Source organism: Enoplosus armatus, chromosome 4 (genome assembly GCF_043641665.1).
Source record: "Enoplosus armatus isolate fEnoArm2 chromosome 4, fEnoArm2.hap1, whole genome shotgun sequence".
Classification (NCBI taxonomy): Eukaryota; Metazoa; Chordata; class Actinopteri; order Centrarchiformes; family Enoplosidae; genus Enoplosus; species Enoplosus armatus.
This window is the reverse complement of record NC_092183.1, coordinates 9,467,732-9,599,475: the sequence shown is the minus strand read 5'-3', so window position 1 is coordinate 9,599,475 and position 131,744 is coordinate 9,467,732. Positions and strand designations below refer to the sequence as shown.

The 131,744-nt window shown below is 39.7% G+C and overlaps 10 protein-coding genes across 15 annotated transcripts; 4 read left to right on the top strand and 6 right to left on the bottom strand.

Annotated features, from left to right (window-relative positions):
* The first annotated feature begins 10,189 nt into the window (after positions 1-10,189).
* Positions 10,190-12,562, top strand: ptger4a (prostaglandin E receptor 4 (subtype EP4) a). The gene is made up of 2 exons (XM_070903975.1): positions 10,190-10,972; positions 11,393-12,562. The coding sequence occupies exons 1-2, from the start codon at positions 10,190-10,192 to the stop codon at positions 11,915-11,917; spliced, it is 1,308 nt and encodes a 435-aa protein (XP_070760076.1). The 3' UTR covers positions 11,918-12,562.
* Positions 12,563-26,596: 14,034 nt separating this feature from the next.
* loxhd1b (lipoxygenase homology PLAT domains 1b) lies at positions 26,597-49,968 on the top strand. Its single transcript, XM_070904664.1, has 43 exons — positions 26,597-27,281; positions 28,508-28,622; positions 28,847-28,858; positions 29,124-29,204; positions 29,397-29,581; positions 29,833-29,931; positions 30,038-30,186; positions 31,453-31,576; positions 32,032-32,141; positions 32,616-32,756; positions 32,844-32,979; positions 33,706-33,866; positions 33,962-34,048; positions 34,423-34,558; positions 34,662-34,816; positions 35,319-35,479; positions 35,561-35,637; positions 35,731-35,927; positions 36,441-36,633; positions 37,009-37,169; positions 37,300-37,621; positions 39,191-39,342; positions 40,177-40,310; positions 40,476-40,621; positions 40,806-40,910; positions 41,018-41,146; positions 41,249-41,413; positions 42,203-42,384; positions 42,464-42,580; positions 42,778-42,940; positions 43,804-43,958; positions 44,037-44,246; positions 44,367-44,493; positions 45,077-45,285; positions 45,526-45,711; positions 45,808-45,935; positions 46,741-46,858; positions 47,390-47,567; positions 47,821-48,006; positions 48,520-48,690; positions 48,831-48,963; positions 49,249-49,404; positions 49,488-49,968. The coding sequence occupies exons 1-43, from the start codon at positions 26,597-26,599 to the stop codon at positions 49,966-49,968; spliced, it is 7,218 nt and encodes a 2,405-aa protein (XP_070760765.1).
* A 5,194-nt stretch (positions 49,969-55,162) lies between these two features.
* On the bottom strand, positions 55,163-65,695 carry ark2cb (arkadia (RNF111) C-terminal like ring finger ubiquitin ligase 2Cb). 5 transcript variants are annotated; one of them, XM_070904668.1, is made up of 9 exons: positions 65,624-65,689; positions 65,091-65,102; positions 61,636-61,931; positions 61,318-61,446; positions 59,671-59,800; positions 59,381-59,485; positions 58,877-58,972; positions 58,230-58,333; positions 55,163-55,280 (listed from the first exon to the last, which is right to left on the bottom strand). In XM_070904668.1, exons 1-9 carry the CDS (start codon positions 65,687-65,689, stop codon positions 55,163-55,165), a joined length of 1,056 nt encoding a protein of 351 aa, XP_070760769.1. The 5 variants fall into 5 exon arrangements, with proteins under 5 accessions (XP_070760769.1, XP_070760770.1, XP_070760771.1 ...); XM_070904669.1 differs by lacking the exon at positions 65,091-65,102 and having other exon boundaries at positions 61,663-61,775; positions 61,857-61,988; XM_070904670.1 differs by lacking the exon at positions 65,091-65,102 and having other exon boundaries at positions 61,636-61,957; positions 65,629-65,695.
* Positions 65,696-67,530: 1,835 nt separating this feature from the next.
* Positions 67,531-72,319, top strand: LOC139284008 (ATP synthase subunit alpha, mitochondrial-like). Of its 2 annotated transcripts, none has more exons than XM_070904150.1 (11): positions 67,531-67,654; positions 68,114-68,189; positions 68,886-69,055; positions 69,350-69,523; positions 69,886-70,052; positions 70,179-70,479; positions 70,639-70,863; positions 70,965-71,072; positions 71,172-71,316; positions 71,434-71,584; positions 71,704-72,319. In XM_070904150.1, the coding sequence occupies exons 1-11, from the start codon at positions 67,595-67,597 to the stop codon at positions 71,780-71,782; spliced, it is 1,656 nt and encodes a 551-aa protein (XP_070760251.1). In that variant the 5' UTR covers positions 67,531-67,594; the 3' UTR covers positions 71,783-72,319. The 2 variants fall into 2 exon arrangements, with proteins under 2 accessions (XP_070760251.1, XP_070760252.1); XM_070904151.1 differs by having other exon boundaries at positions 67,566-67,654; positions 68,114-68,172; positions 68,866-69,055.
* Positions 72,320-75,648: 3,329 nt separating this feature from the next.
* Positions 75,649-81,327, bottom strand: LOC139283664 (phospholipid phosphatase 1-like). Its single transcript, XM_070903681.1, has 7 exons — positions 81,302-81,327; positions 80,981-81,138; positions 78,224-78,375; positions 77,866-78,146; positions 77,406-77,463; positions 76,938-77,114; positions 75,649-76,459 (listed from the first exon to the last, which is right to left on the bottom strand). Exons 1-7 carry the CDS (start codon positions 81,325-81,327, stop codon positions 76,334-76,336), a joined length of 978 nt encoding a protein of 325 aa, XP_070759782.1. The 3' UTR covers positions 75,649-76,333.
* Positions 81,328-83,561: 2,234 nt separating this feature from the next.
* LOC139283663 (chondroitin sulfate N-acetylgalactosaminyltransferase 1-like) lies at positions 83,562-89,340 on the bottom strand. The gene is made up of 9 exons (XM_070903680.1): positions 88,978-89,340; positions 88,776-88,876; positions 88,504-88,682; positions 87,825-88,041; positions 87,418-87,519; positions 86,363-86,544; positions 85,117-85,211; positions 84,343-84,424; positions 83,562-83,974 (listed from the first exon to the last, which is right to left on the bottom strand). The coding sequence occupies exons 1-9, from the start codon at positions 89,338-89,340 to the stop codon at positions 83,676-83,678; spliced, it is 1,620 nt and encodes a 539-aa protein (XP_070759781.1). The 3' UTR covers positions 83,562-83,675.
* Positions 89,341-94,596: 5,256 nt separating this feature from the next.
* Positions 94,597-108,279, bottom strand: rnf122 (ring finger protein 122). Its single transcript, XM_070904707.1, has 6 exons — positions 108,255-108,279; positions 102,844-103,000; positions 95,854-95,899; positions 95,725-95,766; positions 95,514-95,596; positions 94,597-94,711 (listed from the first exon to the last, which is right to left on the bottom strand). Exons 1-6 carry the CDS (start codon positions 108,277-108,279, stop codon positions 94,597-94,599), a joined length of 468 nt encoding a protein of 155 aa, XP_070760808.1.
* Positions 108,280-109,992: 1,713 nt separating this feature from the next.
* LOC139284344 (gamma-glutamyl hydrolase) lies at positions 109,993-114,711 on the bottom strand. Its single transcript, XM_070904578.1, has 9 exons — positions 114,490-114,711; positions 114,224-114,338; positions 113,807-113,857; positions 113,604-113,688; positions 112,959-113,097; positions 112,529-112,635; positions 111,828-111,921; positions 111,612-111,749; positions 109,993-110,328 (listed from the first exon to the last, which is right to left on the bottom strand). Exons 1-9 carry the CDS (start codon positions 114,605-114,607, stop codon positions 110,210-110,212), a joined length of 966 nt encoding a protein of 321 aa, XP_070760679.1. The 5' UTR covers positions 114,608-114,711; the 3' UTR covers positions 109,993-110,209.
* A 1,923-nt stretch (positions 114,712-116,634) lies between these two features.
* nmrk1 (nicotinamide riboside kinase 1) lies at positions 116,635-121,269 on the bottom strand. Its single transcript, XM_070904447.1, has 8 exons — positions 121,235-121,269; positions 119,810-119,900; positions 119,666-119,714; positions 118,619-118,787; positions 117,886-117,957; positions 117,611-117,717; positions 117,323-117,406; positions 116,635-116,708 (listed from the first exon to the last, which is right to left on the bottom strand). The coding sequence occupies exons 1-8, from the start codon at positions 121,261-121,263 to the stop codon at positions 116,698-116,700; spliced, it is 612 nt and encodes a 203-aa protein (XP_070760548.1). The 5' UTR covers positions 121,264-121,269; the 3' UTR covers positions 116,635-116,697.
* An 840-nt stretch (positions 121,270-122,109) lies between these two features.
* Positions 122,110-130,514, top strand: ostf1 (osteoclast stimulating factor 1). Its single transcript, XM_070904117.1, has 10 exons — positions 122,110-122,248; positions 126,110-126,156; positions 127,152-127,202; positions 127,879-127,942; positions 128,077-128,130; positions 128,373-128,480; positions 128,794-128,843; positions 129,562-129,640; positions 129,798-129,896; positions 130,406-130,514. Exons 1-10 carry the CDS (start codon positions 122,215-122,217, stop codon positions 130,462-130,464), a joined length of 645 nt encoding a protein of 214 aa, XP_070760218.1. The 5' UTR covers positions 122,110-122,214; the 3' UTR covers positions 130,465-130,514.
* Positions 130,515-131,744: the final 1,230 nt, after the last annotated feature.

The window sequence follows — 131,744 nt, the reverse complement described above, 5'->3', positions numbered from 1 at the left end:
GTCAACATAAATATCAACATGAGAATGCAGCATCAGCTAATATCACGTTAACTGGCAAATAAAGTAAAGTCTGGGATGTTTAGACTCTGCAGAAAGATAAGATAATAGATCTTTGGAGAAGAAAATGCTGTTGTGGTACTGCACATAATGCATTCATTCCACATTATGTTGCAGCTATTCAGTATTCAGTGCACGATCTTGGGAAACAGCCTGGTATGCAGTCCAGGATGAATGAGCAGCACAAAATGCTTAGAACAAGAACCATTGTGATCCTGAGGCTCCTTACTGACTGCTTTTCTGAGAGCAGCTCTTCACTCATAGTCACTGTGTTCCTATATAAGCATTAGAAATGTAATTTAGCTGTTAGAAAATATCATTACTCATATTTAGTCCCTTCTGATTATCATAATATGGAGGTGTTATTTGCATATACCTCCTGAAACTGAACCGGTAAGTGTTTACCAGGTGGAGATATATGCAAAATTAAAACATAGCAGATTTGCTCAGTTTCCATGATTCTGAGCACATCCAGCACTTAATAGTTCATTTTTGATCTTGGAAACAGCTGTTGACAAACTAAGGTTGACAAATTAAGGTCAATTTACTTACTTTATCCTAAATATCCCACAAAATTATGATTTTATTGACCATTTTCACTGCAAACTATTTCACGTGTCATAGCAGGAAAAGCCCATGTGGAACAGTCAAGTGTGCCAGTGAGCCAGCATGCACAATGTCAGGACCCTGCAACTAGCTCACGTTAATGGTATGCAGTTGTTTTTAATGTCATCAGTGTGCAACATGTGCTTTTCCTGCTATGACATCCCAAAATGTCTGCTGGTTTATGGCAGCATATGGACAATATGGATGCATTGTTTGTTCTGTAATTTGCAACAGTTAAGTGTAATTATCATAAAGAAGAATGCCACTATCTTCTCAGTCTCATTTTATACCAGTTTCACTCCACAAGCTCAAGACCCATTTTTGTGTGACGCTTATCTCCTACTGATAAACCTTAACTGTGTAAAAGCTGTAGACAATGAATAAACTCTAATTTGCAATAAAGGCAAGTAATTCATCCTTCTTTGTCAGCTTCTCGTCCTCAAGCTCAATTTAAAATCACTGGATTAAAAGTAACGAGAGTGTTTACAATGTCCTGCTGATTTCAGAGGAGGTTTTTGGCCGTCATTACCAGGTGTCAGACAGGTGTGCTAACACTGCTGTTGAAGTCAGTCAGGTGAGATGTGATGAGGGGAAAAAGTCAGGAAGTTTGACATCCACATCACTGGTTATCTGATGCCCAGAGCCTTTTAAGTGTTTTAAAAGACCTGTGTGTGTGTGTGTGTGTGTGTGTGTTTTTGGGGGAGGGGAGGTTTGACAGAGAACTGTGTCACGGGTTATTTGAGATATGTAAATATTACAGAATGTGCAAGTGAAAAGCGGGATGCATTAGACATTATCAGTGTTGAGCCTGGAGACAGAACAGCTGCTACTGTACAAACCATTTATCTCTACCAGGAAACCTTATTTGTAGAATAAAGACACTTCAGCCGGTAAGAGAATTTATAATAAAGCCAGCACATCCTCATCTAATCTTGTTTCGTTTAGTACGTACTATCCACACCGAACAGTATCTTCTACTAAATGCCCAATTTGCACATTTTTAACCACTTGTAGCAGACATTTTTATCCTTCCGTGACTGCAATTTATTTTTGTATCATAAATACAGACTCTTGTGTTTTTTCCTCCTAATTTTGAATGGTAAGTGTGATTTATATCTGAGATGGGAGACCGCTGTGTCTGTGCTGTTCTGTCTGGAAGATTACAGGATAAGATGCTGCTGGCTGTGTTGCTCTTGGCCAGAGTCTTCAGAGAAACGTGTTTATTAATCTTTCATTATTCATCAAGGTCAGCTACTTCATATTTAACATTTTAAAGAGATAAGTGAAAACAAATAATGTTTAATTGATCTGTCTGTTTGTTTTGAGGGAATGTGTGGCTTTTATGTGTCCTGACATTGGTGTATTGCTCACATATTAAACAGAAATAAATCAGGCTGATGAGCAGTGGTAATTAGATTGGATTTATTTGCTGTCTGATTCATTTGCCTGTTATTTTGTCACCATCAGCTGATTTATCTAACCTTTTCAAGCTATTAAAATGTTTGCATCAATGTTTCAATCAAAAACATTTGTTACAAAATACTGTTATTAAACTTAAACCTCAAATAAATTAGAAGTCAGTTATAGTTATAGGATCAACGTGTGGCTAGAATTTTTTGTTTGTGAGTACATATTTGACTTTCTGTAGCCTGACATCACCAGACCAATTCACAAATGCAAATTATCTGCATCCGCCTCGAGCAAATAAAACATGAGCTCGCAGATTCATCTGGTTCCCAGGCTAGATTTTCTGTCTTTGATATATATATATATATATATATATATATATATTTGTGTTAACAAATACCTCTGTAAGTAGCCTCATATTGTCTGCAAAACTCAAATGGTGACTGTCCAGACTTTTATTTAAGCTGACCTGTACTACCAATTATCAATAAAACTGTAATTGTTTTTTTCTCATGTGTAGCTGCCTTTATATTTGTGATCTATAGTATCAGCTGCATTAATTGCTAATGCATCAGTTGCAAATGTGGTGGCAATAGCGAAAACTAACAAATCCTGAGAATGATGTAAAGAACTATCCACATCACAGAATGTGCACTATATAACATATGCCTCTTGTACAAATATGACCCTATTATTTATTAGGATGTTTGATCTGATACTGATTTCCAGTATCTCTCTCAACCTCAAAGCTTTTTTGAAAGCATATTGACCCAACACTGAGGTGATGTGGACAAAACACTTCTGAGTGTTTGGCAGACGTATCACAGCTGTCCCACTGGCCACTGAGCACGAAGCAGAATGTAAGAAAAATAACACCCACCCACCCAAAACAAATAATCCTCATTTTCCCTCACATTGAAAGAGAGGAGCTTGAGGGGTTTGCTGACGAGAAATTACCAGCAGGAGTTTCAGTGGTAAAATGTGGATCAACGAAGTAAAAGATAAGACAAGATAACAATGTATCACATGCAATTGTTTAGATGTGTCATGAGAGAGAAATGATTTTGTGAGACATTAGTGTCATAATTTGCGATTAAGCAGCCAAGAAGATTTATAATTAATGTTTAATCTGTTCTGCACATTTTCTTCTCCTGTGATCATCATATGAATCATGATCCAAGAAAATACTTACTAATTGTTTTAGTGTCACATTAACAAATTAAAAAATGAACATTTCAACACTATACAAATCAGTAAGTAAAATCAGGCAAAAGCGCACAGTTTACAGCTGACGTCCGTACAGTCGGTACAGTGTTTACCAGTCTTCATGTTAAGCTAAGCGGCTGCTGGCTCCAGCTAGCCTACATATTTACAGTGGAGACATGAAAGTGGTATCAATCTTCTCATCTCACTGTCAGCAAGAAAGTGGATGAGCATATTTCCTAAAATGTTGAACTATTCCTTTAAGTCCTTGCATGAACACAGTAGTCATACACATAGAGTCGACAAGAGTAGAAAAGTAAAAATGTACAGTTAGTCCAACAGTAGGCTACTTGGGTAGTTAAGTATATACATATATACACACACAAAAATATGTATGGTATGTGCAATATCATTGTAATACGGAAGTTACAGTGCAAAAAGAAAACTTGAGGTAGTAGTGGGAATGAAGGTAGTGCGAAGGTAATAGTATGATAATGTGCAAAACCAACATAACAGAATAGTTCCATGTATATTTTAATGCAGTGCACTGAATAAAACAGTGTGCAATCTAGTACATGTATAACACATAGAGGTGAGGTTCATGAGAGAGGCATTTATTGACTGGGGTGTGCAGAGGATGTGGTGGAGGAGTTTCATAGTCTGAGGAAATAAGCTGCTCTGTAGTCTGTTACTGAGACTGTGAGCCACAAAATACAAAGCCATAACTTTTGCATCCCTTCTCACTGACATATACATCAGTAAACTGAGTAGAACTGTAGGTTCCCATTCAGAAACTTGCATTTCAATGAGCTGACACAGCACGAGTGTGCAAACAGCATCCAGTGAGTCCAAAACCAATTCACAAACTCATTGGAATTTAAATGAGCTGATTATATGAGATGCAGTGGGTTTAAATGAGTTGGGTTAGTTGCTCATTTGTTTTGGTTTGGCCCTTTGGCAGTAGGTTTACACCATTTTCGTTAATCTATGCATCATCAGCAATATGCATGCCTTTTTTTTTTCCATTGTGCTCTAATGGGCAGCTAGGGTCGCCTGGTCATGTAAACATTAGCAGTAAATGTCCCTAGTGTAGTTTAGAGTTTCTCTCCCTGTTAATGATTACCACAATAATGAATACAACCAACGGTACACTTGTTCAGCAACTTGCAGTGATAAAGCAACAAAGCAACTTCCCATAATGTTGCTGTTTGACTGTTGCTATAACATGAGTCATACACTCTTTAGGGATAAACCATCCTGCTGGAAGGTCAGGAAAATTATTGTGTAAAGTTTAATGTTAAGAGCAAATTACAGTGTTCTACATTTTGACTTGAACAAGCTTGAGCCAGCTTTTGTATTGTGGCAGCCTTTGCAGTCCTGCAGCCTCAAGGGTAAACTGTCCGCTCCGGGTTTGATGTGTACCGACTGAGGACTGTCAACAACTGTATGAACAGAGATGTTGACATTAGATGGATGTTTTGTGCTCAGATCATTCAAGGTCATATTTACAGTGGTTGTTTACAATGAATCTGTATTTTCAAGGAGTTAGAGAGTACATATGTTAACCTTTGATAGCTTCATCAATAGTACAAACAAATGATACCTGCGTTGAATAATCTAAAAAAAAGCAGGTTGTTGGCTTCACACGTCAAACTCGGTGCCAGTTCAAACAGTTTACATCTGACTCGCTGCACTGCGGCTTTTGTTATGCTGTGTGAGATCACATACGGATGTTATCTACAAATTTACCAGACCCCAGAATAAACACACATCCAAACTCTATCTAAACTTTACATTTAAAAACAAGCTGCAGGCAGAGTGTTCTCAAGAGCAACAACCCGTCCACCTGGGCTCATTCTCAAAGATGTCGGGAGTCCCAGACTAAAGTCAATACGACAATGACTCCACTGATGATAGTTAGTCTGATACAAAGGAACTGTAAACTGCTCTATTTGAATGTACCAGTTTAATACTTAAAATAGCAATATAGACAAAACATGTGTCTGGATTGGATGCTAATCAGCAACCTGAAATGACCAGACCAATGTTTTTTTACTTATTCTAACCAATTCACTGCTATCACATATACTTTACTGCTGAACATTTTCTGAAGCATGCCAAGATTGTTTTGTTTGGGTATGTATATAAGTTTATAAATGTGTTTTCTGCACCCTTCCATGTAACTACTTGTTTTCATTTGTTTCAATAAGAAAAACTTGAGATTGAAAGAAACAACTCAGCTCATCTTGACTGGTTCGACATTTTGGGAAATGATTATTCCCTTTATGCCCAGTGTTAGGTCGATTTTGATACCAATCTGTGTAAATGTGTAGCTGGAGCCAGCAGGTTAGCTTAGCATAAAGACCGGACCAGTAACATCCTGAAGTCTACACCAGTTGCCAGCTCCAGGCCAAGATTTTGGTTTTTGTGCAGATTAAACAAACAAGATGTAACATGTTTATTAATGAGCTTTAGAGGTGCTGGTAGGTGGATTTTGTTACCTTTGGACAGAGCCAAGCTAGATGTTTTCCCCGTTTTTCCACTCTTTGGGCTAAGCTAAGCTAACCAGCTGCTGGCTCCAGCTATATATTTACCATATAGACATGACCTCAATCTTCTCATCTAACTCTCTGCAAGAAAGCGAATAAGTGTATTTCCCAAAATGTTGAACTATTCCTTTAAGCCAACATGTATGAGAAAGAGAAAAGATTTGAACATCAATAATTCCTCTAAAACTGGGGAAAGTCTGACAGTTGAGACAGATCATGTGAGATGATCAAAAGCTCCAGAACAGATACTTAATGGACCTCATGGTCAGACTGTTCTGTCGGCTAGCTTGAAGGTTGGTTGAGACAGCTAATCAATAAGTGGTTATCATATCTGCTTTTATTATTGTCAAAGTTTAAATCATCTGCATTTGTGCAAGTCAGTTACTTAAATTGTGCTTGCGACACAGTGCGTTTTGTCAGTTATGAAACGTGTGGGTGTGTAAGCAGTGCGTCCCTGCACACGACCGGCAGAATTACACCTGGAATGAAAACAGCTTTCTTTGACCCATCCCACAAGCTCCCGAATGTGTCTGTACCTGTCCACAGAGATCATGTTTTACTTCCAGGTAGCCGTTGTTCTTCTAAACAAAAAGGCCTTTGGCAAATCGTAATCTCAGGCGATAAATCATAGGCTCAACCCTTGCATTAAACGAAAACACAGACGCATTGTTCCGGAGCTACGCCTAAATACTGTGGCTGATACAGAGCACCACACACCTGTAATTGCATTTCTAGTTCTTCTCCCTTTGTATAATTTTAAGTCTTGTTCTAAGAAACAAAGTCACATGCCTAAAAGCTATCACAGGATAATAACGATGGAGTGTTTTCCACCAACTGGCACTACCTTGAGGATATAGAAGTCTATAGAGGCAACAAAACCTTTCTAAGACACAATGTAGTAATTGTTTGGCACAGGAATTAAAGCCCTGGAAGAAATGCTGTGTTTGGGAAGTTGTTTTTTCTTTGCTTTCTTTAAACTACAAAGTGTACAAGACAAATGTACAAACAGAAAGACCCACTCGGCCGTGTGATTGTCTATCTACAGAACATAAGCTGGTGTTTTCTTTTTCTTTTTTTTTTTTTTTACAGGAAAATTGATTCTTTCAGCTGTGCTGGTGGTCATTACTGTGTTTGCAGTACGACCACGCTGCAGGTTATCTGACTGCGACAAACAAATCCAGGAAAAGCACATTCATGAGATGCCTAATCTTCCAAATCTACTTACAGAACATTCTGCGAGGCTTGAAACCAGACATCCACGTTCAGAAACACACAACAGGAGGCTGAGATCATGTTTTATACATACGGGCAGGGTGGCATACACACACAAACACATTACATAACAGCTGACATGTTAAGGCTAATTATGTTTAGTCTACGTATGACTGGCATGCTTAAGAAAATATAGTTTTTTTCAAGGCTACAGTACGCACATAATCGCAGAGGGCTTCCCCCTTTTCCGTTTAAATAAATGCCAGAAATTGGCAACAAAGAAAACAACGTGTGTTTTCCAAGAGCACAGGGTCAGTCTAGTGGGATGACGTCAGGCAGCGGGACTCAAGGTCTCAGTTCCTCAGAGTTCAACATGTTCTATGAAAGCAGTCGCAGTCTAACTCAGGGGAGGAGACAGCCTGAAGTAGTGGACTGAGCGTCTGTACGTTTTTTACTCATGCAGATCTGTACTTGTTCAATATTCTGTACTCATTCAAGTTATTCACATTTTGAAAATCCCACTGCTTAGTCAACAAGCCCATGCTGCTTTTTCACAAATGATGCAACCGACAGTTAGCTCAGGGTTGAGTACATCACACAAAGACGACAGACAAGCTCCGGCCCATAGACTGCATAAAAGAAGCGGACGCAGCCACCGTGACGACACCCATTGGTTTGTGGACTACCGCTTTGAATCCTCGAGTTTGGCATTTTGGTCGTCGCCATCTTGGTTTTTTGGAGCCAGAAGTGACCATATTTGGACAAGAGGGTGGAGCTAAAGATCTGAGAACCTGAGGACACTATGAACGCCCACCTATACCAGCAACCTGACTGCACCTGGCTCCTGGCTAACAAAGTTAGCTTGTAAATGTATTTACCAAAAACAATTACCAGCCGACTCCTTAGAGTGTACAATCAAACTCCTCTGTCCTGATTGGCAGGTCGCTGTGATGGCGACGATGTTGTTGTATGAGTTTTTATTTGAAAAATGGTACAATGAGCACATTTCAGTAGGAAAAGATTATTGATTATTGAAAATGATGTTTGTTGTCTAATAACTACAGCGACACTGAGCTCATCTAATATTTCTCTAGACATCGAGATCAGAGATGTTCTGTAGAGAGTTTTACTGATTTTCCAACAACAGTTGTGTTTTGCACTTCTTCACTGTTTACATTCTTCTACAATACAAGTAAACAAACTAGCAAGGCTACCAAAAATAGCCAATACCGACACCTTCGGCTGTCAAGCGTCTCTCGGGTATTTCCGTTAAAGTCATACAAAGTCATGCTAAATCAAAGATGGCGTAGGATTTCTTCCTCGTTCACTAGCTGAGGTTCTGCACAGCAGCATTGTGCTGCTACTAGTGGTTGGAGGCTCTATTGCAGCCTTAAAGTTTCAAATGCAGCTTAAGTTACACAGGAGACAAACCAAAGCGCAATGCTCTTCAGCTCAGTGAGGGATGCAGAGTAAGTGCTACTTTTATACCATTTTTTTCTATTTAATTGCCCATTTAATTGTTTTATTTTATTCTAATTCATACATTTTCTGTTTGTGTAGCACGGAGAGGGCTACAGCTGCATTTCATTGTGCAGTCCTACAATGACAAATAAAGCTGAACCACACGTCAAAGCTGGATTTTGAGATGTTACAAGGGTTTGCTCTTGTTACAGAAGTACCATCACGAATTATACACATACAATCACTAGTACCACTAGTACGGATAGGTAATTTGCATAGTTCATTGTCATAGACATGTTTCTTTACAAACCTATTAATTAATTAAGGCCTCCTTTCTGGTCCACATGTGGTTTCTTAAATTAACCTCACAGCTCACATTCTTTCTTTTCATTCTGGAGGTCTAAATGTCTGGACGGAGAAATATCTGATCCCAGGAGTTTTTATAAAGAGTCCGAGCCCGTGCCACATAGAGTGAACAGTCACATGTTTTGTTTTGCAGTTTAAGTCACAAGACCTGCCATCATGTCGAGGACACTGGTGTCATCTATCAGCAGGACATCGTGTTTATTCGCGCTACGATAAATGCTGGGCACAAGTTATATTAAACTGTTGGTGTTTTGATTGAAACAAAATGTGTTAGAGGACTGAATGTTAATATAAAATGTTCTTATAACATGTTCTATGGTGTTTTCTAAGAAACACAATACTTCGTTAACATTACATATCATTTTTCCTAAGAGGATGCATTTGCACTGAGACTGTTTGTCCTGACAGGTTCATGAATATATGTGCATGAAATTTGGTGAACTGATCAGCATTAGAACCGGGAACAATTGATTAGACTGATTAGAGCCATTTGACATTTTGATGATTTTCATCCATAATTATGAGGCAAACAAATATAGAGTCTTGATCCCAAATCAATCCTGTTGTGAGATGATTGTCAGGAAATCATTTTAGCATAACCTTTAACAAGAGTTGTTTCTTTGGGTGTTACAGCAAGTTGCAGTATTATGCAGGAGTGAAAATGTAAAACTGTTATAACTAATTGCTCTGGATACAAGCCTCAATTAATATCATCAACAAAATATTATTTCTTCTTTTTCTTTTTATTTGCCTGCTATGGAAACTTTGAAAGCACAAATTTACATTTTATCACCGTTTTTAGGGTCTCACTTTTGTAACCTTTTTAACTTCATAATGTTAAGCCAAGACTTGCTGTGAGTTTAGGTTAACCTCTGTGTTATGGTGTTATAAAATATGTCCAAGGCCTTTCCTGCACCAGACTGGACAGCTGATGAGGGCTGTGAAGTGAAATGAAGGGGAGGGACTGAAGCCTGCAGGAAGCTTGAAGGCAGAGCCTTATTTCAATGAAGTCGTGTCTGTTGCCTGCCTTTATCTCTCTGTCCTGGTGAGTGAAATCTGTTTCTGTCTCGCAAAGCTTGCTGAGGGTCTGATACCAAAACACCACTGAACCGCTGCGAACCACATCAGCAGCCACATGACGCTCTGCCGGGGGGGTTGAACGTTGTTTAGAAGTTGGTTTTAAGATAAGGTGCAGACAGTTCTTTTGATTTTGACCATGTTGCTCAGGCTTCTTTCAAGTGCAAATAAGTTTCCTGCTCTGGACTGGAAATACTGGCGTTAAGAAAGGTTGTGTCACTCGTCTTGAACTGCGCTTGAAGGACATAACAATGAATAATCAATCGATGACAGAGAGGACCATGATCCCGACCATTCCGTCTATTATGTTCATTTTCGGGGTGGTTGGGAATGTCATCGCCATCGTGGTTCTTTGTAAATCTCGCAAAGAACAGAAAGAAACCACGTTTTACACGCTGGTGTGTGGACTGGCGGTCACGGACCTCCTGGGCACACTGCTGGCCAGTCCGGTCACCATCGCCACTTATGTGAAAGGATCGTGGCCGGGAGAGGACCCGCTGTGCCAGTACTTTGGATTCACCATGCTTTTCTTCTCTCTGTCGGGACTCAGTATCATCTGTGCCATGTCGGTGGAGAGATACATCGCTATAAACCATGCCTACTTCTACAATGAAAACGTGGACCAAAAACTGGCGGGTTTGACTCTCCTGGCGATCTACATCTCCAACGCGCTTTTCTGCGCCCTGCCGATTATCGGCTTTGGACAGGTGAAGAAACAACACCCGCAAACTTGGTGTTTTTTAGAGTGGAGGAGCAACAAGACCAGCGATGCCGCCTACTCCTATATGTATGCGGGTTTCAGCTCTCTTCTTATTCTCGCCACTGTTATCTGTAACGTGCTGGTGTGCGTGGCTTTGATCCGGATGCATCGGCGCTTTGTGCGCAGGACGTCGCTCGGTACCGATCTGGGGCGCAACGTGGACCCGCGGAGGAGAGGACGCAGCTTTGGGCGTCTGGCCGGTGCAGAGATTCAGATGGTCATCTTGCTCATAGGCACGTCGGCAGTGGTGCTTATCTGCTCCATCCCACTTGTTGTAAGTTCTCTTTTCTCTGCTCCCTGTGGGTTATTTCTATCCATTACGCACATTTTACGCATGACTCTTTTACGCACAAATGCCATTTTTGGACATAAAACAATTTGGTCATGCATTTCAAGTGGACGATAAGAAAGCAAAGTTAAAACATGTTAATTTTTGTACCAAATCACTTTTTCCTTGCCCTTCTAAGCCACTACTCCTGCTCATGCAATTTGATCCAAATCCAAGAGGATGATTAGAGATGAACGTTGAAACAAATTTGGATTAAATTACTTTGCCCTCCCTCCCATGTTTTTGTTAGTGTCTTTCTCACTTTTCCTCTCAGAAACACACATATGCACACCCACAGCTGCACACTCACACATAGTTTGAAACATTTATCCATCAGCTCAGCCTGTACTCTCTCTTCCCTTGCAGGCTCAGGTGTTTCTGAACCAGCTGTATAAGACTCCAGTGGAACTGCGGTTGGAAAAAAACCCTGATCTACGAGCGATACGCTTCGCCTCCTTCAACCCCATTCTTGATCCCTGGATCTACATCCTGTTGCGCAAGGCTGTTCTCCTCAAGCTCATTGAGAAAATCAAGTGCTTATTTTGCAAGATAGGAGCACGGAGGCAACAAAGACAGGGAAACTTCCACTGTATAGATGCTCATCAACTCTCCTCGGTCATCTCTAACCGGGACTCCCAGACCTTCCTCTACTTGCCAGAGGGAAGTGAGGTGTACACTGGAAGCTGTCACAAAGCCGACAGACTCTCTGGTTCACGACCTTCATCGGTCAGAAACTCACAAGCTTCTTATTCGTCTGAGCAGGGCAGCGTTGAGGCTCAGGGTAGAGAAGGGACAAATGTAATGAGGGACCTTTCAGCCCTGCCATGCCCAAAAGACCCGGCACTTCAGGTGTCGTTGAGCACCCAGACAGTGGAGGAGAAATGCATCTGACTTAACTCTGAATTAGGAGAAAGTTCTCAGTTCGCTCTGAGATAGTTTGCCTACTGAATGACTTCTCCAAAGTGAACTTTTAAACCTCTGAAAAATGGGGAAAGGCACATAAAAATAATAAGTGAATCTTCTGAAGTCGGGCACATGAAGCAAGAAAGAAAGAGAAACATCCTGTGTTCTCTGTTTCAGCACCCAGCTACCTCAAGTGTCGACTGTCTCTGACTGTGTGAGCAGATTTGTCATTTTGCCCAAAACTGATCTACTCTAACTCTAACAGAGATGACTTCTTCATGACTCAAGAGTCAGTGATGGAAACGCTATCCTTCATAACTTCAGCTACTTTATTCAATCATTGTGGAAACCTTTAAAGTAGATGAGGCCAGTAGTTTAGAATAATTGAGTCCCAAGCTTGTGGTCAACATGGTAAATGAAAACAGTATTGATTGTGATCCTTATGAGTAATTACTTGCGTGTGTGCTGCCATTGTAAGGATTGATTTGTTTGAAAAACTCTTTTTGAAGGACATGTTGTGTTAGTTCCATGACTAATGTACAGTGCAGTATTATTATGTGGTGAACACTAACATTTTTGTTCCTCAGCCCTGGAATATACATGAATAGGTCATCTCAAATTATAAAAACATTGTTTTCCATCTTACAATGAGGGTACAAAGACTCCTGCGCCATAGTTATTAACACCAAACTATTTAAATCAGACTGGGAATGCTTTTTCTGCAGCTACAGATTAGTTAGTGGACAGATGTTGCTTAATGTGGATTATTAAGATGAAGATATTTCAACACACCTGTCAGCTTGAGAAAAAAAAAACTGTTTCTAAGTGATCAATGTTGTATAAGATATTGTTTGTAATAACATTATTCTTCTCTAGGAGAAGGTTGTAGTACATAAATCACAACTCCAAAGGGATAATCCACCCTAAATAAGTATTTGTATTATTAAATTGTATGAGTCATGTACTTTGATCAGTACTCATGCTCATGTATCGTTATCTTCCAGCACATCCACATCTAGAAAATCAGGACATAGATAAATGTTTTGAGTCAGTTAAGGCTGCAGGTATTACTTTCATTAGCAGTTATTCTGCTGATTACTCTCACTTCAGTTAATTGTTTAGTCAAAATGTCAGGAAATTGTTAAAAAATACCCGTCACAATTTGTCAAAACCCAAGGTGACATCTTAAAATTGCTCGTTTTGTGAAATTAGACATGACTCACATTTCTGCATTTTTGCTTGAAAGTGACACAAACGATTAATTATCAAAAAATTCTTTCGACTAATTGTTTCCGCTTTTGCAATAACAAAAATCTGAGGTTACTTAATTCTACATCCCTAAATTTAAAGATTGTAAAAGTGCTTTTGTCAAACAAGGACTGATGATTCAGATTATCCTCAGATCAGTTTTTGTGTTCCTTTTCTGTGCTGCATTTTTTTCCAATGGTAGAATTCCCCTTTTTAATGTCTTATACTCAATTGACACCTTGAGCCGCTGCCTTCTATATAATAGACTGAACTTTTGAACTCCTGTTTGTTTGAGCTTTTCCACTCAAACGAGCTTCATTTCAGCAGCTTTGAAGCACACAGTCTACCTCCTTTCCCCTGTTGCTAAATCGGCTCCAGATTGTTGCTTAATGTCACGGATTACATACTTGTCCTTCTTGTTTCTCTTGTTGCTGTTAATTTTAGACGAGCTTGTTCGTGCGCATAAATGCTGAGAATCACGCCCCTCAAGATTGTACAGTATAATGATATCTGGTTAAAGGTAAAGTTTGACATACAAGTGGCCTATTAAACAAGGTCTATTTATGTTTTAATGCGGTCTTTACATTATGCACTTTATTTTGTATTTTGTTTATAATGTTTATAATGTAGAATTAAATCTGTGGACATTTACTTCAGCTTTGTTTTTTTTATTTGCTGTTGTCTCACTTTTCATATGTGTAAACATAACTTTGCGTGCGCCAAAATTGAGAACTTCTGTGTTCAGGAATATAAAAGTGTACATTTTATAATGCAGCTGTAAACGCCCACGCATTTCACATTTCACAGCAAACATGGCCTTTGACATGTCATCATATGTTGTCAACATAAAGCGGAAGTTAATAATATGAGCACCAAGTTTCTCACACTCTTTTTTTGTTTGGTGAGATCATCTCACTAGCACAGACAAATGGCCCTGAGAAGAGCCGGCTACCACGTTTCCAAAGTTTAATAAATAAACCAAAATGTAACACTCTGGTGTAAGGTTACATATTGTAAGTGTATAAAAAAGCCTCTGGATCTTGGTAATGTGTCAAATAGCTAATGCCAGACACACACAGAAACAGTGAAAAACTGTGAGAGTCTTAGTCTGACGGAAAAAAAAAGTCAGGGTCTCAGGAAGTAGACCTGGCCGAGAGAGCTTCTTCTCCTGAAACAATAAACACAATCTAAGGCTCCAATTCATCGCAATTAAGCTTAAACAAGCAATTCAGTGGCTTAGGCAAACACGTTGTGGAGACGCCTAAAGTGTCAGAGTATCCTCCAGACTCTGGGAACAATGCGGATTAATTGATTTAAACTGTGAAAAATGGGATTGTACAGTAGGAGGATACCGTGACGCATGAAACAAGCGCTCCACTTCTCCGCAATTTGATCCTCTTTGTTCTCACCAGAGTCTGCCGTACCTAATTATATCAATAAATGGAGAACCAATGAGGCTGATATTTACCGTCTGTGTGAACAGGTGTACATTCACATCCAGTACAAATGAGCTGCAGAATAACCACACTGACCTCAGCTCTTGGAAACAAGTCTAACACAACAAGTTCTCTGACAATAAATGGGGATGATTTTGTTGGATATGTTAAGGCTGGAGGTGATGAAGCTTGTGTAAGAGGATCCCAAGAGAACAGTGGAGGAAACCTTTGAACCTGCTTTTAATCAGCAGGGTCCTTCAGTGACGCTCTGCACCGTCACCTCTCTGCTCACTGATAAACCACAGATAACACCTGCTGCTCCTCCTCGTCTGCTGTCACCCTCATTTGAAAAGAACACTAAACACTAATCCCAGTTTGGAAATATGCCAGACCCGCAGCAGAACTGATGCAGGAACTGATAAATGTCTTAGGGTGCTATAAGAGCCTGTGATTCTTCCCCTTGAATGATGGAGAAAATGGGAATGAAATGTGATTCAGAGAGAAAACAGGATTCTCTACTGTGTGTGCAGTGCAAATGTACCATCAGAACAATGAGGCTTTGTTTGGTGATAAATTTGAACACTTACAGGGTCAGTTAACTCAAATTACAAACATGTATTTTCTCACATACCAAGCAGGCAGTTGCTGGTTTTATTTTCCCAGGATCAGAGATTTCTGCTGTTTTGATTGGGACTATTTTGTGAGGTCTGTGGAGGGACACTGTTTAATGCCGTGAGCACCACAGACAAAATTATGTTCAGCTTGATTGTATTTAAGGGGCACTCCACCAGTTTTACACGTGAAGGTCAGTTAACTTTCATCAAATATCTGGGCTTTAATTCAGGACTTCAAATGTTTTACAGAAAGCTGGTGTTACAAACTGGAAGTAGACAGTTGCAGAGTTGCAAAGGATCCTCATTTTTGGACTATCACTAGAGACTAAAAGTCAGGATATCTTGGTGACTGCTGCACAGATTTTCTTTTTGTCTAAAGTTACTCAACGTGATGGAAATACAACTGAATTGCTGAAGTGCACCTTTAAGGTCGTGGCAGGAATCTGGAAAGATAAAGCCCAAATTATTTGCATGCACAGATACCACTAAAGGTAAATGAGAAATGTGTTTTTTGTTATTTGGGTGAACTGACCTTTTCACTCCAGCTACACTGCGGTTGTGTCTTTCCTGTTTGTACAAGAGGAAAATGCTCACAGTTGTTGTCACGTCTTACTATTAACTATATGGTTTATTTTTAACTTATTCTAATAAAATAATTATGTGTACTCTAATCTATCTCATTTTAATCAACTATTTGTTTAACCAGGCGAGTCCAGTTGTAGTCGGAAACCCTTTCTGATAGGGAGACCTGACCGAGACGTAGACACAAAATACAAACTCAGTAAAAGAGATACACTCAGAATAGATATACGGTATTTTTCTTTTTCACGTCCATTTTTGAATCTACTAACATCATCAGAAGTAGCTCAGTGCAGCCTGGTCGCGTGTTCAGTCTGGCATAGGGGGCGGCAATGTGAACAGGCTCCAGGCTAGGAATTAGTCACCCTCCTGACTCCTGTTAAATCCCACACAAATATACAGTATGTAGAGCGACTTATTTCAAAGATTTTAAAGCAGAATTATGTACACCAGCAAGTTCCCATGAAATCAGCAGCTAATTGGTGACTTTGATCTCCGCTGTTATATAATACCAGAGGAGCTAGGAAAAACTTAACCACATGAGATGACCTGTCAGACAACAAGCCAATACGACACAGATATATGGAGAGATGTACATATATATATATATATATATATATATATATATATATTTCTTTTCATGGAAAGTGAAGTACTTTTTTTCTGAGTAGATAAAAGATTTACCTCTCTGATTAAAAGCTTTTTGCCAGGAAGTATATTGTGTTTCCAGGAGCGTCCAATAGCAATGAAAGCATTAGAGCATCTGGTGATGGTGCTGATATGTGTGTGGGTGTATTCACGAGGGTCACGTTTATCAAGGCGTTTTCCACAGTTGGTCAAATCATTTCAGCTCACTGAGTCAGTGATATTCATACATTTCCAGTTCATATCAGTCACAGACCTGTCCAAATATGTTTTATAGAGTGTACAAACTACACATCACTGAGGAAACTGGCTGGAGGGGGGTCCAAATGAAACATTAATAATTGAAATCAATGAGGCGGCTGTGCTCTGGGTTCAAATCTAACCAGCGATCCCAGTTGTATGTCATCCCTTTATATTTACGAAAGTCAAAAAGCAACAAGGAATCATACAAAGATACAAAACTGTGATAAAAGAAAAGGACAAAAGGGCATCGAGCCCGCTAACTGCTAACTAAATCTGAATACAACAATATGGGACCTAAAGCTTACTTATTAATCATGATTGTTTGTTTAAGCTGTACAAAAACTGAAGGGTACAAACTACATGTTGTGTGCCAGACTGTTTCTCGGCCAGATACAATAATTCCTGGATGTTGAACCGCAACTTGCTGTTTTTAGATTTTGGTTTTTGTACAGATTAGAACAAGATATAACTTGTGAATCAGTGAGCTTTAGAGGTGCTAGTAGGCTGATTTTGTTACCTTTGGACAGAGCTGTCTCTGGCTGTTTACTCCTATTTCCAGACTTTATGCAAAGCTCATCGGCTGCAGGCAGTAGCTTCATATTTATCATATACACATGAGAGTGGTATTGATCGTCTCATCTAACTCACAAATGAATTCAATAATGATTCACCACAAATGAGTGGAAAACAAATCTTAATTGCTGAACCAAAGCAGCCACTTCATGAATCATTTAATGATCTCATAACAGCCTCCACATCAGACAGATGCAGTTTAAAAAGTTGTTTGTGTCAGATTTGAGCACAAAATGTGATGATAAACAGTTTAACCACACAGTTTCAAGTCCACAGCGAGGTGCTCTAACAGAAAGTCACATGCTCACACGCGTACTGGAAGCCAGCAGCGTTTCCCAGCTCGCACCGCTGCCCCTGCCAACTCTGCTCCTCAGTCAGTGATTCTTGGAGCACTCAGCATATTTTCTTTTTACAGCTGCCTAATATAAGTATTTTTCTCTATCATTCTTCTAATAATCATTATCCCCTGCGATCACCTATTACATGCTGAGTAGAATTTCCCCTCATCTTCTCTCCACACCAGTGACCATTTATTTCAAAACCGGTTAATTTGACCACAGAGCTTCTCCAGATGCTTTAGGTTGAGCTGCGGCTCTGCCAAGGAATCAGGTTACGCCGCCTCACTCTGAGGTTTTCTAACAAATGGTGCTCTGAAACAATGTTGATGCCTTTAATGCTGCTTATATCCTGATTTGTTTTAAGGTTTCAGCACCACATAACTCAAAGTCCAGCTGCTCTGTGTGCCACCGTTAGCAGTGACTAACGTATCAAACCAATTCATTAATCACATGCTGTATATGAGCAGGAGAGCAAATATGGTTATGAATCATAGGGTCTTTAAAAAGCTGTTGTTTTTCACCCAGTGTTAGTGTGACTGTCGGGTTATTTTACCAAACTAAAATATGGTTGTTTTGACCCACAACAAGCTCAAGTCTTACCTGATAGTATTAGCATATGACATTTAAAACTGTAAAGATATATTATAAACAATCAGTGACTAATAGTGACACATACAGTACATCTAAAAATAGTTACTATGGAGTAGAGTATACAGTAAGCATGCCATGTTTTAGTTTGGGTAAATAACGCAATATTAATACAAAAAACAACATTAACACTGGGTCAAAAAACCCATTGGTATGGAGTAAAGTTAGTCTATTATTGCTTTGCTTTGGTGACTCAGATTGGGTTAATTTTCACCCCGTGATTTTTACTGTGAATGCTTTTTTAGGATACTGTGATTCATATGCAGAATTGGCCACAACTTTAGTCACGAGTCCCTGCAAGTGCATGTCTAAAACTGTTGCTGCAAAGATAATCTTTTTATGTCGGCTATTTGAAAACAGCCAGTATCTTGTCAGTAGTGCCTCTGAGCCAATGGCATGCATGGGAACCTCTGGTGAAAGGTACAGTATGTTGGAGAAACATGATTTAGTGGAGGGGTCGTTTCAACTACCAAGATAAAAAACAGCAACGGGCCATAAATCAGCTATTTTATGTCAACCTGAAATGTTTTATGAAGTAATTGACTTCAAAAGGTCAAGAAATTAGTGGGAACGGTGCGTTTCTGGGCATTTAACGAGCAAATCATTCAAAACACCATGCATGCTATTAATGATAATAAATGTGTATTGCATGTGTTTTTAAAGAGGTATTGCCTGTACAGCTCAGGTTACTTCCACTTGTGATTCTTGAGTTCAGTTCCCTGCCCCTCACTGAAGGCAATGAGACGCCGTCCTCGTTTCCACTGCCCGGACCGGGGCCACTAATTGTCGGTGGCGTGGATCAACGTGAATGTAAGTGCTTTACCAGTGCTGTACTGGGAACAGAGAACAAGTGCGCTTACTTGCACACACACTATATCAGATGTCACCTCTAAGTGCACTTTCATCTGGCAATTAAAAAGTACCAAAGACGTCACAACGTGAAGGAGTGCAGATGTGGAGTGAAGACATGTATCGTGGATCTGGTTCTGTTGCACCCTGTCTCTTTTACTCCCACCGTATATACCTCCATGATGGCTCGCTTAAAGCAACTCCAACCTATTTCAAAGTGTTCAAAATGGACTGCACCTTTTTTTGTCACCTGTCCAATTTATCACCCCTTATCGTGCACTGGTAACTGTTCCATATAATGTTCCTCCACAAGCCAAAACAGGCTTTGCAAGCTAAACAGACGCAGGCTCACATGCCCTGGGCTTGGCCTTGTCCTCCTGAAAAGGTACTAATTATCTCCCAGCTTGGAAATGACAACAAACAAAGTCCACAAATAAATCAGAGTATGTTCTGTCAGATGCTTCTTTGTAAGTGTTTATGTTTGGTTCAATGAAAAACAGGAATGTTGGGAAGAGGACATCTTGCCAGATTGCAATAAGATACTGAACAATAACTGAAGTGTCAAAAAAAAGTAATAGTGAGATTTAAGTGTATTGTTGCTCCAACAGCTGCAACATATTTTTTTTATTAATTTACTAATGCTAATGTGGTTGAGGTAAACCATGTCTCATGGAAAGTGTCTTGTAAACCTGCTGCATCATCTTTTCTCTGTCACACATCTTTCCTGACGCTGCAGGCTACACTATCACAAGTATACAATACATGAAGAGAAGAGAATGAGGATAAGGACATCTAAGTCCTGATATGTCCTTTGAATCAAAAGATTGGTTCTGAAAAGCTTCACCAGGACAACCTTCGGTGATAAAAAAATAAATTTAAAAAAATATCATCCGACAGACTGAAAGAAAAAGTCAGGGTTATAACACCGATCTGTTCTGACCCCACTTGGATTACACTGGGACTGCAGGCAGAAAGATATCCCCTTGAAGTGCCCATATCTTTCTCAGTTTAATTAGAAACTGCAAAATAACAGGAAGCTCACACAGAAGGTTGAAGGATGGCGATGAAATAGCAGTTTGAAATAGATAGTAAAGCTTATATAAGTCTCTGCCCAGCTTCAAAGACCATAACATCATTCTGACTGTGGTCGCCAACAAGTTCACTTTTTTTTTTATTTTGGCTCGTCCAGACAACTTTGCATCACAATCTGTTATGCGCGCAGACCGGGAAAAGCAAATTGCGATGTGATACTTTAATGTTTTGGATTCGGGGCTGTTTTTCGCAATTTGCAAGACTACTTTCCATGGAAAGTAGTCGCTATAGTAGCAGTTGTAGGAACCAGAACTGGAAGATTAAAGACACAATCTGTGATTTAAATGTTGACATTGTAAACCCAACAGTAACATTCAAAGCACAGGATTGGAGGCAACACTTACTCACGAGTTGTTTAATAGGACTAACACAGATTGTTTTCTGATGTTTCAACACTTAAAAACATCAGTACAGCAGTAAAAAATACAAAACTTTTAAAAGCCCCGCACACCCACACAGGTGAGTTTACTCTGGCCCACTAGACCTCATGTCAGATTAAAGCAAAGTTTCAAAATACTGCAATAAATGAGAGGTTTCTGAGGGGTCATTCTTCCACTGTGTTTTTGTTTGCCCCTTTATTGAACATTTCTGGGAAAAGGTTTGTAAATAAATGTCTTAAATGTTTGGTAAAAGTCTGGATCTTAATCCTCAATCTTGTATTCTTTGGAGTATTTTAAGGAGACAAGAGTAGTGCTGATCCCTTCCTCATTACCACCGTCAGGTCGCATTTAAAAAAAAAAAGGAAGTATCGCTTTCAGCAAAACTTTCCTAGTTAAAAACTGACAATCTGATTGAGCCATCCGAGAATCAATTTGATGTATTGTTGATCAGATATTTTATCTCTGCATCATGAAACAAATCACAGACTGTAATGATAAAAACATCATCTCCTGGCGTCTGCCTTGGCTACAGTAGGAAACTGGTTTGCTACTGTCCGATGTTAATGCATGTTTCACTTGCACACTATTAGCCTCATCCTTTCCTTTATCCATGTTGGAAAGAACAACATGAATAACAAGGATACTGTAAAATAAAAAGTCCCCATGATGGGGTCATATCGTGTCAATGTTTCATCTGCTTTTCCACAACACAGAGAGAGGGATTACTGATGCTCACGAGAGGCCAAGTTGGAGGAAGGATGAACTTCTGCGACCTTTGCTTGAAAATTGTTCAACTGAGGGACACGACTGGAGACAAAATAGCAGCTTTAACTTGGGTTCTCACTGAGGGTCACTTTTCACTATGTCACCTGTTATGCCATAGTAATAATAATACTATCAACACTAGCGGCGACCTCTTTCTGTGTTGCATAACCACCACACAGACAACTCACTGTGAGAAGGGTGAAAACCACCTTGCTCTTGTCAAATAAATCAGTGTTTAGGTTTCACCACGATCTGATCCCCTTGTCATAACATCATTTGACCACAATCACGGACTCTGAGGGTCTAGGCCGAGCGACATGACAGTGACTGTGTTCCTCACGTATCCTGCTGTGACGATCTATTTCCTCTTCATTTCCTTCTGTACATCCTTCGTGAACTGTAAGACCCTCCAGTGTGTTTGTTTTGAGAGTCTTTGCAGAGTGTCTTCTGTGTCGCAGAGCCGCAGCTATGTTATCACAAAGTTCCTTCTGGATGGGATAGAAAATAAACATTTGTAGCTTTGGGAAACCAATTAAGCTTATAATCTAAAGGCCATGAAAGGATCTGAAGTCAGCGTCAAGTACAGGAGACATTTCAGACTCTCGTTGGAGTTTACATTGTTTGTATCTCTGAAACAAACCAGAGTCAGTCAGTTCAGTTCGTTTCTCATGGTTGATAATGAATCAGGGCGTTGTGGATGTTCATTTAAAGTGTAGTGTGGGTCATTTTGCCACTTATGACAACAATTTGTTTCTTAGGCTCATGAAATGAAGTGAAACTGAAAAGTGAATGTTTATATGAAGTCATAATGTAACTTCAATCTATTGTGCCTCTGGGCAAAATGTAACAACTCATCTTTGTGATCTTGCTGTTTTTGTTCCCTTGCATCATTTTATTGATCTTACTGACACATTTTTATTTGAATCTAGTATGTTCAATTATATTTGGTGGTTGTTATGATGCTAATTTGATACATAGAATTTGTTTATATTAATTTCTTTGATTTGGCTCTAACACACAGCCCTTTTAGCATTGTTGCTCACCTCAGTTTTATAAATTGTTTTTGTATCTTTTACCAAACTTTGTAAACCCCATTATTTTATCATTGCCTCTAAAGAATAACCAGCTTTAACTGTCTGATTACAACAGTGTTGTGTTGCCTCCCTCTCCCTTTGTGTTTTGGGTTGTAACAGAAACTTTTAAAGATGTTTATTGCTTTAAATGTTTAAAATGTGTTTTTTTTAATCATGTAATTTAAAGACACTTTGAGCTACATTTCATTTATGAGAGGTCTATTATGATTATTGTTATATTATCTGTCTGTATGTGTGAGCTAAGGCTGCTAACTGGCAGCCTGCTCAATGATGATGATAAACCATAGAATATAAATAACAACTTTCAACACAGACACATATAATGTACACAGAAGTATCAGATAGACTCTGGACATTTTGGTAAAAGTCTCCCAGTTGTAACTTATAGATGATTCTGGTGAACCAAAAAAGAAAGGACAAATATAGTTTGAGTGGTATCAGTTTGCACCAACGAACAATCTACAATGATAACAGTTTGACCCATGACATGACCTTTGGGATTCAAACCCTTTGAATCTATGTTCAAAGACACTACAGATAAATTCTGGGTCTGAAGTCTAGCATCTATCTGGCCCCTATGGACACGTACACCCATGACAGCCTATCTGCTCCTCTGTTGTCTAAAATGCTTCCTTTGCTCTCGATGAATCTCAAAGAAGAAGTTGAAAACTCTGCTGGTTTACTGCAGTCAGCTTTGTTTAGGTTGTCGGGACAAACATCTTGGACTCCTTTTCCTGCATGCATCCCTGATATGCATCTTACAAACATGTCAATCTCCTTACCTCACAAGAAAGGTTACAGAGCAGGGCAGCGGGTACGAGCCGCTCCCTCGTATTTAAAAGAATCTAAACTGATTCAGGGTCTCGTTATTTTGCTCAGTCTAACAGATTTTGTCATGTTATATAACAGCTGTTTCTCCAAATTGATTTGCTGATCCATTTTAATCTATTGTTTGGCATCCAACTACGTCTGCAAAAACAGTTAAAGGATCACTTTCCTGTGTACATTGTGATTGCATAACTGAACAGCAACAACTAAAGGGGGTTTTAGGTGGATAAATATAACACTAACAGTGGAATTTGACACATGCAATAACCCAGAACTGAGGTACTACACTCTTAACCACACTCTGAAAAAATACTTTTTGGCATTTAACTCCGACTTACAACATACTTCCAGTAATAAAACACTAAATTTGGTCACACTGACCCCTCACAGGTGCAAACATTAACAGTTAAATTGTTCAAAATCAGGGTGCTGAGAGTGGATGAAGGAGTGGTACTGTGGCCCTGCAGAGAGAGAAGAGACAGACAGAAAGGCAGAGGGAAAGGAAGGGTGAGGGAAACAGAAGGAGGAAGATGAGGACAAGGAAGAGGAAGACCATCCAGGGATTCATTGTGGCTGAACACATCATGCCAGGCAAAACGTCTACTGTACAGCCAAAGGAAACATTGCCGAAAGTGGAGACAAAAACACTTACCCAGACAGAAAATGAATACAAGATGAAGCCTTCTTTTGCAGCAGACAGCAGTCACAATTTCCATATTTACTACCACTCTGTTCTGTATGTGAAAAGCTTTACATATCATAAAGAGTTTGCTAACATATTCTCTATCTTGTTATTGTTTTTGTTCTGTGTTTGAAGGCTACATCTTTTACACTGTGCATAACGAGTAAGTAAGTAGCAAGTGTACATATAAAATAAACAGTTTTTAATGTAATGTTCACTTTTTATGTATGTAAAAATACTGCATAGAGCTCATTTAAATATAAATAGTATTTGGGTTTTTTTTTCTGTGTTTCTTGTTTTGCTTTGTGTTTTGAGAACATATGAAAGAGAGTCAAATGTGTAACAACTGAGGAGAAAAAGGCTTTGGGGAAAATCCATGGAAAAGGGAAACCAGCTGTGGGTCTTTTGATAAGACTGTCACAATCTGAATGATGCAACCGGTGCTCATCCTCTGCTGAATGAATGTTATGGTGCAAACAATAATACACTTTGAATCCAAACGCAAACGAAGGTGTCTCCCTCTGCTGGCTGCAATGAAGTTTACATAAAACAACACAAACCTGCAATGTCTTTTTCTCATTTGCACATGCACCCTATTTTCATTTACTTTGAAATGTTAAATTGATGATATTGTCTCCCTTTGAGCTGAAAAACAAGTTGCTTGGGAGTTCATAGTGTGCAGGTCCTCATCTATCGAGATAAACTGCATTTGGACAAGGAAAGTTGTATGTTTGACAATTAAATAACCTGGTAATATCTGGACAGGCATGAACAATACATTTGATAACACTAACCAAAATGATGTAATGTGAAAGTGTCACTAATTTTAAACAAATAAAAACTGCAGAAAACACAAGCAGAAATAACAACTAATGCACATTACACTCAAATCCTACAGTACAGTACTTACAGTATACCTTCCACTTACAGTAATTGACATCTGGTAAAACCAGTGGTGGAAAGTAACAAAGTACATTTACAATTTTGAGGTACTTGTATTTGAGTATTTCCATTTCCTGCTACTTTATACTTTTACTCTACAACATTTCAGAGGAATATATTGTACTTTTTACTCCACTTTATCCAGCAATTTGAGAAGATTGAGAAGAAGCAGTTGCATAGTAATTATCAGCATGGCCGCGAGGGGGCAGTGTAGTACACCAAATGTTCAAGTAAACAACATTTACTCAAACACTAACGTTGTAAAAGTAAAACGTAACTCTCTGCCACTAACCTCTTTTCAGCTGCTTGTAGTTCAGTGCTTTGGCGTGTTAGTCCTCATGGTTGAGCCTCACATCTCTGACCGACCGTCCATGGCGAAGGGAGAAATGCGGCACAGTGCGTGAAACTGTTGTTGGATGTAAAAGTTGGGTTCCAGTCGGCCAAAAACAATTATCGTCCCCAGCGGACAGTAGACATTTGTCAAATCACCAAAATGCCCTTGAAGTTTCGACTAATCCCCTGAAGTTGGCATATGACATGAGATCATGGAGTAACGTAGGAAGTGCTGAGTCAGCTCACAAATGGGGCTAGCTAATACGAGCAGTTTAAGCTAGATCTTAAGCTAGCAGCTAGCATAAACAAGTGTATGCTAGCAGCTAGCTAACAACAACAGAACTGTTAAACGGCTAACTTATATTAGCTTGTGAAGAGGGCCAAGCATCAAAGACCCAGATACTTTTTTCACAAAATGGTGGAGATCAAACCAGAGCAACAAAAAAAAAAAAAAGGTGAGTGAGTCTTGTGGTTAGAAACATTACTCAATAATTCAATGATGCCCATGTTGTGTCAGCTGGATGACAGAGACAAGATGATATCATTGAGAGGGGAAATGTGGTTGTTGCAGCAGCACAAGGACATAAATAAGTACAGCTAAATAGAGAAAGTAAAAAAAATCAATAACAGGAGGTACATAAAACTAAAAAATAATATAGTATATAATGTAAGACAGTGTAATATATTTATATAATATGGTATGATATAGTATAATAGTAATAAAAGTCTTAACAGTGGCCAAAAGTCACTCAGTTCACCATTTCCCTCATACAGAAAGTGATATAATACAAAATAGTACAAAATACATGAAATTATATATGATTGAATTATGACAAAAATTGGACAGAGGAACCATGGACAGATATTTTACATTTAGGTTATAATTGGCTTGTTTGGAGGACATGGTCATCCACATGGGTTCTGCTCAGCTGCAGGTCCAGGCCCAACTGCCTTTACTTGTTTTTCTTTTTATTCTGTTCATTATCACTCAGCCATGCACATTAAGAAATAGATAATGAAGTCTCACTTTTAGGTAGATAGCTGAAAGCAGGTTAAATGTATAAGAGGGGGGTTACTGTAATACTTCTTTGGAATTGTCTAGCAGCTCTACATGCCCAGAGAGGCTGTCGTCCTCTGGTCAGGTGACAACAAGCATATTATCATTTTTAATGAGGTCAGAGCATCTGTTGCTGTTGTAGGTCAGGATAACCAGCAGAGAGGGGCTTCCCCAGCCGCCTGCCAAACAGCAGTCTGTGAGCTCTGACTCAGGCTTCTACTGCCAGTGGGTCACTCCAGCACAGTCACGGGTCAGTTTCATCGAGTTTCACCGGAACACACAGGAATCGGTTACAATTACAAGGTAGTAAATAAATTAAAGATGCCCACAAAAAAGAAAAAAACAAGACAGAGTGCAGAGGAGGAAACCAAAGATGTAGATGACGAGGACTCAGAGGATCAGGCACCAAAGCCCAAGAAGAAAAGTAAGCAGGTGAGTGAGTCAGAAGATGCTGGAAGATTGAAGAAGAAGAAGAAATTTAAAGACAGCGATGAAGAAGGATATAATTCTGACACATCAGAGCCTGATGTGAGGAGCACCAAGAAAAAAGGGAGAGATAAAGAAAAAGTCAAGAAGAAGAAGAAAGCCAGAGAGGAGAGCGGGGATGAGTTGAGCAATGACTCGCAGAATACTGATAATGAGGATAACAACAATGACTCCAAGAGTAGAAAGAGAGGAGGAAAACTCCCTGATGTGATTGAGACCACTAAGAAGGGATCAAATAAGTCCTCGGTCAAAGACAAGATGGGGTCAAAGGATAAAAAATCCAAGAAGGACTCGGAGAAAGAGGAAGAAAAGGCAGCTGGGGATGAAGAGGAAGGGAAAAAGAAAAAGAAAGAAAAGAAGAAGAAAGGTTCGGTGAAGGGAGAGAGTGATGAAGACACCAAGAAGACAAAAGGCAAGAAGAAGAAGGTTGAAAATTACGTTGAAATCTATGAGCATGAGCTTCGCAACTACGAGGCAGAAAAGGTGGAGAACTACGAGGATGAGTATCACAAAAAAAAAGGTAAACTTTTTATCTCAACCTGTAAAATGCACAAAAGGCAAGTTGTGTAAATGTAAAATAAAAGACTCTTTATAGAGAGAGCGAGTCGATATGCCATTAATTTGATGTAAGTCCTGTTTGAGGAAAGACATCTGACACCCAGAGGAGAGGTGAATCCTTGATTGCAAATGCGGGATCCTGAGTGGCCCCAGCATGCTTTGGTTTGATGTTCATGGTAACATTACACTGAGTGAAGTAGTATCCATGTATGTTATCTTCAACCTACAGCCATATGACACCTGTCACTCACTAATGTTTACACAGGGTGGTTTCACATCCTAATAAGGGCTTCACGGTCCTCTAAAGTTCCTTTCTGGCTCTCACTGTTAAATGTGAAAGTTTCAATGTAAAGCCACACTGAACTTACACACACATCACAGTGGAACTAAAACTGAACTTATTGTACTAATATATTAATGTAATTAAACTATAAACAACTATTCCTCCAATCCCCTTAATATTTGCGAGATCCCTTTATAATTAGTTATGTGTTTAATTGAAGAGAGAAAGCACTTTTTTTCACTCCTTACTTTCTAATATGAAAAATTCAAGATGACAGAAACTTGCTGTTCAAAGTACATTATTATCAATATATCTTATTTAAGGGTTTGAGGGTATATTCATTAAAGCAAGACAAATGCATTTCGGTAGCCTTTATTTTGGTTTTAATTTGATTTAGAAATAAGAGAATTTAACAGACAAATTAAGTAAAATTTATAGTTTTATACTTGTCATTTAATGGACTTTATTTCTTATTTTGAGTTCGTTTAATTTAATGGGGATTTTCACATTAACTATCCATTAATAACCTGCACAAAAGACATAAAACAACTTGAACACATCCGCAAATATATACATGATAGTAGCTCTTACTTTTTATTGAATAATGAATATTGATTTAAAGCTCCTACACACCAATCACCCACCTACACATTACTTCACTTACTTCTCCTGATACGACCTCTCATAGGACTGAGTGGGCTTGTATGGACCTCATTTGATTGACATCAACACAAACACGTGTAGACACACAGATGATGTGATGCTGTATATCACCCTATGTTTACTACTGTACCTTTCTATCCTGCCCACACACTCCCTGTAACACACTTTCTCCTGCTGTAATCGTATGGTGCATATCCTTTCTAAAACACACTTCCATTCGTGTTTTTTTGTTATTAAAACAGTGTATGAGGTGGTGACCATCACCGGTGACGAGAGAGGAGCAGGCACTGATGCCAACGTGTTTGTCACTCTGTTCGGAGACTATGGCATCACTCCCAAAGTCCACCTGGCTAGCAAGTAAGTCCTCGCCAAAGATTATTGGAATTTAGATGTAAAGTCATCCGTACTTTTTGAATGAAGCTAAAACTATTTGGTCAAATAAAGAGCAAATATTTAACTTATTTATCAAACTCCTCTAGCCAGAGGCCTCAGTTACAACCTTTGCCAGTTAGGCAGCATATTTGATTGTGTTGGTTCTTGTGCTTGAACTGAAACTGTGTGCTTTTTCTCCTCTTTACCAGCACAGAAAAGAGGTATTTGTTTTCTTAATACAGTGGTGGTGGTTGTGAAAGAATGGCTGCCCGGACTGAGTGCTGTGATTTTGGTGTGAAATTTGCAGGACATGATTGCTGCATGATTTTGTTTGCAAGGGTTTTATGTTTCATTATGCAAGTGAATGTGGAATGTTTTGTTGTTTCTCCTAGATTTAGCTTTCCCGTTTTTTATTGTTTTGCTTTTATTTTGTAGCTAAGAGTTGATTGTGGCTCTCAATTTTGTTTTACCATTTTATGATTTCAGGAGTCGCACAGCATTCGAAAGAGCCAAAACTGATGTGTTCAGAATTAGAACTCACAATATTGGACCTTTGAAAAAGATAAGGTATGTTAGACCCAAGGAAATGTCCTCCGTGATCCAGACTGTGTTTCTTTTTTCACATAGGTGAGTGTTTTTCAGTGTAGCACAGATGAGGTATGAACAGCTGCTGACCCTGGATCAGATCTAGGGAGATTTGTTTCCTCCCCTGAATTTGTTTGCAAGAAGAATGAGACTTCAATTCTTTTGTTGCTTCAGGATTGAGCATGACAACACCGGCCTGAACTCCAGCTGGTTCCTGGACAGGGTGGTGGTGACGGATGTGATCAGGCCTCACCTGAGATTCTACTTTGCTTGTAACAACTGGCTCAGCAAGGTGGAGGGAGACGGCCTCTATGTCAGAGACCTGCTGGGTAGCATGGACCCCATGGACATGCCCAAATGTGTGTATACACAGATATGAGCCTATACGTATATTTATTGTGTAACAAATTCCTTATTTTTTTTTAGAAAATGAGTATTTGTAGCATCCCCATTTCTTCCTGTGGTTAAGTGAATCAACCCGATAAACCAATAAAAATCAGCAATCCTTTTTTATTTTTATTCACATTTATTGTGGTTTACATACTATTTACTACATACTAAGATTTGTTTTTAAATTGCTCTTTAAAACTTTTGGTCGTAATTTTTTCAGATAACAAGTATATTGTGAGTGTTTTCACTGCGGATATAAAAGGCAGTGGAACAGATGCAGATGTCTTCATCAATATATTTGGGGAGTTTGGAGACACAGGTAAGTTGCAGCACAGCAGGTAACACGTGTTTCTCTCACAGTTCTTTTCCACTTGTGTTTAAGTCAGGATTTGATAAAATGTACAAATTGTTTTTTGTTATTTAAGGTGAAAGGCGGCTAGACAATGACAAAAATAACTTTGAGAAGGGCACTGAGGACAAGTTCACCATTGAGGCACCAAACTTGGGCAAAGTGAGGAAGATCACCATTGGCCATAATAACAAAGGCTCTTCAGCAGGGTGGTTTGCGGACAAGGTGAGAAACAGATATTGTTTAAAAGACTGTGTTTCTTTAAGATGCTGGAAATGAAAGAAGTATATTTGAAATACATGACGTTAATGCTCAAAACTACTGCCCCTTCATACGGATAACTGAAGAATATCATGTGTTACTTTATTTGTTACATCATGTGTAACTTAAGGGTTTCACAGTATCTTATCTTAAAACAAAACTCTGTCTTAGAGTCCTACTGTACCTCATTCTGCTCAGTTCTGCCTCTGCTGAGGTACTTAAGACATGTGATCCTGTCCGTCTTCTCATCTGAGACTGGTGTCCCTGCTCCTCCAACACATACAGCGTGCGCAACCGAGGGATGAGTTCATTCAAAACAGACGCATGCACGCACAAGCTCACGCGCGCGCACACACACACACACGCACACACGGGAAACACATGTCGTCATTCTACCCTCTGTGTAAAGAGAAACCATACCCCATTAAGGGATTGCCTTTCAGCAAACAGACAGACGAGTCGGTAGATTTGTTGGTGAGTGCAGCACAGACTGACACCAAAGATCAGCAGTGACAACAGTAATGAATCATATCCTATTTGCATTTCACATGTGGTGTGTGCTGCCGTCGAAGTTCACATTAATAACCCTACTGAGATGTATTTGGGAGTAAATATTGTCTTTTAGCAAAAATGATTTGAGCTCAGTTTTGCTCTTGTCATTGCTGCAACATAAAACATGTTTAAGCTTATATACTACATGGTATGTTAGTAAATTATTTAAATGCAGATAAAAATGCAAGCAGGCTTTACCATTCAAATATATGTATATACATATATATAATATATATATATGTATATATATAATTTGAAATATTGAAAACAACAACACATTTATGAACTGTAATTTCAACAAGGGCAACCTGTTCCATCCTCTGTCGCTCTTTAACCCTCTACAGTATCTTTCTCTGTCAGATGGAAAATCACACTGAGTCAATAATGTGACCTATATTTAGTACTGAACTACAGTGTAAACGTTTAAGTGTAATGGAACATGAAAAGGTAATGAAAGAGATCACTAATCCAATGTTTGTGCCCATTATCTATCTATCTGTAACAACTGTTTCTGGTCTTTGCGATCATCAGTGTGATCAATCATACTGGCCGCCTCTGCAACTTCATCTCAAAGAACATTGTGTTGCTTTAACTTTTCATAACATTATGCACAACAGGTCTCCATCTCATGCTGGCTCTGATTACATTCAAAGTTTCTTATTTTTCCTTTTTATACAGGTGGTTGTGGATGATCTGGGAAACAAAATAATGTATGAATTTCCAATCAGTCGTTGGTTTGCCATCGACGAGGATGATGGAAAGATCCAGAGAGACATTTTGGTGGGAGGGAGCCAGCCCACAGGTGAGGATGAAATTTATTTATTAGCATGGAAACATTTTCCATACATTCATTTGATGTTTTAATTTATTAAAATGAACCCTCATGTCAATGAATGAAATCACAGCACAGATGGAAATGAACTCAATACTTGGCTGTTCCCTCCAAACTGTTTTCCTCATTTTGGAATAATTATCCGTCTGAAAAATACTGTATAAAGGATTGTATGACAATAACATTTCTGTTGCCAAGGAACAGATCATTTGCTGTTTTATACCTCCGCACTCAGTCCAAAAAGAATGAAAAAATTTGTTTTCTGTCCAGCTTGCCAGAGGCCCGCTGAGTGATCATTAATTCTTGGGTTAGACTATCAATGTTTAGATCTGGTTCCTGCTCAGCTCCTTAGGGAGCGGTGCCGTGAACCATAGTGACCCACTGGCAGAGCCTCTGATAGCCTGACATGTAACTGTACCCACCAGGTATTGTGTACAACGTCCAGATTGTGACAGGAAACATTCGAGGTGCCGGGACCAACTCCAAAATCCACATTGTGATGCACGGCTCTAAAGGCATGAAGAACAGTGGCAAGGTAATGAGACGATAACGTATAAAAGAAACAGAGTAGGCAACTTGTACTTAATTTAAAAAAAACAATGGCTGCAGCAGTTAGTTAGTTTGCAATTGTATGAAACAGAGTAGATAAAGACCTTAGACTTAAATAAGGAAAGGCTGGCTGCAGTAATAGTTTTTAATTAAGTGAAATGTTTGTTCTCCTAGTAAACGTAATTTCGTGATAAATGGTCATGGCTTTGGTGTTTTGCTCTGTTGTTTGTCCAGCCATGATGGATATTGATGCACAATTAATCACCTGGAGTTTTCACAATTAGTTTTCTTGTAACACAATGGGCAGAACTGGTGAACAAAGACCCAAACCCATACATGTGTTTATGAAATCATGAATCACCACCGAGTATGAATGTGATTAAATCTCTTCTGGGTACATCTGTCTAACAGTGGATGAACTATCATTTCCTTTAACTTTTCTTGGGTGTTTTCGTTCAAGGTGTTTTTGGAGGGAGGAAAGTTTGAGCGGGGCCTGACAGACATCTTTAATATTGAGATTGCTGCGCTCCTCAGTCCCCTTAGCAGAGTCACTATCGGACACGACAACGGAGGGGTCAGTGCTGGGTGGTACTGCGACAAGGTAGATTGAACATGCACACATGCATATGAACACTACAGTCTGGTAATTTACTGTGAGTTAATCCAGCTGAGTCAATGTGTTTCGCAGGTGGTGGCGTACTGTCCGTTCACAGGGATAGAGCAGACCTTCCCATGTAGTAAATGGCTGGATGAGAAGGAGGGAGATGGGCTGATAGAGAGAGAGCTCTATGAGATGGTCTCACTCAGGCAGAAGAGACAGAAGAGTAAGTTTAATGTCAATAATTATGGCTTGTCAGCAGCAGCAGTAAATGCTGTCATTTTAACTGCTTATTCCCTGAAACACTGAGCAAAAACATTCAAAACTCCATCGTATTTATCAGAAATTTGCATAATGACTCAGCAGGCAGTCTACCTTCATTCTACTTTGCAATTTTAGTGTGTTGTTTTTCCAATTGCTTATGAAAGTAAGACCAATATCTCTTTTAAAGAAAAGCACATGGGTACTGCTGTTATTTACTGTGTTTGTTTTCTTTACCTTTACAGCAGAATGTTTGCATTAGCTTATTTTCTTAGGTCCACACAAAATTGGAAAGTCAGTATCCCTTTAATGCCTTACTTCATATCCATTGACAATCAAACAAATTCACAGTTGGGAGCTGTCTGCTGCGATCACTGTCTTCAACATGATAGCTTCTGCCCTCAGAAGATTTTTTTAACAAGCAAAAACGGCATTTCAGGGGCTCCACTGAAACGTTGAAAGAGTAGATCTAGTCAAATTCTCGTCACAAACTATTTCTGTAAACTCAAGGCCACTGCAGAGCCCAAGTGTGTAAAAAAACCCAAAAAACACGCACTTAGTCTTATTAGACTCTGGGCAATACAGGAGGAGCTACATTTACCTTTCAGCCACAGTAAGATAATGAATATGAAGCTATAACCAACCATGACAATGCTCCTAAAAGATGAGGATTTGATTTGGTTCTCCTCAGAGCACCCGTGGTCCTTGTGGATCTGGACGTCAGACCTGCCCAGTGCAGGAACCGATGCGGATATCTCCTTCCAGGTGTACGGAGAGAAGGGCAAGAGTGATGAGATCAGACTGGACAACAAAACAGACAATTTTGAACAGGGACAGGTGGACAGGTTTATGGTAAGTGTCCCATTTTGTAATACCACAAACATTACTATCAGATAATGATATTGTATATGATAACGGTATGTTTGTATCTTGACGTGATCTTACAGGTTGAGCTGCCTGCTTTGGGAAACTTGACTAAATTCCGTATCTGGCATGAGAAGAGAAATCCTTTTGCAGGATGGCATCTCAGTAAGGTGAGGAAATCCGGTGTCTAATAATTGTGCCATCTTATATTTATCATATAATTTCTATATTATCATTATATAAGTCCTAAATATGCACAATTGTAGGCATTCTAGTTAACATGAAAACAAGTATAATAAGAAGAAGTTTAGTATCCTCAGTTGATATGGAATTGCATTAACAGAGTATCTCAGGTTTAAATATTTATTTCAACCAAAAAGCAGACGTAGAATATGTGCATTTTTTACGTTCCTTAGAAATAAAGAAAGAAATGGAGAAAGAAGAAGGTTCAGAGGATAGATCAGCTTTGAGTGTTCAGTGTTTAGACACTTGAATGAAATGAGAATCCAGATGTTCCCTCACATATCAAATCAAACAAACTTAGGCAACTCTGATGAAGACATTAACAAAGGAGAAGTATACGTTTCCGTGTGAGCGCTGGCTGGACACAAATGAAGACGATAACGAGGTTGTGAGGGAGCTACCTGCCCACGGAGACCTAATCGCTGAGCCGCTGCCACGTATGTATATGCACCTGTATTCACCCTGAGCAACCAAAACCTGCTTTGCCAAATAAAGAGAAGAACATGAAACTTGACTGAATGATGTTATTATGTTCTGCAGTGATCAAATACAGAGTGACGGTTTGCACGGGGACTGTCGGCGGCAGCGGCACAGACGCATCCGTTTTTCTTAATCTGATTGGAGACCAGGGGGACACCGGAGATCGGCAGCTGGTCAACTGCAAAAACAATATCAACAAGTTTGAGAAAGGAAACGTGGGTACATTCAGCACATCACTGTTGGACATAGCGAAAAGTTTATTATTTTCCCTCTTGATATGCTTCTCAGGTTTTTGCTTCTTACTTTATAAAAATCAAATGACAAATCTCCATCCAATCGACAAGTATTTAATATTCTGTTATCTGTCACACACTGGAGCCAATCACTAATCAGTGTGCTATTAATTACCCCAATTAGCTGTATCTATAGCAAGCACTGTTTCTGGTGTTGATTTCAATGATGACAAATTTGGGAGACATGTTTCTGACTGATGATGAATTTCACCCCTATAATCAGTCATTAACCCTTGATGGAGTCTGCCCAATCTCTAATCTCATAATCTAACTTTAATCAGAAATGTTTTATATGTACAAACAAACTCCTGAGGGGAATACTGTATCTGTAGCACAAATACTGGAAACATACATTAAATAATTGAATAAGAAGGCATCAAAACGTGATGTTACTCACTGTTTTTATTTTTTTTTGTCTTTCCAGTTGGATGAGTTCCTAATCGAGGCAGTAGCCATCGGGCAGGTCCGCAGAGTGAGGATTGGACATGATGGCAAAGGTGGAGGCTGCGGGTGGTTCCTCGATAAAGTGGTAGTAAGAGAGGAAGGACAGGCTGAGGCCCACGCTGTAGAGTTCCCCTGCCACAGGTGCATTAAAAAACGTACACTGAACAACAACCACAGGTGTGTGTAATAGAGCAGAGTTTGATCATTGAATGTGCTGTGCAGGTGGCTGGACCGCAACGAGGACGATGGACAGATTGTTAGAGAGTTAGTGCCATTCTCAGATGGACAGCGTCTTTACAGTAAGTTAGAGGAATCTTGAATTTTATTCTAACATTTAAATTTAAACTCCCCCTGATGCTGAAGCTTATGTTCTCTGTCTCTGTGTGTGTCAGACGTTGACTATCACATCGCGGTGAAGACAGGTAACATCCCTGGGGGCAGTTCAGACTCCAACGTGTTTGTCAAGGTCTACGGAGAGAAAGGCAACACCAGTAAGATGATGCTGGTGGTCTCTGCCAACAACCTGGGGAACTACTTTGAGACGGGACGCGTTGACATCTTCACAGTGGAAACCTTTGATATTGGACAGGTGACACAGTGGAAGCCAAAACGTGTTGATTTCTCCCGTTTGATGTTGATAATCCTATGAGAAGCTTAAGAAATAATTTATCTTTCAGAGTTCAGTTCATTCTGGGGTCACCCATGCTAACAGTATATGCTGTCAAGGATGAACCACGTGATAAATGTCAGGTTATTACATTATATTACAGAAGATTACCATCATCAGTGGTCTAGATAAGACCTTAATTTTGTATTCTGCATGTCTAAATTTGTAGCCTTCCTCCTTAGATATGATTCCCAGCATGTCAAGGTTGATCAATCTATTTGTAAACATTAACAGCCATCAGTAGTATTCAGATGTTTCATTAGACTGTATCCAAGCATGAGGCTGCATTTGTTAAAGTAAGAGATAGAAATATTTAAATATTTTGTCCTATTTTTTAATATTTTATCAGCATGTCTGTCTGACTCCTCATTAAATGTGGGTATCTTTTATTTATCAAATGAATAAAACAGTGTCGTCCATTTAATCTTATTCCAGATCAACCGTCTGATGATCGGCCACTCCAACGAAGGCATGCGTGCCGGCTGGTTCTTGGACAGCGTTCAGATCATGGTTCCAGTCCACGGAAAGCATTACATGTTCCCCAGTCACCGCTGGCTGGATGAGGATGAGGCTGACGGCAAGACACAGGTGGAGATTTACCCAAGCGAGATCCTGGACATGGAACAACGTAGGCAGCAGTCTCACACTCTCATACCATTAGAAGAAACTAAATATACACACACACTGCAGATTCATGCTGATATTTAAAGAAAATACATAATGTGAGCATTATTTCAAATACTTCTCTACTTCAGTCATATTTTTCAAAATTTGCCAAAATTGTCTAACTTCCTTTCATAGACTGTTGAGCACCTTATAACTACTGTTTTTTTTTCTTGTACATTCTTCATTCTCATGTATGTGCATGCTATTTTTTAATACATGCCCTTACACATACTGGAAGTCTGTACAAGCACACACACACACATGCAGGCGTTTGACAATACCAGCGATCAAAGATCATTTGTGTGCCCTTTGACCTTTGTCATTCTGTATTTTCCAGTGATTAATTATGAGATAACAGTAGTGACTGGAGATGAGACGTTTGCTGGCACCAACGCCAAAGTGTTCATCCAGATGTACGGCGACAAGGGGAAGACAGAGGTTGTCACGCTCGAAAGCAGATCCAACAACTTTGAGCGAAACACCACAGAAATATTCAAGGTATCAAGGCTTGAATTTTATGCTCTCCGTGGCTTCAAAATGCATCTCAGTAGTTAAATTCAAATGCCAAAGAAAAAAGTTAATGTTTAGATGTTGCATTTTGAATTGAAACATTGCAACTGTTTCCCAGATAGAGGCCAAAGATGTGGGGAAGGTCTTCAAGATCCGCATCGGTCACGATGGCTCAGGGATCGGATCTGGCTGGTTCCTGGAGACAGTGGACATCAAATATCTAATCATGGCCTTGGTGCCGAAGGAGAAGAAAAAGGAGGACAAGAAAAAGAAGAAGAAAAAGAAGAAAGACGAGGAAGATGAGGACGAGGAGGGAGGAGAGGAGATGCAGGAGGTGGTCCTAACTTACCATTTCCCCTGCTCGCGTTGGCTGGCTGGGGGAGAGGAGGACGGCGAGCTGGTGGTGGAACTACTGCCTGAGGATGCGGAGGAGCTGGAAGGTATGAACTAAACATAACTGAGTGTAATGTTGAACTTCAGAGAGAGAAGTGACGAAGAGCTGAGTGCCAAGCAGAGGGCTTCAAGCATTTGCATTCATGTTGGGTCGCCACATATTCTGACCTGTCACTCCCTATACACTGCACAATGGAAAATGCACCAAAACCACATGGGATTTTTCTAATATTTGAAACAAACAGTAATAACAAGCTAAATACTAACCCCAAAATAGATGAAATACAGCTCAGTAAAGCATGTACAACTTATTCACTGTTGCATGAACACGCTCCTTAAATTATACCACAAAGCACAACAACATCAGTTATGTAAAAGCAGGTGGGTACCAAAAAAAAGTTATAACCCTTAAGCTTTTCAGTATATCAAACCACATTTATGATATTATTTATGGCTGGCAATAATTCTGCCATAGCCATTAAATGTATGTACCTCTCTGTAGAGTAGTCTGTATTGTGTGGTTTGTATCAGTGGCGGACTCCGCCATTCCTGCTCTAAATTCAAATGGCATCCACATGCGTAAGGTATTCACAGGAAAAGATGCATGCAGGTACTGGATGAAATTCGGCTCGTGTGTACATTGCACGTAACTTGTGTGCATGAACATGATATTCTGTCATCTTGTTGGTTGTTTTCATTGTCTTCTTTGATCTTCTTTATCTTAACAATATAATGCAATGAGGCGTCTCACCTTGCGGTCGGTTTCAGACAGAGTAGCTGCTCAAAGCACGCTTCCTGCTCCCAGTGATCAATAAACGTGTAAGTTCAAATGAAACTCTGAAACTCTAAACCAGATCTGAAATCTTAAGGAGTAGAACTTAAAAACAAGAGAAAAGAAAACCTAATGTTTAAGGTGCCTCGGTATTCAGCATGAATACAATATATGTGATAATGTACATACATAGAGTCGATTTAGTTTTTGGCATCCAACTATGTTTTTAATCCTGTTTTCCAATGAGCACCCCACTCTCTTCATTATTGTAAAAAGGTCTTTAGACAGTCAAAAAAACTTAAACTAACAGCAGCTGTATCTACAGTGATTAAGGCACCGTAAAAGCAAGATGAAAGAAGAACATCAACAAAAAAGATTAAAAGCATGTTTGATTTGATTTAAGTTGAGTTTGAATTATCGAGTTAGAGATTGAGTTATCGTGTCGATACCATTAATACATACAGCAAATAAGCTTTTAATGATGCATAGCAGGTATCCAACTGTGTTCTATAGTGTTCCAGAGCAGTGTCGTCATTATTCTTAAATAATACAACTTTTGCCTAGAAGAGCTCCTGGCGCCACTCCTACCTTATATCAAGCCTTGTGTATTGTTAATGACCACAGCTGTAAGTACAGCATATACGCAGACACACAGACATATATAGATAGAATTGCTTATTTGCTCCATTTGTATTATTTTCTATGTTTTTTGGCACATATTTATATCCTGTACTCAGCGTTGATGTTGTAGACATGCGTGGTTTGATTTGACACAGTTTCCTGGCCGACATGTGTGACAGGTTAAAGAGGTGTTAGTAATTCATCCCTTGTATTGTCTTGACAGTCAACACCTATGAAGTGTGCGTCTTCACTGGTGACATGCTGGGTGCCGGGACCGATGCCAACGTCTTCGTTAATATTTATGGAGAAAACGGAGACACCGGGGAACGCTATCTGAAGAACTCTGACAACCTCAACAAATTTGAGCGGCGGCAGGTATGACGGGTTAAACTAAGAGATGACCACTACTAATTTAAATCAGCTTGGATTAAAACATCATTATTGTAAGCAGTGAAGTGGCGAAATGCTGGGGGGAAAAAAATAATTAGGGCTCTTCAATTTTACCCCATTTCTTGGAAAGGTATCCTGCTGAAAATTAAGCAGCAGTTAGTCAAAGACTCAAGCACTTCCACGCAACATGAGCCTTGTACCGAGGTGTGGGTGGCAGTGTGTTCTGGTAGGGTTACAAGCTCTCCTGCAGGCAAGCCAGCTGTGACTGAGAGGAGCAATGAGGAGTCCTCTGTGTCATTGAACCTGTCCTACTTTTACTCATTACTTAATCCAAACCTGTGAATTATTAATCTCTACATTACACCTGGCTCTGTAGGAACACAAAACTACATCCACAGACAATTAGGTTTATTTCTTCCCGCAAGATCAAAAAGCAACAATAGGCTTTTGTCATTCAGTGACAAATGACACTTACCACAGTCCTGAGAGATGTATTTGGACACTTTGAGAGGTAAAAATACAAGAAGAGGTTGAGATTGAACATTCATTCTTGATCTTGGAAACAGCTGTTGACAAAAACAATCTCACTACAAGGTCCTTTAAGTAGTTGTTCTGGAGCTTTCGATAGTATCACACAATCATCCCTTACCAGATGTTGTGAGTTTCCCCAGTTGTCATGGAAAACTTACATGATACTTGTTGCATGTTATCCCTACCTTCTCTCTCCCCTTATATTTCCTGTATATCTTCACTTTGACATACCAAAAGAAGAAGCAGTGTCTGTGACAGAACAGTATCTCCGGTTGATGTATTTTGCAGGAGGATGTTTTCATTGTGACAGCTGTTGAACTGGGTCCTCTGAAGAAGCTGCGAATCCGTCATGACAACACTCAGCCTCATTCATCTTGGTACCTGGATCGAGTTGAGATAGTGGACACGAAGGATGATACCACGTAGGTGAAACCAACATGCAGTTTTCATCTCTTTTGTTCAGTTATGAAGAAGAAAGATCCCACTGTACACTTTAAAGAGTAATAGTTTCACGTAACTATTCAACTGTCAATTTTGAGTTAGAGTGCTGATTTCTTCTGTCTAAAGGTGATTTTTTCTGTCTAAAGGTACTATTTCCCTTGTAACCGCTGGCTTGCAGTGGATGAGGACGACGGACAGATAGCAAGAGAGCTGGTTCCTGTGGACGAGGCCTTCATGAAGAAGGATGAGGATGAGGAGGGGACAGGCGCCACCCTGGGGCTCGAGCAGAAATGTAACATAGTTTCAAAGCTGGCTCATGTCTTAGTAGAGGTTAAGTTAAAAGGGAGCCCTGTTCAAGTATTTATCTCAGTGCTGGTGAAGCATGCAGGTGTAGACGAGCAAAGAGGGACTTGTGTATTAGTGTAAAGATGAAAGGGATCAAATCAAAGTATTGACTTGCTGAATTTATCTTACAGCCATGTCTACTACATATACTCTTAAATTAAAAACCGGAGAAAAGAAGTATGCTGGAACTGATGCCAACGTCTTTGCCATCCTGTTTGGTGAAAATGACGACACAGGTACAATAACTCACCAGAATCCTGTCTTTGTTGTGGCAGCCTCATGCTGTATGTTATTGGCTACATGATGCCAGTCTGTATTTCATAAATGTTCATTTCACTCACAGGGATCGTCAACCTAAAGGCTTGCAAGAACTACAAGAATAAGTTTGAACAGGGGATGATCAATGAGTTCACTGTGGAGGCGGTGGATTTGGGCGACCTGGAAAAGCTTCGAATAGGGCACGACAACTCCGGTGGGGAAAGAAAAGGCTCTACAGACCAAAAATAAGCAGTCGCTGTCATACGCAGCACACTATGTGAAACTGAATTACATATGACTGTGTCTCCACTCTCAGGGGGTTCAGCTGGTTGGTTCTTGGACTGGGTCGAGGTTGACGCCCCCTCACAGGGTCAGAGACTACGCTTCCCATGTGGCCGCTGGTTGGATAAAGGAGAGGATGATGGGGCGACTGTGAGGGATCTCTATCCCGCTGAGTTACAGACTGAGTTCTACATGCCATGTGAGTGAAGAGCTGTGGAAGAAGTACTCAAATCCATTAGTGAAAGTAGCGATGCGTCGATTGAGAAATCTCCCTGTAAAAGTGCTTCATGCAAAGTGTGGAAACGTTAGCATTAAATGTATTTAAAGCACTCGATATGAAGAAGGGTGCTTGCCAGAGTGTTGCTGTGGTGGCCTTTTAAATTTTACCACCACAACAGGACTCTGCTTCTTGACTTGCACATGAAACACTACTGTTGCATCCATGTTGGCTAGTTTTATTGTCACTTTTAACAAACAAAACAACACTGCGGATTATGATGTGAGGTCAAAGACTGTGCCCCAACCCCTAATTTCTTATTACGTAGCCATTAATTAACAATTACGAAGTTCATAATGTATTTTGCAACCGTATTAAAGCACCTACTAATTACAGCCATCAAATAAAAACAGCGGAGCAAAAAGTATATTTACAATATGTAAATCATTTCTCTCTGAATTATGGTGGAGTGAAATTCTGAAGTCTTACAAAATGTAAATGCCCAAAGAGCCAATACAAATAAAATGTAAAAATCCTGCATTCAAATACCTAAGCGCTACAGGGCTCCCAAAGTACCTCAACCATGATGCATATTTTTTATCTTGTTCGCATAAGATATTAACTTGTGCACTCAAATTATTATCTTGTGCTCACAAGATTTAAAAATGATAATTTTTTGGGTCCTCAGGGCCTTCGTAAAGTACCAAAACTGTAAGTGCTTTGAGTAACCAAACCCAAACAAACCCACCACCTTCTCCTCTGGTTTTTCAGTTGTGCCCTATGAGATAAAGATATACACCAGTGATGTGTTTGGTGCGGGAACAGACGCTGATGTGTTCATAGTCTTGTACGGACGTAAGGGAGTGTGCACTCAGCAGAAGCACCTGTGTGTCAACAAGCGAGAGAGACGTCTGTACTTTGAGAGGGGAGCTGAGGACATGTTTATTGTGGAGGTGAGTGTGTGGATTTGAACTACACATCCTTTAAGACAGCGGCTGCAGCTCTGTAAACACTGTGTTGTCTTTTTCCCAGCTGGAGGATGTCGGTGACGTTATAGAGAAAATCAGGATAGGACACGACAACAGGGGCACCAATCCAGGATGGCACCTCGACAGAGTTCAGATCAGACGACAGCTCAGGAAAGGAAAGGTAGTAAAAATCCACTTGAGATTACACCTGCATAGATCATTAAGAGTTTCCTTGACTGTGCCCTCATTGAATTATTAACAGATTAATAATGTAACACCTTTTGGCTCACACATCTCTCCGAGTCAGATATACTTCCCTTCAGTGTAAGACAGACACAGCCTGGCCCAGTTTAGGGATTAGTTTGTGTTTAATGGCAGGGTTCGGAGACGACCATTTTCCCTTGTGAGTGTTGGCTTGCCAAGTCTGAAGGTGACGGGGAGACCGTGATGGAGCTGGTCCCCTCGGACATCATCACAGAGAAACTCCTCAGGGATGGGAAGCTGAAAACGACTGAAACAGAGGTGGAGGACGCTTTGGAAAGTAGGTTTACCCTGATTTCAGTACTCTTAAGTACACATTTGAGGTACTTGTACTTTACTTAAGTATTTCCATTTCATTTTATACATTTACTCCACCACATTTATTTAACAGGTTTACTTACTTTACAGATTAAGATATTACATACAAAACAAAATTAATGTATAAGACATGATATATATACTGTTGTAGATTAAATTAACAGTAATTACAATATTTAAAATTAGCTCCACCTAGAGCAACTACATTGTTAAAATACCACTACATGTACACGCGCACACACTCACAGGGCCAATTTTCTGCTTAATGAGTATTTTTACTTTTGACACTTTGCTAATAATAGTGTCATACTTTTACTATTATCAATATTTCGGTAATAATAATATATCAAATGACAATGTGAACGCAATGTGAAAGGGGTCGCTCGTAGTGATGAACCTCGAAAGAACAGCTGCATAGAGCTTTTTAGAGAGTTTCAGCTCCTTGTTTAGCTGGTTAGTTAAGGTGGCTGGAGTCCCATTTAAGATACATTTTGTTTTTGCACATTTTATTGATATTTTATATACTATTTATATTTTTTAAGTCTTCAATATGGTCAAATATAAGTTAATACTTTTTGGTTATGAAAAATAAAAATACTTGATAGTGCAATGTTTTCTAATATAAAACAGGTAATATTAGTCAAGGCAGAGTTTTTGTTGTTTAGTAGGCAGGACAGTTTATAGACTTTAATTTCACTACTTTAATTCCTGTGCACACCAGGAATGTCTAAATATTCTTACTTTTCTAGTTCAGTCGTACACAATTACAAATCTGTGAGTGAATGTGTACAACTTTAATTCATTATTGAGTTTTTCTTCTTGCAGCTCACATGTACAAGGTGACTGTGCGGACAGGTGATATGTACGGAGCAGGAACTGATGCCAACGTTTTTCTCACCATCTACGGAGACCTGGGGGACACGGGGGAACGCAAACTCGCCAAATCTGAGAACAACAAGAACAAGTTCGAGAGAGGAGTGGTATGTGAGGAAAGGCGTGATACGTTACTGCTGGTGTCTAAAGGTATCAAAATGTGTTATGTTTTCTTTGCATCTTAGGTGGACAAGTTCACTATTGAGGCTGTGGACTTGGGCCAAGTGTTTAAGATTCGTATTCATCACGACAACTCCATGATGGGGGCCGATTGGTACCTGGATCAGGTGGAGGTGCTGGATGAGGAAACAGAAGAGGTGTACATGTTCCTGTGTGAGCGCTGGCTGTCGACGAAGAAAGAGGACAAATGCATAGAGAGGACCTTCTTCGTCAAGGTTTGTTTAACTTGGGTTATGGATAGAGAAAGTGTCACTTTGCTCTTTGCATTGTATTTCCTTTCAGCTGCTCCTGTAGTAAAATTAGTTATGAAAAGGTCTGTTATGTGTCTGGTTCAGGGGTATGAAGGTGAAAGAAACACTGATCCATATTCTAAGAAGATGGCTCAGGCCAAACTGGGGCTGGACAGAAATGCCAACAAGAAGAAAAAGAAGAAAAAGGTGGCTGTGATAGAAGAGGGTCCAAGTAAGGCCACAAAACTATGTTTCTCAAGATGGCGTTTGAGTATGATGAGATCAATGTGATTTCTTACAGCAAAGACAAGAATACTCTATTAAATGTAAAAAGTACTGCTTACAAAACTTTAAAAGTAAAAGTACAAACTTTTAGAAATAATTCAAAATGTTAGGTAAGATTTATCCGTTCACAGCTTTTTGTATAACTCTAAATTTTGAACAAATTAGCCAAATTAAAGCAATAGTTCAACATTGTGGGAAATATACTTATTTGTTGTCTTGCCGAGAGTTACATGAGAAGATCGATACCACTCTCATGTCTGAACACAAAATATGAAGCTATTGCCAGCAGCAGGTTAGATTAGCTTAGCATAAAGAGTGGAAACAGCTAACTGACTCAGAGAATAACAAAACCTTAAAAGCTCACTAATTAACACGTTGTTTGTTGTCCGATATAATGCCTGTTATATATCTAGGACTATTTCTTAAAGTAAATTGAATTAGTGTATTTCCCAAAATGGCAAAGTATTCATTTAAACATTTAAATGAAATAAAAAAATTAAAAAAAAAAACAATTCTTCTCTTCCACCCAGTCATCCCCTATCACTTCACGTTGTCCACGGGGGTGGACCGTGATGCCAGCACTACAGCCAGGGTCTATGTCATCATCATCGGCCCCAACGACGCCGAGACAGACCGACTGTGGCTGGACCAGCCTGAGGGAAAGAAATCCTTCGCAGCTGGCACCATGGAGCACTTTGTGTGTTATGGAACTGACGTAGGAGAGATCAAGAGGGTGGAAGTGAGAATCTGGGACTGTCTCTGTTGCTAAATCTGTGAAACTGTCTCCTCTCTGCTGCCTCCTCAGATCCACTGATGTTAAAAATTTAAATAAAGCCATTCTAACTCAGCAATAATTAATTCTAGCTGTGCCTTCTGGTACCTAGATCAAACACAATCAAGTGATATATAAATTCCCAGTTCTACCTTCCCCCTCTTTTTCTCTCTCTCCTCTCCCTTCTCTTTCCTCTCTCTTCCTCAGCTTGGCCATAACGGTGTCACACCAGAGAGCTGCTGGTTGGTGGATGAGCTGTCGGTTGCCGTGCCAACCAAAGGTATCAAGTACATCTTTCCATGTAAGTGCTGGCTGGCTAAAGACAGGGGAGATGGTCTGACTGCCAGACTGTTCAATGTGCTGGACTCCAGCACGATCAACATTATCCGCAAAGTGAGTCACAAGTAAGATATGAAGCATTAATTTAGTATGTTATATAAAAACAGAATTAGTCATTTCTTTATTTGTATCATCTACTGCATATTGTAGGTTATTTATTCGGCAACAGTTGTCACAGGTGACACTCAGTGTGCAGGGACTGATACCAGCATTTTCCTGACGGTGTATGGAGCCAATGGGAGCACAGAGGAAATGCTGCTGCCCAAAAATGAGGACAGGTCAGTCCTCCAATGACCCCCTGATTGTCCTGATCACTTTTCATTAAAGGAATAGTTCTGTTGTAGATTTGGGTCTGTAATTGATATTTTTATAATAACAATCTATCAAATGACAATGTGCCAATGTGAAAAGGGTCGCCCGTAGTGATGAACATAGATTACCTTAATTGCCCTCGGCTTTACAGAGCCGAGGGCAGTTATGAGTTTCAGCTCATTGTTTAGCTGCCTGGCCTGCAATTTTACTGTTTTCTCACCGCTCTCATTTTTGGCTGCAGCAATCAGCTGTTTCTAGTGAAAAAATGTCCCAAAAAAAGCCCACTGTACGCTAGTGGAGAATTTAGCAGCTAAAGAGCCAGATATTTCTTTTTCAGGAGTTGGTGCAGACCAAAACAGAGCTACAAGAGAGAGAATGTTGGACTTACATTCATCAGGTGGCCAGAGACACAACTCCCAACAATTGATAATGTCTCTCCGTGTTCACAACTTGTTTCCGCTATCCCCAAGTGGCCAAAAAGATGGTTTAAATTAGACTTTTGTGCAGATTAAACAAACAAAGATATAACGTGTTAATCAGTGAGCTTTAGAGGTGCTGGTAGGATGATTTTGTGACCTTTGGACAGAGCCAGGCTAGCTGTTTCCAGTCTTTGTGTTAAGCTAAGCTAACCAGCTGCCTGTAGCTAGATAGTTAGCGTACAGACATGAGAGTGGTATAGTATATAAGCATATTTCCAAAACTATTTAAGATACCCATCTCAAGTCCAGATGTTTTAATATGCAAAATGATTTATATACTGTTTTTATTTAGGTTTGAAAGGGACCAAGAAGACACATTCAGTCTGGAGATAGATGACATCGCTCCTCTGAAGAAGATCAGAGTTCGGATAGATGGCTCTGGAAGTCGCCCTGACTGGTTTCTTGACAGGGTAACGTAAAGACTACTTGGGCTACTACCTATGAGAGCACCACTCATTTTGGTAGCACCTATCAAAAACACAGTATCTAATAAAGAATGACAAAAAATAATTTGCAGTGGCAGCATAGCTGAAATTCCTATTAAGATCACAGAAGCTGTTGTAACATTGGCCACAGTTTTAATTAGTCTGTGAAATCAAATGGCTTCATTTTCTGCAGTGAAGTGCGCTGATTTCACACATCAAAGTCTTTTTACAGGTCTTGGGGAGTTCTATGTGCATATGTGAAAATAAAAGTTATATAAAGCTTTTTGTGGCTCCAGAGGGATATCTAATAAATTGTGATGTCACTTAAGTCGGCATCAGTTCGGGCTGAAGACTACAAGTTTGAAATGAAAATAACAGAGGTGTAGAGTTAGAAAGATGTAAGTTTACCAGACTTCTGTTGCCCGCTCCTCATGTCTGCTTGAGGCTAGCGGCTCGAAGCTACATTTCGCAAACACCCGAGATGTGGTCAATGAATGTCTCAATAAATGCTTTTAGATCCTGATGCGAAACCTGACCACAGAGGAGGTGTATCTGTTTACCTACGAGGACTGGCTGTCAAAGACAAAAGGGCCAAAGAGGACGAAGGTGTGCGAGCTGGCAGCTGTGGTGGATGAGGAGGAGATGGTGGAGAAAACAACCTACATCATCCAAGTCCAGACCAGTGATGTCGGAGGTGGGTCACATGAGTTTTGTACAGTATATTCAAGTCATGGCCTCAACTATCAAAGAATATTTTACAAAAATACTCCTAAATGAGGCAGTATTTATATACAGTATTACAATATATAAGGCCTCAAGGTGTTAAAGTTGCACATGTATTTTACCAATGATTACTTACCATGATATATGTCATAGTAGCATCCATGCAACATTATTAGGCAAATATAAAGTTCTGTTTTCATCAGTAAATGCCTCTGATGTTTTAGGTGCCGGCACCGATGCCAACGTGTTTCTGATGGTGTTTGGGGAGTACGGGGACACTGGCACGCTGCCTCTGAAGGAGAGCACCAACAGGAACAAGTTTGAGCGTAAAATGAAAGACGTGTTCAGATTCCCTGAGATGCTCAGTCTGGGCGAACTGTCCAAGGTCCGAGTGTGGCATGATAACAAAGGTGAGGAGGAAAGGAGCGTTGCGTGTCAGAACAGCGTAACAGACAGCAACTAGAGGGACCTTTGTTCTCTAAAACTGCAGAATTAACAGGACTTTGATTTTGATGATTTGTCACAGTGATGAAGATGATTTGGCTTGTTGTTTTAGACTGTAAAGGCTTGTTTGATTACTGTCTCAGTAGGTTCAAGGGTGGTTTTATTACCATCTAGTCAAACAATTAGTTATGTGAGGGAAAATCATTACATTCATAAATAATGTTGCTGCTGCTGTTCAAATTGTTTCTGTTCTGTTATTTGACAAAATACCAAATTACTCGAGATGTAGACAGAGAGTTTCTCAGCTAATTTCATATATCGTATGTACCATCACATTTGATAGGTGCAATGCACGGACGGCTGCATCATTACATTTTAAAAAGATGAAACTGGAAAATACACATCATTGCTTTGAAAAAACATTTAGGTATTGAAAGGATAAACCCATAACGGGCTTTGTTGCTCTTTGCTGTGAACAGGCCCTGCTCCTGGTTGGCACCTGGAGTACATTGATGTGAAAGATGAGGCCATGGACCAGACCTTCAGGTTCCCCTGCGACCGCTGGTTGGCTAAAAATGACGACGACGGGCAGATACTGAGGGAGCTGGCTTGTGCCAACAACGACTCTATAGACCTCAGTGACAAAACCAGTTAGTAAAAATGGACGTCTGTGCACATAATTACAAGCTCTCTAAATGTCGGAGATGAACGACTTGCAGCTAATTACAACCATTTGCCAGATGTGAAATGATTATAGTGCGGCAATCTATGTCTCTCTGCATTGCCACAGAATACGAAATTGCCACAACAACTGCTAACACAGAGGACGCTTCCACCATGGAAAACGCCTGGATCGTGTTGGAAGGAAGGAAAGCTCGTTCCAAGGAGTTTGTTCTGGAGAATAAGAAGAAGAAGTTCTTATGGTAGGTCTTCAAAGAGAGTCGAGGTGCCTCGGCTCACGGTAAAACCCTATTATGTGGCCTTACATAATCTCCTCTCTTTCATATGTTTTGTTTTTCTACCCTCTTTTATCTTGTCGCTTCACTTTCTCTTCTCTAAGTCTCTGCTCTCAGGAGAGCTAATCCCATGAGACGCACAAAAGAAAAACTCTCTGGCAGACAAGTGAATTTAACCGTTCACTGTTCAGAATCACACCCTGCACAAACTCTTCGAGTAGTAACTTTTTGGGGTTTTTTGCCCTTTCACAGCGGTGCCACTGACACGTTTGAGTTCTCGTCGAAGCACGTGGGGGAGATTGCAGGCATCTGCCTCGGCCACATAACAAAAGACGGAAAGAAGGTGAAGAGTGAAGCTTTCTGGCACGTTATGGAGGTGGTGGTGACAGAAAGGGAGCTGGGAAACAAGTGAGTGGATTCTCATACATCCTGCGTTATGTTATATAAATGTTGATGGTGTTGATGTGACTCCAGACCTTCCCCCCATTTAGGTATTTCTTCCACTGTGATGCACAAATCCCCCTGGCAGCCAAAAAGGACCAATTCCTGACATTTGAGTGCTTTAAGTCCATCGAGAGCTTCGCGAGCAAAGTCCGCAACCTGGTCCCTGTCAAATATGAAATCATCGTCATCACCGGGGATGTAAAAGGGGCTGGCACAGACGCCAATGTTTTCATCACCATCTATGGGGTCAACGGTGACTCAGGCAGGCGTCATCTGCGGCATAAGTTCCGCAACCTTTTCGAGCGAGGGCGAACGAACCGCTTTCTTTTGGAGATGCTGGACCTCGGGGAGCTGCTGAGGGTCAAAGTGGAGCACGACAACGGCGGCTCCCACTGCGGGTGGTATTTAGAGTGTGTCGAGGTGACCAACACAGCCAACTCAGTGACAACCATCTTCCAGTGTGGAAAGTGGCTGGACACTGGTAAGGCCGACGGGCAGATCCAGCGAGTGCTCTACCCCAGATATTAAGGAGGAGGATGCATGAAACAAAGAGTGGGTGAGCGTTCCTTTAGAGACTTTTTGCTTTTTTTTTACTGCATGTTAGATGAGTTTTGTGAGGAAAAAGATTGAAATGATCAGACCTGAATGTAACTTTATGTCACCTTTTAAAGATGTTGTTTTTTAAGTTTGTGCCAACTATTTAGGTTGCTCCTCTTCTACCTTCAGAAGAGACCATCTTTTCTTATACAATTACAATAAACTAAAACGAACCTGAATATTGCCCAAAGTAGATAATCCAGCACAATAAAACTTTAGTCTTAATTGGTTCTTTCTTTGTTTAGCTTTTTTGATTATGTCAAAAATTTTCGCACCAGTGCAAACGTCATGTTACACAGGTGGAAAAGAAAGCCGCAAAATAGTCCCACAAAACCGTATCGCCTCCTTTGAATTAGTGTGTAATGTGGATTTGGGACAAAACGCCACACTACATGTTTATTCAAGTGAGTTTTTCAGCATGAATGGACAGTATTCTCCCACAATGCAATGCACAAGGGAAATGGAATAGCCGCTCACAGCTGCAAACTGTGAATGTTGGTGAAACAGCTCAGGTAACACGACAGAAAACAAAAAATAACTATTACATTTTTTTAAAAACATTTTGCTTAGTTGAATTGATAGTAGCGGTCCGGAGTTGCCATTTGATTGACATCTGACGGAACAAGTTTTGTATTGTTCCCTGTTAGTATAAACAGTTTAGTATGTTGGTTTCTTATAATTAGCTGCAAAAACAGTATACCATAAAAATGTATATCCAGTACTTACTATATAAAGTTATTATGTAGTATGGAATTGGGATGCAGCATACAGTATCATGTCTCATTCATGTGTTTTTACGTGGAACATTTGAGTTTGCAGTTTATTTCATGCTACATTTGAACTGTAAATATTTGTATTTTAAGTACAAAATGGAGAAATGTAAACCATAAAACCAGTAGTAAATGGGCTTTAATGTAACTCAAAATGAGACCAGTATTCTCCCTTAAGAGTCTTTATAACCGCTTTTGAAACAAATGCCACAATTCACACATTATCTGAACATTTAATTGTGTTGTTTTATATGTTACTTTGCAAATGTACATATTGTTTCGGGTTAAGATTGGGCAGCCTATTGGATGGATTTAATTAAAATGTAGATGTCAAAGATTAAGTCTGTCCAATTTGTACAGGCTTTGTTTGCGAACACTGTCTGCAAAATATTCACATTCATTTAAAAAGATTAGCCCAGAGATAAAAGATTTTAGAGGCTATACAATAACGATATATTGGGCAATATTCATATTTTAACAAACATTTTTGATAGGGATTCCTTAAATTAGTGTTTTGTACCAAGCAGGACAATGATACTGTTTATAAATGATCTCAAGCATATAATTCCCATTTCTATATTGCAATCTCTTAATAGCCTACATACACACTGATACAGGAATATATGCGATAAGCTAATATTGGCTGATATATTTAATTCAGCAACAGATTTTGCTTCAGCAAATCCTTAAAAGCAAAGGATTATAACAGGATGCCAAATCACACCATAAATTAGATTAGTTCTCAGCATTTTAGGCAGTTTATTTGAAAAACACATACAAAAAGATCATATACAAGACAATAAATAAAAAAGAGACAGAACAGTTTGGGTTAAGCTATGCAACTTTTTGCATCATCATTAGTAATAAATACAGTACAAAATCCACCCAGAGTGAATCTAAAGATTTTCCACAATATTCACTGATCATGTTATTCTTCATTATGATTTAGCTATTGCTTTCATATTATTGATACATACTTCTACTTTTCTATAAAATACTCAAGATCATAAAACATTGCGCGGTTACAGCAAAACAGCAGTGTGTTGTACAAAGATGGCCACTTCCCTTTTTCACTGGCAGGTTAATAATCAACATTTTTTCAGCAGCAAAGAAACATCTGAAATATTCAAGAAGGTACAGCATCATATTAAACACATCTACAGAGCTACTCCCACATACACATAGGAAAACCTGAGAAGGACATGCATTAAAAAGCTTGTGCTTTAAGTTCTACTGTTCATTCCGGTTCATCAGCTTGAGTTAATACTATGGCTACTGTCCAGTTCGCTCTGGAGTAATGGGGTACACTGTGGAGGACATGGGGTAAGGCCAGTGAGAGCACGAAATGAAATAATAATAGTAAGACCAGCCAGCATCATTCCAATCCATTACATGTTATAATAATTTGCAAGATTAGTAGAGTATTAATAAGAAATGCACACCGAAAACGTAGTTAGCTTATTATACCCAGGTGTAAAACACGCTATCTATATTGTATAACCACAGTACACCAGAAATTTGCTCAATAAGACCAATGGCTCAAGTTAGCATGTTAGATATTTCCCAAAATCCCACACGAAGCAATTGCCAGCAATACATAAGAACGAATAATACAGCTCATTATGTGGGTCCTAAAATAATAAGCACTAAATTGAGATCCAGATATGATGGAATAACATGAACATGGTCAAAATTAAACAAAGAAAAATATCACAGATTAACTTAAATATGACTGATTATGGGAAACAAAGCAGTATCATATAACAAAAGCAAGCGAATTGTGGAGCCATACTAAGACAAAAAAAGGGGGTGTTATAACCCGGTCATCTGCTTGAGATCAAAGCAGGGGTGATACTTAAAACACAAATGATTTAAAAGTAAAATCAAGAGGTGACGTGAATGGAATGTAATCCAGATCAACAGCACCATGCTGGCTAGAAAATGTGTTGGGACACACCCCCCCCCGCCCGCCCAAGTCAATTTTTCAACAAGTTTCTTTTTTTCTCCTTTGAAAAAGAAAACACAGACGGCATGCAAAAGCATCCCCACCGACCAATGCATAATGAGGTATTCTTTTTTTTTAATATTTTGTGTTATTTTAAATAAATATATTGATTAAATTGCAAAGTTATGAGATAGAGACATTAAATATTCCACCACGATAGCTAGCTAGCTACAGTTAGTAATAAATAATGATTGTTAAATACTTAAGGCATCTTTAATCACAGCATTCTATGTGAACTAGCAAACCTCCATTTTCATCCATCTGTAGTTTTTTGGATGGAGGTTTCATACAAAAAGAAAAAAAAAACGCAACACAAACAGTCAAGTTACCCTCCAATAATACACAAGGAAGCATGAAAATACTTGTAACTGAATAGAAACACAAAATCTAGGACAAGAACCCACACCACCAAACCAAAAAATCAGGCAACTCCATATTATAGTGCATTTACAAAACACAAGCTACATTATAACAACAATAAATATGTTTTTGCAGCATTGCAGCTTTTTCTTCACTATGGTTAAAATGGACATGGACTCGGCATATTAGTACCATGTCCAGATTGGCATGTGAGCAACAAAAAAAAAACCAAACACACAAGTAATAAGGAAAAGACAACAAATGGCAGAAAAAAAAAAGACAATTGAAAGAAAATGTTAAGAACAATTGTTTGGTATTTTTCAAATGGATGGCTTTTTCTCCCTTTCACCCTCCTTCAAGTGAACTACGCCGACATGGTTCATGCATGATATAGAGAAAACGGCTTCTATCACTGAACGTATCACAGTTGTTCTAGTAATACCATACACTACTACCATGGGGGAAGGGGGGGTGGGGACAATCGTACACATTCTAGCACATATCACAGGCAAACTAGTTTGTATTTTCCCTGTAACACCAGACACAGTCTTATTTTTTAATCAAACAGTGGGAGCAACTTAGATTGAAATGAAAAGGAGCCGATACACAACAGAGGCGATTCACTGTATATAGAAATCACATGTGCTTGTTCCGATAGGCAATAAGGTTCTGGTAATAGGTAATACAAATGTCCGATTTTATTCACTCTGATGGCAAGATTCAGGCACTGCATCCTCAAGCCCATGCCGGCCTCTCATGTCATGATCATGCCATGAGCGGGGCAACAGAGAGGAGTTGCAGTTAGACACGGATCCACTAGCAGCAGCTCTTTGAATCCCAACCTCCGAACATCAGGAGAGAAATGCTACATTGGTCTGAGATCGGTGTCTAAGGGCAACTTTGGTCTAGTCGGGATGAGTGAAGGGAGGGGGGGGGGTGTAAGGAGGCGGGGAGGGGTATATTTAGGTGCATTCTTGTCCTCCTCTATGAATGAGTGGGATCGTCATAGTATACGGTTCACATGCACAGACACAGTCCCTGTTTCTACTGCTCCACAATATTAACGACACAGCCCAAGCCTGCCATACAGCATGCACATCTGAGGCCTCTGCTCTAGATTATAGAGGCCCGACTACGACACTACACAGATCACTGGAAGCCATGCCTGCAGTTAGCGGGTTTAGCATCAACTCTGATGGTATCTACTAACTGTAAATCCAAAAACCATGTTAGACGAGAAAGAGGGATTTTTGGCCTTTTTACACAACTAGCTCTTTCCTCATTGTCTGTGATTTAACACACTGAATATTCTCCTTGTTTAGAGCTGTAGGTGCCCACTCCCTAGGTTTATTTTTCACACACATATTTCTCAAAAGGCTTTTGCTTGCTACACAACACTGTTACTCTGTAAATACTTTTTCAGTACTATACTCCATTACACCACAAGCGTTCAGCTACAAGAGTTCACACCAAACAACCTCATGCTAATCATTTGATAATGTTCTGTACAGATGTGCTGAGGGCTTGGGCAGAGTGCAGCTTAAAGGATTTTTCACAGGCCTGGGGGGGAGAGGGTTTAGATGTGGTGGCAGAGAAATGGCCTTAATACACCACACTGAGCTGGGGAGGTTGGTAGTCAGAGGCAGAGGATGTATGAGTGGCTGTATGGAGAAATGTACACAATCTGACAGAATTGCGTGAAGCCTCAGCACATCTGTCCATACGTGTACGCTCCTACCTTTTACATCCAGCAAGTCCATTTCAACCAACCCTCAGTCCAGCCACCTATCTATGCATCAACCCCCGTCCCTCGTTGCGTTGTAGGTGAGTGTGCTTTGTTGATCGCTCTGTCACAGCTGTCTCAGAAGGCAGGCTCGTTGAGTGATGCAGAGGGGAAGAGGGGTGTTTGGCAGAGCTCCCCCCACCCCAGAGGGAGGCAATGGAGAATTAACAAGACCAGATCCACAGCTGCAGGGGTCGACAGGAGCTATCAACTGTCGGGGGTCAGTTGGGTCTCAATGTCCACTCTGCAGATGGGGCATTTCCTGCTGGTGGCCAGCCACTGGTCCACGCACGCCTGGTGGAAGAGGTGCATGCAGGGTAATCTCCTATAGACACAGAAAAGACACGGTCAGGATTTTTTTTAAATAAATGTAGGATTACAAGAAAATGTTCAGCCTCATGTAATCGCAGGCCATTGAAAACCACGTATCTCGTAACAGCCCCAATTTCAGCTTTGTGACGATGTATTTTTCAGATAATCCAATTCTCTTTTTTAATGGTTTATTTAGCTTAAGAGGTAGGAGGATTTTCTCTACCCGTAAAGCAATACTTAATTCTTCAGTGTATCTGAAAAAAATCTAAATAATCAAATTTGGAGATACATGATTTTCACTAGAAAAAGATTATGATCTGTAGATTTTTTTGTAATTCGCTGATATTTGCATCTTGATCTTTGTCATACAACTGTTGTATTTGATGACCAAGTTATCTTTTTAGTGATTTTTTAAATCAAAAATGCCAAACAATCTCTGGTTTCAGCTTCTCCAATGTGAGAATTTGCTGCTTTTCTTTGTCATATACAGAATGACTGAACTAAATATCTTTGGGGTTTGGACTGTTGATCAGATAACACGAGCAATTTGAACATGTCACCTTCGACTCTGGGAAATCATAATGCGCATTTTCTTCCTGAAATTTCATTGACAAAACAATTGATTCATTGAGAAAATGATTCATCATTTTAATCCATGATTAAAAATGGAAAAAATATCAATTGTTTGTTCTTATGATTCAATTTCATTTTTTCCCCCTATTTTCTAATGTCAGACATTGGATGCTTGTCTCCGTCTTGATAAAGGTCGGTGGACTGTGTAAACACTAGGGACAACGATGGAAATAATTCAAGGACTTCATCATTCTGTCTGAGATTCTGTATTTTATAAAGACATTATAATGTCAATAAACCAAACCGTCCCAAAGAAGAGAGTTCTAACAGCTGGATGAAACAGCTGTGCTGACACCAAGTTTAAGGCCTTTAAATCCTCGATGTGCATGTGACTCATGGGTCCTGTCATGCCCAGTATCCAGATCCAGTTGTCTGACTGTGGTTCACATTTGACATCAGAATGCGTCTCAAGTGACCCCTTGTGATCAAATTTCGCTTCACAACTCACATTTGAATGTATCTGTGGGGAAACTGCGATTGCTGCTAAAAATCCACATTTGCCCTGTACAGTTACAGTTAGAAGAAGGATTTCTGTGTGTTTTAGGTGCAATCGTGTATTTAGAGTTGTCCACTTTTGTTGAATCACACAAGAAGCATATTAATGCCAAGTGTTAACAGAACCAAAGGCATATGCTCTTCTCACAGTTCTTTAAACCTTAAGCTTGTGACCCGAACTAAACAAAGCCTGAAACATCATGAATGATGAATGCTTGGAAGAGGATTCCCACCATAACAGGTTGCATAAACAATATAATCAACAAACAAAACCAAACTATCACCAGACCACTGCTACATTTTCCATCTTTTAAATACAACCAGATATACTCCCATCTCTGAAGTTTTCACCTACTTTGTTCTGCTTTCCTCCCTTTTCTTTTTCACAGAGTAAAATGACTTCCTCTGGCACTTTTCCAGTTAGATCACAACACTGGACACACATCATGAGATGTTCTGAAATGCTAATGTTGCCTTTGGGCGGTATTTTCAAGATGAGGTGCTGGAAGAAATCCTGTGATAGGATTTTCAAACCTGATGCTTTGAACTGGCAAAAGCTATTTAGGGTTAAAAACTCTGTGTATCCATTCTGAAGGAAAGAGTTGAGAATATAAATTAGGAAATGTGAAGATGTTTCTCTGAGGTCTAATCAGCAGGGAAAGTGTTTTCTGGGAAGACATAAGTCCTCAACCAGCTTTCCCAAACACACTTAAACGTAAATGCTGGTCACAGCTCTGCGTCTAAGTCCACTGCATTGTAGAGGATGGATGTAAAAACAAACATGAACAAATGAGACATTCCATAATGTCTATCTCAAGAATTTTCAAGCTAAAACTTCACCAGACAAGAAACACAAGAGGAAGAGCTATTAATCACCGACAAACTCACCAAAATAATCCTCTTTTTGGGGAACAAGACTAATGTCGCATTCACGTCATATGGGATGGATGGTAGATATGGGAACGACTTGTGAGCGTTCACATCATGAAGACGGTTGTGTGATTACAGAGCTGGCCATGTGAGGATTAAAATACTGTGCGTTGACAATATAACAACATATCCATTAAGTTTGGGTTCAATCACACTGAACAACGAGTTTCCCAGTCATGATTACAACTTGGAAGTTGACACAAATGCTAATTACAAGTCGGAAACTCATAATTATGATAACTCTCATATGACATGAACACGGCATAAGAGTCTACAGCCATGCAGCAACTCTATGAGGCAATAATCAGGCACAGCAGTGCTTTGAGCTAAATGCTAACTTCAGTATGCTAACAAATGACAATGCTAACATGCTGATGTTAAGCAGGTACCATGTACACCATGTTAGCTTAGCGTGTTACCTTGATAATTAGCACTTAACACAACTGAGGATGGGGAATGCCATTACTTCTGCAGGAATTTACTCATAAACCAAAGTATTTGATAAATTGCAATTTTGACCTGCTGGTGGCGCTAGATAAAAGTCAGGGGAAGAACAAAGGTATTACAATTCATCCTGAGGGGGATATAAACATCTGTACCAAGTTTCATAACAATCCAAACAATAGTTGTCTGGACATTACACTCAAAAACACAAATGAATGTCTACACAAAACTTTATGTCAATCAATTCAATAGTTGTTGAGATATTTTAGTCTGGACTAAAGTGGTCGACCGACATTGCCGTACTTCAGAATTGCTAAAAGCTGGATGTCACTGAGGACCTGGACATGTAAAACAAATGTTTCCCCCAGGAGACAACAAACTGTATGCACAGCTTATGTTCACATCTGCATAACCAGGATTTTCCCCTTTGAAAAAGCAAAAGATGAGCGTATAGTTGTACCTGACATCCTCTCCATCCTCCAGCATTGACAGACAGATGGTGCACTTCTCATCGGTGTCCAGCTCCTCATCATCTAGACACATCTTCAGGTCCTGGGGTATTCTCTGCAGGGAGACTTTAATTATTAAAGCGTGCAGCTGCATGTTATGTTTGTGCCACGGGTGTCTCTGAGTCAGCCCAGACAAGAAGAAAAGAGTCACCTCATCATGCTTCCCAGAAAAAAAAATGGAAACAGATGGATTCGGCTCAATTACGTCTTCTCACTCACAATGTACCAAATGATCTGACACTCTTTCCAGAGTATTTGGGTCATAGTTGGAGTAGACGGTTTTTTAAATTCATTCCACGCACATATCTGCAGACAGCTGGATGACTCATCCCTCGCCTGGAATTGTGCACACTGCAGACCTGCCTCACTAATCTGCTAACAGAAATTAGTTTGACCTTTGAACTACTGCGAGAGTCTTGACCCCTCTTCCCACTCTCGCCTTCAACTCTTTGATCCTTTCGACCCAGTGCCGCCCGTTTCCCATCCCCGTCTTTCACATCTAGCTCAACTTACTTCTCGCCCAATGCTTCGTCTGTACCAGACCACATCAAAAAGATCCATCACTCAGCTACCAAGTAAAGCAAGCAGACCATTTTACCTTTTTGTACTTATGGGGAAAGGTGAATCTCTCTATGGTGGTTTGGACCGCTCCACGGTTTACACTGCCCAGTCTGTCCTCCAGCTGTAGAAGCTCCTACAGAGGAAACAACATATGTCTTTTAATTCCTTTCAGTCTGACAAAGGGCATTTCTGTATTTGCCTGCCGAGATAAACAAAATTAACATTCGTATAACATCATATTCAAATGTAAAAGACATAAAAGTGTGGAACACTTTGATAAAATAAAATAATTGGTGCTTCAAGGAACAGGAAAGAGCCTCTCAGAGAACAATTGCATCTTGTTCAAATGAAAACAAATGTCATGAGATTAAAGGCAGTTGGACCATTTGAGGCATCTGGAAGCCGGAGTAATTGGAAATAAGAAAATCAGTTACACACTCGAGCCTGTCCAGAGCATTGGTCACAGAGAAAACAATGATAAATTGGTGTAGACTGGTGTGTCTGCTGAGGAGAAAGAGAGAGAAGAAGCAGCAGCACAGACCTCGTAGCTCTCTCTAACAGCAGACGCATGGCGGGAGGGGTTGAGACTCTGCAGAGCCAGTAAGTGCAGCTGGGGATATGGGTAGTTTCTGATCTCATGGACAACCTGGTAGACAACAGATAAAAGAAGCTAGCGTCAGCGCTGCAGCAGAAATCAGAAAAAAAAAAACAGGAACACAGGTCATCCCCCAGTTGCTGGGTATCGAGATTAATCTCAGAAACCCAGAGGAGAATCACTGGGAGTTCATCCAGACGAACATGATTGATTGTACGGAGGCAGAGGGGGCTCACCACTTGTGTTGAGGCATTGTTTCTAGGGAAGTGGTGCATCCTAGGAGAGGTCAAGTAGTGCTGATAGTGCTGTGGCAGCGGGTGGATGTGATACTGGTGGGGGGGCAGCCCAGCGTCCACACTTAGATCCCTGGACAGAAACCGAAAAACAAGTCAGTCAATGGCACACCAGTTATTATTTCAGTGTTTCTAGAAAATTGTCTTTTGATAACAGTGGATTTCTACACAGCATGGTGGCCCTTCATAACCACAGGGGCTACTTCTGCAGTTGCTTGGAGGTACATGGAAAGATTGTGGAGTAAACAAATTTCAGTGAAAACATATATCCACACATTGATTTGGCTGTAACACCAAAACAGCATGAAAACTAGTTAGCAAGTAGGCAGAGAAGTCTAAGCTGTTCGGTAAAAGTAATGGATAAACAGCATGGAAGCTCTCTTAACCCTTTCATGCATGAATTATGACAGCCTCAGTCAGGATTTTTTTCCTAAGTGTTTTTACTTCTCTTCAGGCATGAAAAAAAAGATTGAACTTCATTTTTTCCAAACGTTCATTTTTCAAAGAGTTTTCACATGTCCACTCAGGTGGACAGCATGCGTTTGAGTTTTCAACTGAAGAAATATGCATTTAACACATCAGCTTTTGAATAGCTGTCCACTGTAGTGACCACTATGCGTGAAAAGGGTTAATACAGCCATTTTAAACAACTGACATATTAATGGATGAATGATTAAAATAGATAGTTAACAGTAATGGATAAATGGTTGAAATACATGACGTCCAATTGTGCTTCTGCTAGTCTAAAGATTTGTGTCCGTACTAGCCATCTGTGTGTGGGTCATAGCTTATTTACTTGCTATTAAAAGTTATTATTAAATATTATTAAAACTTAATCGTGTATTTATTGCTTACTAGTACAATTTCTAGTACAGAAGTGAGAGAGATAAAAGTACCACAAAACTCATAGGGACTTCATATCCTAGTATTTGTTAAATACCATTACCTTAGTTTTTTTCAGGATAAACACTCCACATTTGTGAATTGGTGGATGTGTGGTGTATCTTCCACGTTTTGCCAAACACAATCTCATATCTCAATACTCTCTTTCCCATTTTTCTTTTACATATTGAGACTATTAAATGTTATAAACTACTAAATGTTTCCCTTCACCTGTTCTACCTTTGTTTCTCTCCAGCAGTACAAAAACAAACTGGTAAAGATCTTGAAACTTATAAACTTTATATCATTTCTGTTGGTATGAAATCTAAACCAACATGACAACCATTTTCTTCTAGAAAAAAACAAAGTATTTGGTATTGCTTGCCTCTGTAGGACTGTATACTGTGCAAAAGAAAGTCCTTATGTAATAATGTTACATTTGGAGAGATGTATACAGTGATTTTAGTGTCTAATAAGATTTGATTTGCCTTGGGCTCTTTTTCAACTTGGTCTTAAACCCCTTTAATCTGGTCTCAAAAAGAACATCTCTTCCGAATTAGATTATCAGTGGTGTGAAAATGAGTATTACATTATTGTGTATCATTTAAAAACACTTTGTTGGTATGAAATCTAAACTTACTTTTCTAACAAATACAAAATAGCTGAGACTGTTACTGCATACTGTATTATAAGAGCCATTTTGCTTACCAGTCTGTGCCCTCAGCCAGGTAGCGGGGCTGCTGCACCACTGGCTGAGGAGGGACATGAAGAGGGGGCGCAAACTCATAGCCAGGCCGCAGTCTGTGGGGCTGGTGAGGAACTCTCTCTGGGGTGCGTCTGCTAAGACAAATAACCAAGCATTTGAAAACATCCTGGGAAAAAGAAGAGTAAAAGTCTTAAATATGATGTCACTGCAAAATCCTTATAGCCCCCAACAGTCTGCCTGAACCATGTGGTTCACTGGAAACAGAAAATATTTTGTCTTTTATCTTCTTTGTAAATTTCCCTGCAAACCCGTGTGGATACCTGGAGGGTGGCAGGATGTGTCGGTGCTGGGCCTCGAGGATCTGCTGCTGGAGGAGGTATTGCTGGTGTAATGCCTGAGGTAGGAAGGGAGGGGCAGGGATGTCCTGGAACTGGGGAGCGGGCAGGGGGTTGAGGGGTGGGTGGAGCGGAGGGCCATGCTGGTGGCCAGGAGGGGCCAGGTGGGGGTTAATGCCTGACTGTGGCTGCCCTGGGTGGGGCATGGGGAAGTCCATGGGCAGCGGGGCCTGAGGACCTAACTGGAAGTGCCGGCAAGAGGTAGCATGGCTGTGCTGCTGCTGCTGTTGCCGGTTGAAATGGGATCCTGTGGAGGATAAGGAGAAGTTGTCAGGCACCTGAGGGGAGAGATCAGCTGGAATTAATTGTGGGTGAAATGTGGTGTCAGTGTGTTTGTGTGATATAGCATGTTAATGAAGCCCTACCTCTTACCTAGGGTGAAAAAAACTTCTGTGGGGGGGGGGTGGGAAAATGATGGTTACCACAAGTACCATGAACATGACAACCGTTTTTGGTACTGTACACAAAACACGAACTTTCATTTCTTTAACTGCATTTCCGACCTCTGGATCAACTCCTGGTCTTCTGATTCACAGACACGCAAACTGGATCAGAATAGATGAAATCGACCAGTATATGGTCTTCGACGCAGCTCAGTTCTTGTAAATTCTGCAGCCGACAGTGGGTCAGTGCACTCAGAATAAAACCTTCAGTACCTGGCTGTCTAGAAGATATACATTAAACTGCTTCTATGCCAACTCCATCTGCATAACCATAAAGAACAATTCACTCCTTCTTAAAAATGAAATCAGACAATAACTTGACATTATCATATATCTGTGCTTCACTGAAACCTACTGTATCTTTGTGTCTTACAAATACAGTAAAGCTCTACTTGTTATGCTCACATGTGAACATTCAGGAGTTGAGAGGAAATAGCTTGAATGCTTTTTTTTTACTTTCTCCAACCACAGCTATTTGGCAAATGCAGTGAGCAGCCTGCTGCAGAGACTCAACGGGGAGAAAAAGACTTGTGCTGTGGTGCAATATGGTTTTAATTCCGTTCTTAAGCTTAAAAAAGAAACCTTTTTGATTATGGAAGGGCTGAGAAGTTGCAATAACAAATTTAGCTTTGATTAGAAACTTTTGAGCCAAAGGGAGCCATGATAGGCCTGCAGTGGAGCAGGATTCAACATACTGTGCTCTGTTATGTCCGTCTGGCACAAACTGAAGCAGTGAATTTTAAAGAAGCCTACCAGTTTAGAGACTAAAAATTGTGCAGTTCTTATAGAAGATGTAAAACTCCAGAACGATTCAAGTTTAATCTGCTTTGACAGTGTAAAAGACATGACGAATTCTGATGTAAACAGTGGAAATATGTTTGTAAAAATCATGAGGAAATAGGCAAAGTCTACATTGCATTTACTAGGAGTTCACTTGAAAAACGCAGTATGGTTTTAAAACACTCCCAGGAAAGATAAGCAGTATGACTTTCCAGCAATATTTTCAGCTTGACAAGTCGTCAGTGCAGCCGGGCAGGCAAGAGATGACCTTGCTGCCGTGGGTCAAAGGCTCAAGTCTAGACTGTAAGTAGCACACTGCGTTTTCAAGCGTCTCAGTGAAAACGATCACCATGAATGACAGCAGATAGACTCATTCAGGCCCTGTGATGGAGGAAGCGTGGAAATTGTCTATCTTTGTCACAGCAGGAGAGGAGGTGGGTGGGGGGTGGAGGAGGGGAGGGGGGCAGGTAGGGACAAGGGAGAGGGAGGACAATAAATGGAAATCAGCAAGAAGCACACTGAAGGTTAGGAAAAACACTATATTCTTTATTGAAAAATATTAGTATATGTGGAATTTGTGTTTTCTTTCTTGTTTGTAATAATAGTATAAATCCATGCAACAAAAATAAACAACATAGACTGAAGGCAAGGCCCACCATGCTCCATATAGGGTTAAAAAGAACAAAAGCGGCATCCAATGAGCAGACGTGTTGGCTACAGCACATGATTTCAGTACAGCAGGGTACATCTTTACTACAGAAAGATTACATTGGATTTTCACTAGTCAATGTAGAAAAACAAAAAACAAAAATTATGAATCATAAATGTGACCATGCATTGAAAGTACTATTACCAGAACAAAAGGTAAAGAGAGACCACAACCAAACAATAAAGACGTTATTACTAATAGAGGATCTTTTTAGCAGTGCAGGAAAATAGGCATCCCTGTGAAATGGATAGCATTTTGGCCTTATGTTAGTGGGGAAAATTGGGAAGTGATGAACCACCAGTGAGCATGTTTTGCTTACTTAAATGTTTATAGAGTTTCATTTGCCAGTAAGGGACAAACAGCCCAGACAATTCAGTGTGATTCGAAGCTTGAAATTTGCAAAGGGAACAAAAGGATTACACAAAAATGGAGACAGTTATGGTAGGTTGTTGTGTGCAGGTGCAGTGTACCTTCGAGTAATTTGAAGTGATCACAGCATTTGCTGAAATGCTGAGTTTATCAATAAAAATGGCATGCATATGGTTCCAATTTGCATGCTTTTTTTTTCAATTATAGGTCACTTTAATCATGTACATTGCACCTTGTGTGAAGAGAAGGAAGATGAGCCAATTCTGGTGTTCAACAATGCAGTGCAGTATTTAAGATCATGCAAAATGTATCCACTTTACAGGAATTTACAGCATGTTGTCTATCAAGACTGGATGGGAGGTACACAATGACATTCAACTGATATCTAAGAAGGAGCTAAAATGTTTACTCAGTGCTACAGCAACTTGACAGAAAAAGACAAAAAAGGTGCTCTGTTCTAGGTGTTAGCTATTGTTTTAGTCTGCTTAACATGGAAAGTCTATGGCTGAATACATCTTGGGAAGGGGGTGCTTTTTAATACCAATGTCGTCTTCTGATGGAAAGAGGAAATGAAGAAGGGATTCACAATACAGCTAAATGCAGAGAACAGGCAGAGGCCACGCCACACCACACAGCAGCAGATGATCATTAGCTACACAATGGGGGGGACGACAAAGATCTGATAAATGCAGAATGTAGAGCCAGCCTCCATACTATGAAACAGGGAAATAAGAACAGAAATAAAAGCACAATGAAATCACTGACGCCACTGTTATGAAATTAATGTTACACTGTAGCTTTATCATTGTTTAACTGTGACCGCATACTCGGGTCTTTTTGCAATCCGGCAGCTTCAAACAAACAGCTGCTGAATTGCTAATTAGCAAATAATAGAAAAAGGCGACTGATAACGTGGATAGCTCGGAAGTCCAAGCTCCCCGGGTAATTGGCCATGTATCGATTAGTACATTGGCCAATTGACACGGATAACAATTACTAAAATCACGGTGGAAAAACGGCGAGCGCTAGCAGAAGAAGGTGATCTTCAAATGACATCATCCAGGCACAGATAAGCTGACTGGCTGGAAAGGCTACGTCTATTTTGCGGTATTTTACAGTGCAAATACACGATAGCGCCTTGGGGATATAACAATACATCGTAATGTTGCCGAATTAAAAACCAGACAAATAACATGTGTATCTCAGATTAGTATTGTCTAACACGATTGTCTATGCAGGAATGTGTTTTTGACATCAGGTATTTTGGACCGCACGCCCCGTGTATGTGGAATCCTTTGTGAGAAATGTTTCCGTTCCAAGATATAGCCGGAGCCAACGAGCCAGTTAGCTTATCTTTAGCGGAGATATTTCTTTTAGATTAGGCGCAATTACACCCGGCAAACTACATTAGTCGGTGGTTTACATTATTCTTCAATGAATACAAATTAAAGTAGAATCTCGTTGCGGGCAGGTCGCGAATAATTTGACCGTTAATTTTAAGATAGCTAACGCGAGCGAACCAAACGGCTAAGCTCGAGCTAGCTAGCCAACAGCTGCAGTGAATATTAAGATAAACAGGGCACATGTTTTGGATCGATATGAATATTAATACCGTACCTCTGTTTCTTACTGAGCCGAATACAGGAAGAACCAGATATCCGACATGCACTAAGACCATCCTGGGATCCTTATCTTATGATTCCGCTGGGTTATTTGGAGAGATAGAGTAGTAGTAGCCCATGCGGATCTACATTCAGGCGGCTGGTTGTTGCTGGCTGGCTAGCACCACAGGCAAACCAAACGAAACGACTGTCTGACTCGCTTGGTTGTCGTTGACAAAAGCAGACATGTCATTTGATGTCCGGAGCAAAAGAGGGCGATGTTGCGGCGCTACATACCAACGCTGGGTGTATATATTATCCTTCCTTGTCCATTCATCTTGATAAAAAAAGAACTGTAAGGATATTAATCGGCTGTTGTTTATTTTTTAGGGCAAAACCATACACAGTAAATTAAAACATCGGTAGTCTCATATGAATATGGCGGCCTTAATTTTGGATTCTTCCACAGAGGCAGTTCCACAAAGTTGGGGGACTCGCAGCAGACTGACAGATTTTATGAAGAATGGTCAAAATCAAAGCAGCAGAGGCTAAGATATCCTCATATTCTCTGGTCAAGCTCCTAAAAAAGCAGAATCCTACATTTCCCATGGTGCAACTCAATAGCATCGGTCATTAGAACCGCTGTCTCATCGCCAAATGCCAACTTGCAGAAGTCTCAAGTAGGGCTGCAACTAACGATTATTTTTAATTATCAATTAATCTGACTATTATAACTCGTTTAGTCTATGCAATTTCATAAAATTATGAATAATTTCCATCACAGTTTCAGAGAGCCCAAGTTGACATCTTCAAACAGCATTTTCTGTTAGACAAAAAGTCCAAAGATATTCAATTTCCAATTAAATAAAACAGAGAAAAGCAGCAAATCCTCACATTTGAAAAGCTGGAATCAGAGAATGTTTGCTTTGCTTTAAAAAATGTAATGAATCGATCGACAATCGACTTATCAATCGACTAATTGTTTCAGCTGTAGTTTTAAGCCCAAGCTGATATAACCGTCATCTTTTCACAGGCTGAGTAGTGCTCATCCTGATGTGTAAACTGAACTTAATTTGAAAAATCAGTGGAGTGCCCCTTTAATTATGCATTTAAAATGAATTGGCTGAAGCCTTTTCTAATGATGTGCAAATATGTTGATGAGTTAAACTCTCTGCATTTCCCACCTGTCTCTATTGGCATATAGTCAGTGATAAAAATGTAACTTCAGTCCACACAAGCAGTTGAAAGACTACATTCAATTAGGCCCTTTTCACTCTTCCTTTCAATGAACAAATTATATTTTTCTGTTCTATTCTAATCCCCTCCATCAACCCCACTGATGCCTATATATATGGAAAATATGTTAGTATAATAATAGAGCCAGGTCAGGTCTCTCTACCAAATGTAACTGTGTATAAGGGAACTTCACAAATAGTATAATATACACAGGGGATATTTTTCTTTTACATTTAACTTTTACATTTTCCTGATTCTACTGTTACTTAAGTAAAGGATCTCAATACTTTCACAACAATGAAGTTATGAGGAATAATATTGGGCAATACATACATATATACATATATAGACAAACATATACATTGCTGTTGTATATTTTTTTTGTATATACTTTTATTTTTCACTTAAATATTGTAAATGTGTATATTTTTATTTTCTATTTCTTATTTTTATATTTTGTACATACTTTTTTTTTTCTCTAAATGTATGCTGCTTTCTACGCTTGAATGGGAGCACCGGTACTGTATAATTTCCCCCCGGGGATCAATAAAGTATTTCTGATTCTGATTGCGACTGTAGCGGCCAGTAGTAGCATCTACGTGACGACAGGTGGCAGAGTTAAGCAGTAAAGCAGGAAGCGTAACATCAGCGTCTCATAAATAGAAGAAGAGTTCATTCAGCCATTACATTCTCACTCACAGGCAGGTCGCTAGTGGTGGAGGACAGGTCATTAGCAACCCGAGAAAATGCTATCCGTAAGAGTTGCAGCAGCTTTGGTCAGGACCCTGCCCAGAAGGGCTGGATTTGTAAGTATTTTAATTAAATAATCTACATGTAATAGGGATGTTGCAGTTAGTTTATTTAAGATCAGTGAGAACCTTGTAGGCGTGAAGGGTAACGGTAACGTCCCAGGCCGCTAGCTAACTTATTAATGCGGCCCTAAACACTGCTAAACTGTGCTGATTGATAATCCGTGTTAGTAACCGTGAGATTGTTAAATTAAATGTGCTTGTTGAAGTTGTCCTTGTGAAAACGACAGTCGTCGTCCTGCAGCGAGCAGCGCTAAAGTTAGCACATAAGCTAATGCTAGCTACCAGCTAACGGCTCATTCAGCCACGCTTTGAAGGTCAGAAAGCCTGACAGCGCATGTCATCTCCGCTGCACAACGTTACACCAGGTCAACATTATTTTAACTGTCGCTGCAATGTTTGGCGAAATTTTATCGGCAATCTACGTTCAATTAAATCCGTCTGTCATTGAATCAGGTATCCAAGGCTGTACCGGCCGCCTGCGTTGGGGTCAACCACCTCCACACACACAGACCATGGCTGCAGAAGACAGGTGAGAAAGCCAAAAACAACATGTCAGAAACTTTATCCTTCACTTTATAGGTCAGCAGCACCCAAGGGTAATCGATGAAGGTCATTGATCATACTATGTTTCCAGGAGCTTATCTTTGTAATTGCTATGCCAAATCAAACAGAAAAAGCATTCTACAGGTGCAAAATTATTGGACAGACTAGCTCATTAGTACTCGCATGTGCCATTTTTAAGACTTACGAATGTATAACTTGTCTAAAAGAGTTAACCAAAGAGAGAAAAATAAAGATCCTGTCACTGACAAAGTCACAGCAACATCACAATATCTATCAATAGTGTTATGCTACCTTTGTGTTAGCCTTAACAATGTTTATCCTAAGCTAGTGGTCTTTTTACTAGTGTGACTCTAGTGGCCTCTCGTTATCAGAAAATTGTATGCATTTAATTAAATTAATTCCTATAATAGACACCATTTTAAGATATAATATATAATATAGTATTGTAACCAATATCCTAAATGTCATCCAGTTTCATGACAAGATGTTTATATAGAGATTTGTTTTTCCAAAATTGTAACTTAAAAAAAAATTATAATCTGGGACGATCCAAGATTTTGTTATGTAATTTTAAAACAAACATAAATGAATGTCACCTTGTGGCCACGTGTTTTTATTGTGGCTAAGAAAGATTCTATAACATGCATCGTCTCTTTCACAGGCACAGCCGAGGTGTCTTCAATCCTGGAGGAGAAGATCATGGGAGCCGACACCTCTGCAGACCTGGAGGAGACAGGACGTGTGCTGTCCATTGGTGACGGTATTGCCAGAGTGTACGGTCTGAGGAATGTCCAGGCAGAAGAGATGGTGGAGTTCTCCTCTGGACTAAAAGTATGTATAAAAATGCACATCAGTTTTCCAAGATTAACACACTGATTTCAGTCAACACTAATGACTAACCTATTGTAATTACAGAAGTGTTTTCACACACAGTGCATACAGGATCTGATCACTTGTCATATTGAATAGCTTTTCCTAAACTGAAAGGTGAAATGTTCCAAAACATTAGATCGCCAACATCTTCTATTTAGCCTTATTTATAACTTTCTTTTTTTTTATATGCCAAAGCAATCAGGGTATAACAATAATTCTACTAATGAAATGTAATTTTTTTTTTTCTTCCAGGGCATGTCTCTGAATTTGGAGCCTGACAACGTTGGTGTTGTGGTGTTCGGTAATGACAAGCTGATCAAGGAGGGTGACATCGTGAAGAGGACTGGTGCCATTGTGGATGTCCCTGTTGGTGAGGAGCTGCTCGGCCGTGTGGTGGATGCTCTGGGAAATGCCATCGATGGAAAGGTCACTTAAGCCTGTGTAACTTTTTGTTTTAAGTAGAACATTGACTTACTGTAGATGTAACTGGTATCTGTTAAAGCAATACTATTTCCCATATAAGTAAATTTATATTTTGGGTTAACTGCCTAATTGTTTAAAATAGTGTCTTCTTAATCAAAATAAACACTAGTTTTTAAACCTGTGCCTTCAGCTGTAGGTTTGGCTAAAATCAATTGAGTAGGTATTGTGTAAACATCTTAACACCAATAATACATACAATTCTAGTTATTAAATTGATAAAATATTACCATCGTTGTTTACATTAAATAGCTTTAACACCCTTGTCAGCATCTTGATTTTTAAAATGCATATTTATTATTTCTCAGGGTCCCCTGGGCTCCAGCACCCGTAGACGTGTGGGTCTGAAGGCCCCTGGCATCATCCCCCGTATCTCTGTGAGGGAGCCCATGCAGACTGGAATCAAGGCTGTGGACAGCCTGGTACCCATTGGCAGAGGCCAGCGTGAGCTGATCATTGGTGACAGGCAGACTGGGTAAATACTTTGACATAGACAAACATTTTCATGATTATTTGGACAAACTGTCGTTCATGGATTAATGGAAGCTAAAGCTCAGATGCAAGTTTGTAAGTATACCTTTTTTAAATCTTCACTTTCCAGCAAAACTGCCATTGCCATCGACACAATCATCAACCAGAAGCGTTTCAACGAAGGAACCGATGAGAAGAAGAAGCTGTACTGTATCTACGTCGCCATCGGACAGAAGAGGTCCACTGTGGCTCAGCTGGTGAAGAGGCTGACTGATGCTGATGCCATGAAGTACACCATTGTGGTCTCTGCCACTGCCTCTGATGCTGCTCCTCTGCAGTACCTGGCCCCATACTCTGGCTGCTCCATGGGAGAGTACTTCAGAGATAATGGCAAGCACGCCCTGATCATCTATGATGATCTGTCCAAGCAGGTGAGGGCTCAGATTGATGTCTTAAAGTGTCATGGCTTGAAATGATAGCTTTTTTGTTTTTTTATTAAGTTTGCCTGTGATTACACTTCACAAAAGTTGGAAAATTGATGCAGTATTCCCAAGTGGCTAAATGTTTTTTTTTTTGCCTCCTCCTCTCAGGCTGTGGCCTACCGTCAGATGTCTCTGCTGCTGCGTCGTCCTCCTGGTCGTGAGGCTTACCCTGGTGATGTGTTCTACCTGCACTCCCGTCTGCTGGAGAGAGCCGCCAAGATGAACGACAACTTCGGTGGCGGCTCCCTCACTGCCCTGCCCGTCATCGAGACCCAGGCCGGCGATGTGTCTGCCTACATCCCCACCAACGTCATCTCCATCACAGACGGACAGGTTTGTCCAAAATTGTCTCCAGTGTTAGTGTTGTTGGTTGTGCTTTGGCCCATATATGAAACATTCTACATCAAATTACCGTTTTCCTCTGTTTGCTGTAGATCTTCTTGGAGACTGAGCTGTTCTACAAGGGTATCCGCCCAGCTATCAATGTGGGTCTGTCTGTGTCCAGAGTAGGCTCTGCTGCCCAGACCAGAGCCATGAAGCAGGTAACATCTGGGTTCACCTGAAAAAAATTTTTTCGAACAGGGGCTACAATATCAGATTCTCCAGCATTATACATGTTATTTCTTATTTCTACCCTGTAGGTGGCCGGTACCATGAAGCTGGAGCTGGCTCAGTACCGTGAGGTGGCTGCTTTCGCCCAGTTCGGCTCTGACCTGGACGCTGCCACCCAGCAGCTCCTTAACAGGGGTGTCAGGCTCACTGAATTGCTCAAGCAGGGACAGTACTGTGAGTCTCAAACTTATTTTACTGTTTGTTTCCCAAGAAGTATAATAGAAATGTTAAGCTTGTATTGTATGCTTTTAAAATGCAAAATCAAACTAAACTGCCCCCCCCCCCCTCCAGCTCCCATGGCCATTGAGGAGCAGGTAACAGTCATCTACGCTGGTGTCAGAGGTCACTTGGACAAGATGGAGCCCAGCAAGATCACAAAGTTTGAGAAGGCTTTCCTGCAGCACATCCTCAGCCAGCACCAGGACCTGCTCTCCGCAATCAGGTGAGACAAATTTCTCAGCCACAAAATGTTTTGAACAATTTTCCCTATTGCTAGACCACAAGTTAACATATAGGTGTTTCAAAAAGTGTTAATTTGACATGACCTGTTTTCTGTTTCAGGGCTGACGGCAAGATCTCAGAGGCATCAGATGCTAAACTGAAGCAGATTGTACTGACCTTCCTGTCCAGTTTTGAGTAATGGATAGCACTTCTCTTGATCTTCAGTGAGCTACCTGTCTGTGTCCTCATTATGCTTATATATGTGAACACACTGAAGGCCAAAACCTCCATGTACAGATTTCTCCAAATAAAATTTTACAACCCTAGTGTGCTGTAAAATTCTTCTGATTGTGCGCGTAACTACAGTAAGTTTAGTGTTTAGGTTGATGCCCTCTGAGCAGATTTCACCAGTGGCAGAAGAGAAATTATCCAAATGTGAGGGGGACAAACGCAGTACTTTTACACATCAAATGTGTTTTTGAATTTGTCTGCAGAGTACTTCAGTTAACAATGGTCATACCACAGTCATGAATTCTATTTACTGTCCTGTAACGAGTTGTCCATAAGAGCATTATATTTAAGCGGGCAAATAAGTGTTTAGATTTGACAAGTGTCTGTTTTCAGAGGATGTAAAGAGTGAACTGTAAGCCCAGTTTCTCAACTGGTCAAAATGATGGGGTGAAATGTTCGATACTATGGGTAATAAATTCAGTGACACGGTCACACATCAAATCCATATTGTATTGTCCTGTCTTATATCTTGTGAGAACATGCTCCCAACCACAGACTTTGAAGTTTTGAAGTGTGGTGAGAATATTTACTGGATTGTGGTTGAAGTCTGGTTTGTCAAATCTGTATTGCATTCTATAACTGAAGCATATTTATGCATTTTACACATTTGAAACGGAGAGTTCTTGAATTTTTTTTCTGCAGAAGATGATGAAAATGTTTAAGGTTGTACTCCATCACAATTTCTGATTCTAATTTACAGTGATATAAAACAGAAGACCAACAAATCCTCCCATTTGCGAAGCTGTAACCAGAGAATGTTTTGTTTTTGCTTGAAACCTCAAAACTGAGCTGATCTTTCATTAGAAAAATGCCCATTACGTTTCTATAGATCAACCAATCAATTTATCAATTAATTGTTTCAAGGCATGCAATGCACTTAGCATATACTGTAGATAATGTAACATTTTGTGCAGCTTTTGTATCATTCATGTCCAGTAGGTGGCCATAGAGGCCTCAAAGTAGAGCTGCTCAGGCGAAACATTAGGCTCAACAATAGTTCTCAGCTGTATCTCCAAAGGGTTATTTTCACATGAGTCACTGGCTGTATTCGCCCTAGTTATTAGGCCCACGACAGTTTGGCATATAGTACATTTTTAATCATAAATCATGTTTTTTTTTGTTTTGTTATCAATTTTACCAACATACAGAACATGCCATCCTCTACTTAATGGATCACCAGAATCTTTTCGTTTCGCTTGCCTCTCAGGATTTCCGTAGATACCTGTATTTCCTCAACCACAAATTGAAATCACAGTCCATCATGCTACTCACACCTCATTTCCCATTGTTGTTATATTTGTCCTTCATCTCTGTTCTTTATTTTTCTATTCTACCTCTCTGTTTGTTTGTCTCCTTTCAAAAAGAAACAAGAGCTGTTGTCTGTCTGAAACCTTAATCTACTCTCTCATAGAAGGAGTTCAAGGCCACTTACGGCTTCATTTGCATCCATTATTCTCTCATTCTTTGTTTATTTACAATTGATACTGTTAATAGGATCCTCTTGTCATTAGGCTCTCTTCAGAGGTTTCTTATTGTCTCACAGGAGCCACAATGATCCTAGTGTGAGGTTATTCGAGTCGCCATTATCCCAAGAGAAGTGGGCCAGCAAAGTATGTGTAAGGAACAAAAAGTAAGTGTAGTGTGAGGGGAGTTTAATTCATGGAATAAGATAATTATTTCTGTGTCAATGCTTTAAAAGCTGCCATTGCACACTACATTCTGAGTCGCTTGTTTCTCCAGTGGCATCACTGTCTGGCAGGATAAAGTGAGACATGTGACAGAGAGTGAATGGAGCTGCTTTCAATAAGGACTATTGTCGAGGACAGCGTGACAACAAGAGAGAGCTCTGTGGAGCAACAGACGACATGATCACTCAGATTTCAGACGTGGGGGAGGTAGAAGTGATGCCACAGCAAGATGACCAGGTTATCAAATGGCCAAACGGACTTGGAGTCATGATGTAGTATCCATGAAATATTTGCATTTTATAATGCATACAAACTGGCTATTTTCTTACAGTTTTTGGAATCTCCCCAGGAAATATCACCCAGCATTTTAAATCGCTTACTTCTACATCCCTGCTCACTTCTCTTTATGCATCACATGCATAGTATTGCTTGGAAAGGAATCTACAAAACACCTATTCATATTACTCCCTAGATAGTTTTCGCACTAGTGCTGTCTAAATCAAATTTGCTCAGCAGGGTCAAAAGAGTTTAGTCAATAGAGAGACAATGGTAAGTTTCTCTGAGGGAATGTCCTAACATTGACACGTTTGTAAAAAATTACATGCTGGGGTCTGCGTGACATTATTTCAGAGTTGGCAGAGAAAAACTGAATCTTTCAGGAACTGAAACTGGGAAAGAACTGAGTTTCACACAGGACAACAGGGAGACACAAAGCCCACAGAAATTCACAGTGGCGTGGAGTTCATTTTAGGATTGAAATGGGATCAGGTTATGGGTTAAACCATAGACTGTATAAAGCATAGTATATATATTTATATACAGTCTATTGGTTGATCTTAGAAATTAGAAATCAGCAGTTGGTTTCATTCTGTTGCTAGTAGCAACCACTGCTGACAGAATTCCACAGCAGCTGCAGTTTAACCGACAACATCTGCCATTTTGTCAGATCTGTGACCAACATTGACAGACATCTTTTATGTAGTTACTCCACAAATGCCTTTGTTGTAGGTAGTTTGCTCCATCTGCAGGCAGGCTTTTATTATAGCCATTTTGTGATTTAGTAGAATTTAGTTTTTCAGTTGACGATCAGTTAAGCTAACGGCTAAACAAAGCTAGCCGTTAGCTAGCCATCTGAGGCTAATGTATTGCTAATACAACAGTCTATGCACCTGTCAAATGACTGTTTTGTATTTTATTCTTTTTACTTTTACTTTAGTGCACTCGCTGTTCTCCAGATGAATTACTGTGTTGTACTTCCTGTGGGGACTTATGCCGTGTTCACATTGTAAAGAGTGGATGGTAGAGATGGGAAAGATTCCCAGTCAGTCCTATGAAGTTTAAAAAACAGTGTTTGACAATGTAACATCATCCATTACGTTTGGTTTAATTACATCTTTGGCTGATGTGAGGGGTCCATGTTTGTTCTGTTTTCAGGCACTTCTGTATCAGTAAGTGTAACGCCGGATAAATCGAAGTTTCTCAGTCGTACGACTTGGAAGTTGATAAGTTGGTTTACTGCTGTCCCTGTGTGTTAAACGTCTCTTTAGCCCAGCTCTCTCAGCCACTGTAATAGGATTTAAACTCTAAAGCAGATCCTCAACTCGGACATTTGCAGGCAAGGATCAGCACCTGTCTTTCCTTTGGTGAAGACAAGCTGACCCCTCCTCCCATTTGAAACAGTGAGGATGTGCCATGATAGTCTGCTTGTTAATGTGCTGACACCGCCGGAATAACAAACAAACATGTTTTTCCAGTGGCATCAGAAGAGGCACATTTGCATGCTGGTGGTTTCTGTCTACACAGACGGGGAATGACACATCCAAAGCAGTGTTTTGTTTGGGGAAACCTTTCTTTCATGTCTGCATTTCTGAGACAATTTGATTACCGAATCACACTCTTGGTTTCTCTTCCTTGATGCCATACCGCTGGAAAAAAGACAGATCAGCTGTTCTGCTTCAGCAAATGAGTCTACATTTGTGTGTGAAATCAGCAGCTGCACCACTTCCAAGGCTCCGATCACGTGCATTATATCTGCCTTGTCTTTTTCTATAGACAAAACACACATGAATCATTTCTCCCCTTTGTAACAAAGTAGCAAAATTGAGCTCTCTTTATTTGCACACATTTTCTCCCTGTACTGCTCTAAACAATACTGTTTAAAGCTTCATACAAACTGTAAAAACAAAAACAAACAAAAAGACAAATCAATGCATTGTATTTTTCATCAGGGAAGGGACATAACAGCAGGTAGCAGCAATCTGACTAAGGCAAACATCAAATATATTATTTCTGAATTCCATTTTAAGTTTAAAGACAGTCCAGGTTTTCTTGTTCACAGGTGCCAGGCTCCCTACAAGCCTGCTTGCAGTGCGCACACAGACGCTCATTATATTCTGGGCAAAAGGAATTTCATTCATTCACGATGGCAACACCAGACCAACACACACTAGAAACCACATTTCCACACAGCTCACACTGTAAAAGAAAAAAAAAAGGAAGCAAACTTTTTTTTTACGGTAAACCCAAGATGCTGTATTTTGTTTTGTCATTCCATAATAAACTGTATTATGTTGTGCACTTTTCTTCCTGAAATTAAAGTTTACCAACCACACCGAAGGCAGCAGCTAAAGCCTGCAGCGTTGGCTCCATGAGGCATGAGGTTGAAGAAATGCACAGAAACAGCCAGCAGTTAATATCAAAGACTTGCAGTTCATAGGTGTGTTTTAGGTCCGATAGATGCCTTACACAGTATTGTCTCTGAGGCCTCAGATTCAGTCAGTGCTGCCATAGTGGTTCCCATTGGAAGGGTTTTCCTGTAAACTGGTGTGTGAGGCTTCTTCCTCCTGCGACACCACCGGGTCCACTGGCTGTTCAAAGAAATTGGACACACAGAACACCTGCAGAAAAACAAGAAACAGAAGTATTATTGTAATTGTACAATGAAGATAAAAGCATTTTTGACATCATTAAAGTACACCAGACTTCCGCTTATATTCTCTTTGATGTGTTTCTGCAAAATGCCTTATTTACATTTACCTGTTTAATACATTATTTATTTGTCATTATAATAATTTAGTACTTTTATCTCTTCAACATCACTGACTCACTGGTGTGTGAGTCATTAGAAAGTCATTGTTCAAACCCACATAACCATGAAGTCTTAGGTTTAAATATTTCCCTGTGGAAACATAATATAGAATTTCCTAACCTCAGAGGGAAGCAAAAGTAGAAAACTGCATGTTCAGGGGTTTAACCTCTTCTTAAAAACAAACGCGCTGTTTCTAAACGTCAATTGCAGATTGTGACAATACAGCATAATAACTGCATGATGTCTTGCTTGGCCGTTATCCTAACAGCTCTTTAGATGAAACTTACTGTGAGAATAGCCACTAAACCTCCTTGCAGGAGGCCAGCAAGCACATCACTCCAGTGATGTTTGTAGTCAGACACCCGGGATAGACCCACATACACAGCGGTTGCAATCAGGAAGAACTGGATGGTGGGACGCAGAAGCCTCGCCCACTCTGACTTCAGTCTGGCTTGAATGTACAGCTACAGTAGCCAGAGGAAGAATATGAATAAACATTAGAAACAAAAAGGCTGTGGAGTCACGCGTAGGCATACAGATTATATTGTCCCTGCCAATATTTATAGTACAGGCGTTGCTAATGCTTTTGCTGAAAGAGTTATGTAGTTTATAATAAGTAAACCTTTTTTTAAATGGTATAACCAAGTTTAGGTAATTCTTAGAGTAAATGTGAATGCATTAGCTTATGAAACCAAGTATAGACAAAGCCAAGTTCAGGCTATAAATAGTTTTTGAAGTAGAAAATGTGTACTTACGACAAGGAACAGCATGCAGTACATAGAGAAGGATGAATGACCAGAGTAGAAGGACAGTCTGCAAAAAATAAACAAAATATTAACAACAAAGAAGGTCTATAATAATCAATCACTATCACTGTCATTTTACAGTACTGATATAAATTTAGAAGTGGATTAAAGGGGAGCTAATCTAATTTTATACATCAAAATCAGTGTTGTAAGGATCACGACTTCGACTGTGAAAACAGTTGTCTGCTGTGAGGAGCTTTATCTGTGAAAATAACTCTAAACTGGGGGCACAGAGTTAGTGAAACACCTTGTCCACAGATGTTACATGTGCCACAAACTGATGCAAATAACTAGGCACTCTTAGATTATCAGGCTCCTCGCTGTGAGACTCAGATTGATGAGCCACTGCAACTATTTAAAAAGAAGCGGGTCTTGTGGGTTTCATTTCATTCATGTTCAGGAGCATTACCTGGCCTCATCCACCAGAAACTTGTCTCCAGTGCAGTTGACGTTCTCGATGTATCCGCCAGCTTTGCAGTTGATGCGATCCCAGGCTGGTTTGCACACAGCCAGGAAGTTTGGCCGCAGGCGGCCGATGGAGTACTTGGCTATGTCCGTCAGAGACTGGCTAGCAGCGGCTCCGAACACGTAGCTCCCCACAGCTTTGTAGACACATGCCACATACTTGGTCCCTAGAGACTGGTTCTTGATGCGAGACAAGTAAACGGAAAGGCACTCGCCACAGACGATCTGCAACAGAGGAGACTGAACAATAAGTAAAGTTTCTCAAGCAGACACACACCTTGACCAAATGCAAGCTGACTTACCACAATCAGTGTGAAGGGGATCATGACTCCTCCCAGCAGCTGGTAGGATATGGTGTCCTCTTTGAGGGGGTATCTGATGGACTCATCGTTGCAGAAGAAACCCCGTTTGAAAGGGTTGTGTTGAGGGGTGAGGATAAAAAACGGAAGTCCGACTGTTAAAATGAAGAAAAGATATTCATTCTTTGTCAGATGTCAGCTTGTCTTACATCTTATATCATCAAAACATCATATTAACAAGCAGCTGCAAACACTACTGTGACTCAGATCATAGACATACTGTATGTGTATATATACATGTCTATGATCTAGATTGACTGAGCCACTGCTTACACAACGCTTATAATATTATGATTTAGTCACAGGAAACGTGATCTGTTGAGATCATGCAGGCGTTTCCCCTCACAAAAAAGAAGCTGGTGACTCTTGTGGGTTTCATTAAGCTGAAAGGAAAATGTTCAAGGGCATAAAGTTACACAATAACGTAACGAAACGCTTGAGGCCTTGAGTTACTACAGAACGATAAAACAGGAACAACAACATGAACATGAGCAGTAATATAACCTTGTTAGCATTCAAGTCACATGTTTAACTTAAGATACTGGAACAATGACGGTACCATCAGCTGTAGGGACTCATCATGGTAATCTGTGCAACTTGCACATTCTTTATTCCCCTCACTCTGTTTTTTTCTGCAGCTCTTCTGCTTATTACAAAACTGAACTGAGATGCGGAAAAAGGGTAATACCAGGCATTCTTCCAAGTACGATCATTGGCAAAGATGCTTTTTGGCTAAATGAGTCATGACACAGTCATAGAGCTTTGTTTAGGCCTGTCCGTTTAAACCTACTGCAGGGCAAAGTACGCTGACTGCTGTCTTTTGAAATTCTGAATTTACTAAAACTGATGTTGCTGATATGATCATGCAGTTAATCTTTCAAAATACTATCTACTTTAACTGGGATGAGTCTGTCTTCCACCTAAAAAGCAGTCCAACATAAACAGCTAGTAAAAGAGAGGGGTGCGATAATAGTGGAATAATATCCACTATTTCATTGTTTATTATTACTTATTGTATTATTTATTCTCCTTTCTTTCTTCTGTGCAGTCATGTGCTATATAAGAATACATAATACATTATATAATACAGATATCTGTACTTTTGTTGACAATTTGCTGCAATTGAAGGTTTTTGATTTCGATATTGTAAAGATCTGTAACAGCGTGCATCATGTAGTCTCTGTTTTTGATTAGATCGTATGAGTGCTTTTTGATTAGATCGTATGAGTGCTTTCAAGTCCCCTTTATGTCGTAGTTGTAGCAAAAGAGTAGATTATTATATGTCTTGCATTCAGATATGGTAATAATAAAACCACTTTTTCACCACATGTTGAAGAAATTTAGCGTAAATACAAAGGTATTAGCTTATAAAACCAGGTATAGACAGTAAAGCAGAAATAAGAACTTAAGAACTGGAAAATTTAATCGTGTAAACAAATAACGGATAACATGTTCGGCAGACAAGGTAAAAAGTATTATATACACCCAAAAGAGAACTTTAGAGTTCGAGATGCAAATATCAATCAATTAATAAGTAAAGAAAAATGATTAATTAATGAAAGTTAAAAGCACAGAAGGCACATTAATGGTGTATTTATACGACGTTTTCTTCTACTTTAAAATTTCACAGTTTTAAACAGAGATGGAATGTAACTAAGTAGATTTACTCAAGTATTTTACTTCGGTATAATTTTTAGATACTAGTACTAATATATAATAAAATTCACAGGGGAGAGTGCTTTTACTTTTGATACTTTAGGTACATTTTGCTTATAATACTGTACTTTTACTTAAGTGCAGGACTTTTACTTGAGTATTTTTACATGGTGGTATTTCTACTTTTACAGGATCTGGACACTTCTTCCACCACTGGTTTTACAGGTGTGTCCTGTTTGGAGTTTACAAAACATAAAAGAAGGACTTATAATTAACTAGATTTCGCTTTAGACTTTGTACAGAAGACACACTGGATATAAAGAGTTTGATTGTTGCTGCCAGCTGAAAAACTAAATGAGAGGATTGGTGCACAGCCGACCACAAGACACTGACTCAGCAACAAGACTAAGTGCAGATGAAACGCAGGAAAATATCTCAGGAGCTTTGTGAGTCTAAACCTCTCTGTCCTTATCAAACTGGACTCTCAGAGTGTTCCCAGACTGCACAAAGGGTTTCTTTTTTGTCTCTTTATTGCACGGCAGCGTATTCCTCCTGCAGCATGTCTCTCTGTGCTGTGATTACTTTCCAAACACTGACCTAAAAATACAGCTTTGCTTGGAAAAAAAAACACATACAGGGTGGGACTTTGTTGCCGTTTTTTTTCCATCTCCCTGCCTGGTTCCCTAAACCTCAAGCCTTCCCATGTGTACTTATATGACGTTTATGTAAATCATTTTAATGGATTTGCTTAAACAACTGCTTTATATAATATGTCCCAACAGGAACAGCTGCTGTTGGAGTCCTTTAATATCTGTGTCATGACAAAGAAAGTCTTTTACACTTACCTTTGATGTTGTACATACATACAATATTATTTATTCATTTATTGAATTTATATTTTGGCATTGTGTAGCTACATTCTGGATTTGTTTCCCTCGGGATAAATACAGTTCTGTTTTATCTTATTTTCAGCTGTAATTCTTCAAACGAACCAGATTGAAAGGTTGGTTGACCACTCGGGGGGGGGGGGGGGGGTTTACATACCGAGGATGAGACAGGTAGTGTCCAGCAGGATGAGAGGGATCCCAGAAGCTTCAAACATGTTGCGTCTCCGTCTTCTGCTCTCTTTCTTTGTAAAAAATGTCCGGTCCCGGCTTCTTTTAGACGAGACGAGAAGCAGCCTATCTGCCGCACATGTCTCGCTATTCCAGCACAAGATTAAAACACACCAGTGTCATAGTGCTGCCACCAAACTCCGGGACTGTCCGAGAGGCTAAAAAACTACCGGGAGGGTTAAATAGGTGAAAAACACTCAACTAAAAGCTAAAACTAATCTAACACACCACACACTGAAGAGCCTCTCACCCTTTCAGCTGCTCACACATCATCATGTCTTCAGCTCATAATACCGTCCTGTCCTCAGAGGAGATATTACCGCTGAGGTACAGGCACGAGCTCCTCTCCGGTTGTGATTAATGCTGCCTTCAGGTGCAGCCCGGAAAAATAAGGCGTAGTCAATGCAGTTGACAACCAACCTGAAATCATTAAATGGGTGGAGAGTTTGGCAATAAAAGTGGGATTCAGCACAATAATGATGAATAAAAGTTTACTTTTATAGCACATTTTATGCGCAAACATGCAATGTAAAAGATACACAAGGTGAAAAATAGGTTACACTTTGCAAAAAAAAAAAAAAGGAACATTAAAAACAAAAGCACAAATTATTCATCAAAACAAGGGAGATATTTAAGTCTATCCTTAAGGTGGGTCCTGCCTCTACTCCTGACCTTGAAGAGATCCTGGTGTCAAAATGTAGCACACTTATTTTAGTTTTGTGTTTACATGTTGCTAAATGAATTAATGTAAATGATTCTAGCATAGAAAAACTGTACACTTTGCACAACGAGGTTTTGGATATCTGTTTATTGATGTTTTTATACTTTTTTATATTTGCACTCTTTCCTACTTTGTACTGCAACTGCTGCTCAGCATTTTCCCTCAGAAGTTTCTTATATTACATATTTCATCTTATAATATAGACTATAATCAATTATCTGACAAATGAGTGTTTCAACTCTATAAATGTCTCTTAAATGGTTTCAAATTTATAGAAATCTAAATTGTACTCCTCACTGAATTATCTTTGTTTATATGTTTTCTTTGATTCCCTGTGACTAAATGATTAAAGTTATCCTGATCGGAGTAAAGTCCTGTTTAACAAGAAAACAAACGTTGTATGGATTTCAGAGGTGTACCTGAACGCAGCACAGGACAGGGAAGTGGTAATAGGAGTTTCGGGCCTATCGCGTGCCTGTGTTGACGCTACGACAGCCGTCGGCCGATGCAGAGCTGCTCCTCCCTCCGCGTGCGTCTACAGAGGTAATGAGGTTACATCACTATTAATAGAAGCGAGTTTATTGACTCCTCATCAATGCACCACATAGATTAGATACAGCCGTGTAGGAATTCAACCCGTGTTTCTTCATGGTGTAACATATATGAAATATATAACATATTTAACACATGTAACATGTTTTCATAGTTAGGCATTGGTGGAAGAAGTAATGGTACCCTATTTAAAATAGATGTAATAATACTCCAAAATACTCCAAGTCATTTACAAGAAGCATTAAGCATTAGTATGAAGTATGAGAAGTACGAGTTCTCATTATGCAGAATTGCCCCTTACTGTAGTGCTGTATTTCTAATATATTATTAATATATTATTTTAATGCATGTAAGCAGCATCTATCATGTTGAGTGGTCTAATCTACAACAATACCACATATTTTTTAAGGTGATCATATGATTTTTATGTAAAATATCTTAATCAGCAAAGTAAACTATCGCCATCAATGTTGTGTACTCCACTGTAGTGGTAGTAAAAAGCAGCATAAAACTCAGAAAAGTAACTCAAGTGAAGTACAAGCAGTGGTGAAATGTAACCAAGTACGATGAGTCGTGGACTCATGATTTTGAGGTACTTGTACTTAACTCTTTTTTTTCCTACTTCATACTTCTATACGTTAATATTACTTTTCACTCCACTACTTTTATTACTACTGGTTATTTTACAGATTAAGATTAGATGGGATTGTAAAATAAGAGCGCTGCTGTTGACAGGGAAGACAAAAACCTGGAGATGCTCATCAAGCAAACATCAGATTAAAAGTTTGAAGACGCCTGTTTTGCTCTTGGGTTCACTGTCAGTGTAGCAGGAGCACTTTGGTTCTTTTGTGTGTGAAACTTGGGTAATTTGGGCAAAATTACCCAAGTTTCACAGCGTTTCGCATTTGCACAACAGAAATGATTGGGAAAGATGAGAGAAAATCCACATGCAATTCAAGTTATTTCAATAAAACGCTTCCTTTTATTACAAATGTCCCAGTAATATAACTATTGATAAATATGCAGGAGATTTGGGGAAACACATTAAACTACACAAACTATTAAGGGCAGTTTTTGTCACATTCCCTTATGTGTTTCTATGGAAATAAAACATACGGTGGAAAAATAGATCATACAGTTAATTCTTTTATTGACACAAAAAAATATCAGTAATTTCAGTTTTCCTCAAGTTCATGTGTCCATGTGGAGAATAAAATCATTGTAAATCACCTTTTGTTTGAAGCTGACTAGCTAATGTAAGTAAACATTAAACATAAATTATCAACAAGAACAGACATAATAGTGACTAATAACGTCACCAAAGTCCTATTATCTCATCACCAGCCCCAACTCAATTGTCCTCAATTGTCCCGCCCTTGTCCGTCTGCTTCTGGGAGTTCAAATGAAGCTCGATCTCTCGTTTGAAGAACAGCTCCCCCAGCTGGCCGTGCGAGGCCTCACTCATGGCTTTAGTCTGCATGCACATCTTGTACTTGTCTGGAGGGAGCTCATCTGCGCAGCTCTTCTCATGCCACAAGTGTAAAAGCCCACGAGACGGAGAGCGAATCACCATCAGCTTACTGTGAAGGTACTTCCTGTACAGGTGCACGTCCTCCAACCCCCAACCTTTGATGTTACGGTCAAACCCGCCTGCCAGGACATATGAGAGGTTTAGACACATGAAAATCACAGTTTAAATCAGCATTTTAAGGGAATCTTGTTTCAATCATTTGATGTATTAAAACAAGGAACGAGCACAAAGCAGAGAGAGATCATTCAAAGGTGTAAACTAACAAGATATCGGAGTGAAATAGCTTTTTTCACAGTCAGAGAAAATGTCAGGGTGGTTAAAAAAACACTGTATTTTTACTTTAAATGTGTATGTGCAACTACTGTTGCAGCATTAGGCAATCACTAAAAATACTGTGTCATTATGAAATGGACATTTAGCAGTCATATTCAATTGCATTATGTCTTTCAAAACATGAAATTAGTGATGACACAAGCTTTGCCATTACCTATGTTGATGAAATCAGACCTGTACTGGCACGTCATGCCAAACCCAAAGTCTCTCCAGAATCCAGATTCCTTCTTTATCACCTGAGACAAAAGACCAGAAATCAGTCTCTTACACCCTGACAGCATTTGCTCTAATTCATTCAAGTAAATTTAGCTGTACAAAAATATAAAAAATGAGAAAGACAAAATAAAAAAAAATACACATTTACAATATTTAAGTATTTAAGTGAAAAATAAAAGTAAAAAATATATACAATAACAATGTAAATGTATGTATATGTATATATATATGTGTGTGTGTGTGTGTGTGTGTGTGTGTGTGTGTGTGTATTGCTCTGTTGTATATGTATATATATGTGTGTGTGAGTGTGTGTGTGTGTGTGTGTGTGTATTGCTCTGTTGTGTATGTATATATATGTATTGCATTCAAATAAATAATGAGGTAGTGGTTTCTTACAGAGGTGAAATAAGTCCAGAATCAGTCTGTTTATTCTGAGTGTCTGACACTCAGAGGGAGGAGTTGAACAGTTTGATGGCCACAGGCAGGAATGATTTCCTGTGGTACGCTGTTGTACATTTGGGAGGAATGAGTCTCCCACTGAAGGTGCACTTGTGCCTGACCAGTACGTCATGGAGAGGATGTGAGACATTGTCCAAGATGACCCGCAGCTTGGACAGCATCCTCCTCTCTGACACCACCGTCAGAGAGTCCAGAGTTTATTTATTCATATTTATATTCATTTATTTATATATTATGATTTTTTTTTACCTACCAGTTGTTGTTGAACAGAGGGTAGAAGTGTGTGATTACTGTAGATGATAGATGGGTTGTACTGGCTGAAGAGCACAGGATAGTACACTTTCTTACCTAGAGACAAGAACAGATCAACAGACTCAAATGCCCAGTCACATAAATTAGACATAAGTACAGCCCGTAAAAAAAAAACAGGCTGTGTAAAACACTAATAAAATAATAAAAACTGTGATGATTTAGAGGACAGGGACAAAATAGATTCATAGATTATCATTTTAATTATGAGGTTAATGCAAGTCCTCATACTTTTGAGTGTTTTTTGAGGAGAACCACATTAACGATAATGACGGTCTCTTCTGTGAGAATATCTTAGAAAATTTTAAATTTAAATTCTTAAAGGCCCTACACACCTTTGGTACACCCCCACAGGTGTTTCCACTTTCAATGCCTGATTTGATCTCTTCTCTGGTCTGTGTTTGTGTGTAGTCACCATGACTGATTGTCATCTCCCCAGTTAGTTTTCTTGCTCTTTTTAGGATCAAGTTACAACTTATTCCTGACCCCATGGTACCTTGTGTGAATTATGGACAGTTGTTCCTTTCACTGAACTGGAGTCTGCGAGAGTTAGTGGTATGATACGGGTGTCTTCTCTAATCTTTTCACAGATTTTTGGGGAAAATTATGTGGGAGATGCTTTAATTTCTTATTTTTCACATCTTGTTGGCAGCGACAGTACAGTACCTTACATATTCGGATTCAGCCACAGGTGAAATATGTTCTTATTTGTCTAATTATGATGTTGTTGGAACATGTGTTATATATAAATGGCAGTTTTGTGTGCCAAATTGAAAAACTCAATTTCCGGCACTGTGTACGGGTCAGCTCTTTGGAGCCCGCCCAATAGTACATGGACTTTGGTGACCTGACGTAACTCCCAACACAACTCCAACTTCAACCTGAGCCAAGGTCTAATCAGCCAGAATAATTGAACATCTGTGTGGGCATGCAGGACCTTTTATTAATTAAATGAAACAGATGGCAGAGACAATATGACTCAAACAGGTAATATTTGATATTTCATAGTTAATGTAATCATTATTGTTATTGCCTGTAGTTTAATTCTTGTAGAAAGAGGTTATAGTATGAATCAAGGCTGGATATCATCTCTGGTAAAAAATGTATGATGTTGAAAAAGCTCCTGTGTAAATGTTTCATACAGCTTGAAATGAAGCAATCCTCTCTCTCTCTCTCTCTCTCTCTCTCACCAGGATCTGCATTGAGACGGCAGGAAGTTAAGAAGTCAGCGGTGAAGTGGATGTCAACATCACAGAAGAAGAGCAGGATATTCTGGCTCCTCCTCCAAGCCCTGGTGCCCACGTCCAAGCCCCGACCACGAGAAAACTCCTCATTCAGCTGGATCAAAGTGAAGCGCCTGAACCGAGTCTCTCTGAGGGACAGAAGAAGAAGAAGACAGGAGGGCTCTCATTAGAAAAACATCACAGGTACTCAAGGAGTGCTTTAATTTGAAACCTTTAGAGTGAATAATCATTTAAAAACAGTCTCATCAGACTGTTGCAGCATTACATAGTTAACAGGAGCTCATAGAGGATCTACGGTATTTTGCATCCCAAAAGCCTAAAATAAAAAAGATTTTATCGCCCCAGCCTGCACATGATAGAGGGATGTGTGTGTTGCTCCCTGGGGGTCCAGAGGCTTCACCTTATTATAGGCTTAATATTAGCCTGCCAAAATACCGATACTGTCTCACTTAGTTTTTTTTTCTTATGGCTAAAATATCTGCAGTGCAGCACAGACAATCTGTGAGAGTACATTTTAAAAGATCTGAGAAGAAGTAGAAGAAGATGATGATGATTTGGTGAAGGGGGGTTTCAGTGACTTGTTTAATACTTGAGACATAAAAGTTCAGGATTTGGTGTTAACTCAGGACTTCATGGCCCCTTGTGACTTTCAAAACAGTGACTTTGTCCCACCTCTGGACCCTGCACAGTTTACTCACTACTAGTTGTTACGACTCCCGAGAAAGGATCTATTTTAAGAGGTCAATAACATAATTGACAGCGTCAAAGAGTCGCAGATAAGCAATTATTTTATCTGATTTCTTTTCAGATAAACGCAACCCTAAAATCAATACCAACAAAAAGAAATAAAAAGGGAATTACCAAAATGTAGAAACTGGAAATTAAAGACTCTAATCTGTTGTATCGTCAAGGAACAAAACATGGAGCTACTTTACTTGAATTATATAAAAAAAGAATACATTTGTAGACTATAACATTTGTAGGAAATTGACTACATTTACCTGGTGGTCTGGTCCAGCATGGCTTTCACCTGGTCTATCTGATCTCGACCAAAGTAGACCACAGTGAGATGAACCCTGCCGTCCTGCTGGATGCACACTTCTCTGGACCAAAAACCACAGAAGGAGACATTATACACATAAACACGTGTTAGACCCACTTCTGCTTTATCCAGAGGTAGCCACAAATGACCTTTATTTCAGATAAGGACAACAATTAGATTCACACCTGTGAAACTAGCCTTTAAAATCTATAAACTCTCTGAAGTGGTGAAGAGTCTTATCTCACTCTATTAAGATAAGGATTCACTCAGCTCTTCCAAATGGATTACTCAAGTTTGAGATCAATAACGTCATGATGCAATCACAGTTAGTGCCTGTGAGTGGGTTAATTCCCTTTCAGATGATACCTGAAGTTGTTGATGAACTGCCTGAATGCGTCCGCCCTCTTGGAGAGAGGTACGATGATGTTGATGAGCGTGCTGCGCGTGTCCACACTCTCGCTCTTCACCTTCACCACGGGGCCGAACGGCCTGAAGAGCACGAGCTGCGTGAAGTCCCGTGGGCCGTCGCCTTTAAACGTCAGGTCGTACACGGTTCCTCTGCCACGCTCTGTACGAGTCAGCCCTGTGACAGAGACAGAGAAAGCATTAAACACTGTCTCCAGTTTATTACCAAATAACATAGTCCTTTCCAGGAACCGTCCCATGAACTTACTGTAATATATCAGTACCTTTCTATGAAATTATAGGAAAATATGGATGTTAAAAAATGATGCAGTGGGGTACACAGATTTTAAATTTGGGAAAAAGAGACCACTGTAAACAGATCAGTACTCTGTATTTGGAGAGAAAAAGTTGGATTAATAAATCAACAACAACCCCTCCCAAACAAAAGAAAACAGCTAACACGTACACAATGTCAGACGGGGAAATGAAATGGCAATTGTGTCGGATTATTAGGTTCTTAGTTTCCTCACAGACATGTTAGTCAGGTGGACACTCTAAACTACCCATAGGCGTTAATGTGTCTTCTTGTGTTTGTCCTGCAATGGTTGAAGAAGAATGAATGAGCTGAGGTCTTTCTCACCCTCTATGAAGTCTGGAGGGGAGTATGTGCGCTTCCTCCTGGTGTTGTCTGTGTGTTGATGAGGTCCATTCAGGACGTGCAGAGCTGTTTCCACTGTGCCTATCAGCTCGTCTCTGCTGTCTCTCCTCACAGGCCTCTCCTCTGGGTGCCTGGTCAGCCCCGTCTCCAGTTGGTACACCCTGAGTGACACAACAGCAAAACACCCATCCTATGAAGAGGCATGAGGTATTGACATCAGAAGTAGGTTACACAGGTACTCCCTGATAACTCACCTCCGCAGGGTGAAAGTGTCAAAAGGAATCACTGCATATTCGCTGGGCAGCTTTGCACCTGAGTTGACCTCCGCCTGGTTCAGCTGGGAGCGGAAGAACTCCTGCAGGACATGATGTAACATTTATTACTACATCTATAACGTCAAACTTCATTTATTTCATCAGCACACATGAATTCTGCATCAAATCATGTTCTTCCTACCTTCAGGTCAGACTGTGGCGGGGGTTTGTGCAGACTCTTTAGACCCTGAGGCAGAATCCCTTTTGTTTTAGCTTTATCCAGGGACTCCTGAAGCTGCTGCGTCCTCTCCTGGAGGGCCTCCTTTAGCTGGGCTATCTGCTTCGTCAGGCTGTTGATGTAATGTCTATGTGAGTCCTCCCTCTCCTGCAATAAGGCCATGTATCCCTCCTTACTGGTGGCCCCTCCAGTCCACAGCAGAGTCTGCTGGCTGCTGCGAGACGTTGGTTTACAGGCCAGGAGGTAGAACAGGGACAGACAGCAGCAGAAGCCCAGCACGATGAGGCCGACCCGGGCCAACAGGGCTAAAAGCCACCGTTTAAACATGGTGGATTGTCTTTTTAAAAAATCCTTAAACACTTATAAAGGCTTATAAAATCATGACTGTACCTTTGTCACGTGGAGATGCACCCACAAAAAGATGAGCAACCCATAGTTCCTAAACCATAGATTAAAAAATATGGCTTTTATAGACGTCCTCCTGGTTTCTCATGTCATCCTTATCTGTCACGTCCTCAGGCAGCATCGTCACAGGGTGTCCAAACATTCATTTCTCTTTAATGTTGGACCAATGTGTTTGTGTGGCATGTAATCGCAGAGATCATCACCAGAGTGCTGAAGCTCCCTAAAATGACAACAATATACATTTTAAAGCAGTGGCTCCCAACCATTTAGGTTTGTGGCTCCGTAATTACAGGTTATGTACACAAATGGTGAGCAGTTCATCTAACAAGGGATTTTTCTCACTCAGATTGTTTCATTTTCAGGATTTAGAAGCCTGAAGAGGTCAGACTATCCAGTGATTCCCAAGGAAACAAGACAGAGAGTCTACAGCCATGCTAATGGCCCTGTGAGGCACACTTGAGCTAAATGCTAATGTCAGCATGCTAACATACTCACAATGACATTGCTAACATGCTGATGCTAAGCAGGTGTAATGTTTACCATGTTCACCATCTTAGTTTAGCGAGTAAGCATGCTAGCATTTGCTAATTAGCACCAAACACAAAGTATAGCTGAGGCCATTAATTTAAAGGTATTTTTCCTAAAACAAAGTTTTAAAAATTTAAATTTTGACCTGATGGTGGCGCTAGAGGAAAAGTCAGAGGAAAAGTAATTATGATTCATCCTCTGCAGATCATGAATGTCTGTACAAAGTTGTTGAGCTATTTCAGTGGCGGACCAACGTACAGGCCAACATTGCCACTAACATGGCTTCAAAGCAAGAATTAGAGAAAAGTCAGATACAATAATCTTAATTTTTTTTGTTTTAATCATCAGGTGACCCCTCAGATTTACTCTAGGGCCCCCTCGGGGGTTCCTGACCCATTAGGTTGGTAACCACTGTTTACCAAGGCTTATTAATTAGTCAAATGTTAAATCATTCACACTATTGAAGATCTTATGGTGTTGACTGTGCAACAGCCAAGAGTCCAGCTTCAAGTGAATCTTTTTTAGCATTTTATCATGAGGAAGTCTCAAAGGACTTTTCAGAAAGAAAAAAACAGAAGTAGGAGAGACTTTGACATAAAAAAAATATAACTTCATCTAACAAATCAGATGAGTACCGGAGAAAGTGAACCAACCAACCTAGTTTTGTGAGCAGCTTATTTCATTACCCGTCCACGGCACGCGCCCTCGACTCCTCGACTGCTGCTCAGGTTTAGGTTGCCTGCTGTAAAATGCACAGAACGAGAAATAACTTGACCTTACATTCACTCTAAGTGCCACGACGCTGAAGGTGGGAAGTGACAGAAACAAGCATTTCTCTGTGTGTCTGTGTGTGTGTGTGTGTGTATGTGTTGCCATCATCAGTTTATTCACAGCACAGATGGCTCTTTATTGCTCAGGTAGAGGCTGATCTCATGAAAGACTTGCTTATGTTTCCAGGTCCACCCAAGCAGTGTGTGTGTGTGTGTGTGTGTGTGTGTGTGTTGGCGATTACAGATGCATGTGTTGATACCATGCAGACCCTTTTCAAGCATTCTTAAGACAGTTCATTTTAATGAAAATTTAAGCCCATTTTGGACCCTGCACTCCAATAAAATCCTTCCACAGCATCAATCGTTTTTCAGCTTGAATATTGTAGTTATGGGTGTAATCTTTCATCTCTTGTGGCTCATATAAAGGCCTTTCATCTATTTTAAAATGACTGAACGACTGCAAAGCTTTCATCATGCTGCCATCTCGGTTGAACACCTTCCAGGCAGTAACTCACAGAGGGTCATCAGATATATGAGCTCTCATGATGAAACTGCAAAGGCAAAACCCTGCGATCACAGTCTGAAACATGCAAACAACACATACTTAACGCTCTACAATGCTGTAATTAAGGACAGATAAAGAGTTTGATATAATCACCAACTGCTGTGAATCTCAAAGGAAAGTTGCGAAACCGATGTCCATCATCCTGAGCAGCTCGACTCTTCCTCTTCCTCTTCCTCTTCTCTGTCTTTTTTTGCTGAAAAAAATCTCAACACCTCTTGAAGGCTTTTGTTTTGTAGTCTTGCAGGAAAGCTGTTTACTTACAACGCTCTACCTTGTAAAAATTGAGGGCTGAAGTGGCCTCTTGCAGGAGTAAACTGAACGTTGTCCTGTTGAGGTCTGAGTACCTCCTCTCTCCCCCATCCTCTCTCCTCTCAGTCTCCACCTTTTCCCAGCACCACCCTCTCCTCTCTCCTCTCCTCTCTCTTTTTCCATCTCTTACTTTCTATCAGACCCAGCGTTCACTTCCATCCCTATGAGATCTCACACCATCTGCCTTCGTCCTGAATTCCCTTTCAGGTCCTCAGAGGCTCCGCCCTGCCCTTAAGTCTAATTAGAAGGCAACCGGAGTAAGGGAATGCCCTTCAGACTTTCGATGCTCTGCCACCTGCAATCTGTTGCAGGGAAATAGCTAGGTACCGGTTGGATCCCACCAATAAGACGGAGGTCTTGCACATTTAATGAGGCAGCGTACAGATGGTCCTTGTTTTCATCCTCTGACTCCTCTAAATCTTGGAGTTTGCTTCTCCTGTTATACGCATAGGTTGAAGGAAGATTCAGAGCCCAATATGAATGCATTTACTGTAATATGTTATTTAACAATTCATTGTTATTATTCAGATTTTGAAGTGTTTCTGAAAGTTGAGTGTTCAAAGTCAAGTCAAATGTTTTTTAAAGGAAAAGACAAAGGTTACGAGGAAAGAGTGGAGCTTGTTTTCTGTCTTAGAGCAGCTCTTATTGTTAATTCATTATTAATATAATATTATTTGACTCATTATTGTATTTTTCCTGGAGAGGGATATTGCTAGATGTAGGTCCGTTGCGTCTCAAGCTAAAATGGAGATGATTATTCACACTTTGAATGCATCCTATCTCGACACTTTTAAAAAGCGGCTCCAGACCCACCTGTTAAACACACCTTTATTTAGTTTAATTTATTTACCACTCTTATCATATGTCAGTTTTTATGTCTTGCTTTTGTCTTTTACTATACATATTTTAAACATGTTTAGCACTTTCAGAACGTTTTAACACTTTCACTTCAAATTAAAAAACATACTTAATACATTAATCTAATCAATAATTAAAATAATTGTTAGTTGCAGCCCTCTTAACAGGTCAGGAAAGACATATTGTTCTTTGCTTTTTCTTGTGAAATAGATAGTATAATTTATCCAGAACTCTAATATATACTCATATTAAACAATTTGAGAAAGAAAACATTAGTCTTTGGTTAAATTACTTATCCACAGTCTGTGCCAGGAGGTGTGAGTATGTATTGTTTGGCTTTAAAGGGTCACAAGACAAAAAGGTTGAGAACCAGCAACCTAGATAGATTAAGTTCATATATTTTCGTACATTATTTCACCTGATGGTGGCGCCAGATACATGAAGAAATAAAGAAGAGAGGCTGAGCAAAACAGACAACTGTATTTATTATTGTTTCAAGTTATTTACATCTGTTGGATTACAAAATGTGGAATGTGGCCAGAATCAGAGTGAACATTTCTCTTCCTCATGTGTTGAAAATGCAACAAAATGCAAATTTTTTCTTTCTTTTCTTGGCACACGGAGTCATGTGACTTCAACAGCCTCACCTGTGTGTGTTTGGCTTTTACTTACAGTGCAGGTGCCGTCTGTTATCTGGACAATGTGCTTTGTGAGTTTTGTGCTCAATTTAGGCAGTGTTTTGCTTTCTGAATCGCTGTAAATCACACACACACACAAAAAAACAACCTACGACCGAGGAATGTAAAACAGAATCACCAGCAATAATGCCACAAAAATGCTGCGTATGAAAGTGAGATTTGGTTGCTTCCTGGATGAATTCACAGAACAACACAGAGGGTCTGTGCTGCAGCTTCCCTTAGCTTCAGATGAAGCAGCATCTCTGATACTTCAGAGGCTTTTATAAAAGATTCACCGCACCTGAAAGCAAGGGGCCTGCTGTGCTGCTTCCAAACCTTACTCTAACATTTTAGAAGTACAAAGGCATGGAAACTGGGTTTTTTTTTGTGAATTCAAAGTGCAATATCTAAAAAAAATTCTTCAACATATATTTCCACAAAGAACCAAACTGTTACAGCGAGAGGCAGGAGATGTCAGTTCCTTCCATCTATATTAACACAATAAAAACATGTCTGAATAATAAAACATACGTGATATCACTGTAGAGGCAGGCACCAATCTGGATTTTACACAGTCATCAGCAAAAAATCAATTGATTCGTGAGAAAGATGAAAACACTGGTGAATTTGCTGCTTCCTCTAAGTAATATGAATCATTTAGTTCCCACTGATGAGGCGTGAATCCACCTTTTCCATAATTCTTTTATCTAGTGTTACCAAATCTTAAAAAAAAGAGCTTTCCATTTCTTTGAAAGCAGTTTTAATCAACCCTGTCTTCACCACAGTATTATTTATTCTCTCCTGGCATTTGTTTCTAGACAGCTCCAGACCTTGTTTTTATAAACTCTTAAGAATCGGCTGTATTTTCAGCAGAGTTACTTCTGTCAACATGTTCATGTGCTACTGTCGGAGATGTTAAGCAGAAAACATCACTTGGTCTCTACGGCTTTGTCTCCAAAGGTCTTGTCTTAAGAGTTTAATAACCTCATACCAGTGACCGCCATGACATACGACACTCATACATGCTCAGAGGGGATCAGTGCCTCCTACCCAGCACTTGTCATCCTTCAACACTCACTTTCCCACATCGCTGTGAAAAATGCAACCGTGTCTCCTCCACTTCAGTGATGCCATTAACCTCACTCGAGGCAACAAGAGAAGATGTGACGGAACGGGTGAAGAGGGGAATGTTGAAAGAAGAGTGGTGGAGTGATGTGTGGGTGGCTGGAGATAATCTTTCAGACACTACAAGGTGTCGTGTTGCAAACTCGGAGATGGTTGCTAGGCAACAGCATCCTTCATAGTCTTTCTCCGGGTGGTAACTAGGTTACCCCAACTTACTATCATCATCTTGGTGTTTTGCTGTGTTTTAACAGCAAGACAGTGTCCCTCTTCCTGTTGGTCGCTAACTTATACCAGCTGGTTCGGCTGGGCTGCGGCGTCCCACCCAGGCTGGCAGGGGTGGGAGAGGTTAAACCAGCTCGTCCAGAAGAGTCCCTATGCTGTGGTGCTGCTCAGGGGGGCCGGCTATGGGTTTGTTGCACATCGGGCAGACACAGCGTACCTCCAGCCACTTCACCAGACACCTGTGCAGAAAAACATGGACAAGAGAGGCATGAAAAGAGAACCTGAACTAAGGCCCTTTTCCCTGATCAAAACAAAAGCCACACTTGTGAACCATGTACAGTGATAGAAGAAGTACTGACATCTTTTACTTCAGGGGCAATACCACAGCATAAAATACTCCATTACATGTAAAAGTCCTGCCTTCATGATTTTACTAAGTAAAAGTATTTTGGTACTTAAGTATCAAAAGAAGTAAGTAAGGGTTGGCTTGTTGCTACCTTACTTCATACACTATACTGTTTGGTAGTATATTCTATATTTTGTCTAGATGGTGGTGGAGGATAATCCTGCACGGGTTATGGCTTGACTACCCTTGTATAATATCTCTCCAACGTATTATTCTTTTTGTCTCTCTTTCTCTTTGTCCAGGTGGAAAAAAATGCTCCTCATGTTCAAGATGACTGCGAGGAACGATGCACCACAATTTTAGATACCTAATAAACATCAAGATGTGAACATGCTTCCCCTACAAGATCTTAGTTCTACCTGCCGTCTACCCAGTGCATACTGGGATGCGCTATTGCCCTGACCACTCCTCCGTCACCCTGGATAGAAAGAAGCAGGAGAAGCGAATGAATGAATGTCAGGGCTGTTGAACAAGAACTCCTGTGGTGCCGCGCTGCAGCCGGGAACACTTCTGAGTAATTCCTGACCGCCGAACTTCAGATCAAACATGACCATTTTCATCTTTAACAAGCCCTGGCGGAGCGCAAAGTGGAAGCGAGAGCAGAGAAAGCCTCCACTGTGCTCTCCTGTACTCACTTCCTGTGGAAAGCATGTTGGCATGGCAACACTCCCAGCTCGTCTTTCACTTTGAAGTCCTCGAGACAAACGGCGCATGTCTGCTGTGAGAGTGGCAGACGGCACAGAGTGAGAGTCATTTGATGATATTATCATGTTTGTGTCACATTATAAAAGTTTGTGTTCGCTCACTGATAAAGACGTCAGTTACGTCAGTGAATCACATCCTTACCCCATGAAGACTCAACTTTTTTGGATCTCCTTTTAAAACCACCTGTTGGAGAAACAAAAAAACATTTAAGAGAGATTTTTTTTTCTTATTTAGACCTTAAAGTGTGCTAAATATTAAGCTCAGGATTACCTCTCTGTATCCAAACCGCTCACTCTGGGCTTGGTGTCGTAGTTTGCTGTGGACGAAGAGAGAAACTCATTAATAAATAACTTTGTTTATAATCTGTATAACCTTCAGTCATTACATGTACATCATGTTTAAAGTGATGGAAGAAGTATTCAGATCCTTTACTTAAGTAAAAGTAGAAATACCACAATGTAAGAATACTGTATTAAAAGGAAACATTTCACTCAGTGGTGAAGTGTAACTAAGTACATTAACTAGTATGATACTTAAGTACAGTTTTGAGGTATTTTAGTGTCACATTTCATGATACTTTATACTTCTGCTCCACTTTTTCAGAGGGAAATAGTGGAGTACTTTTTTACTGCATTACATTTATTTGACAGTTATAGTTACTTGTAATAATATAATATATAATAATATAACACTCACAGGGGGCATTTTTCTGCATAATGAGCACTTAATTTTGGTATTTTAAGTGCATTTTTCACTTCTGGACTAAAACTATAAATGCAGGACAACTTGTAACAGAGTATTTTAACATGCTGGTATTACTTAAGTAAAGGATCTGAATACTTCTTCCCAAACAGTTTCCTATTTACACATCCAGCAGACGCAGAGCAACAGTAGCATTCATTTAGAGTCATGTCTGTGACAAATGTGAGCCCAATATTCACTCTCTTTTTAGCTCTGTTTTTGGTCTCTTTAGCTGCTAAATGCTCATCTATGTTCACCAGCTAGTCGCTAACTGTTTCCGTCTGCTGTTTGATGCTGGACAGGTTGTGTACAGTGAGTTAAACAGAATTTTTTTTGCTACAACAAGTTGCAAGACTGAACAAAATGAGTGAAGTTGCCGACCGGTCAGCTAAATAATGAGCTGAAAGACACTAAAGCGCTTCATACAGCTGAAGGAAACTGCAGAGTTCGGTGATAATTCCCTGTGGGTTTGTCATGAATAACCCCTTTAACATTACAGAGACATCTGATCTATTGTTCATATAAACATATTTATTAGTGCAGAAGAATTATCAGCAAATATACTTTTGAAAGTAAAACTACTCATCATGCAGAATGGAGTTATATATTAGTATATCTTATATTATTGGCTCACTATTATTGATGCATTAACATGTAAGTAGCATTTATTGTTGTTGCTCGTCGCGATGAAGCTAATTTTAACTACTTTATATACTTTTGAGTAGTTTAATTAATACATATATTCATATTTATTGTAAGTTATGTACGAAAAATCTTGATCGGGGAAGTAACTTGTAACTAGCTGACAGATAAATATAGAGGACTAAAAACTACAACATTTACCTCTGAAATGTAGTGGAATAAGTATAAAGTACAGGCATTAAATGATAATACTAACTGTATGTAAGTATAGGACACGACTTTCCATCACTTCTCACTTGTTTATTAAGAGATAAAGATGTCTGTATTTATTCTAAGCCTGAGTTCAACAGTAGGTCATTGGATTCAGGCTAAGATTTAAGTTTGTGTGGTTAAATTATGGGACTTGGTGTAACAGAAGCTGTGTAATTGCAGGGTAAGCTTTGATAATAAACTGTCTTTTCAAACAGCTACAGTGGCCACACATCAACACACAAACACATGTTCTTCTGCAAGCGCACACACACATTGTTCACAACTGATCATGTAACTACACGCAACTGCTAACACACACACACACAAACACGTACATGTACACAAACACGGCTAATGAGCATGTTGCCTCTTTGAATCCCTGCTCCACCCCCCCAAAAAAAAAACAACAATGGAGGGGAGATCTTTATCACTTGGCGAGCTGTGTCTGTTCAGGCGGGTTATTTTTGGCCTCCTGTTTTTACACAACTAAACATAGACACAAATGTCTATCACTGTCTGTGATTTAAGCCTGAAACTAAACGCAGCGAGAGCATCTGAGATGAAAGGTAGATGTTTATTTGTGATCTGATCCCCCTCAAAAAGAAAAAGAAAAATCATATCTCTGTGAGTCGCTGCTTAAAGTAAGGAAATGACAGTTATTCATAGTTTTTGTCACTTGATTTATTGTTTACGCTGATTGCTGCTAACAATCTTCGATGCAGAACAATGTGAGGATACACGTTTTACATGTGCCGAGGTTTCCCATGCCTGGAGAATGATGTGAAGTGGGTGAAAGGGGGGCATGACGGCGATTTCGACGTTTCAGTTGAGCTATTGTGCCCCGTCTGCAAGAATAGAAAGTCCTCACACAGCTACTACTGACCAGTTCTTATTGTATGAAGTAACAATGAATTCAACAGGTGTAAATTACATCATGAAAGGTTCAGGAAACCTCAATCAAACCAATGCTTTTCCTTTCATGAATACATTTGAACAGACACTATTCTGTATTCTACTATCCATGTTTGCTCCATATTAAGTTTTCTACATCTTAGATTCATATTTCTCACTGTCATGTCTTCTGAATCTGGAATATATAACATTGAGTGCCTGACACAAGAAGGACCATACAGTATATTTCTAAACATTAGAGCTGAAACCAATTAGCTCATCAACAGAAAGTAAATCAGCAACTGTTTTGATAATTCTTTAATTGTTTAATTCAAAACGAGCAACCTAAATATACAGTATGTCAAATTGGGCTCTGGGAACACAACATGTCTTGAACACGTCAAGACAAAACTAAATATCTGAATCATCCTTTGATTCTTTTTAACATTACTTTAACATGACATAGAAAAGTTATAGAGTTTTACCATATTTAATTGTAATCAATGACTAGATTGATAAGTAAAAAGTCATACAATTTGCCAATTCCAATTCTACGTCCTTATTCTACCTTCAAATATTGAACTAATAATTTAATTTCTGACTGAAATAGCAGAATTAATTTTTAGGCTTTTTGTTATTCCATATTCTAATGTGACTGCCCATCATATGCCATAATATTTAATATCATATTACAGTTTCCATTTCATGATTGCTTTCATTTAAAGATGTATCAGCAGTGCACCACCTGGACATTAAATGAAATCAGAGCAACAGCTGGAGCTCTGATTGGTCAGACTCCTGCCAACACACAGGAGCTGGGGGGCTGTTTTTTTTAAATCCATCCATTTATTTTTTGATTACATTTATTCCAGTGGCATTATTATTCCAGACTCTATAGTTCTGATGTCAAACTGTCATAACAATGATCTCTGCAGTCACATTTATTATTGTTGGATAAATTGTGTTTCCAGGTGTGAGACAACATTTATGAGCTCAACGTCTCTCCTTCTTTTTCACAGATTAAACCAACTTAATAGACGTCTCTCTCTGCTGATGAGCTGCTGACTTTATTGCTGCGCTCACATGTGTTAGAAGACGACCTCCCACCAGCCTCGCTCTCTCTGCTGCCAAATCATTGTGAAATTAACTGTCACGTTATTTTCTGAATCTCTGTCTGCCTTCCAGTTCTCTGCAGGTAAGATAGTATCTGTATGACAATTTACAGCTTCATGGCACTGCAGGGGAATTGAGAAAGCAGAGTACACTGACCATTCATGTCTCCTGTTGGCTAATGAACAACTATGTTAAGCTCTATAAAACTGTCCTTTTTTTTCCCTCCTCTGGGATACAGAGCCTTTGGGAGATTTCACAGGTCCAGTCTCAGGGATCACTGACGGGAAATTAAATGAGTCAGTTAATTTATTTGGTGAAAGCGGCTCCGGTGGCTTAATATCTCTGCTCTCAGTCACTGTATTGTCTGGATAATAACGCCGTCAGCTTGTGGTTCTCATAATATCTCTCTGACTACTGTAGCAGCTGTGCCTCTCCTTAAACTGAACACAGACGCGCTGTGGGAGCACATCGGGATATAATTAAAGATGTGATATTTTTGGTTGTGTGCTTTTGGCACCCTTGTGGTTTTGCACTCTTGTACATTGCAGGTACCGCTGTGTACACCCCCGGTTTGTGCCACTATTAGAACAGATGGAATATGAAGGGTGAAAGGATTGCGAGAGCTTATTAGAAAAAAATCATATAATTGCTTTGTATGATTTAACAAGGAAACCTCACATAGACGAACTGAGACAGGGTGCGATTTTTAAAATGGGACGTCACAAACTCCCTGACACGCGGGAGAGAGCCGGTCTGAGAGGGATAATAGGAAACCTGCCCCCAACAGTGAATGGCATTCATCGCTCAGTATTCATCTGATGAATCACCCAGTCTATAAATGAATTCACAATCACACTCCTACCCAAGACTACCTTCAGCATGTTAATGGGGCCAAAAGGAAGTGACTCATTGGTTATGATTCAGAGGCAAGTGCTTTAAGAGAAACAGGAAGGATCCAAGCTTTAGTGCTGAGTGCAGGCCAAACAAAACATTCATTATTACAAAAATGTGCCTGACCTCACTACTAGAACATGGATTTTGATAAATCAAAAGTAAATGGTTGTGTGACTGATGCTTGCTTTTGTCAATATTTGATACTAATTGACCCGACTTGACATTTATGCAAGTTTTTCTTTTCTCAAGGTAATAACGAAAATGTAAAAAAGATTTTAAAAAATACTCTAAATTGATTCCTGTTTTCTGTCTTTTAAAAAAAAGTCCTTCAGGTTTGCTTGAGAGTTGAAACATAGGAAATTACGTTTCTCAAAATAATTGATCTCGACATAAAAACATAACACACAAACTTCATCCTGTCAAGGTGTTTCTTTAATTGAAAAAGTAATCTCATATTCTATTTAGTAACTGTTCAGTATAGCTCTCGTCATAACGCGGGAGCATTTTGATCATACGACATGATCTTCATCAGCAGATGGAGTCAATGTGAGTGGGAAGTCCTTAAAATGCTGACACTGGGCAAACTCCATCTGCTAATGAAGATTGTGTGACGTAATCAAAAGCTCCAGAACAACTCCTTAATGGATCTCGGGGTGAGACAGTTTAGCTTTTATTTATTTATTGGCCATAAAGTAGTCACATTCAAACCTGCAATAACTGATTTATTGGCCACTTGGGGGCAGCAGATACAAGCTGTGAACAAAATATTGACATGTCATCACCTTTTAAGTAGATATGGAGAACGTGTTACCAAACGGTTGATTATTTACAGTTACGGAGCAACATTATCATTAATATAGAGTCAAGTTTCTGGCCACCTGGTGAACGTAAGTCCAATATTCTCTCTCTTTTAGCTCCGTTTTTGGTCTCTACCAAATCCTGAAGAAAATATCTGGCTCTTCAGCTGCTAAATGCTAAAGTATGTCCATCATCTAGTTGCTAACTGTGTCTATTTGCCAGGTGGTATACAATGGGTATTTAGAGCCTTTTTCGCTGTAAACAGCTGATTGCTGCAGCAGAAGCCGACGCTCTGTAGTTGTGTAGTTGGCCTATAAAATATCCAACAAATGCTTTTGATTGCAGAGTGATATGATTGAAAGCTCCAGAACAGCTACATCTCAGTGCTGCAGCTAGAATAAATTTTAAAAAACGCTGGCAAAAAAAGGAGGCAAAGGAATAAAATTGAGCAAAAAGGAGACCAGCTACTGTTAGTGACGTGGATTGTGCTCTGTATGTCTTCAGCCGACAGACACAAGTTGTTTTTTTAACTGTTTGACATTTTGATAACACAAAAGCGATTTGGACGCCAATTCAAACTCATACCCAACACCGAAAATAGCACATCACATTAAATAAAGATGCTCAGACATCCAAAGAGATAAAAAAAACAGGTGTTGATGTTCCCTTGTGAGGTTTTGTAGACTGCAGACATTCATGTGTGATGTTTTTGTGTACTCCCCCTGCGTGCTATTCAGGCCATGTTTATTCTGAGCAGAGTGTCTCTGCGGTTTTCCTCACTGCTGTCCTCACACATTGTGACGGGCTGCTTCCTGTTGCCTCATATCCCGTCCTTCAGACACAAACGTCCCCTCAGCTCATCAGGGAGTTCACAGTCAACAGCGGGAGAGGTCACCCTGTTCTTTTTCTTTCCTACCTCCTTCCCTCCCTCACTGTGTTTCACGCCTGCACCACACACACACACACGCACACACACACGCACACACACGCACACACACATACACACGCACACACACACACACACACACGCACACACACACACACACACACACACAATTTCCCTACTGTGGAGGTTTTTAGGGAAGGAAATCTTGGTCGGTCCACCACTTTGATCCAGGCTGAAATGTCTCAACATCTATTGGATGGATTGCCATGATATTCGGTACACGCCATTGTGTCAAGATGAACTGTAATCATTTTGGTGATCCCTTAATTTTTTTCATATAGCGCCACCATGAGGTTGAAATTTTCGCGTTATTTCACTAATTAGCAAATTTATTATTTATAAATTAGCACACTACATTGGATAGTGAACATGATAAACATTATACCTTCTCATCAGCATGTTAGCATGAGCCTCACAGAGCTGCTAGCACGGCAGTAGACTCTGAGGGTTTTAAAACCTGCGTTATTTAGTCCAAATTCTTGATTTGTTTTCTCCCTTGGTACGATTTGTTTGGGCAGATCTGAAGAGTCCAGTCAGTCCAGTCTCAAAGGAATTTCAATCTGACGCACTCTGCAAGTTTGAGCTAAATAGTTCCCATATCCAGGTAAACTTTGCATACTGGGATGGGGAAGAGTGAATTCATCAGTTGCTACCAGCTAGCCGGAGAATGAACCGAGGTCTGACCTCAAGTAGCAACGAGACTTCTTGATATTTGGACAGACAGGACTTTCTTCAGGACCTGATTCCTGTGTTTACTTTCTTGGTCCTGCTATGAGCTGTTCTCTTTTATTGATGCATTTTAGTTCGCTTTGATTTTTTTCTGTGTGAAAAGAAACTGAAGGGGAAAACTCATCACGTTTAGCAACGCGTCAACAGATTCGAACCAGAGCAAAGGAACTATAGGTTAAAAACACCCTTAGTGGGTTTTATCCCCACATAATTCTTATTTTAACTCACATATTTCTGTTTCTGTTGCCCCTCACCTGATGAAGTAACAGCAGAAGATGAGGCTCAGGATGAAGACAAAGATGCCTGTCCCAAAGATGACCATGTAGATGTTGAGTGGCAGGTCCTGGAAGGTGATGGGCGGCATGGTGCACGACTTGTTGGAGTAAACCAGTCCCAGACCACAAAAGCACCCTAAACAAATACAGAGGGAAGATTTAGAAACGCATTTACAAAAAGAGCAGGAGTGAAGACGTATGCTAGAAAAGGCAGAAAAATTAAGGCAATTGAATTGAATGCAATTGTACACATATACTCTACTGTTCGTGGTCTGACCTGCAGCTGTGTCCGCCTAATGGAAGCCATAAATTGAAGCTTTACACAAACACACACATGCACAGACTTTAAGGTTGAGGGAGAGTGATGCAGAAAGACAGCCACTGCACTTTCCTGTGATGGTAAATTAGTCCTTTTCAATGCCGTACTTAAACATGTAAAACACTCTTAATGCAGTATCCAAGCAACATGGCTGTATGGCAGATCCACACTTCTTTGTCTGATGATCGGTCAGTGTATTTTAAAGGCAATAAAGTGGACGGACGAGAAAGTAACAGTCAGTCATAAATGAAAAGATTATATTTGCTCAGCCCTCTTTTGTGGAATTAGAATTAAATCCTTTTTAAGACACTGGTGAAACCTAGTTCATCGGTTTTCAGACTTGAAGCCCTCTCGGAGAATGAGTGAGTGCAATTTGGTTAAAATGGCAGCATAAAACTCAAACCAAATTCTTTTTAGATTAAGATATCTGTATTCTTCTGTGCAGGGAGGTGATACACTACCAATGATGAACCTAATGTTTTCATGTCTTGAACTGAGTGCTTTTAGGGAGAACTTTGCAGTGTGCTCCAATCCAAACACATGGTTTTCCCATTAAAGGTGCCCTCCTTTGTCTCGTCCTTCTTGCTTTGACGCTACACTGTGTGTGTGTGTGTGTGTGTGTTTGTTTAACCATGAAATAGATTATAACTGTAGTCTGCCGTCAAGGTCAGAGATAGAGAGCTGGGGGAGGGGGAGGACTGAAGAGCAAATGTGGCATGGCTTTGGACAGGTTGCGGTATGTGTGCAGTTTACTGTATTTGATTGGGTGTGTTTATTATGTTATTTCTCACATATAAATATATTGAGAAGAACCATGAGTTGTCAGTTGTAGATTAGATAGACAGAGACAAGGAGATACAGAGAGCCCACTTGTGTTTTGTGTGCCTGTATGAGTAATGACAAGTCAGTATCTGCATGTGAGAGGGGGCCTTTGTGAGATCGAGGTCACGCTAACCCAGTGAGTGATAGTGAATAGGAGCTAACACCGGACTCATCGCAGTCTGCTGATGTGAACCTCTCCGCACTAGAACAGGAACAGGAGGCCGCGTGCCGCAGACGGGCCGAGAGAGTCTGCAGGTTTTCATTTTGATCAGACACTACGGCAGCTGAGTTCAGTGAGCAGCGCGGCTTCACCCGGAGACAAGGTGGTAATCAGTGAAATCAGCTTGTTTATTGTCTAATCACAATAGAGAGCTTCTGACTCCTGAGGCCTTCAGCAACATATCTTATTGTAGAAACAAACTGTACTATATAAAATATGAAATTCTATAAAAAGAGCTTTGCCAGAAACAAATTCACCAGTCGCTCCTTTCTGTTCGGATGTTCTTCCTGCGTCTCTGCTCCAATTTCCTCCCACAGTCCAAAGACATGCAGGTCAGGTGGACTGGAAACTCTAAATTGCCTGTAGGTGTGAATGTGTCCGTCTGTGTTTACTAGTCCTAAGGCCGACTGGTAAACCGTCCACTGTGCGCCTTGACTCTGGCCCAATGCTGGGATAGGCTCCAGGTCTGTATGACCCTGAACAGGATAAGAATTTGGACAGGTGGACAAAGGGACGGATGGATGAATAGATGGACATGTGGATGGATGAAAAATTGATGCATGAAAAGAGCGAGAGAGATGAACAAATGGATGGACAGATGGATGGACGGACAGACAAATAGACAAGATGGATGGATGGATGGATGAATGGATGGATGGGATGATGAATAGGTGGATGTATGGATAAACAAATTAATGGATGGATGCATGGAAGAATGGACGTACAGATGGATGTTTAGACAGACAGATCCCTATGGCAACTCACAGGATACACATTTTTAGAAAACGTATGGCTGGATGAACAGATTGGTGGATGGATGAATGGATGATGGACAGACAAACGGATGTAAGGATGGACAGAAAGAGGGATGGAAAAACAGATGGATGTATGGATTAAAGAACAGTCAGACAGATGGAGGGATGGATGGAGACCTTTACCAATTTCATTTCCCTGCAATGGGTATTGTTTTCTTGGGCCACAGTTTTTTTTTATTGACCCTGGTATTTCCAGTCACTCCTGCAGCCAAAGTGGCACGTTGACATTTCTATTTGACATTTTTCCCGCGTCAGAGTGGAAATTGCAGAGTGAGAGGATCAATACTTCCCACCTCTTAGTTCCACTCTCTCTGAACGAGCAGTGATGCTCCATTTATCCAGGCCCGTCGATTTCTACACATTCAAGATCCACCGATAAATGACTTCACTCAGCGAGAGGCGATCATTAACAGAGACCTCGACGTTTACCTGATCCTCAGTCAACACTGTCAACATGAGAGTGTAAATTAAACACAAACTGATCGAAGGACATGAGCAGGGCCAGAGCCAGGACTTTACAGATACTAACGTCATGAGTCAAAATTCTTACTTTAAGAAGTTTTTGCCTAGCCACCAACCAAACCAACATATGTTAAGCTTATAAAATATCATACGTTTTTAAAGATTAAACCGGTGGTTCCAAATCTTTTTGGTTTGTTACCCCTGACAATAAATCTGTGTCCAGGTGGGGCCCTTTGTCACATTTCAGATGGTTTAATTTAAATAACTGCTTGAGGCCCAAAGAGGTAAATTATCCAAAATTTCACAGAAAATGCACAGATCTGAGAAAAGTCCAAATAATTCAGGCAAATTTGTGTAACTGGACGTTGTTTTCTTACAACCCCTCAGATTAATCTTGCGACCCTTTGGAGGGGCTCAACCCTGTTGGAAACTATAGCCCGACCGATTTATTTTAGGCCAAATTGATTCAAGAGAGTTTAAAAAATCAGATGATATATTGGCTGACATTCATTTTCTTTCCACAACCCATAACATAACATGTTTCAAAACACGTCTTCTTATAATTCAATTTCATGTCATTTATTGGCTGACATGTATGCAGATACAGATAACCACTGTACTAAACTGCCTAACTGTATATAAAGTAGTATGTGGTATTTTGCTTTTGGATGGAGCCCTGTATGACCACTGACCTATATATTGGCACACTCAGGAGGCACCCCGTTGCCATGGCGCCAAGAGTAGTAGATGCAGAGAAAGGATGGAGGCTAGCTAGCGAAACTTCTCATTTTGGCAACAGGGAGAATCTGAGTCAGGTGTATTGAGTTTCAGCTGTCAGACAGATTCGCGTGTCCCTGTTCAAAAAGGCAGGAAAGTCCCTCCGTGATTTGATAGAGCTGTAAAATGCTTCGACTATGACAGCTTCGCTGACAGCTCCTACGAGATGCCTGGTGGGGTTTTTGTCCTATATACGCCGTGTTCACACAAAGCCGCTTCTGCTGCTGCCACTGCCACTTGCACTAAAGACAGAACTTCCCATCAAATATTCAGCAGTTCACATGAGGAGGGGGAAAACACTCAAGCCTGCCTGCATGACTGCTGCCGGTTTTCAAGAAGTAGGTTGGGCCCAAAAGTCCCCCATCACATGCATGAAGGCGCTACATGTGTCACGCATACACACAGGAACAAATAGGCATGATCACAGATACACTGGCACACAGAGCTGACGCTGAGCTGTGGCTGCCTGATACTGCTTCATTTTTCCAGCAGAATGTCACTCTTTGATACTTTGTGTGTGTGTGTGTGTGTGTACTATTTCCCCTATGAATAGCAGGGGAGTCGAGCAGCACAAAGGGGGTAATTGTTCCTGTCTGAGCACCACCAACAGTCCATGGAGGAGGCTGCTGCGGCTGCTGCACTCAAACAGGCGAAGTCAGAGGGAAAAAAAAAAGACCACTAATCCATCATCTTCACCAGGTCTCACCGTGACAATGAAGCACTGACGCACCATTTCACTGTCATGAAGGGATTCATTTTGTCTAAGCATGACAGATGCACAGACAGAGAAGTTGTTCAGACTTCTTGGCTTTTGAAGATAATTGGTCAAGGCCTTGACGAGTGTAAGTGAGAGACTGCAGATAGTGTCTGCCTGCGTAAACATGATTACCCACAGAGGCAAAACGTTTCATAGAGAGCACAACGACTGGCCTTGTGCGGCTCTCAATTGGAATTAATTTAGATGGAAATAAAGGCTTCTGTTGATTGAGCAGTCTCTAATTCTACCAATCAATATACAAATTGATTAAACATTCAGATAATTAGTGTTTTAACATGTTCTTCATGGCAAAGGACTCAGACCTTTAAGGAATATTATTAGAATATGAAAGGGATACTGTAGCTAACTTAAAATACAATGAATAAGTGGGTATTTAGCATTCATAAGCAGAATACAACTCATTTAATAAAAGGTAAATAACACACTGTACTGTATGGGGCGGCAACTATTATTTTCATTATCGATTAATCCTTGTGTCTATAAAATGTTAGAAAATTGTGAAAAATGTGCGTTATAAGGTCCCACAGCCCAAATTGATGTGTTCAAATAGCTTCTTTTATTTGACCAACAGTCCAACATTTTACTATCATATATGACAAAGAAAAGAGGCATTTTGCTTGAAAAATGTCAGTTATTAAAACAGTTAGAATCGACTAATCGACTAAACGTTGCAGCTCTAATAACGTAGTTGTAAGCAGATATAAGGACATTTTTAAGTGTTTATTACTGTACCGCATTTGCCAACAATGATAACTTCTCCCATGAAAAGATGTTTTATATTATTATAACTGTCTTTTACTTTGTTGTCATTCAACATCCTGTGGGCTTCCTGTCATGTGTGACCACAGGAAGAGTTCTGGTTGTTGACAAATACATTAATAAACACCTACATACAATACTTGTGTTGTACAGTATGTAGGTTAGAGTAAAGTGCTGCCAATAAGTGATGTGTAGGAGACTCACTGTTCAGCGCCACACAAGTCTTAATAGGAGTACACTGTTTTTCTTTATTATAAGGTGAGACACAATTTCTCACAATGGAAACGTCTAAATTCAGAAAACACTGGAGCGATTCTACGATCTATAATCTTACAGCCATGAGAGCTTCACTGTGCTGAAATAACAGGCTGTGTTGCACATTGTATCACAGAGGCCTCACAAACAAGAGAGCTCTCACAATATAAAATGACTGCTCACCGTTACACCACTGAAACGGGTGCATCAATGCACCAGAGGGAGTCCTTGCCGGCGGGATCCGAATCCTGTTTACCAACAAGCCGCAGCCGCCCGAGCAGATGGATGACCGCAATAAAGCGCACAAGCAGAGCCAGTGACTGACTGCCGGCAGAGTAAAAGGTGAACGAGACAACTGCACCTGTAAAAACAAAAAAAGGTCGTAAAAGACGAATAAAAAAAAGGTGGATTTAAAAAAAAAAAGCGTATTTGTCGTTGAAAGTTGAATCGAGGTTATGTCACATTATTTGCGCGCTGGTTTATTCCTGCAGATTCAGAAAAGGAGAAATGGTGATGTGGATTTCCCCTCTCTTCCCCTCGCTGTTTTGACTCTGTTATTATTAATAGACGGCATAACACTGACCCAGCAGCAGCATCTGTTTGAGAGAGGGGGGGGGGAACTAGAGCACTGGCTCGATTTTCCTGCTCCCGCCCCCGCAGACGCTACTGACGTGCGGCGAGACCAATCGTCAGGTCGCCCGGGTCGGCGTGTGTTGTGACGGGCCTGGCTGCGCCTTCTGCCATCATCTCCCGGTTACTTACGCATGGGTGTTTTTCAGGCTAATTGACTGAGGGACAAAGTCAGTGCAAAGACTTCAATGTATACTGAGTTCATGAGTCCAAGTCCTCTTTCCTACCGGATTACTCCTCGAGGGTAGGTCCCCCTTGTCCAAAAATGTGTTCTGGGCCCCTATTGACCCCCATTTCTCCCACACGTTTTCTGCATTGTGTATAGGTCTATGTCAATTTAGAGCTGAAACAATTAGTCGAATTTATCAGTGAGCCAAAAGTAGTGGTGGTTACTACATTTTAGTCATTTACTTAAGTTCTTAGTACGAAGTTGACATACTTTACTGATTTACTAATTCATTAAGTGGTAAAATAATAAAGGCTAGTAAATATATAACAACAACAAAAACAATCATAACTAACTTTCTGGCTTTTTCTGGCGCTTTTAACCCTATCTCATTGTCTTCCTCAGTGGATGAAGGATGGCATTTATTTGTTGACGAAGACCTTGAGATGCAGTTGGAGAAACCCTGAAAATATATATATTCACCTTTAGGCCCTGATCATTTCAGTTCATAATGAGGTTTGGTGGGGCGATCACTATTACCAAACAAATTAGAAAATGACCACAAACTAATTGCCCCACGATAAACCTGGAGGCCTTTGGACCACTTGAAGGTCTGGGGCACTCAGCACTCACCAGACACCAAAATAAAGTCTCAGAATGAATCAATTGGTTTCTTTTTATGTATTCAGTTAAATATTCAATGACATTTTTCTGTAAATTTCCCTTCACAAAGGAATAAATGCTGTTTCAAATCCATCTCCACGCTGCCAGGGATAAAACTATTGGAAATGTGAATGATTAACATCCTGTGGTACGATCAAGAGCTCCAGAGCAGCTACTAAATGGGCCTTGTGGTGAGATGGTTTGGTGCTTTACTTCTTTATTGGCCTAAATGTAGTCAATTTATATACTTAAATATATCTAGTCTAAAAAATAATCTGTTAGCGGCCTATAATGTACATCCACCAAATATTATCTTTAATTGAAGAATGTAAACTCCCTGAATACCCAGACAAAAATATAGTGGACATGCCCCCCCCCACACACAAAAAAACACACCCACACACTTCCTTTCATCCAGATGTTCTACTACAAAGGCATTCATCTCCAAACACAAAATCTGAGTTTAATTATGCAAATAAGCACTTTAATAGCAAAAGCAGCTTATAAAAATATTTTAAATTCTTCTACATTGGTAAAATAAAAAAAGCCAGTGCTGGGGCAGAAACCTCTCCTCAGTGTGATAAAGTATCTCTGAATCAGCACACAAGTCACTGAAATCAATCAATCTATTGATTATATGAAGTTGTATATAAAGAGTGACACATAGACGACGAGACACTCAGAAGAAATAGAGTTGTTCATATCCTGTGAAGTTTCCAGCGTAGACAGGTGTGTAGTTGTAAATCAGTGACGAGGCCTCTTCCTCAGGATTGTCAAAGTGATGTAAACTTCTCCTCCCTAAACAAAGCAGAAGTGAAATGCATGTGATTTCAATAGAATAGATTAATCATCTCCACCGGGAAATTGGGTAGAGCAGGATATAGAAGTGTTAAATGTAATATTTGTATTATGTTGAGTATAATTGGATTGAATTATAATGGGATTTCCCAAACACTATCTTCTATATGTTGGTCTGTTTTTCTCAACCCAATATTCATGTTAATCTCTTCTTCAAGTCTGTCGCAGCTGAATTAATCTCTTTGGGTCTCTAGGTGTTGAATGAATTTATATTGAATTATCAATATATACTGTGGAAAATGGAAACTGGAAAATCAATTGAGAAACTGTTTATGAATACAATAACCACATTTCTGTCTTTTTTGGGTTAATCCAGTGAAATAAATACCTACAAATACCTGATAAATCGAGGTACTGCATCCCATTGATGCAATAATTATATACAAATACATTTCCATAAAGCAGTCCGGCTCATTGATTTGCAACCTTGACCACAAAAGTCGAATACCACCAGAGATACGTATTAAAGGGATAGCTACTCCGACTGAATGGCACTACAAAATCTCTGATGGCAGACAAAAACGTCTCACCATATATATAAATCTACATCGTCAGCCTGTAACAATGCAGTTTTTTACAGGTATTCTTTCTCGACTTAAAAGCTCCATGTGCATAACACTAATAAAGAGGCTACATCTGTATAAAGTAAGCAATAAAAACTAATAGAATTTCCATTTTTACTATAATTTATCAGCGTTTTGTTCAATAGATCAATAGCTGGGTTGACAGTTGTACTCTATACCTGTTAATAATGGGATTTTTCTTTGCACATGCAGGGGCCCACTGGCATGCTAGACCCCTGGATGTACGCCCAGGAAACCCTGATAGTATGTTGTTTTAAGACAATTTAAACATGTATCAGTCTGTATATCAGTTTGCACCTATCTGAGTTAATTTACTGTGACATGTTTACAGTTATCTAAAATATGTCTTATATATACATAAATGTCTTTTGTGGCTAATCAAGTGAATTAAGTACCTGAAAAAAGTCAAGGTACTTACTCACATTGATGCAAAACTCCTGTAAATCCAACATTACCATAATCAGTCGAGCTCGTTGTCAAGCTAAATTGCCCACAGTGGTCTAAAACAACCAGAGATATTAAAGGGAAACCTCGGTATTAACCGTATGACACAATCCCTGACAGTCATATCTCATAGCCATCGTTAATACAAAATGATCAGTAATTATTATTACTGATCATGTGTGTTTGTCATCTTACCTTCTTTGACAAAAAACTCCGCCAGCAGAGAAGACAACTGAACAGCATGAGGGGAGTGAGGAAAGTTCAGCTTTCTGTTCCACTGAAAACGATTCACCTCCGGGTGCCACTGTACTCCATAGAAGGGATATTTTTTACCTGCCAAACAATATATATATATGTAACTCTGATACAATGATTAAGTTTGTCAAATGAATATAAAAATAATCTTGTAACCTTCTAAGGTTGAGACAAAGTGGGCTCCGTTCTCAGCAACGTTTGTAGACAGCAGGGAGAAGAAAGTCTGCAGCTTCTCATTTTCCTGAAAGGTCTGTAAGAACATTTGTCTTATTACACTTGGTGGTTATTATTTATGTTTTATTATCATTCTAATGCTTCATATTTTGTTTCATATTCCAAGTTTTTTAAGGTTGCCTGTCTATAAAAAGCATGTGTTCTTGTGCTTTCTTTTGATGCTGTGACACTTTGTTTTCTCTGCCTGGGATCAATGAAGTTTATCTTATCTAACTTTGATTAATGTGCTCATCTTTCTGTACACCGTGTACAGTCTTCTTGTGCTGGAATATTGAATGGCCCCGATTGATTAAACACAAATTAATTTAGGAATGTGCGGCATATAAACTTAATATCAATATACAAACCAACTTCCGCACTGTGAACCGTGGGGAAGTAATCCAGCCTTGATTAACAAACAGTTAACGTTTTTATCGCAGGTGAAGTAATGCTTCATGAATGCTATACCTGCAGATTGTTCATTAATGCATTTATGTCTGTACTGTTTGTCTCAAGTTCCTGTTGAGTCAAAAGTTTCAGTCCTGTGTAGCAGAGACTGGGAAACACGCACACAACAAGATAAAGCCCCAAGGGGAATTACTGAAACATATTGTACATAGTGCCACCAGAGTGATTTCCTGTACCTTTACTGTAATTCCATAGTGGTGAAAATTGCCAGTCAGAGGTTCTTGGGTCAAAGCCTTCATAAGCTCGTTGGGGAAACCTTCAAACATCCTACTGGAGCCGGCCTCTGCAGGGAGAAAGGCAAATAAACTATAAATATATAAAATAACAACCTAACTTAAAAGATACAAGATTTCATCAAACTATGATACTATTACAAGATGAAATTGCAGAAATAATTTGCTGACAGTAGCAGAGCTTTTATTTATTTTGGGGCCAAAAACACCCTCTGATTTGTAACTTTCTTCTACTGACACCAAGTGGTACAACTAAGTAGCTGCAGTTTTGCAATGTTGCCAAACAAGGAACTAGTTCACCTTTACAGGCTATTCAGAATATATTCCCTAAATTCAAACTGTGAACATCAACAATATAGCAGTGAGCTATAACCTGTTGTTAGGTTGAGGGGCAACGCTAAGTTCTCAGCTGTGGTGTTTGACAGCAGATTTTCACCCGCCACCAGTACAGTCAGTAGCTGCATGCCCATACATGTGCCCCAGATGGGGAAGAAGTCCCCGGCATCATTGGCCTGAAACACACACACAGTCACAGAGTTTTTACTTTTTTTGTGTCTGAAACAATAAAGCAACAACAAGCAACACATCTTAACAATACTGAAAGAAAAGCTTGAGCAGTCTGCGGAAGAAAGGAAATTAGATCATGTGTTCAAATGTTTATGCAGGTAAAAGTACTATGATGTTATCATTAAACTGCACTTTAATGTTAAATATATTAGCCCTCAGTGCAAAGCAGTGTATTCAGTTGGTTTTAACTTTTATGAGCTTATTGTATGTTTTGCCATCACAATCTAAAGACAGCAAAGTAGGTACAATAGTAGCAATCATTTAAATGTAATGGAGTAAAAGACATTTAAAAGACAGATAACAAACAGAAAAATATTTTTTTTAAAAAGAAGATACATAGAGTTAGACAGGGCAGAGAGTGTGTGTGTGTGTGTGTGTGTGTGTGTGTGACGAACACACAGTTACAGGTCTCGAGGGAGAAACAATGAAAATAATGTTCTGCTGTACGAACCGTCCGAGCGAGTCTGTAAAAAATCTTCGCCACCCTGGCGTAGTCTGACGTCTCCAAATCTACGGCTCCCCCGATGAAAAGCAAGCTAAACAGACATCCCACAGTTAGAGCAGTGGCAGATGAGTGACGACTGAGGAGTGTATTTATCTAAGATATAAATGTGATCTTCCTCTGAAACACATTCATTCAGTGATAGAGCTCACCCATTTATCTTCCTGAAGATGTTTTCATATTCAGCGGTGGTAAGAGTCAGTCTGTGGAGGACATAGAAAACCTTGCTATGTTATTTTACATTGTTTCGACAGATCACAGAGGGAGACACGTAAACAGTAAACAAAATCACGGGTTATCAACATCCAACTTATGTCAACTACAGCTCCAAACATGCTGCATTTAAAAGACACCATCCTGAAATAACTGTCTACAGAAGCCCTACGTACATTTTTATTCTGCACATCAAAAGAGTGGGTTAATTGTCTTGTTGCAGGTAGAATTATCTTCCGTTACATCCATAATTGCTCCCTGCTCACTGAAATTGACAGATCATACATCATAATCCAATCAAATGTACGTTATGGTCCATCTTTACTGTTATAAACAACATAGAGGGCTCAACCCACCTGATAGGCATCACTCTGCTGCCCGCAGACTCAATGTATTTCACATAGGAGGCAGGTATGTAGGTCCTCCCGAACGGTTTCATGACTTCATCTGAAACCATCTGAGTCAAAATACCTGTGGGACAAAAAAAAAAACACAGCAGCTGAGAATACACTGTGAAAGAGCTACAAAGAAACTGTCATTAGCTCTATTTTCTTTAATGTTTTCAGCACCTAAACTTCTCTTTATCTCACTGTTTTCAAGCCTAGTAGCGCACTTCACTTACCGATCACAGGTCTGTCGTTCACAGCCTCCTGGTCGAGTCTAGTCGGCACAGCTTTGCTGCAACTGGAGCAGCAGCCAAAAAACAAACACACATATGTTGAAAATCCTATGATGACCATGTTTTCCCCTCAATTATTTAATACTAGTGACCAATCAAGGCTTAATACAGCAATTTAAAAAGACACAAGGCTGTTAGAGAGTGTCGATGAAGTAACCTGTAGCAGACTTATATATGTCGAGTTAGAGGAGGATATAGTCAGTACAGGGAAGTGAGGAATGTCCAGGTTTACATGTGATGACTCCTCTACTGCACATGCCGGTCAGGCAAGTTCACTGCTGAGGTAAACATAAATATTCTGCTGACAGCCCGGACTTTTTGGTAAAATTTCTGTGATTTAGTGTGGTGGGAAGCCATGCAACTTCATGGGTCAGAGGAGGGTTTTGCAATAAAGGTCGCAGAAATTACATGAGAGCATTTAAGAAGGCAGCTCTCGGTTCACGCGGCACACAAGGATTCAAAGTGCTGTCAAACTGGTTTCAGCCTGAGAATGAAAGTTTCTATTTATAGGATTTGAAAGCTTTGGAGATTGTTGCAGAGGCGCGCACAGACTCTGAGAAGAGAGGCCAAACTTTTTAAAAAGGTCACCTGTTCTGGTTCTGCTGACAAGGACTCCTTTAACACCCTGGTTACCACTCCAAGGTCTATTTTAAATAAATTAATGAAAAGACCTTTCGGCAGTAATGCTGAGTAGACATTTCTGACAAAATCTGCTTTATTTCTGGAAAGCATGATGTGCATATCCTTACAGGGGAAGCAAAATTATAATGCTGAATTACTATAATATAGGTTTCTACACAGAATGGGTTACAGAAGGAGACAAATGCCTCAACTGAGCAGAATTCATCCACTGATGAAGAACGCGAGATGTGTTTGAAAGTAAGCTAGTAAGTGGACCTTGAGTGAAGAAGTTAGTTAGATAGTTTAGATTAGGTGTCGTGTGGTTTTATGGAGGAAGAAAGTAACAACTAGAGAGAAAATTGTTTGACATAGTGAAGAGTGTAAATTTGACTAAGAACATTTTGGATACAGACTAAAAACCCTCCGAGCACTTGAGTCTGTCATTATGTTGACAGCAAACAAGTCAAACATAAATTCCCCTATAAGTCAAATAAAATATTTCCTTTTGGAAACAATAACTTGATAGTATGAAATGTATAATTTTGGAAAACTTGGAAGTTACAAACACCAGTGTGCATGGGCGTCCTTGTGGGGGTGCTCACATGTGCATATTCCTGGAAAAAGTTTTGTTTAATCAAAATACCGCAAACTACCTGATGCACAGAAAATCTGAGGCCATGAAATGCTCCAGTTGACTACTTGTTGTTTGTGGGTCTCTGCATATAATAAAGCTGCTGTGTGCACTGTACGTAATGGGAACTTGGAGGCGACAGCAATGCACAAAGGGCGTTTGTTGGGGGCGGAGGGTCAACAGGGGGCTTGGGGCATGACCACACTTAGCATAACTTTTTATTGTTGAATTCTCTTCAGCTCAATTGAACATAAAGTTTGAATTCTAATTGGTTTACAAACAAAAAACGACTGGTTCAATGGTGAATATGTAACTTTCTGTTGTGTCTTTCCTTATCATTTGCTGATAATCACAGTTGAATAGAGCTCTGTATTCAGGCCATAGAGTACTCTGTCTCCAGTGTCTCAGACTCAACCACCAGGTGGAGACAAACTTCTTAAATAGATCCCAACTCAGCAAAGTCTTGTAAAATCAACTCATGTAAAACAAAAATGGATGCTCACCAACTCACAGTATGCACTGATCATTGTTTAATATTTGTAATATCCAAATGAGTGAGAACGTATATTGAAATGATCTTTAGCAAAATCCTCCATACTTTGGAAAAAAAAACAATGCAGTGAGAGATAAAACACTGTAAGACACAGATTGTATGTCCTATATTCAGCCTCAACATCATTAAGTCACTAAGACTTCATACACTTAAGCTCCTCAGAGGTTATCCTAACTTTAAAATACTGTCAGGTTCACTGTGATTCTTGTAGCAATATTAACTATTGCCAATAAGACCAACAAAACGCTTGATTTTGTCCTTTCAGTCCAAAAAATGTACTTTCCTGATGTCCATGGGAGCAGCAGTCTCCATCTTCAAAAGGTAAGGAAATGAAGCCCCCACCATTTCAGTCTTTCTCTGCAATCAAAATACACAAAATACGATTTTTTTAAAAATGTAATTACAGTGTTTTAAGTAAACTAACTAAAAACCTTTCGCCTGCCTCTCCACAATCACATAATGTTCATACTTTTGAATTCAAAACATTCACAAGTGACAACGAAAACACAAATTTGGTAGAAAATTGTATGATTTGTCTAATGACTTTCATATAATAAAACATTATTTACTATGACTGAAGGATGTATGTATTCGCAGAACTATTCAAGGTTTCAATATCTCACTTGTCTCAAAGGTAGGTGTAAAAAACCTACTATGTCTTTCCTAAAACTTCTTTAAAACCATTATGTATTCAAGCTCACACAACCATTAAAATGTCAGTATGGGTACTAAAAAACACTTAATTTGTGAGTGTACTCTGGATGTACACTATTGTCCCACAATGCATTGTGCAAGGGGACTTGAAGCAATGGCAAAAAACTGAAATAATTTGTGAAACAGCTCCAGAAATATCCTTAAAAACATCAAATGTAGTAAATCTTTAGAAAGACATCTTGTTTTCTCTTTGAAGTTTAATTGGCAGAAACTCCCAACACAAGAAACTTTGTGTTAATCATATCCCTGCAACTTACCCTTGAGCCTTTCTGTTTCCTGACAAACATCTTTACACACAGCAGCCAGCAGCTCTTCCTTTGGTTTCAGTCCATCCAGAAATACTGAAAAACAGATATTGAACATATGGACATCATATATTTCATTTCTTAATACTAGTATATCTGCAACAGTGATAATACTTTCATTATTTATCATCATTTTTGAGGTCTCAACCACATAAATACCCCAACTGCTCCAATAAATTCCAGTTTTTATACCTTCAGCATCACATACTGTACACATGGCATCTTTGATTGGACACTCACCAATTCCAGACGCCATGCTCTCGATCTCCTGACGGTTTTTCCGGTACATCGGCCACACGTGTCCGTCAAAGTAGCCAGGAGGATCAGGAGGCGTGTATACCCTCGAACTGTCAATCAAAGAGGTAACAGAGGTCAAAACATGATGAAGCAAACTTTTTTCTTTTGCTCTTTGTTCACCAAAAGCCATGGTAAAAAAAGATAAAACAGAAAAGATCAAATACAAACAGTGCCAAAAAGAAGAAATGAGAAATTAAATAGATTATAAAATCTAATACCTTCGTCTCTTCTTGCAGACATCATAAGGTATTTCCATGAAGTATCTTTTGTCAAATAGCTCATTCAGAGGCCTGAATAAGGTGATAAAAACATCAGTTACAGCATCATATTACTATGTTAAATAAATCCTGGGGAACAGTTAGCCCTCATGGTAAGAGATAAACCACAACTGAATGGTCACTTTCCAAAAACAGTAACAATTTAAGTGGAAATCTCTACCTGAAGAACATAATTACATGTTGTAATGACTGCGTCTATTTGTCTATCATTTTTACAACCAATAACTTGGTTAGTGCATGTATCATTTGTCAGTGACGCTTTATTTTAGGAGTCCATAGTTTCATAATCATTTCCTATTAAGTTTCCCAGAAAGAACTATGTAATTTGGTACTAATTATGGGGAAAATAGAGACAATGTTCACTTATTTTACTTAATAATTTGTGTTTTTTGTTCATGTCCAGATGAACCTCCTTGAAAGAAATGCTATATTTGAACCTGAATTTGAAACTTTATTTTCCACATATGTTCAATTGTATGCTTGTCAGTAGACCAACTTCACATTTTTGAATATTCAGCTGATTAGCACTTACTTCATTTCCTACTGCACCAACTGCCCTTTTCTCTAAAAATGAGTATCAAGTTACATAGTTCTAGTCTTTCTTAGGAACTGACAATAATGGGATTATAACTGAAATAAACACAGTGACTTCACTAAAGCCTCCCTTGTGTACCTGTAGTTGAAAATGAGGAAGCCCTCGACTATCAGCACAAACACCTCCTCATCGACTGATGGTGTCGTGTGCTCCGGGTTCAGGCCTTGCTGCCTCAGGAACGACTCGGGATCTCTTCGCCATGAGTCGACGTCGCTCATCATCGTGTTCATATGGAGAGCATCAAGCGCTTAAACAGAACGCAATGAGAAAAAGTTTAATAACTGATTAAACATTGAAGTAAATTATCATTTATTATCTGGTTCCAGCTTTCCAGCTCACATTTGAAGATGTATTGCTTTTCTGTTTTTTTTTTAACATTTTAATTTGAATATCTTTTAGACAAAACAAATGATTTGAAAACATCACTTTTGGCTCTGGGAACATATTTCACTATTTTATAATATCTTATAACGATTATGTGAAAAACATGAAAAGAATCATTAGTTGCAGCCCTAGACTTTTTTAACATTGACTGGATGTTTCATTTAAGTAATTCAGTTAACTATCTATCTGTACATTTTCCATACATTTTTATTTTATTTCCCAACATGAATGCTGTTTCAAAGACCTGTACAAAAAGGAATCCATTTGATGGCGAACTCTTATATTTTTTCTTTCTTTCTTGGTCTAAAAGTAGTCAGTCAGTTAAATATATTGGCAATAACCAATTAGATACCCACCGTTTACACATTTTTACAACCTTCCCAGGCTACTAAAATCATATTCCCATATTCCCAGAAAAAATACTAAAACCATGGCCTTAATGGTAGCTACTCCCCTGCATCCGTCCATCCATCGACAAATCTATCCATCATTTTCAGATGAATTAAGCTAATTAGAAAATAGAAAACGATAACACAGTAGAGTGGGTCCAAATATTCACAGTATATTGCTGATACCTGTTTTTAGGGAGGTCTGTTTTCTGTAACTGAATCTAATAGTTATAAAAGGTCACAGGGCCGAATTAAATGAATGATTCAAGACTAACTGATCGGTTATTGTGATCTAATCAGTCTAAATCCTGTCTAAAACTTTGTGACTGCAAGTTGAATAAAGTGTCCTTACTGTCATATTGCTTGAACCCGTTGCTGTCCACTGGTACCACAGAATCATCCTGAAGAGAAGAGCATCCACTGTGATCCACCAAGCTCTCAAATTGCTCTCAACTGCGAAACGTGTAAAAGCAGTGATACGATTTAAAGGGTCAACCTTAAAATATGAATCCTGTGCAATGATGCAGCTGTTGGGTATCTGCTGGCGTAGACTCCGAGAAAGAGTAGACTTTCCTCCATTGGTCATCCTGAAAAAAAAACAGCCCTTTACAGCTGCACAAATACCACTGACATTGTTACTTATTTTGCTCACCTGATTCAAAATAGTAGAAAAACTGAAATGTACAGCTTCCTTGGTGGAGATAACTATGTACCTCAAGTCAAATGTGAAAGAAAAAAAGACCAATAACATATCAATGATCTAATTGATATGCTTATTTTCTTTTGAGTGTAAAATGTCTCAGTACATATTTTTGATTACAATTCTTTAAAAAATGAATGTAATGGTTTCTAACTGAAAATATTTCGGCTGATATATCGTTATCTAATCTTCTCTCTCTCTCAAATGTCAATATCTTATCAGCCTCAGAAATCCAGTATCAGTCAGGCTGTGGTCAGTACACTGTGACATCACTGTGTGTGTGTGTGTGTGTTTGTGTGTGTGTGTGTGTGTGTGTGTGTGTGTGTGGTCCGAAGTGCAACACACTTTAAACCACTGCTTTCAACCTGGTAAGTTATTATTTCAACCAAAGTAATGTTAGGAAATATTGCAGAAGAGTGTAAAGAATCCATGCATGCTGTCAGCACTACATCTATTGAGAACGCAACATTTCCTGAGTTAATTTTTCTTCACACCCATCTGCAGGATGTGCATCAGCCAACACTTAATTTGACTTTGACAATGTTAAAAAAGTCTCGGAAATACTCTCAAACATCTGTGTGTCACTTCTGCTGAATATTTTGCATTTACAAACTATGAGTGCAAAGAAAACAATTTCAGGCATTTATGTAAGCCTGTTTTCTTTAAGACATCCTAACACACTCTTCATTTTCAGTGACCAGCTTGTCTGTACAGTGAAAAAATCTGAACAGTTTGATTTCTCTCTCTGTCTCCCAGCACCCTCCGCAGCAGTGTTACAGACACATGGGATTTTTTTCTTTACAAAGTAACCAACTCTTATCAGTCTTTGCTGCCACATGGTTGTCACATGCTGTACTGATCTGATGGCGTTCCTGCCGCATGTATGTTACCCAATATTAGCATGTCATTTAATATTATTAGGCTAATGCATTTTCTGGTGCCTTCCTGTTGTCTTGTCACTTACACAATAAACCACCAAGAAGGATTTCAGTATCTGAAACTGTCTTGTTAAATGAATGCTAAATGAAAAGTAATTATAAAAACCTGTATTTGCACTTTATATCTCTGGAGGCGTGAAAAACTTGAGCATGCAAACTGCTATCTGTGGTCCAGCAGGCTATCTGGAGGCAACATGACCCAAGCAGAACAATAAGAGGCATGTTCTGCAAGGAGGTCAACACAGCAACACATTCATGTTTACAAACCTCCCGATTTACTTACCCGCCAACTCCCACAACTAGTGTCTTCATTTCAGCGTGTTGTGGCTGCTCACTGAAAAGTTTCTGCTATGTAAAAGTAATAATAGCAGATTACTAAACAGCTCATGCTCACATTTAACTAATACACAGCCATGTTGGTGGCTAGTGCTGCTGCAACAACTCCCTGATCCCTCACGCTTTTCCGCTATTGGAAGCTCGTGATTCGCTGATGGAGCTGCTACGTCATTCACGACCTGCTCATTGAGAAAAAAAAAGAAAAGACAAACACTTAAAATGATATACAATAAATGTTACGACAGAGTTCGACTCTGTTCAAAACAAAGTAAAATAATAATAAAAATGATAATGTAATTGAATGAGTAAATTAGAAAATACATAATAAAAAATAATAAATAAATATGAATGTTTTGTGTGGAAAGTTCATGGTTTACATACATAAAATATCAACTTTTATTTTTTACTTTTACAAAGTTATGTAAAGTCAGTTATGTATGCAATTATAATAGTAATATATATTAATTCATAAAAATAAGTATATTTTATAAATCAATTTGATAATAGAATAAAATTGATTGATTAAGTACAATTACATTACATTAAAAATAAAATAAAATACATTGGACAGAGTTTACATAAAAAAACATCAACAATAACATTTCTTAATAGACATTAATGAATACATCTTGGTTAATAATAAGATAAAGTTAAATACAATTCATAAAATAAAACTAATTATGCAGAAACATCATTAAAACATTAAAATAGGTTAAGTCAGTCTCATTTTTTTTTCATTAAAATGTAATGTCAGAATGGTTACAGGTTTAGCTTTGCGCATGCGTAGCCGAACTTTTCCGCGTCCCCTGTAGTGCTGCTGCACTTCCTCATTGGCGGTGATAGCAGTGTGCTCCACAGTCCAGCGACGTATCTGACTGAAACAACACTCCACGCGTTTCGTTTTATTTCACCTTCTGAGCCTCGCAAATGTCGAAGCCTCCTCCCAAGCCGGCCAAGCCAGGTAAGACTAACGCTACGAAGATTTGTCGTTGAAATGTAGCCAAAAGTTCAGCTGCGTCTCTTGCGAGGACAACACACCTTGTGGGCGATGTAAGCTTAATGGGCGGTGAACACTTCAGAGTTAGTTTGTGAAATCGGCTGATTTCTGTCGTTTGTCTGTCGAAACCTTCGTCACCCAGTGGAAAGAAAGCCCATAAACTCTGATTAATGGCAATGCCCAGTGTCTGTGACGGGACCAGGACGACAGTGGAGTTGGTAAAAAGCTGCTTCACTGCTGATTGACAGGGGGATCCAGCGCTCTGCAGCAGGCCTCTGTGGACTTCCCTATTTCCATCACTCATGCAAGGAGAGTGCTGTCATCCAGCGGCTTTAGGTCGCAGGTTAAGAGGTGATGATGAGTCTACATGGCCAATGACATCAGTCTCACTTCCTGCAAGCTCAGGCTGTGCTGCTATTCTGGTATCTCAGTCCCAGAGATCAGGAAATGTGTCTATTACTCACAAAAAACTGTGAACTGGGTGAATTGATGGCACATGACGCTTTTGTGCATGTCATGGCTTTCCAAATGTGAATAAATAACACTTAACTTGTGAAAGTCGTACTCTCCTATAGATTGTGTCAGTGCAACAGGTGCTTGAAAGTAAAGGCAGGTGTAAAAAGTTTGTGGGAAGCAACAAATAAACAAACTGTGAACCATCTTCACATCTGTAGTAAAACATACACTCTGCTGCTAGTGTATTAGTTTCTCAGTATGCAAAACACACACACACACACACACACACACATACATCTTTCTTGTCTGGGTGCTGAGTCCAAAACTTTGACTTCTGCCTCCTGAGGACTTGCAACACCGTAGATTGCTTCCTTAAAATTCCTCTTTTATTACACGAGGAAAAAGTACAAAGGTTTCACTAACTGGGCCTCGAAATGTAGTCCTTTTTCAAGTGTAATAAAATAACAAATTTAAAGGAGTTTTCTTCAGTATTGTGTGTCCTTGGGAGGCAAAAATCACTTTATTAGGTACCCCTTCTTAAACATAACGAAGTGTAATACAACAGCCCTGCAATAAACTGTTTATTATTAACATTTTGGAGGCTGTACAGTGTTATGCTTTACTGAGAGGTGTTTCAAATATGTAGTCTGCCGTCATTGATATACACTAAATGAGACGGACAAAATATTAGAAACACATTTCGGCCTCCAAAATGACTGTAAAGTTGAATCAACACCTCTCTAAATCAGTTTCAACAGAAAGTAGACATCAGGAACTTCATGGAGGTTGGATTCATAGCAGGGACATTGTATTAGGCCGCATTAGTCTTACCTTGGTATACCTAATAAACTGGCGAGAGAGGAGAGGGGAAACTGACCCATCTTCACGTCTGAAGTAAAAGCTCTCAGCACATGATGTCTATTAAAAAAAAAAACATGCTTGAACACAGGCGCATTTCAGCAGACGTCTGCGTGTCGCGTTTTGCCTGCTGGCTGTGAAAACAGAGAACCAAACTTGAACGACGAACGCGTCATTATCATTCATGCTCTTCATGGTTATTCATGAGCCAGCTTGACGACGCCTCACCTGGTTGTGAGGGGTGAGATCGTCTGTCTCCGTCGTCTGTCTGGACAGATGGCTGGTTGGTGTGCTGTGGGAGAGCCTTCAGTCTTAATAGGCAGATAGGTGCAGAGATTAAAGGGCAGTTCTTTAACCTCCATGTTGGATGGTTTTGGATTATTCTGTTGTGGTTTCAGGACTGCAGATCTGTAACTCTCCCTCTGATGGACATTTTGAGTAACAAAAGCAAACAAAGATCTTTTTGCTCTGTGGGTGCTTGAAGAGATCTTTAACATTACATATGTGCTGCTGTGATAACTGTTTTTTAGTATTGCATGGCCACATACACCCCTGAGTATGTAATGTACAAGGATTTAACAGGACCAGGCTTGTGAGTTGACATTTCTTTGCACTCCCTTCTTGGTACTTTAAAAGAGGAATAGGCTTCAGTTTTTGTGTTAACCAGGAATTTAGAGGGCAACTCAAGAGAGTTGTGTGTCTTCTTTGGTTTAAAACATCATTTTTTGTGGACTAATGACTGTTGGTGTCATATTTTGGGAGGCTTAGATGGTTAGGTTTTCAGATTGGGCTTCAAACAGGAATGGGGAATTGAGTAACCACCAAGATCAGACACGTTTTTCTTTTTGGGAGGGGGGGCAAGAAGACTGGAACTGTGGGAGTTACTTTTGCAATAAAATAACACAGCTGGAAATCATCAAACACCCACAAGCAAATTAAATAAACTGACTGGGGTTCAATCTTTCTTGTCTTGTTATTATTATTTTTAGCTAGAAGAAGTCCTTGCGTGTGCCAGAGGCTTTAAAATGCAGAGAGAACGTGGACTAGTCTGCACAGGCTTTTGTGTGTTTGAAGCAACATGACCGGGCCTGCCGAGGAGACGTGCTCTCTGCGTTGAACAGAGCTGGGCTTGTGCAGACGCTCAGCCCCTCTCGTTCTGAGACACTGAGACAGTGTGTTAGCTGAACAGAAACCCAGAGTAACGGCAGAGGGGAGTTAACAAACTGACATCCAACATTTAGACCTGTTAGCAGAAGCAGACGGAGGAGACGCTCGCCTAGCCTGATGTGTCCAGAATCAAATGCATTTAACATATTACAAGTAAATATATCAGTGTCAGTCTTTAGAGAAGCTCTTCATGAGACAACAGTGTCGCAATATATGTAGTAATAATAATGATGATGAAAGATAATAAGACAGATAACACAAGCACACTAAACACTAAAGCACATAAAAACATCTTATATAATGTAATATGTATGTAGCGTCTAGCTGAAGCTAATTTGCAGCCTTCAACAGAGATAAAAACAGACTTTATGTGTGTGTATGTAATGTTTGTGTGTATGGTTTAAAGCATAATATTGTCATATCCAATAAGGGCAAGGGACAAATCTTTGGAAGGGAGGTCAATAGAATGAAGCACAGAGTGATGTTTATATACAAATCTGATGCAAATCAGGAGAATTACAGTCTGGTTAACTAAAAACTGGTACTTTGGCTGTCAGTGTAACCAGCTCATTAGTCTGTTTAGTAAACTTTGTGTGTGTGTAGTAAATATACAGCACAGTGCAACATACTGCATGTAAGTTCAGGCATTGTTTACTCCCAGAAATCAATATTTGGTATACATATTTATAAAAGAAGTAAATGTAAAACATGTCACTGTGTCTTTATGCACTTTCAGCCTCCATGAACTAGTTCAGCTGTCAGCTAAGGCCGCAACCACTCTGGTAGCGTTCCAGCAGCAGCGCTAACACCAGGCTCGACAGCGAGCCATCACAGGCCCCGAGGGCAGCTCCCTCGGGGCTGCACACTCAAGGACCAGCTATGTGTTTTCGTCCCTGCGCCGCATGTTAAAGTGTGCACTGTTGGCCGTAACAGAGTTGTTTTCCTGAACGCAGGCACTGGAGAGCAGACGTCAGGAGCTATGTGTCCTGGCTCGTGGCAGTTTCATTTCTTTAGTTTAAAAACAGGTTGCGTTGCTCAGGCAGCTCTTGAGTGGGGTGATAGATGATGTTACACTCCTGTGATTTATTCTACTTGTATGAGAGTAATTTACCACATTAAAGCTACATTCTGCACTCACCTGCAGGCTCCTTGTTGTGAAACTAAGCTGTTATTCTGCAGGGCTGTGAAGTGGCAGCATGTGTGGTTTCACCTCACTGTCTGTGTATATTCTCCAGTACAATGTGCTCTGTTCTCTCTTATGTATACAGGGATGAGGTTAACTTGCCACAAACTGTCTACAAACATTTCATCTAACATGCAATCTATGTGTTTCCTCTTTACTAGGCCAAGTCAAGGTGTTCAGAGCATTGTTCAACTTTGACCCCAGAACGGTATGAGCTTTTAGTCTGTTTACATGGATTGTTTTTCTAATGTTTGATGATTGCTGAAGATCATTTGTTGATTTTTTTTTTAATGATTATTTATTAATCTACCGATTAATTCATTTGATTAATTTGACATAAACAACTGTAGACTCCCATACATTTCAGTTTAAGTTGCGATATAGAATTCTAGCCACATAATGATTGCTAAATCTAGAATAGTTCAATCGCATATTTTGGTCCTGCCCTCCGGTGGCACTATTTGGGACCAAAATTCAAATATGAATGTAATAAAAAGGCAGAATTGGACATGAAGATCGTACTTATAAGTGATTTAAAATGTGTATACCCAGTGGTTATGAGCGTGATCATCTTCCTTTTGAAAAATATTAAAAATTTCAACACAAACCTAGAGAACCGCTCACAAATTGAACAAGTTTAAACCTGTCATATAACATCACTTTACAGTGGAAATTTTTATCGCACTAACTAAGTATAAGACAAATCCTGCCTGATGGGTAACACTGCGGACGGGTGGCGATAAATGGATGAAATCAAGTGAAATAGTTTGGTGGAGGCTTGCTTAGATTACTGAAGCGTCACATTTTAATAATTGTAAAATAGGATTTAGTTCTAGGACTAGAGTAGGTACAGGAGGAAAAGATGATTTTTAAAAAGAGATATTCTGTGGATCGACTAATTGATTAACCAACTAATAATTTCAGTTAAAACCACCAAAATGCAGATGAAAATAAAAATTCCTAACCCATCAGACTTTGTCACTAATCCCTCTTTTATGTCCTCCATCAACAATTATATGTTAAACCACATTAAAATGTAGCGGCCACGATTGTTTCAGTTGGTGGCGAACAGTGGCGGGAAAAAGGGGAAGATTGGGGGTGAAATGTAATACAAATGTCAAACTACAGTGAAGGCTTGAAACTTCCTGATCCACTGTGACTGAACAGCCTGGAATAACATTGTCTTATTTTTGTATTTTTCAGCCAGACGAGCTGTACTTTGAAGAAGGAGACATCTTGTACATCTCTGACACAGTGAGTAAAACCTTAGAGAGATTAAGCTGCCCATGTCCCGTTCACTTTGAATCTGAATTTACACTTCCTCTTCCTCTTTCTTTGGAATCTTAATGTTGCACTCTCTGCATTTTGTGTCTCCCTTTTCCCCAATTTCCGACTTTAGTCAGTCTTTTCTCTCTTTCATTTGCACTTTGTTGGCCGAGTACGTGTACACATACAAGGAATTTGGTTTTAAATTGATCTCAATGTACTTACACACAGAAGAATTTACAGGAAGATAGACAAAAAAACAGGGACAACATAGCTGACCAAAGATAGGTAAAACTAAACATAAAACTATTATGTACATACAAATAGGTGTGTGTGTGTGTGTGTGTGTGTGTGTGTGTGTGTGTGTGTGTGTGTGTGTGTGTGTGTGTGTGTGTGTGTGTGTGTGTGTGTGTGTGTGTGTGTGTGTGTGTGTGTGTGTGTGAAAGCAACAACAGCAATAGTGCAAAAGAATAAATACTGAATGGGTAAAGTACTACATTTGTTTACATACATGAAGGGGGTGGCTATGTACAGTATATGCATGCATACTGTTCTTGTGTGTGGTTGTTCTGGTCGTACAGTGTTCTGTAGAGGGGAGGCGCTCTCCCTCTTCATTTCACTACTATTTATTGTTGTTTGATTTCTGCTTTACTATTATCCCCAGAGTGACACTAATTGGTGGAAGGGGACATGCAGAGGAAGGACGGGACTAATTCCAAGTAACTATGGTGAGTAGACAACTTTGAATTTCATAACATGCATGTGGTGACCAAAATATTACTTAATACAGATCTTTGTCTCGTGTAATTGCCCCTCATCAGTGATTCTTAGATAATGCCCTAATGGTCTTGCTTTGTTTTAGTGGCTGAGCAGGCGGAGTCTATTGACAATCCAATGCACGAAGCAGCCAAACGAGGTGCGACAACTATTTATTTACTATTATTTCTTATTTTTTGTGTGACATGTCTGTTTTTCTATCCAGCAATTCCTTCAATCCAAGACTATTCTCTCTTTCTGGAGACAATAAAAGAAACCTTGACTTTCATAACATCTTTTTATGTTTCTACTGAGGAGCTGTTTGCGTCATTAGTAACCCTCTCCATTCAACTCCATGTGCGTGCTTTGTGTGTACATGCACATATTTGTGTATTTAAACAGGCAATCTGAGCTGGCTAAGGGAATGTGTGGAGAACAAGGTTGGAATCAATGGGCTGGACAAGGCTGGAAACACTGCCCTCTACTGGGGATGCCACGGAGGACATAAAGGTAACAATAATAAAACACGTTAAGATGTACATTACACTGGACTTATCAAAACGTTGGGTTGACAGATTGTCTACGGTACTCTGTTGAGGCAGCGACTGAAAACTAATTTCATGAATCTTTTAAGATTGTGACACACAGGCAGATTTGTTTTACATAAGAAGTGAAGTACACAAAAACAGGAACTTGGTCTATGAAAGTGTTCGAGTTCTTCTGTGTTCCTCCGTTGTTCCTTCATAATTGTTATGTGATATGTGTTGTTAATTGTTCACTCAGTCCGTCACTCAAAGTTCTCTCTTTTTCTTTTCCTTATCAGATGTGGTGGAGCTGTTGCTGAGCCAGCCCAACGTGGAGCTCAACCAGCAGGTGAGGAAACTCGATAAAAAAGTTCACTAATGGGTCAAAGATGGTGGTGCCTGATTTTCCAGCCCATCTCAATGTTTTTTTCCCACTAAGATCTTTTATTGGAAAAAGATTTGCAACATTAAACAATGACAGTATCATTTATACAGTCCTGTTGGTGGATTTATTTGCAGCAGTGTTCCTATGTCGACCTTTTGAGTCTTGTATAATTTTCTTCCAGTAGTACTTCTTGTAGTCTCAAGATATGTGTCAGTTTTTCCATTAAGAAGAGTTCTTCAAAAATGATTAGCCATTGGTCCATTGTCAGTGGCACTACCTTCCCTCAGTTCCTTGTAATAGCTTTTTTACTTGCGACTAACAGTATTTTTAACCAAATATCTGTCGCTTCTCATCACACTTTCTAGATAAATGACCAAACAACACTTTGGGACCTTATATCCTAGTATATGTTAGCAATTTACATACCATTTCCCAAAACAGTTATTTTGTGACATTTCCAAAAAACGTGAGTGATCTACATCAAACGCTCCACACTTTGTCCAACATTTCTGACTTTTCACCTTCAGTGTGATAAAGACACAGATCCAGGAGAATTCCCTTCATGTCTGTGAATGTGTGGTGCATCTTCCACATGTTTTGCCAATCACCAATGAAATTTCAATGTGATCACACATTGACTCAAGTTAATGCTTGCCAGTGATGATGATGTTTTGTGTTTCAGAATAAACTTGGGGACACCCCTCTGCACGCTGCTGCCTGGAAGGGTTATTCTGACATTGTGGAAATGTTGCTGAACAAGGGTGGGTATCTAGTCACGTCTCTTATTTGGATGTATATTGAAATAGAGCAGGGAAAACACAGAGAAACTATGTTAATACGTCAATTATTTGTGCCTTTCTGCATATATTTTATTTTATTTATTTTTATTAATATTTTTTTAATGTGGGTGTGTTTCAGATCCGAGGACAGACATCAGGAACAATGAGAACAAGCTGGCTCTGGAGATGGCAACCAACGCCCAGTGTGCTTCACTTCTTAAAAGGAAGCAGGGAAGCCGTAAGTACAGCTGCCACTAGGGGGCAGCCTTGAACAATTATTTATGGCCACAGCTTGGTTTACTGCAGACAACAGCTGCCCGTTTATGTGTCGCACTGTCTTCCTCCTAATCCTGAGTCTTTTATAAACGGCATAAAAAATAAGGATATTGTAGTAATCAGGTTTGATATTGTGTTGGCAAACAGGTTCAACTCAGGAAAAGGGGTATAAGGGGAGGCTATTAAACCCAAGGACCACTTACTATAAACCATCTTTCTATTAGTTCTAGTCCTTTAATTAACTTGCAGCACTACGCCACACAGCTGCTTAGCTGCAATGTGGTTACATGGTTACATGGTTACATCCAGAATGTTGAGCTTCATTCACATCATGAGTGAGACTCTTATACGAGGTATTAAGTGCAAACTATGTAAAACTAAACATTCATAGGAACTTAGTTTGCAAAAGATGTAACAGACATGGTTTTGCAGATAAATATAGTAATTAATTGTCCATTTCTCTTCTTTCAGACATCACCCGCACACACAGCAACGCTGAAGAGTATTTGGACGACGAGGACTCGGACTGAAGGGCCTGTTGAAACATCGTCACTGTCTTCCATTGGGTTTTGGGGGGGGGGGGACTTGCAGCTCACAGCTCGCAGAGTTTTATTACAGACCTAAAATGGATTTGCTGCACTTGTATCCAACTGTAACCCATTTTTGTTCTATTATTTTGCGGGAACACCTCAGTTCTCGGACCTCTGCGTCACTTTTGTGTGAATTTCAAAGCATTGAATAAAAGCGTTTTACAGTTTGCCTGCTTTGACAAGTGCATTTCCACATGTAGGGGATTTGTCTTGTAGCATCGGTTGCACACTGTGGACTGAGGGGCAGAAGAAACACATTCCAAACATACAGATTATGTTTAACCTATTTACACTGGGCATTAAAGTGCCAGTGCAGATTAAAAGATTGATCTGGTCTGTGTCTAGTTAAGTTTTAATGCTCCGCTTAAATTACTGAACTACTAAAAGCACCCTAAAGGAATTGGAAACACGTTATCTCTTACAGCTTGGATCTCTATCACAACTAGGCACAATATGGTTCTGTTTCTGTACACCAGGGAGGCAATGCAACGTGTATTTAGCCTTAATATTTACCCTTTAAATGGGATGTGCTGAGGGACGCAATGTGACATTTTCCAGTGTTTTCTGCTCAAATTAAGGGTCAGTAATGTGCATAAATGGGTCTTGTATGGTAGTAATCTTCCTCCCCCTCCTTCATAATGTCATGAAACTCACCTGTTACTCTGTACTGCATGTATGTTGGTCTGTGTTTTAACATTTCCACTGCCTTCTATCAGTTCAGTGTAACTAAACAATCTTCCCTGTGTAAAATTACTCTTTCATCTTTTGAGCTTTTGGTTGGTTTGATGGTTTGATTTCCATCCTGGGAGCAAATTTCTGGTTTTATTGCTGCTTTCCAAACAAAATTCTATTAAAAGTGCCTTAAATATGTGTAACATAGCAAGTGTCTTTGGTTATGTATCAATGTGAACATATTTTCTTTCTCTTCTGAGGTTATGAATTTCTTAAGATGAGTTTGTTCTAGATACCTGCTGTCTTCAGTCTGCAATTAAAGATTTTTAACTTAAAGTGTCACATTGAGTCTGTATTTTTTTGGTCGATTTTAATATGGCACAGAATATAATCAAATTGTCTGTCAAAAGGATAATTGGATGCAATATTTTCCCAAATTACAGAAGCCATACGAAAGAGGATAATTAATTACTCAACACTTCTCTCCCAAATTCTTCTCATTACTAAGTGTATGTGTGCAAACAAACCCACCCTTGACATGTGAAGTA

Excerpts from the sequence above, each read along its gene's own strand:
- ostf1 (XM_070904117.1), top strand. The coding sequence starts at position 122,215 with ATGTCGAAGCCTCCTCCCAAGCCGGCCAAGCCAG. Across the intron at positions 128,481-128,793 it reads ATGCCACGGAGGACATAAAG|ATGTGGTGGAGCTGTTGCTG; the intron begins GTAACAATAATA and ends TTTCCTTATCAG. Across the intron at positions 129,897-130,405 it reads TAAAAGGAAGCAGGGAAGCC|ACATCACCCGCACACACAGC; the intron begins GTAAGTACAGCT and ends CTCTTCTTTCAG.
- LOC139283663 (XM_070903680.1), bottom strand. The coding sequence starts at position 89,340 with ATGTTTAAACGGTGGCTTTTAGCCCTGTTGGCCCGGGTCGGCCTCATC. Across the intron at positions 88,042-88,503 it reads CCCTCCAGACTTCATAGAGG|GGCTGACTCGTACAGAGCGT; the intron begins GTGAGAAAGACC and ends TCTCTGTCACAG. Across the intron at positions 83,975-84,342 it reads GTCTGATTTCATCAACATAG|GCGGGTTTGACCGTAACATC; the intron begins GTAATGGCAAAG and ends ATGTCCTGGCAG.
- rnf122 (XM_070904707.1), bottom strand. The coding sequence starts at position 108,279 with ATGCACCCGTTTCAGTGGTGTAACG. Across the intron at positions 103,001-108,254 it reads CCCGTTTCAGTGGTGTAACG|GGTGCTTTTGTGGTCTGGGA; the intron begins GTGAGCAGTCAT and ends GTATTTGTTTAG. Across the intron at positions 95,900-102,843 it reads TTCTGCTGTTACTTCATCAG|CAAACTACGACACCAAGCCC; the intron begins GTGAGGGGCAAC and ends CTTCGTCCACAG.
- LOC139284344 (XM_070904578.1), bottom strand. The coding sequence starts at position 114,607 with ATGGTCATCATAGGATTTTCAACATATGTGTGTTTGTTTTTTGGCTGC. Across the intron at positions 114,339-114,489 it reads GAACGACAGACCTGTGATCG|GTATTTTGACTCAGATGGTT; the intron begins GTAAGTGAAGTG and ends TTTGTCCCACAG. Across the intron at positions 111,922-112,528 it reads ACTATGGAATTACAGTAAAG|ACCTTTCAGGAAAATGAGAA; the intron begins GTACAGGAAATC and ends ATGTTCTTACAG.
- ptger4a (XM_070903975.1), top strand. The coding sequence starts at position 10,190 with ATGAATAATCAATCGATGACAGAGAGGACCATGATCCCGACCATTCCG. Across the intron at positions 10,973-11,392 it reads TCTGCTCCATCCCACTTGTT|GCTCAGGTGTTTCTGAACCA; the intron begins GTAAGTTCTCTT and ends CTTCCCTTGCAG.
- nmrk1 (XM_070904447.1), bottom strand. The coding sequence starts at position 121,263 with ATGAAGACACTAGTTGTGGGAGTTGGCGG. Across the intron at positions 119,901-121,234 it reads CTAGTTGTGGGAGTTGGCGG|GATGACCAATGGAGGAAAGT; the intron begins GTAAGTAAATCG and ends TTTTTTTTTCAG. Across the intron at positions 118,788-119,665 it reads CGGGTTCAAGCAATATGACA|CGCTTGATGCTCTCCATATG; the intron begins GTAAGGACACTT and ends GTTCTGTTTAAG.
- LOC139283664 (XM_070903681.1), bottom strand. The coding sequence starts at position 81,327 with ATGATGATGTGTGAGCAGCTGAAAGG. Across the intron at positions 81,139-81,301 it reads ATGTGTGAGCAGCTGAAAGG|CGAGACATGTGCGGCAGATA; the intron begins GTGAGAGGCTCT and ends GTGCTGGAATAG. Across the intron at positions 76,460-76,937 it reads GTTTAGTGGCTATTCTCACA|GTGTTCTGTGTGTCCAATTT; the intron begins GTAAGTTTCATC and ends GTTTTTCTGCAG.
- loxhd1b (XM_070904664.1), top strand. The coding sequence starts at position 26,597 with ATGCCCACAAAAAAGAAAAAAACAAGACAGAGTGCAGAGGAGGAAACC. Across the intron at positions 30,187-31,452 it reads CAGGGTGGTTTGCGGACAAG|GTGGTTGTGGATGATCTGGG; the intron begins GTGAGAAACAGA and ends CTTTTTATACAG. Across the intron at positions 40,311-40,475 it reads GACACGAAGGATGATACCAC|GTACTATTTCCCTTGTAACC; the intron begins GTAGGTGAAACC and ends TTCTGTCTAAAG.
- LOC139284008 (XM_070904151.1), top strand. The coding sequence starts at position 67,595 with ATGCTATCCGTAAGAGTTGCAGCAGCTTTGGTCAGGACCCTGCCCAGA. Across the intron at positions 71,073-71,171 it reads AGACCAGAGCCATGAAGCAG|GTGGCCGGTACCATGAAGCT; the intron begins GTAACATCTGGG and ends TCTACCCTGTAG. Across the intron at positions 71,585-71,703 it reads GACCTGCTCTCCGCAATCAG|GGCTGACGGCAAGATCTCAG; the intron begins GTGAGACAAATT and ends TTTCTGTTTCAG.
- ark2cb (XM_070904666.1), bottom strand. The coding sequence starts at position 65,689 with ATGGTCTTAGTGCATGTCGGATATCTGGTTCTTCCTGTATTCGGCTCA. Across the intron at positions 61,958-65,628 it reads CGGCTCAGTAAGAAACAGAG|GATCCCATTTCAACCGGCAA; the intron begins GTACGGTATTAA and ends TATCCTCCACAG. Across the intron at positions 55,281-58,229 it reads GAGGATGGAGAGGATGTCAG|GAGATTACCCTGCATGCACC; the intron begins GTACAACTATAC and ends CTGTGTCTATAG.